General features: G+C 55.5%; 1 protein-coding gene across 1 annotated transcript; it reads left to right on the top strand.

Annotated features, from left to right (window-relative positions):
* Window positions 1-3486: 3486 nt before the first annotated feature.
* LOC137455233 (hydrocephalus-inducing protein homolog) lies at window positions 3487-63808 on the top strand. The gene is made up of 62 exons (XM_068165854.1): window positions 3487-3606; window positions 6492-6608; window positions 8057-8191; window positions 9251-9450; window positions 10812-10936; window positions 11621-11822; window positions 12811-12822; window positions 13148-13307; window positions 14233-14332; window positions 15684-15802; window positions 16442-16665; window positions 16792-16859; window positions 17979-18214; window positions 18827-18927; window positions 19670-19805; window positions 20541-20705; window positions 21376-21528; window positions 22867-23105; window positions 24359-24614; window positions 25230-25373; window positions 26269-26412; window positions 27408-27721; window positions 30842-30908; window positions 32132-32341; window positions 32994-33131; window positions 33399-33576; window positions 33986-34116; window positions 34827-34960; window positions 35953-36089; window positions 36908-37035; window positions 37144-37335; window positions 37703-37852; window positions 38892-39131; window positions 39523-39691; window positions 41194-41364; window positions 41933-42111; window positions 42594-42737; window positions 43892-44075; window positions 44498-44639; window positions 45222-45327; window positions 46030-46554; window positions 47001-47183; window positions 47448-47650; window positions 47799-47981; window positions 48190-48309; window positions 49494-49653; window positions 49765-49937; window positions 50360-50558; window positions 51159-51258; window positions 51780-51879; window positions 52954-53122; window positions 53686-53924; window positions 54773-54845; window positions 55109-55313; window positions 55677-55915; window positions 56775-56926; window positions 58095-58287; window positions 59092-59197; window positions 59784-60047; window positions 60664-60806; window positions 61711-61929; window positions 63444-63808. Exons 1-62 carry the CDS (start codon window positions 3487-3489, stop codon window positions 63600-63602), a joined length of 10377 nt encoding a protein of 3458 aa, XP_068021955.1. The 3' UTR covers window positions 63603-63808.
* The last annotated feature ends 58088 nt before the right edge of the window (window positions 63809-121896 follow it).

The raw sequence follows: 121896 nt of genomic DNA, 5'->3' as shown, positions 1-121896 counted from the left end.
ACCCCCTTCAGACCTAGTTTAAAGCCCTCCCTATGAGCCCTGCCAACTCCAGTGCTAGTACCCTCCTGCCCTTTCTAGATACCTGCACCCCATCAGGACCCAGCAGGTTGGGTGCAGTAGAAGTTGCCCCATGATCAAAGAACCCAAAATGCCACTGCTGGCACCATCCCTGAGCCAATTGTTGATGGTGTGGGCTCTCCTGTTCCTCTCAGTGTACTCCCCTGCCACTGAGGGGACTGAGCAGAGCACCACTTGAGCTCCTGCCCCATCAATCAATTGTCCCAGGGCCTTGAGTTCCTTTTTGATTGTCCTGCTGCCCTTCAACCTCATCACTTCCAGCTTGGATTCCCAGCAATGGGTAATAGTCAGAGGGCTGGATCAGCTTAGGGAGTCTCCTGCTGATGTCCCTTGTCTGGGCCCCAGGCAGGCAGCACACTTCCCTGTGGGATGGGTCAGGATGACATAGGGCTCCCTCAGTCCCCCTCAGGAGAGAGTCCCCAACAACTATAACCCTTCTCTTTGTCTGGACAGTGCTGGTCCTTACACTTGGTGGGGACTGCTTGGCCTTAGGCATCTCCTTCAGTGGTTCCTCTTCAGCCCTCTCATCCCCGTTGCCCTCGGCCTGCAGGGCCTCATACTGATTGTGCAAGGGCAACTGGGGGGGAGAGGGCCGGGATGGATTCCCCTTGCTTCCCCTGACAGGGACCTGTACCCATCCCTCCCTGTCTCCAGGGATGCCTCCCTCAACAGGGGAGGGCTGCAGAGCCTGCTCCCACATCTCTAACTGCCTTTGACATTCCCCTGTAGTCCTGAGCCTGGATCCTTCATCCTGCAGCTCGGCCACTTCATCCTTAAGCTCAGCCACCAGGCTGAGGAGAAAGTTCACCTGCTCACACCTGACAGAGGTGTTGTCTCCTTCCCCCTCCATTCCAAGTGCCAGGCTCCAGCACTCTCTGCAGCCAGCAGCCTGGACTCCTGTGTGTTTGTGCACCAGCTCTGTCTGGGCACCAAGTGATTTTCTAATGGCCTTTGGCTGAGTTGTTGCCATGGCTCAGGGGTCTGTTGTTAGCTGTTAAAACAAACTAATCAATACATAGATCTGTTCCACCTCGATACTATCATGTATTTATTTCAATGCTATAGTTATAAATACAATCATTTGTATTTCCCCTAAATACTATAAACCAACAGAGGAAGCTCTCAGCTCAAGCACGCCGGTGCCAGTGCCGGTGCCGGTGCCGGTCAGCTCTGGAGCCACAATGGCTGCAGAGTGCAATGGCTGCAGAGTGGCAACTTTGCCTGAGCAGGGGCTCTTGGAGTCTCTGGCTGTGGTCAATGGCTGCTCTCCCTCAGCTGCTGTTGCTGCTGGGAGATGCTCTGCAGGCATCCCCAGGGCCTTGTCCCCCAGGGCTGCACCAGGGACCCTGATGGCTTCTCCAATCTGTCCCTCCTCCAGCTGGACCCAGAAGCCAGAGAGAGCCTCAAGGACCTGCAGGTGAAACTCAACCATGTCCTGGGTGAGCTGAGCAGAATCTTTGCCACCAGGTACACCTGGCTGAGAGGAGGTGGGTTTGGGGGTCAAGGAACTGCAGCTGGGGCCTGGCTGGGGCCTCTGCTTGGCCAAGCAGGTCCTGGGCATGGCTGTGGGAGATGCTGAGCTGACTGAGCACTGTGCTCCCCGGTCTCCAGCCACGCCTGGAGGAGTGCTGAAGCAGCTGGGTGACATCCTGGGCCAGCTGAAGGAAGGGCACTGGCAGTGTCCCTGCCAGCACCTGCAGCAGTGCTGCACAGCATGCTGACAGTGTCCTGCAGCCCACCATGGGCCTCCTGGGCAGCAAGGGAGTGTGGGGCCAAGAGGAACACAGACATCTCTCAGCGCCCCTGACCCCCCCTGGGAGTGTGGGGGACCTGCAGGCTCTGTAGTTCCTTTGAGCAGTTTGACAGAGTCAGGTTGCTGCTGAAACAAAGCAGATCTTTAGCTGCCAGGGGCAATGCTGCCTGAGCAGGGGCTCTGGGAGCCACTCTGGGCTGTGCATCCTGCAGTGCTCTTCCCTGTCTGAGGTGAGTGGAAAGCAAGGCTGCTTCGTAGGGTGAGTTGTGTCTGAAAGAGCACAGAAGGGCTGAGGTTGGAAGGGGCCTCAGAGATGAAGCTTCCCAGCCTGGGCAGGGACAGCTCTCAACTAGCCTCAGCTGCTGGAGGCCTCATCCCAGCTGGCCTTGGACACCCCCAGGGTGTGAAAATCCAGAGGCTGGACGGCTTCAGGAGGCTGCAGGTAACTCAGGACAGCTTGTCCAGCCTTGCCTCTGAACTGAGGGATGGGAAACAACTCAGTGAAGTCCAAGCCTCACCAGCACGGGGTCCCAGGCAGTGCTGCAGCAGTGCAGCCGCTGGCAATGTTCCCTGTCCTGGCAGCCAGCAGTGTGTGTGTGTGCTGGGGAGCCGGCATCAGGCTGAGCCTGCCAAGGTCAGGCTGGAGGCTGCATTCCTCCTGCTGCTTTTGGTCAGTTCCCCTTCTGCAGCTGGGTGTCTCTGAGCTGAGTGTTTCTGTTCTTCCAGAGACTGGGCCCCAGTGTGGGAGTGGGGCAGGCACACTGAGAATTATTTGCCCAAGAAGGTTTGGAGGATTGAGATGAGAGCAGCTTGGTTGGGACTGAGGTTTCCTGAGCGTTTCAGAGCTCTCAGGGAGGCTCCAGGAAGGCAGCTGCTCAGGATGTGACCATCAAGCAGCCTGTGCTGGACACTGGCAAGTGCTGCTGCAGAATCTGCAGCTGGCTCAGCAAGGGGGAGAGGATGTTGCTTAGGGCTGCTGGCAGTGCCTCTTGTGCCAGCTTGGCTGTGGATCACTGGTGCCCCTCAGCAGAGTGGAGCTCACTGTTGATAGCTTTTGGTTGATGAAGAGAGGTGGTGGCCATGCTGCTGAGTGGAAGAAGTTCACCTGGACCTGCTTCACTCAGGGGGACCTGTTAAGCCATGCTGCTTGTAGGCTAAGGAGGCTGGAGAGCCTCTGCTGCTGTTAGGATGAAGCCTTAAGTGGCCCTGCTCTCACCCCTGCAGCATTTCTTGCTGAGCTTCTCCCTTGAGTGGTTTCCTGCTTTTCTTTCTGCTGTTGCAGCCTCTGGGGTGCCTGTAGGGAGCCTGGAGTTTGGGTGTCAGGGAGTGAAGAGCAGGGCCCTCATTCTCCATGGAGAAATGCTCCTGGGCACTGTGGTAATTGTGTGTCTGGAAGGAGTCATCTTTGCTGGCTCATTTCTGTCCCTGAAGCCAAGCAGAGCAGCCCTGAGCAGCTCTGCTGAGCAGCTCTGCTTCTTGCCCAGGGAATGGAGCTCTGTGCTCCCCGAGGCAGAAACAGCAGCAGGGCAGCCCAGGTGCTCTCCCCTGGGGAAGGATGCCCCAGCCTGGAGACACTGTGGAGCCTTTGGCTTTGCTGGCAGTGGGCTTCTGGCTTTTCAAAGGTCTGCTGCTGCTCCTTGCAGGTGAGCTGAGCCATGGCCACTGAGCAGAACCAGCGCTCCAGGAGGCCCTCCAAAATGCCTGAGGGGCTCCAGGGCACAGTGGCAGCACCTGGCCACCTGAAGCCAGCCAGAGAGGCAAAGCAGCCTGCAACTGTAAGTAGCTGCTGTGGTCAAGAAGGAGCCCTGGGGCAGGCTGCCCAGAGAGGTCCCAGACATTCCAAACCCACCCACGTGTGATCCTGGGCAAGCTGCTCTGGCTGACCCTGTGTTTGCAAGAGGGTTGGACTGGCTGAGCCCCAGAGGTGCCTTCCAACCCCCACCCTGCTGGGATAGCCTCCATGGAGCACAGATCCAGCCCTGCAAACAGTGGAGTCAGGGCAATTCTTCCTTCCTCTCCATCCATGTCCCCTTTGCTGACTGGAGCTGCCCTGCTGCTGAGGGTCTCTCAAGGAGATGTCTCTGTGGAGGGCTCTGTGAGGCCAGGACAGAGAGAATGAAGGAGAACTCAGACTTGGAGGCATTCCTCTGCACCTCAGCCCTGGCACAGGGCTGCTTTTCTGCCCTCCTCTGCCTCCCCCAGCAGTGCCATCTCCACAGGGCAGGCTGGGGAGCCTGGGCCAAGGGCAGAGCTGGGGCAGCTCTGAGCACTCTTGCCCTGCTCTCTTCAGAGCTCCCTGGCTCTAGCCAGCAGCACTACAGAGGGAACAAGTGCCCAGAGAGCAGCAAGCCCCAGGCATGCCCCAGCAAATCAGGCAGCAGCTCATGGGACAGAGCCCCTTGCTTGGAGCTGCTCTCTTCTGCTCTGCCTCAGGAATGCTCTGGGGTGAAACACTGCAGCAGGTCCCTCAGGAGTCTCCCAGGACTGGCCTGGTAGCTCTGACCACAGATTCCTCCTCAGTGACACTTGGACAAGAGGAGCAGAGGGGTTGCTGTGGCTTGTGCTGGTGGTGTGTGTTTCAGCTGCCTCCCTCCTCCTTCCTGCAGGGGATGCCTGAGCTCATGGAGCAGAGCCTGGGTGGCACTCAGGAGAGGAGCCTGCCCCAGATCATCCAGAGGGGTGGCAAGGCTGAGGAGAGGAGGCTGCCCCAGCTCAAGCAGAGGCTGGGCAACATCCAGAAGATGTGGCTGCCCCCAGTCCCCACCCAGAGGGGCAGCAGCCAGGAGGGGAAGCTGCCCCCAGTCTCCACCCAGAGGGGCAGCAGCCAGGAGAGGAAGCTGCCCCCAGTCTCCACCCAGAGGGGCAGCAGCCTGGAGGGGAAGCTGCCCCCAGTCTCCACCCAGAGGGGCAGCAGCCAGGAGAGGAAGCTGCCCCCAGTCTCCACCCAGAGGGGCAGCAGCCTGGAGGGGAAGCTGCCCCCTGTTCCCAGGAGGGGCAAGCCTGAGGCCAGGACCCTGCCCCTGATTCCCCAGCCTGCAGACTCCAGTGAGGCCTCCTGTCCAAAGGTAAACTTTTCCTGCCCTCTTCCTTGCTGTTGGCTGAGGCATTTGGAGAGGAGCCTGCTGGTGGCAGGCCTGCCTCCAGCTTCTCTCTAGAGCTGGCTGGCCAGGTCCTGCTGTGCTGTGCAGCTGCTGGCAGTGCTGAGTTCCTCCTGCCAGCAGAAAGCTCAGCCATTGCTCCCTGCTGAGATGTTCAAGTCCTGAGCTGTGCTGCAGAAGCTCTGCTGCAGCTGGGGGGGGTTCCTGGAGCTGAGCCCCTGGCACTCAAGCCCCATGCAGGGGACAGGCTGGGGCAGGACACAAGGGCAGGAGCTTGCCATTTGCCATCCTCCTGCTGCCACAGGCAGCTGCTGCTTGGGGTGGTCGCTGCCAAGGGCCTGGGGCTGGGACTCCTTCGCTGCTGGCAGCCTTGGCCTTGGAGGGCTGAAGGCCTGCAGGAGTTGCTCAGGACTGAGCACACTCAGCTGCAGTGGTGCTTTGGGGTGGAGCAGCAGGTTGGGGCCCTCCCAGGGGGCTGGCTTTGCAGGCTGCAGGCTCCTGCCAGCTGCAGAGGGGCCTCAGCCCCTGGCTGTGCCTTGTCTGGCTCAGTGGTTGCTGCAGCTGGGCCTCAAGCTGCTTTGCTGCCAGAGCTGCTGGCCAGAGCACACAGCCCCGAGGGCAGAGCAGGGAGGGAGGCTGCTGAGCAGCAATGGCCAGCAGCACACCTGTGACATACTGCTTGAGGGTTGCCCTGGCCAGCCCAGGAGGTTGGGAAGCCCTCAGCTGGGCACCCAGAGAACTGGCAGCATGCTGCAGCTGCTGGCTTCAGCCTGGCCATGGCTTGTGTGGAGCAGCAGGAGAGCTGCCTGGGGCTGTGGAGTGGCAGCAGCACAGCTGGGAGAGGGGAGGCAAAGCAGGGAGGAACTTTCTCCTAGCAGTGCCTCTGCTCTGCCAGCATTTGCTGCTTGTGTGCATTGCCAGGCTGCTGCTGCAGTGGAGTGGAACAAAAGCAGCAGCAGCAGAGCAGGACCAAAGAGCCACTGAAAGCTCCTGGCAGAAGGAGCTGCCAAGTCCAGTCCTCCTCCAGCTGCCCAGTGCTGCAGAGAAGGGAGCTGACCCTTGCCAGCACTCAGCTCTCCTTGTCCTGCCTTCCCTCCTCTGCTGCTGTTCTCTCCTTAGCAGCTCCCAGGTTTAGATTGGCAAAGCTCTTTGGGGCTGTGTGGGCCTCGGCCTCCCTGCCTCAGAGCAAAGATCATCCCCAGAGTGTTTCCCCTGGAGCCTCCTGTCCATTCCTGGCCCTCAGCTGCTCCATGAGTGCTGCCAGCACTGTCAGGGAGTGCTCTGGTGCTGTGTGACCACAGCAGCACAGGGCTGTGCCCCGTGTTTGGGAGAGGGAACCTGGAGAGACAGCCCAGGAGCTGCTTAGCCTGAGCCTGCTCAGCACAGCCCAGCTCCTCTTGAGCCACCCAGGAGCCAGGTGGGAGAGCTTCTGCTTGCCCAGGCTGAGCTGGGCAGAGGGACTCGCCAAGAGGCTGGGCTGGGCTGGAGAGCAGTGTAGGCTTCTTGCTCAGGAGTCCTGCTGCCAGCAGCTGAACCTCTGCCTGCTCTCTGTGCACCCCCAGCTGCCAGCTGCCCTGCAGCAGAGCTGCTTTGAGCCTCTCCCAGCAGAGGTGCTCTTCCAGAACTACCTCCCCCACCAGGTCTACGAAGAGACGCTGGTGCTGCGCAACAAGGGCAGGGTAAGTGCTGGGGGGTGGGAGGAACCTGCCCACTCTGGGCATGCTGTCTCTGACACTGCCATGTGCTGCTGGGAGCTCACCCAGAGGAGCTTGCCTAGAGAGCAGCCTTGCCACTGAAAGCCCTGGCTTGCTGAGAATGTGGGGGGCTCTCCAGTTGTTCTCTCTTCTCGTGCTGGAGCTCAAGTGTGCACCGCAGCCTGAGGGCTCCTTGGTTAGTCTTGGCTTTGGGGAGGGCATCTCCACCTCTCACAGCCTGCTTAGCTGCTTCTGCAATTCACTGGCAGAGCTCAGGGGCTGTCTTCTCCACTTGATGCTGGGACAAGGCCTAGGGAGGGGCTCCAGGAGAGGTGTTTGGAAAGAGCAGTGGAACAGGCTGATGGAGCAGCAGCAAGGGGAGGCCTTGAGCTGCCACTTGGGGTCCTGCTGAGCTTCATTCAGCCCTGCTGGGGCTTTTCTGGAGCTCTGCTTTCCATTTGGAGCACCACAGCACATCCAGAGCCATCTCCTCCTGAAGGTCTCCACCTGTGCTTGGAAAGAATTGGTGGTGCTGAGGAGATTCCCCAGAGAAGTGGAGCAGGGAAATGCTGCCAAATGCCAGCAGTTTTGTTCCTGTGGCAAGGGGAACGTTTGAGACTCTCTGGATTTCAGCTGGGGAAACATTTGCTGGAGTGAGGCAGGTGCCCAGAGCAAGCTGGTGGGAAGAGGCAGGAGGGAGGAGAGGAGCTGGGTGCAAAAGGGCTCCAGGAGAGAAGCCTGTGCACACAGGGGGTTCTCTTGCCAGGCAGCAGGCAGGGTGCTGGAGGCAGAGAGGGCTCAGCAACAGCAAAGCCTCCTGGAAGCTGCTGCTCTGCAATGGAGAGCAAGATGTGAAGGGGAGAGGAGGGCAGCTGGGAAGGCAGAAGCAGCCTGCATGAGAGCAGGGGAAGGAGCTCCTCCCCACACCTGCCTCTTGGGGGAAACAAAGGGAGAACAAAAGCTGTGGGGGAAGAGCAAGAGCAGGCCAAGTGTGTCCTGAGAGAAGAGGCTTTGCCAGGGCTGTGGCTGGAAAGAGAAGGCCCTTTGGCAAGGAAGGCTGCAAAGTGTGGTCCCTCTCAGTTACTGCTGGGGAGAACAGAGCCACTCCTGCTCTGGTGCCCAGCTTGGGAGTGTTGGCAAGAGGCCCCTGGGACATTGGTGTGCTCCACACTGACCCCAGACTCTGTGCTGCTCTTTCCCCTTTCCTCATTAAAATGGGCCTCACTTTCTCCTTTCCTCTGGCTCTGCTTCACAGCAGGGCTTGGGCCTGCAGCCCATGTCCTAGAGCTCCTTTGCCCAGGCAGCAGGAACTTGGCTCCAGCCTGGTGCTCTGTGCTGGAAGTGCCTTGGGAAGGAAGGATGCAGCTGGCCATGGCCAGGTTTCTCCTCACAGTGCCACAGGTGGCAAAATCCCAGTTGTGTCTCCCCTGCAGGTTCCTCAGTGGGTGAAGGTCATCATGGAGACCTCTCCTTACTTCAAGTTGCTTGGCCCCATGGGTGTGAGGCAGAAGGTAGCACCTGGCATGGCCTCTACTTACCGCATCCTTTTCACCCCCGAGGAGCACAAGGTGAGGCTGCAGGTCTCAAGAGGTTGCTGCCTTCAGTGGAAGGTGCAGCTGCAGGGCTGGCTGCAGAGCAGGGCAGCTGGGCTGGCCTTTGAGGAGCTGTCCTGCTTTCAGGAGGCTTGCACTGCCTCTCAGACCGGGAGAAAGCCTTTCCCATGCTGGAGATGCTGCTCTCCTGGGCAGGAGGCACTTGGGTGCTGCAGGGCTCTTTCTCCTTGCTGGGGCTCCTCGGGTGACCTTCCTTGGCTTCAGGGTGAGGCTTGGGGGCAGCCTCTCAAGGTGCTGCTTTCTAGGCTGTGTCCACTGCTGCCTCCTCATGGCTTTACTGCCTGGCTGAATCCAAAAGTCTGTTCAAGAGTGACCTGTGGTTTGGAGGAAGCAAAGTGGGCCTGAGCAGAGTGTGGAGCAGCACCTTGGCAAACTGCTTTCACCTCCTGGCTGTCCTGCTGGCCACAGCAGGCAGACAACAGAAGCTGAGCTCTGGAGCCAGCATTTTTCGTGCCTGCTGCTTCTCAGAGCCATGGAATGGTGGGGGCTGGGAGGCAGCTCTGCAGCTCACCCAGCCCAACCCCCCTGCTGGAGCAGGGACACCCACAGCAGCTTGCTCAGGATGGCAATGTCCAGGAGGGTTAGGAAGCTCTCCAGAGGAGGAGACTCCACAACAGAGGCACAGCCTCATTAGCAGGGGGAGTGGACTGGATGCTCTCCAGAGGAGCCTTCCAAGCCCCACTGGTCTGTGGCTCTGGGCAGCTCTCTGGGCAGCTTGGCCCAGTGCTCCAGCACCCTCCCAGCCATGCTGTGGGTGCTGGGCACACAGAGCTCCTTGTTTCTGTAGCTGCTCCAAGCCATGCCCGTGTTCCCCTGCAAAATGGGGGCAGGGGGTGCTCCCACAAGGCTCAGCACACAGCATGGGGTGCTTCTAGAAGCATGGAATTGCTTTGGTTTGGTTGGCAGAGTTCTTGAAGATGCCACAGCTGGCAGGCAGCCAGAGCCCAGCAGCTTCCCTTCTGCCCCGGGGCCGGCACTGCCTGCAGCCTGCTGAGGCTCTTCCTTTCCCTGCAGGACTACTGCCACCAGCTGCTGTGTGTCACCCAGAGGGAGGAGTTCCCTGTGCCCATCCGGGCTGTAGGTGCCCAGGCTGTGCTGGACTTCCCCCAGCAGCTGCACTTCTCCCTCTGCCCGGTCAGGCACAGCACCCAGAGGACTCTGCTGCTGCGCAACCTGGGCCAGCGGGAGGCTCACTACAGCCTCAGCACTCAGAGGTGAGGAGCTCAGCATCCTGCTCTGCTCTGCAGGCCAGGCTTGGCCCGGCCCTGGCTGCTTCCTAGGCTGGCATCTCCTGGGCCAGGAGCTGCCTTGCCCTTTGCAGCTCTGCAGGCCAGGTTTCTGGCTGGCAGGAAGCCAGGGGGAAGCTCTGAGTGCCAGCAGCTCTTCCAGCCCTGTGCTCTCCAGCAGCCCTGCTCTGGTGGCATTGCCAGCAGCTGGGCTCTGCAGCCTCACTGCAGGCAGCTGGGTGCAGTGTGGTGTGGGGGGGACCTGATGTCATTTTCTCCTCTAGGCCCTTCTGAGGGCTGAATCTCCTCAGCACTGAGCCAGGAGCTCTCTTTCTGATCCCGGGGGGTTGCTTTTCCTTCTGCTGTCTGCAGTGAAGGGAGCTAACTCCACTGGGTGTCTGGTCCCCAGTGGTGTTCCCCAAGGCTCAGTGCTGGGGCCAGTTCTCCTGAACATTCTCTCAATGCCCTGGGTGAGGACATTGAGGCTGCCTCAGTCAGTTTGCAGACAGGCCCAAGCTGGGCAGCAGTGCTGAGCTGCTTGTTAACCTACAGAGGCACCTGGCCAGGCTGGGTCAAAGGCCAAGCCAATGGCATGAGGTTCATCAAGGCCAAGTGGCAGGTCCAGTAGCTGGGTCACAGCAACCCCCTGCCACACTCCAGTCTGGGGGAAGAGTGGCTGGAAAGATGCCCAGCAAAGACCTGGGGTGCTGCTCAACAGAGGCTGCAGCTGAGCCAGCCTGTGCCCAGGTGGCTGAGCAGGCCAACAGCATCCTGGCCTGGGTCAGCCGTGGTGTGGCCAACAGGAGCAGGGCAGTGTACCCCTGCACTGGGTACTGGATTCACAGCCTGAGTACTGCAAGGACTTTTGGCCCCCTCACTGCAGGGAGGACATTGAGGTGCTGGGCTGGCTCCAGGAAGGACAACAGAGCTGGTGAAGGCTCCAGAGCAAAAGTCTTGTGAGGAGCAGCTGAGGGATCTGGGGTTGATTTAGCCTGGAGCAGGCTGAGGGCAGATCTTCTGGGATCCTTCAGCTCCCTGACAGGAGGCTGGAGCCAGGCAGGCCTTGGGCTCTGCTCCCAAGGAACAAGTGATAGGCCACGAGGAAATGACCTCAGTTGTGTCAGGGCAGGTTTGGGCTGGGCCATGAGGAACCATTTCTGCCCCTTGGGGGTTGTCAAGGCCTGGCCCAGGCTGCCCAGGGCAGTGGTGGAGTCCCCATCCCTGGGGGGGTTGGTGCGGTGCTGAGGGCCAGGGTTTGGTGGTGACCTAGCAATGGGAGCATGGTTGGACTGGAGCTGAAAGGTCTCTTGCAGGCTCCCTGCAGCAGCCCTGCTGTCTCTCTCTTGCAGCCCATTCTCTGCTGAGCCCTGTGTGGGAGCTCTGGGGGTCGGGGACGCCGTGCAGGTGGCTGTGGAGTTCCTGCCGCTGCGGAGCGGGGAGCACCGCGGGGTCCTGAGCCTGCACTGTGACTCAGGTCAGTGCTGGGCACTGCCTGCCTGCACTCTGTGTCCTTGGCTGCCCCCTGCAGAGGCTCAGCTTTGGTTCCCAGCCAGTGCTGGGCCTGAGGGGTGACAGGAGGAGGGCAGGGCTCAGCCAGACTCTGTGGTGCCCAGGGCCTCTGGCACTCCTCTGTCCCCTGCTCTGCTTCTCCCTGGGCTGGCCTCAGACCCTTTTGCTGCACTCTCCTCTCCCCATCTCCATCCCACACCTCACAGCTTCAGGACTAAAAGGCTCTTGGGCTTGGGCAGGAAGTGCTCCCTGCCTCCTGGGAGAGCTGTTAGATTTATCCTGGGGCAGGAGAAGCCCAGCTCAGGCCCCAGGAGAAGTGTCAGCCTCCCCAGGCCCTTGAGGAGTAAGTGGGGAGCCAAGGTGTGACCTCCAAATGCTGCCCACAGCCTTGGCTCAGCAGAGCTGATGCTGAAGCAGAGCCTTGCTCACAGATGCCCTGGGGGTGTGTTTCCTCTGCCTGCAGCAGAGCTTTGCTTTGTGCCTGTTGCTGCCCTTGGCTCCTGGGCAGCCTGATGTGCTCCCTGGGTGCTGCTGTGGTGCTGCAGCCCTGCAGCGAGCACTGGAGCTGTCTGGGGCTGGTAGAAAGGATCCAAATGCTCCTGTAGCTTGCAAGTGAGACGAGCAGAGACTCCCCTCTGCTTTCTTCCAGGAGAAGACATTCACAGCAGCCTCAGTGGCACAGCTGTGGATGTGAACATCAGGCTGGACAGGAGCTCCTTGGCCATGCAGAAGACCTACCTGTCTCTGAGCACCTGCAGCACCCTGCTCATCCACAATGGCAGTGATGTGAGAGCTCACTTCCAGTGGAAGGCTGCTGCTAGTCAGGAGGAGGAGGAGCAGCAGCAGCAGAGGTGGGTTGGAAAGCTGCACTGCAGGCAGATCCCTCTCCAAGGGTGACACTCAAGGCTGGCCTCCAGGGCTCTGGGTGCTTTGCAGTGGTGGAGGCCAGGAAAGCCCCCACAGCACCAAGGCCTGGACCCCTGGGCTTTGGGGTACTGGAGCTCAGCACTTCCCTTCCCAGCTGCATCCACACTCCAGCTGAGATGGTGTCTTGGGGAGGAACTGCAGGGCCTGGATTTCCCCAGAGAGCAAATTGCCTTTGTGGGGGCACAAAGCACTGAGGTGCAGAGATCTCTGGGCTCCAGAGGGTCCACGAGGCTGAGGCAAGGCTCAGTGCTGGGCTGCCCTGAGTAGCAGCACTGAGCACAGCTCAGGCAGCACAACTCTGCTGCTACTCACTGCAGCTTCTCCTGCTGCAGCTGGCACAAGCTGGCAGGCTCCTTTCCCAGCCCTGTGCAGGGCAGAGTGCTTCAGGGGCCCGGAAGGTTGAGGCCATCCTGCTGCAGGCCATGAACTGCCTCCTGCTGTCCCAGTTTCCAGCACCAGGAGCTATTTCCAGCCTTCCTTAGAGGCTGAGCAGAGTTGGGAGGTGGAGGGTTCTGCAGGGAGGGTGGAGCAAGGCAGCCCTTGGAAGCCCCATTGGCTTCCAGCACCTGTGTCTTTGTGGTGGTGGGAGATGGGGCAGGCTCTCCAAAGGCTGGCTGTGGGGAAGCTGGGAAATTGCCACATCAGGCAGCAGAGGAACCCCTGGAGCCCAGGGGCTGAGCTGGGAAGCACACTGCAAAGCCTGGGGGAGCTGGGGAAGCCTTGGGTGTCCTTCCAGCCCCGGGGGCATGGAGGGAGCTGCAGTTAGTCTGAAGCCACAGCTGGGGAGGAAAGTGCCTTCAGCTGGAGGGCTCTTCAGGGGCTTCTGAGCAAGGCAGCTTCAGTGGGGCTGGGCCAGCCCCGGGTTGCTCTCTGGTTTGCCTTGCCCAGTGTGTGGCTGCTGTGCAAGCTCAGGCTGTGCCAAGAGCAGCCCTGGGCAGCTCTAGGGGAGGAAAAGCCACTGGAGGCTGCTGCTGCTGGAGCCTCCATCAGCTGTGGCAGTGGCTGTGAGGCAGGAAGGCTCTGGGGGGGCTGCTGGCTTGCACAGAGCTCTTCAGAGCTTGCAAGCATGGAGTGCAAGTGGGCAGGGAAGAGGCAGGGGTGCTGGGCTGGGGCTGGGAGCCGGGGGCTCGGGGGCAGCCCCTTGCTGTGCCGCTGCTGTGCCTCCCCGAGGCCTTCTGGCAGAGCCTCTGCAGGGCTGCTGCCGCTGCCCTTGCCTGATGGGCTGCTGGGCTTTGGCTCTGGGCTGCAGGCTGCAGGGGCAGTTCAAGCCACATCCCCCCGAGGAGCCCAGGAAGCAGCCTGCTCTCCAAGGACGCCGTTCCCGGCTCTCCCACATCTGCCAGCAGCAGAGGGCGAAGGCGCAAGCAGAGGCCCTGCTGCGCTCCCAGATCTTCAGCATCGAGCCGCTGGTAAGCCCCAGCCCAGAGCCCCCATTCCTCCTCCTGCCTGGGGGAGGTCCCTTGGCAGAGCCTGCCCCCGGCTGGCTGTGCCCAGAGAGAAGAGCTCAGGGCTGGAGCCCCGGGGGCGCAGCGCGGTGCCCAAAGCCTTTGGGAGCTGCAGGCTCCCGGCAGAGGGCGAGAGCCTGCTGGCAGCTGAGCTCTGCTGCCAGGGCTCCAACAGAAGGGCACTGCCTCAGCGTCCTGCCAGCCTTCAGAGGGCTCTGCAGGCTCAGCTGCAAGGCCAGCCCCTCCCTGGGGGCTCTGGGGCTTCCCAGAGGCTGTCACAGCACTGCCAGGTCCCAACCCAGCTGAAGAAGGGAAGGAGAGGAGGCAAAGTTCAGCTGAGTCGTGGCAGGAGCAATCCCCTCCTGGAACCTGGGATGGCACCGGCTGGGAACCTCCCTCCCAGGGTCACCTCTGAGCCTGGGCCCAAGGCTGGCAGCTTGCAAGGGGCTTTGGGAGCTGAGGTGCCCCTGGGGCCAGAGAGCAGTTTGCTGCTCTGTCTCTGGCAGGCTCCTGGTGCTCCAGGTAAGGATGGAGGGACACCAAGTGTAGCCTGGCCTCAAGCCCTGGGAGTGGAAATCTTTCCTCACTGGCTCTGGGGATGTTCCACACTGGGCTCTGGGGCTGGCTAGAAGTGGGCTGCTCCATGGCTCTCTCCCCTTCTGCCTTGCCCAGCCTTCTCAGGCTCTTGCTTTCCCAGGCTTCCCTCCCTTCTGGAGCAGGCTCCCATGCAGAGCTGTGCCTGTGTCTGCCTCTCCTCCCCCAGCCCAGCACATGTGGTGTTTGCTCCTCGCTCTGCCTTGCTGCTCTGAAGGGAGGCTGCAGGGCTGTGGCTGCAAAGCTGAGCTGGAAGCTTTGGAGATCAATGGTTTGCTGCCATCTTCTCTTCTAGGAGGGAGAGGTGTGGCCAAACTCCTCAGCTGAGATCCAGGTGACCTTCAGGCCCCAGGCAGCCAGAGTCTATGAAGCAAGGCTCTACTGTGCCATCTCAGGTACAGCTTCTTCCTGCTGCTCTCTGCCCCAGGCTGCAGGCCAGGCCCCAGCAACCTTCCAGCCCCCTGGCTCCTGCTCTAGCTGCTAGGAAGGGTCAGTGGCCAACAGGACCCGTGCCTGCTGTCCCTGTGGCTCCCAGCTGCTCTCCTGGCCAAGGCCAGGGCTCAGGACACTGCCTCTGGATCCCAGATCCCACGGGAGGCAGGGAAGGGCTCAGGTTTCCTGCCGTGGGTTTGCCCTGCTGGGAGGAGGCTGTGAAGGCTGAGGAGCTACAGACCTCAGCAGCTTCAGTGGCCCCTAAGCCCCTCCAGCCCCTTTCCCTCCCAGAGGAGTCCTCCTTGCCTGCAGGCATCCTGGGGCTCCTGAGGTGGTAGGAGCTGAGTTCCAGAGTGCTCCCAGCCCCTGGATCTCCTCCCCCTGAGTGCGGGGTGCCCTCCCGAGGAGCATCTCTGGCCAGCAGCTGCTTCTCCCTGCCTGGGCATTGTCCCCTGGCAGCTCTGAGGCTGTGCTTCCCCTGGGTGGCATTGCTCAGGGCTGGCTCTGCTCAGCAGGAGAAGGCTCTCCCTGGCAAGCTGAGCCCCAGCAGCCTGCTGGCTGAGCTCTGTGCTGCTGCTGTCTCCCTGCAGTGTGCTCAGGCTGTGGGTGGCAGCAGCCATCCCTGCCCCCAGCTCTGCCCTTCCAGAGGTGGTGGCTTTGCTGTGCTAGCCCAGGGCAGGGAGTGCTTGCAGCCAGGTCCAGGCTTCCTTGTCCTTCCTCTCCACCTCTGCAGGGTGCTGCTCAGGCTGTGTCTCAAGGGTGGGAGCTTGCTGCAGGCTTCCTCCAGGGAACCTGATGCTTTGCCTCAGCTCCAGAGCCCGTGGAGGTCCAGCAGCCCAGCTCCCATGCCAGGGATCAGCTTTTGACTTGTGTTGGGAGAGAGGAGCCTGCTCCTGCCAGGCCCTGCTGGGCCTTCCTCTCCTGGGGCTGTGCAAGAGGAGCATTGCAAAGCAGCTGCTCCCCTGTGCTCTCAGGCTGGAGTCTGTCCCAGAGGCAAGGTGCCTGAAAGAGGAGCCCCAGGAGGTTTCAGTGGGGAGTCAGTTCCTGTTGCTCCTTGATTCCTCCAAGCCCCTTGGCTGCCCTCCTCATCCCCCTAGAATGTTTGCCCCTGAGGGTGCTGAGAGCCTGGCCCAAAGTGCCCCGGGAGGGGGCAGGTTTCCCCTGCCTGGAACCACTGCAGCTCAGGTTGTTTGGGGCTCAGAGCCACCTGCTCTGCTTGCAGCTGCTCCTGCTGAGGGCAGGGGGCTTGGGCTGGCTGCCCTTGGAAGGTCCCTGCCCCCCTCAAGGAGTCATCCAATGGAACTCTCTCCCCAGGCCGGGAGGCCAGGCTGCCTCTGCACATCCAAGGGGAAGGCCGAGGGCCCTGGCTCTGCTTCAGCCTGGAGCAGCTGGACCTTGGGCAGGTGTTGCTTGGCTCCACCAACAGCTATGTGGTGAGCAGCAGGGGCTGGCAGGGCTTGGGGGGAAGTCCCACTGTGGGCACAGGCTGGGAGAGTTGGGGCTCTTCAGCCTGGAGAAGAGAAGGCTCCAGGGAGACCTTAGAGCAGCTGCCAGTAGCTGGGGAGGGACTTTGGAGAAGGGCTGGGAGTGCCAGGATGAGAGGGGATGGGGTGAAGCTGGAGGAGGGCAGCCTGGCCCTGGAGAGAAGGAAGAAATTCTTTGCAGTGTGTGTGGGGGAGGCACTGGCACAGGTTGCCCAGGGAGGTCATGGGTGCCCCCTCCCTGGAGGTGTTCAAGGCCAGGCTGGATGAGGCCTTGAGCAGCCTGGGCTGGTGGGAGGTGTCCCTGCCCATGGCAGGGGGCTGGAACTGGATGAGCTTGAAGGTTCCTTCCAGCCCAACCCCTTCTAGGATTCATTCTCTGCAGTTCTGGCTGCTTTGCATGAAACCCCCACAGGCAGAACTGTCCTTTGGTTTCTGCCAAGCAGCAGCAGGCAGCAGCTTCTGCCTCTTCCAGCTGGGAGGTGTTTGACCAGGACACACATCAGCCTGCTGGGAGGGAGAGAGGGAAGGGAGGGAGGGAGGGAGGGAGGGAGGAAGGCTCCTCAGGTGTTCCCATTGGATGTCTTGCAGGTGACTCTGCACAACAAAGGAGCCATCGATGCCTCCTTCAGCTTGGTCCCTCCAAGTACAGCTCTGGGCTCCTGCTTCAGCTTCTCCCCCTGTCAGGGCCTGGTTTTGCCAGGTGGGTCCCAGGTTGTCCAGGTCTGCTTCTGTCCCAGCAGCCTGGGGCACTTCAGAGAAGAGTTCAGCTTCCGTGTGGAAGGATCCCCTGAGCCTGTGACCCTGAGTGTCAGGTGAGAGGCTGCTTGAAGCCCCCTGTGCTGTGAGAGCAGCTTTGCTGCATGCCAGCAGCAGTGCAAGCTGCAGGCTCTGCAGTGCTCTGCAGCCAAGCCAAGGCCTCCTCTGCTGTGTCCCCACAGGGGCTGTGTCTCTGCACCTTCTCTGCACTTCGATGTCCCTTGCCTGCGCTTCGGGGACGTCTCCTATGGTGAGTGTGGCCTGGCCTTGGAGCACAGCCTGAGGGCTCTGCAGCCCCAGAGTGCAGCCTCAGAGCCTCCAGCACCTGTGGCCCTCCAGAGCAGCCTTCAGGATGTTGAAGCAGGGCTGCAGGTTGCTCAGGCAGTGTTTTGCCATCATGAGATCCAAGAGGCCCCAGGGACTAGCAGCCGGTGTCTTGTGGTGTCCCTCATCAGCCCCAGGCTGCCAGTCCTTGGCAGCAGGATGGCTGTGACAGTCCCAGGAGGGCCCAGGGGGTGGGATTGCAGGAGAAGGGAGTTGAAGCTGTGGACTAGCCTGTGCCTGCTGTGGCTCAATGTTGTTGTCAGGCCTGGACACCATTTCCACCCCCACCCCCCCGAGCTGTAGTGTCAGATGTTCATTGGGGCTGGGAGGGCCACTGGGTTTCCCCTGCCAGGCAATGTGGCCAAGGAATAGCTCTGCCTCAGGCCCTGGTGTGCTCAGAGTCCTGGGCTCCTTCTCCTTGCCCAGCAGAAGCCCAGCTCTGCTGCCTGAGATGCAGATTCTGGTGCTGCAGTTGAGTCTGACAGAAGGCTTTGTCCTGAGGGGGTCTCAGGTGTGCATGGGAAGCCAGTTCTGGGCTGCTTGAAGAGCCAGGAGCAGCCTGGCCAGGATCCCTCTCTGTTTTCCTCCTGCTGCTGGACTTGTGAGAGAATTGCTGGCCTTTGCTGAGCTGCATCCTCCCCTCCCTCCATCCCTGCTCTGCCTCTTGGTTTCCTTGTGAAGAGACAAAGCAAGAGGAATGCCAGCAGGCAGAACCAGGGGATCCAAGAGGAGAAGTGTCCTCATTAGCTGCTGGCATGGCTGAGGCCTTGGCAGCTGAAGGCTTCCCCCATGCCCTGCTGGCCACACTCTCCTGAATGCAGCCCAGGAGAGCCTTGGCCTTCCTGGCCAGGAGGGCAGCTGGCTGCCTGATGGGGAATGAGTTGTCCCCCAGCAGTGCCAGCACAGAGCTGCTTGGCTTCCCCAGCAGCTGTAGCTCCGAGTGAGGAGAGCCCAAGCCCCAGTGCAGTCTGAGCATGCCAGGCTCTGGGCAGCAGGAGGCAGAGGAGCTGTGTGCAGAGGTGCAGAGCTGTGTCCTCTCCCCTAGGCTTCCCTCACAGCCTGTCCTGTCGCCTCACCAACGCCTCCCCGCTGCCCCTGGCCTTCGCCCTCCGCCTGCCCGGGGATGGCACAGCAGAGCCCAGCGTGCCCAGCGCTGCCCAGCTGCTGGACAACTCTCTCCCCTCCTGGAGGAGGGCAGCCACGGGGCTCCTCAGGCCCTGTGAGTTCACCATCAGCCCTTGCAGAGGCACCATCTGTGCCAAGAGCTTCGTGGACATCCAGGTAGGGAGCGGTGGGGCCAGAGGGGCTTCGGCAGCTGGGGCTGAGGCTTCCCTGCTCTGGGAGAGGGCTTCAGTGCTGCTGCCTGGGAGGGTGAGGCCAGGCAGAGCCCTGCAGCAGGGCTGGCCTCTGGGACCTTCCTGAAGGAGCAGCCTTTGGATTCTGCAGGCAGAAGCTGCAGCTCCTGCCCCACACTTGGATTCCCTGCAGTCATCTCAGTGGCACTGCAAAAGCTCTGGCAGCTGAGCAGCTTCTGCTGGGCCAAGCTTCTGCAGCAGCTTCCCACTGCACAGCTGGAGTGCTTCTGCTGGAGTCAGCAGCTCTGCCCTGCACTTCTGCTGCTCAGTGAAGAGCAGAGCCTGGGCCCTTAGCTGCCAGGCAGTGCTGAGCACAAGATGGCTCTGCTGGTGCCTGCATTCCTCTCACACAGGGCCTGGCAGCTGCCAAGGACATTTCTCCAAGCAGCTCTTGCCAGCAGCCTTGTGGTGCTGCCAGAGCCTGTGCTCTGCACATGGAGCAGCAGACCTAGGGCAAAGCCCTCCCTTTGCTTCCCAGGGCATGGCAATGGCAGGAGAGCAGCTGTGGGAAGTGTTTGGTGCTTTGCTCTCCCCCCAGGTCACCCTGTGCTCCAACACCCTGGGCACCTACGAGCTGGCACTGGTGGTGGATGTGGATGGTGTGGGCCAGGAGCTGCTGTCACTGCCCCTCACAGCCAGGTACCAGCACTTTCCTTGCAGCCCTTTGGCTCTCCTGGTGCATCCAGCCCCTGCCATGGGGTCTGCTGGCTCCAGCTGCACAGGAGAAGGCTGGCTCCAGGAGCTGCTTCTGGCCAGCCAGAGATGGGAAGAGCAGGCTTTGACAGCAGCCACCTTGAGGAGCATCTGCCCAGAATGGACAGGCCTGGCCCTGAGCCCTTGCCTGAAGGGCACAGCAATCCTGTGAATGATTGGCACTGCCCCTCCCCTGGCACAGCCTGGAGCCATTTCTCTTGTCCTCTCCCTTCTTCCTTGGGAGCAGAGCCCAAGCCCCAGCTGGCTCCAGCCTCCTTTCAGGGACTTGTGGAGAGCCAGGAGGGCTCTGCTCTGCCTCCTCCTCTCTAGGCCAAACCCCCCCAGCTCCCTCAGCTGCTCCTCCCCAGCCCTGTCCTCCAGCCCCTTCCCCACCTTGGTTGCCCTTCTCTGGCCCCACTGCAGCCCCTCAGTGCCCTTCTTGGAGTGAGGAGCCCAAAGCTGCTGCCAGGATGTGAGGTGTGGCCTCAGCAGTGCTGAGCCCAGGGGGCCAATCCCTGCCCCGCTCCTGCTGGCCACAGCACCGCAGGTCCAGGCCAGGCTGCTGGGGGCACTTTGCAGCCTCTCTGCCCCAGGCAGCTGTGTTCTGCTCCCTGCCAGGCCGTCTCAGGAGTCAGGAAGCCTCTCCTCTGCCAGTGTCTCCATTGCCTTTGGCCCTCTCTCTGCCCAGGTGTGTGGTTCCTGCTCTGCGAGTGCCCAAGCCCGTGGTGACCTTCGGCCGCTGCTACCTGCAGCTCCCTGCCCAGCAGCTGCTGACCCTGGTGAACGACAGCGACCTGCCAGGCTGCTATGCACTGCTGCCTCAGGTTGGCATCACCCCCACCTCCTGCCCCCAGGGCTCAGCCAGGCTGTGCTGGGGAGAAAAGGCCTTTGGGAGAGAGAGACCTTGGTGCTTTCCAGTGCGCTGAGAACAGGACCCAACCCGAATGGGACCTTAGGGAGCAGGGCAATGGGAACCCTCCTGCAGAGCAACCTTGGGCAGCCCTTTGGGAAGCACTTTGTGCTCTGGGCTGCTGTCATGCAGGAGAGCTCAGAGGGTGGGCAAAGGCTGCTCTGCCAGCCCAAACGTGGCTGCTGGTGAGTACAGCAGCTTTGGGAGCCCCTGAGGATGCTGAGACTGTCCAAGGCTCCTTGCTTGTTTTGTGCCTTCCTGCCAGGGCCAGGCTGTGGGGGGCTCTGAGCTGCCTGGGGCCCTGCCAGGCCGGGCTGTGGGGGGCTGTGAGCTGCCTGGGGCCCTGCCAGGGCCGGCCTGTGGGGGGCTCTGAGCTGCCTGGGGCCCTGCCAGGCTGGGCTGTGGGGGGCTCTGAGCTGCCTGGGGCCCTGCCAGGCCGGGCTGTGGGGGGCTCTGAGCTGCCTGGGGCCCTGCCAGGCCGGGCTGTGGGGGGCTCTGAGCTGCCTGGGGCCCTGCCAGGCCGGGCTGTGGGGGGCTCTGAGCTGCCTGCTCTAGGTGCAGATGTCCCTGCTCAGTGCAGGGGCTTGGAGTGGAGGAGCTTGAAAGGTCCCTTGCAGCCCATGCCATGCTGTGCTCCTCCCCCTTCCAGGAGCAGCAGGAGGAGGCTGCTGTGCTGTACTCCAGCCCTGTGCCCTGTGGCATCATTCAGCCTCACAGCTCCGTGGAGATGCCCCTGACCCTGGTGGCCCAGGCGCTAGGGAGCCAGGACACTCCTGCCTCTGTGGCTGTCTTTGGCTGTGCAGGACACCCCCTGGTGAGTCTGCTCTGTGCCACAGGGCTTGCTGGGGCCTGAAGGGTAGAGGGCTGCTGGCAGGGCAGAGGGAACTTGTGCCAGAGGGATCCCTGGCAGCGGGTGGCGGCGAGAGGAGAGGCAGGGTGGTGCCCTCTGGGCTGGTGAGCAGAGTGTGCCACAGCAGGGCACTGGGGACAGGGCAGATGGGCTCATGAGCCAGCAGCCTCCCTGGCTCTCCTCCTCTGCTGTGAGGAGAGCAGCAGCAGCTGCTGCTCCCGTGGGGCTCCTGGGGAGGAGCACCCAGGGACAGCCCAGAGTGCTGCTGAGGCAAAGGCTGCCTTGGGAATGAGCTGAGAAGGCTCTGCAGCAAAGGGATGGCTTGGGGCAAGCCTGAGCAGCAGCAGGGCTGGAAGCAGGCACAGGGCACAGGCAGGAGAGCTGCTGCTGGCACAGCAGGCTGGGCAGGCTGGTTTCTTTCCCCCTGACAACAGCAGCTTGTGGCTTTCAGCTGGGCTCCCTCCAGAGCCCACCCTTGCTGCAGGCCTCCTGGGTCAGGCTTCCAACACTGCCAACTGCCAGCAGGCAGAGCTCTCTCCTGTCCAGGAGCAGCCTCAGAGCTGTCTGATCCTTGCCAGCTTTCCCTAGAGTGTGGTTTTTTTCTCTCTCTCCCCCTCCCTGCTTGCTGGAGCAGGAAATCCACCTGGTGAGCATTGGGCAGGGCCCAGTTGTCTCTGTGCAGCCCCAAGAGATCAACTTTGGCAGCATCCCAGTTCTGCAGGACGTCTCCCGCAGTCTGCAGCTCTGCAATCAGAGCCCCATCCCTGCAGCCTTCCAGGCAGAGGTGGTGAGTATCTGGAGAGGCTTCCAAGGGAAATGGCTGCTCTGTGGCCACCTGGGGCTTGCTTTGCATCTGCAGCTTTCCCAGCTGGCTGCCTGAGAGAGCAAGCAAGATGTTCCATCCCCAGGTGGCCAGAGGAGCCTGGCTCTGGGGGCAGGTTCAGCTGGGGCAGCCCTCAGGAGAACAGAGCTTGAGGAGATCTTGGAGCAGCAGTGAGCCTGGAGCCTGTTTCCAAGCTCTCCCTTTCCTTTGTGGAAGCTCCCTGGCTGTGGGAGTCATTGGTTTGGAGCTCTGGGATCACAGAATGCCTTGGGTTGGAAAAGACCTTTCAGATCCTGCAGGCCAAGCCTGAACCCAGCACTGCCAGCTCAGCACTGAACCGTGGCCCTCAGCACCACAGCTCCAAGGCTTTGAAATGCCTCCAGGGATGGGGACTCCACCCCTGCCTTGGGCAGCCTGGGCCAGGCCTTGAGAGCCCTCCAGAGGAAGAAATTGTTCCTCACGCCCAACCTAAAGCTCCTCTGATGCAACTTGAGGCCATTTCCTCTTGTCCTATTGCCTGGGAGGAGATGCTGAACCCCCCCTGGCTCCAGCCTCCTCTCAGGGAGGTGCAGGGAGCCAGAAGGTCTCCCCTCAGCCTCCTTCTCTCCAGGCTGAACAAGCCTGGGTCTCAGCTTTGAACTGAGGATGGGGTTTTGAGCAAGCTGCTCTACTTGGAGATGTCCCTGCCCAGGGCAGGGGCTTGGAACTAGAAGATCCTGCAGGTCCCTTCCACCCCAAACCATTCTGTGATTCTCTGATCTTCTCCCTGGGACTGGCTGGAGAAAAGTCAACTTCTTGCAGCCTCTCAGTACTTCAAGAGGCCTCTGAGCAAAAGGCCTCCAAGGAGACTGGAGGAGGAACCAACCTTCTCTTGAGGCCGGGTGTCCTTTGGGCTGGGGAAGTTTAGACTCGAGGTGAGGAGAAAGCTTCACTGAGAGAGTCATTGCTCATGGGAATGTGCTGCCCAGGGAGGTGGTGGAGTCCCCATGCCTGGAGGTGTTCAGGAGGGGATTGGAGGTGGCACTTGGTGCCATGCTCTAGTCATGAGGTCTGTGGTGACAGGTTGGACTGGATGATCTCTGAGGTCTCTTCCAGCCTTGGTGATACTGTGCCATGGGGGGCACTGAGGAGAGTCTGTGAGAGGAGGGGGGCACAGGGGGGTGTAAGCTCCTGCAGAGGTGCTGTTTGCAGCCCCCCTGGCTCAGCTGCAGGCAGGTGAAGCCTTTCTGCTCTGTTCCCCTCACCTCCTCGCCCCAAGGGCCCCGGTTTCCAGCCTCAGCTGGGCTCTGCCTTGTCTTGCAGGCTGGCAGAGGCTGCTGCTGGAGGGTCGAGCCCAGCCGAGGAGTGATCCCCGCCGAGGGCCAGGTGTCTGTGTCTGTCACAGCCCAGCTGGACGACACAGGGCAGTTCCAGGCCGAGGTGCAGCTGCTGGTGGAGCACAGCCGTGGCTACGGCATCCCCGTGCGGGCCCTCGGCGTCGGCAGCACCATCGTCCTGGACAGGCCCTTGGCTCCGCAGCTCAGCCTGGGCACTCGCTTCAGGTAGGTGTCCCTCAGCTCCTGCTGCTGCCAGGGGCTCAGCCAGGGCAGCTCTCTGCAGTGCCCAAGGGATGCTGCCCTGCCCACAGCAGCTGAGAGGATGTGCTGGGGAGGGTTGGGAGCCTTCCTCAGGGGCAGGACCGTGAAGAATGCTATTGATGACTTGGCTCAGCCAAAAGGCCCCCAGAGAAGGCCAGCACAACTTTGGTACAGCTTGCCCAGGCTCCTGGGCCCGGCTGGGAAGGATCCCCATCCCAGGCACCTTCAGCAGCAGCTGAACGATTTGGGCAGAGGAAGGGAAAAGACAACTCTGAACCTGAGCTCCCCTCCAGAGCCAGAGCCCAGGAGCTGCAGTTTCTGCTTCGGTCACAAGATGGACTGCCTTGAGCTGCTGCCTGCAGCAAAGGCAGAGCAAAGGGGGGGCAGGGGGGAACCCCAAACTCCGGAGGCTTTGCCTGAGCTCCAGAGGCAGCTTCCTCACACAGCAATGTTCAGGTGGGGAACTTCTGCTCAGGGCAAGAGGCTGTGCCGGGAGCTGCAGGCAGGCAATGTCCTGAGCCCAAGCCGCGCTCTGGGTGCAATGGCAGAGGCAAAGCGAAAGCAGGAGCTAAGCTTCCCCCTTGTCCGCAGCGAGAGGGAAAGTGGAGCCGCTGGGCAGCGGCGGAGGGGAGGCTCCAGCAGCACTCCCCCAGCCGGCCGGCAGCCGGGCAGAAGCAAGGGGGGAAAGGGAAGGGTTTCCCACCCCCCCTCTCTGGAACTGCCGCTGGAAACAAAGCGGAGCAGCGGCAGAGCAGCGAGCTGAGACGGAGCCGAGGAGCTCCTGAGCAGCAGCAGCAGCAGCAGCAGCACAGCGGGGAGCGGCCAGGGCCCTGCCCAGCAGCTCTGCTGCTGCCTTGGTGCCGCCGGCGAGGCCGGAGCCAGCTCCGTGCGGAGCCTCTGTCCTCTCCCTGCCGCTGCCGCTCCGGGCCTGCGGCAAGGAGGAAGGGCTCTGGGGCAGCCGGGGCTGGGCTCGGCTGTGCCCCGTCGGGACAGCTCTGCAGGAAGCTCTTCCTGGCTGGCTGCAAACAGAGCAGCTGCTGGGAGGGGAGAAGCTCAGGGCCAGGCAAGGGCTGGCTCCTGCTGAAGCTTTGAGCCGGCTCAGCCTTTCCGAGGGGGTTGCACTGCCAGCTGTGTGGTCAGACGGCAGCGGCACCAGCTGGGGGAGCGCTGGGCAGCAGCAGCTCTGCTCACCTTGGCCATCTCTGCTCCTCTTGCAGCCTGGCTCCCTGCTGCTACAGCTTCCAGGTCACCAACCGAGGCCGCCGCTCCCAGCGCCTCTACTGGACCCTAGGAGGCTGCTCCCTGCCTGCCCAGCGCGGACAGCTCCCTGCCCTCAGCAGCACCGAGGCCAGAGCTCCCCCCCAGAGCCTCGCAGCTGCCTGCCCTGTGTTTCAGCTCCGGCCCAAGGTTATGGAGCTGAGGCCAGGCCAGACGATGGAGGTGATGCTGGAAGCCTTCTCCAGCACTCCCCAGGTGAGCTCCCTCCCGAGGGCTGAGCCTTCCCCATCAGATCACCTCCCCTGGGGCTTGTCCTGCAGTCACAGCATCAACCAGCTTGGCAGAGACCCCCAGGATCACCCAGTCCAACCTATCACCCAGCCCTGTCCAATCCACCAGAGCCTGGCACTGAGAGCCTCCTCCAGGCTTTCCCTGGAGACCTCCAGGGGCGGTGACTCCACCACCTCCCCGGGCAGCACATTCCAGAGGCCAATTCCCTCTCTGGGAAGAACTTCTTCCTACCAGCCAGCCTGACCCTCCCCTGGCACAGCTTGAGACTAGCTCCAGTTCCATCCCAGCAGCTCCTCCAGCTTTCTGCAGCGCTGTGCACAGCCAGGGCAGAATCCTTTGGGGCAGGGCTTGTCCCAGGCAGCACAGACCTGCCCAGAGCTTTGTGTGGCTGTTGGCTGCAGCAGGATGGCCTCTGGAGCTCAGCAGAACTGGGCTGCAGCAGAGGCTGTGGAGGGCAGGGGCAAAGAGGGAGCAGTGAGTGTGACTTGAGGGCAGTGGCAGGGCCGTGGCTGGCAGCTGCAGGCTGTCTCCTGGCCCCCTGCTGGCAGCCCCCCTGTGCCCTGTGGCTTCTCCCTGCAGGCGGTGAGGGAGCAGCTGCTGTGCCAGGCCGCGGTGGGCGGCGAGGCCAGGAGGAGACAGATCCTGCAGGTGGAGCTCAGCTGCCAGTTCGTTGCTCCTGCCCTGCAGATGTCCTCCACAGCAATCTCTTTCCACGTGGAGAAGGTGAGCCTCTGGCTGGCATCCTGGCACTGAAGCCCTGGCTGCTGGCTGGAAGCTGTGGGCTGCCTGTGCTGGGCTTGCAAGCAGGAGGGGAAAGAGCTGCTCCCAGTCCCCAGGGCTTTGGCTGATGACTGCAGCAGGACCAAGCTTTGGCCATTAGCACTGAGGTCCTTCCTGGCTCCCCTGGGGCTGGGAACAGCCTCAGCAGCTCGACTCTGCCCTCCTTGGTGTAGCACCACTGAGAAGAGTCTGGCCCCACCCCCTGGTCCCTTTGGCTCCTGCTGAGCATTGCTCAGCTGCCCTCTGGGGCTGCTCTTCTCCAGGCTCAGCAGCCCCAGGCCTCTCAGCCTTTGCTCCTCAGGCAGATGCCCCTCAGCATCTTGTCACTGTAGCAGGGGCAGCAGGTGCCTGGAGGGTGCTGGCTGGCTGTGCCTGGTCAAAGCCAACCTTAGGCTGCTGCAGGCCCTCCCCTGCCTCCTGCCCAGCAGCCCTGCTTTGAGGAGGCTCCTGGAGCTGGAAAGGTTGCAAGGGGTGCAAGCTAGGTGACTGGAACTCCTCTTGTGCTGCTGTCCCCAAGAGAGGACACACCACTGGAGTCAGATGCTCTGGGCTCACACTCTGGGCTTGATCTTTTGGCAGCAGCTGCCTCCTCTCGGGGTCCCCTTCCCTGCCTGGCCCATGAGGCTGTGCCCCTGGCCCCTGGGCAGTGCTGTGGTTTGCAGCCAGCAGCAGCTGTGCTGTGCTTAGAGAAAGCCCTTCCAGAAGGGCAGAAACAAACCCAAAGAGTCCAGAGGAGCTGTGCTGAGCTGTGGGGGCTGAAGGCTTGGAAAGGCATCAGAAGGGGAAGGAGGTGCCTGGGCACTTGAGGTTGCTTGATGCTTCTCTCCTGTGGCTGCAGCAAGCAGGGGATGTCCTAACTCCCCTGGCCCAGCCTCTTGCTCTGAAGAACATCTGCCCCCTGCCACTCAGCATGGTCCTGGCCTTAGGGCAGCCCTTCTCCATCTGCGACGTGGAGCAGCAGCCCCTGCCTGCAGATGCTCAGGTGAGCAGCCCTGGGCCTTGCTGCTGCTGGAGTGGGAAGAGGGAGGGCTGTGCTGCTGTGCTGCTCTTGGGAGGGCCTCCAGGAGAGACTTGGCTTCTGTGGAGTCAGCAGAGGGCTGGCCTGAGCTAAATCGGGTTGGAAATGAGCTGCTGGAGGGAAGAAGATACCCTCTGAATGGGGAAGAGAGCCATGGGATGCTTTGGGTGGGAAGAGACCTTTCAGCTCAAGAAGGCCAACTGGGAACTCCTCACTGCCAGCTCACCACTAAAGCATGGCCCTCAGCACCAGATCCCCAGGACTCTGCCATGGGATGGGGAGTCCACCACTGCCCTGGGCAGCCTGGGCCAGGCCTTGACAGCCTTTGAGGAAGAACTTGTTCCTCATGGCCAAAGTGAAGCTCCCCTGGTGTGACTTGAGGCCCTTTCCTCTTGCCCTGTGGCTTGCTTGGCTCCTTGCTGCAGCTTCCTCTCAGAGTCCTGGCTCTAAGAGATGCAGGGAAGGGCTCCAGCCCCTTCTGGGCAAGCCAGCGAGTCAAGCTGCCTCCTGGAAGCCATCCCAGCAGCCAGCCTCAGCTCTCTGTCTGCTCCTCAGGAGCAGCTTGCTCCCTTCAAGGGCAGCCCTGCCTCTGAGAGGGCTGAGGATGCTCCTCCAGCCCCTGCCTGCCCCCTGTGTCAGTGGCAGGGGCTGGGCACAGGCTCTGCCAGACAGGTGGTGATGTGGGCATGGGCACCACTCCTGTGCCCTGCCGGTGCCAGCCCTGCCAGGGCCAGGCTGCAGTGCTGGGAGGAGCAGGGCAAACAGCCTTGGTGCCAGGGTGCTGCTCTGGGGGGGGCTTTGGTGCCTCTGCTGCAGCCTGAGGGGGGCTGGGCCAGCAGTGGGGTGGGGCTGGCACAGGCAGGCCCTGCTGGAGCCACACTTGGGCACTGCCATGGTTCATGCCCTGAGCCCTGGGGACGGCATCCCACGGCTGCTGGATGCTCTTCCTCTCCTTGCAGCCCATGAAGCTGGAGGCAGGGCAGGAGCTTCAGCTCTGCATCAGCTTTAACCCTGCTCATGAAGAGGGTTTGCACTCCTGGCAAGTGGAGCAGGCTCTGAGGATCCAGTTCCTGGAGCACCCTCACCAGGAGCAGGTCCTGCTGCGGGGAGAAGTCTGCTGCCCCAACCTGCACTTCCAGAGCATGGCTGTGGACTTTGGCTGCATCCTCAATGGCACTGGAGCTGTGCAGAGCCTGGAGATGAGCAACTGCAGCCAGCTGCCTGTCTCCTACTGCTGGCAGCTGCTGCCAGACAGCCAGGGCAGCCAGCTGAGGTATGGCCACCTCTGCCCTCTCCTTGCAGCTCTTCTCCTTCCTGCTGTCCTGCTTGTGCTTTGCAGAGACCAAGGTGCTTTCCCTGGGCTCTGGCCAATTGCTTTCCCCTTGCCCTGGTGGGAACAGGAACAAGCCCTCCAGCTGAGCTCAGGCTGGCTGCTCAGGGCACAGGAGTCCTGCAGCACTGTGATGCTGGGCAGGAGACACTGCTCTGCAAGCCAGCCTCTGAGACACTGGCAGCACTTCTCCTGGAGCCCATGCCCCCCAGTCCTGCTTTCTCTCTGGAGCTCCAAAGCCCTGCTTGGGCCCTGGGACAAGCAGATACAAACTGGGAGCTCTCTGCCTTCCCTGCCAGCCCCACCTCTTCTCATTGCAGTCCTAAGAACCGACACAGGAACTGCCCCCAGGACGCTGTCCAGTGCTGGCTCCCCAGCTCGGGAGAGCCAGGGACCTCCTGGAGAGAGTCCCAGGGAGGCTGCAAAGCTGCTGAGGGGCCTGGAGCAGCTCTGGGAGGAGCAAAGGCTGAGAGCCCTGGGGCTGTTGAGCCTGGAGAAGAGCAGCCCCAGAGGGCAGCTGAGCAATGCTCAGCAGGAGCTGAAGGATGGGGGCAGGAGGCTGGGGCCAGTGCCTGGTGCCCAGTGCCAGGGCACGGAGCCTGCTGCCCCCTGGGGCTTCCATCTGAGCAGGAGGAGAAACTTTGGCTGTGTGGGGGCTGGATTGGCTGCTCAGAGGTGAAGCCTGCCTGGCACCCAGCCCCTGCTCCAAGAGCCTCCACCTTCAGGCAAGCAGAGGCCACTCCTCTGTCCCCCCAAGCACAGCTGCTCTGCTGCTGCCAAACCACAGGCATCCTCTTGCCCCCTGCCCTTGAGCTCTTGCCCAGCACTCAGAAGATCCCTTCTGGGCTTGCTCTTCTGCAGGCTGCACAGCCCAGGGCCCTCAGCCCCTGCTCTCACCTTGTCTCTTTAGAGACAAAGCCTCAGCTCCTGGGGCTGCTGCAGGGACAGGACAGAGGCTGAGGGCTCCATCGCTTCCTGGCTGCAACCTGGCTGGTAGCTTCTTTTCCTTCCACCTTCCCCTGACCTGGAGTGGTGCCAGGGATGGGGCATCTCCCCCCTCCTCAGGCACCCTGGGCCAGTGTCTCCCTCTCCTCAGCATCCCAAATGTCTGCCTTGTGTCTGCTCTGAATCTCTGAGCTCAAGCCTCCCCCCACCCTGGGCCTGGCACACCAAGCCCTGCTCCCAAGGCTGTCCCCAGCTTCCTTGTAGGGCACTGGGAGTGCTGCAAGGCCACCAGAAGGTCTCTGCTGGGCTCTGCCCCTTTGCTTCTCAGTCTCCCTTTTTGCACAGTGTGTGTCTGGTTGCCCTTCCTGGTGCCCTTCCTGGCCCCCAGCCCTGGCCTCTGCCCTGTCTGCCAGCAGCCAGGTGCCTGCACTGCCCCTGTGCCAAGCTGGGCAGCCCAGAGCCTGGCCCTGCTCCATCCTGGGCTGGAGCTGCTGGGCCAGAGCCAGTGCTGAGCTCAGAGCAGCAGTGGCCAGCCAGGAGCTGCTGGGGCAGTCTCCCCTGCCTGCCCCTGCAGTCCCTGCTCACAGGGAGCTTCTGTTCCAGGTGCAGCCTCCCGGCCCCAGCAGCGCAGGAGGAGAGAGCCTGCGGGCAGCGCTCGGCCTCTGCAGGGAGCAGCTCCGGCCATGGGGGTGTGGAGGAGCCAGCCCAAGCCCTGGGGGCAGTGGGGGACCCTGCCCAGGAGCCAGCAGATGCCCAGGACTGCCTGGAAGCAGAGGTAGCTTTCCTGGGACACCTCCCAGCTTGCCCCCAGAGCCCTGCTGCTGCCAACCTCCCTTCTCATGGCCCCGCGGCCCCCTGAGAGCAGGAAGGGCAGCAGGGCCAGCAGCTGGACACAGGGCTGCTGGGGAGGGACAAACAGGACAGTCTGGCTGGGGGAGGCCTCCCTCAGCTCCTCCTGGCCTCTGGAGAGTTTGGGCTGGGTTGTTTCCCAGTGTCAAATGAGGCTTTTACCTGCATGCTGCTGGGAAGGCTTTGAGCTTCCTTCTGTGCCAAGCCCTGATCCCCAGGGGCCACCTGCTCAGCCCCAGCCATTGGCACATCCTGGCCTTAGCCAAGGGCTGGGATGGCAGAGACGGCCCCAGAGCTGTCAGGGCTCAGGAAGGGACCTGACCCAAGGGGAGACTCAGCCCTGCCCAGTGCTTTGTCTGCCAGGGAGATGTAGCTCTGCTTAGGCCCAAGGCTGTCCCAGCAGCGTTCCTGCAGAGCCTGCTGGTGGCCAGGCCCCAGCACAAAGCACTTCTGAGCTTCCTGAAGCAGCAGAGCCTCTGGAGCTGGAGGAGCAAGCCCAGAAGCCTCTCTCAGAAACAGGGCTCAGAAGGCCAGAGCCAAGGCTCCCTTTGCAAGCTGGCACCTCTGAGGTTAAAGACAAGCTGCCAGCTGCTGCAGGGCAGGAAAACATCTCAGCTGCCTTCTTCAGGAGGGTGTCTGGAGAATAATGACCTGGTGGAGCTCCTCAGCTCTCCAGCAGCCATCAGGGCATGGAATGAAACCAAAGCACCACCTGAAACTGGAGAGCTGGGCCAAGCCCTCCCTCAGTCCTCCTTTGCCTGTGCTGGGGAGTCTCAGGGGCAGCTGTGTCCCTGCTTTGGTCCTGGAGAACCTAAGCTGTCCAGGCAGGAGCTTCTCAACATGTTCTTTGGGCAGGAGGGAGCAGAGCTGGACTGGCACCAGGGTGCCAGCTGCCCCCTTGGGCTCTCTGCCAGGCTCCTGCAAGCTTGTGTGTAGGAGGTGAGGATGGAGCCCAGGCCTGACCTGGGGCTGGCCTTGGAGCCACACTCAGCAGATGCCATGGCCATAGCCAGACTTGATTTGCTCCCAGCTGCCATCTCAGCTGCCCCTGGCTTGAGGAGGTGCTGGAGCCTGCAGCAGAGTGCTCTCACCCAGAGCAGCCACTTGCTCACTGCAGCCCTTGGTGCTTGCTTTGCAGCTGCTGTCCGGTGCCATGCAGCAGGAGGGGGCCCTGGAAGGTGCCCTGGAAGGTGCTGTGCAGCAGGAGGGGGCCCTGGAAGGTGCTGTGCAGCAGGAGGGGGCCCTGGAAGGTGCTGTGGGAGCTCCCAGCCCAGCTGGGATGAGGCAGCTGATGAAGCTGAAGGAGACAGAGCCCCACAGGCTGGGATTGGAGGAGGTAAGTGGGAAGCTGCCTGGCTTCCAGCCTTGCAGTGGGAGAAGCAGTTCCACAGCTGGGACTGCCACTGCTGGCCCTCAGCACTGCTCACAGAGTGGCCTCACATCCCTCCAGGCAGCTGGGCATGGAGAGGCCATGCAGGACATGGTGTAGGGCTGAGCCAAAACACTCCTTGTGCAGCAGCTCTGGGGGCATTCACAGCACCCCAGCATGGAGGGGTTGGAAGGGACCTCTGGGCATCATCAGTCCAAGCCCCTGCTCCAGCAGGGCACCCACAGCAGCTTGCCCAGCAGCACAGTGCTCAGGGGGGGTTGGAAGCTCTCCACACCAGGAGACTCCACAACCTCTCTGGGCAGCCTGCTCCAGGCCTCCAGCACCCTCACACCAAACAACTTTCTCCTCCTCTTCACATGCAACCTCCTGGGCTCCACTTTGTGCCCACTGCCCATTCTCCTGTCCCTGGGCACCACTGGCAAGAGCCTGGCCCCAGCCTCTTGCCCCCCACAGCTCCTTTGTCTCTTGCTGAGCATTGCTCAGCTCCCCTCTGGGGCTGCTCTTCTCCAGGCTCTCAGCCCCAGGGCTCCTCACAGAGCTGCTCCAGGCCCCTCAGCAGCTCTGCAGCCTCCACTGGACCCTCTCCAGCAGCTCCCTGTCTCTCTGGAAGTGGGGAGCCCAGCACTGGAGCCAGGACTCCAGAGGTAGCCTCCCCAGGACAGAGGAGAGGGGCAGGAGAATGTCCCCTGGCCTGTTGGCCACAAGCTGCACATCTTCTTCACCCTGTCACTAAGCAAGTGCTGGAGAGGACATTTGCCAGTGGCTTCTGCTGTAGCATCTGGAGAGACAGCAGAGTGCAGATCAGAGAGTGAGGAGCAGCAGGAGTCAGGGGAGCTGGGCTGGAGGCCCCCCTGGCTGCAAGGCCTCTCAGCTTAGCACCTGGTGTGATCCTCCAGCCAGTGAGGAAGGTTGGAAAGCCAAGTTGTGCAGCAGAGAGAATTTCTTGCTGCCAGGATCCCTCCCAAATGACTTTAGTGTGGTGCATTGATTAAGTTCTTCCCAATCCAAGTGCTCAGCCTCTCCCCCCACTCAGCCTCTCCCCTGCTCAGCCTCTCCCCCCACTCAGCCCCTCCCCCCGCTCAGCCTCTCCCCTGCTCAGCCTCTCCCCTGCTCAGCCTCTCCCCTGCTCAGCCTCTCCCCTGCTCAGCCTCTCCCCCTCTCCTCCCCAGGTGTTCGATGTGCTGCCACTCTACGGGCTGCTGCAGCCAGGCCAGAGCCAGCAGGTCACCTTCAGCTTCTTTGGCCACCCCAACGTTGTGGCCTGTGCCAGGGCCCTCTGCAGGGTGCAGGGAGGCCCCAGCTACGAGCTCAGGCTGCGTGGGGAGGCCTCGCTCCTCAGCTACCACCTGGACACCACGGAGCTGGACTTTGGGCTGCAGGTAGCGCAGGCTTCTCCTTGTCTGGAGCCCTCTCTGCTGGGGGCTGCCCACTGAGCCCTAGGGCTAGCTGCTGTGCTGGCTCCAGGCCTTGGAAGCACCACCTTGGAGTGATGCATTCTGCTTCCAAGCTGCTCTGGAATGGCCATCCCCACCCCACCCGAGCTGGGAAGTCTGAGCGGGGAGGTCCCTGCTGCCTGGGGGCAGGATGGACTGGCTGAGCTCTGGAGCTCCCTGCTGCCTGGGGGCAGGATGGACTGGCTGAGCTCTGGAGCTCCCTGCTGCCTGGGGGCAGGATGGACTGGCTGAGCTCTGGAGCTCCCTGCTGCCTGGGGGCAGGATGGACTGGCTGAGCTCTGGAGCTCCCTGCCAGCCTGGCCCCTTCTATGCTAAGTCCTCCTCAAGGCACTTGGCTGCTCTCTGCTCTCATGCTTGGTGCTGTCCCTCTGCAGGGTGCCCCAAAGCTCAGCTCCTGTGCAGGGCCCAGAGCTCCCTTGTGGCTGGGGGTCCCCAGGTGAAGCTGGCAGAGCCAAGTGCCCTCCTCTCCTGCTGCTCTGCTGTGCTGCCTGCCTTGGCTCTTGTGCCAGTGCCAGCTGCAGGAGATGCCCAGTGCCAGGCCTGTCTCTAACTGCCCGCTCCTCTGTCCTCTCTGCAGCTGTGGGACTCGCTCCTGGAGGCAGAGGTGACCCTGCAGAACAGTGGGAAGCTGCCCTTCACCTTCGTGGTGCTGAGCCCTGGCACGGCCACTGCCCGCAGCCCCCTGCCCGGCGTGCCCCTGGTGGTGCCCAGCACGGTGAGGATGGGGGCAGCACAAGGGACTGTGCCTGTGCCTGTGCCAGCCTGCACTGCCCTGGCTGGGCTTGGAGGGAACAAATGGGGAGAAAGAGAAGAGGAGAGGAAGATCCCCCAGCAGCAGCCAGGGCTGGGAGCTGCCTCTGCTGAGGGGGATGGAATCACAGGATCCTTGGGCTTGGAAGAGGCCTTTCAGACCCTCCAGGCCAGCTGTGCCTCAACTCCAGCCAAGCCTTTCTGCTGCATTCCCTCCCTCCTCTCCCTGCAGGGCTGCCTTGAAGCCGGCCAGCAGCAGGTGCTGAAAGTCTCTTACCTGCCAGAAGTGCCTGGGCTCTTCTGCAAGGCTTTCCAGCTCCAAGTGGGTCACCTGCAACCAGAGGAGATCTGCCTGAGAGGAGAGGGAAGCTTTCCCAGGCTCTGCCTGCACCTGCCCAGGAACATCCAAGGCAAGCACTGCCTGGCTGCTCCTCAGGATGCTCCCCTGCCTCTTCCCCCATCTCCCACAGCCAAGCCTGGAGGCTGCAGGGCTCTCAGAGCAGCACTGGTTGCTTCCTGAGTCTCTGGCAGTCCCTGGGGGCTGTGTCCCGGCAGACTCCCTGCTGCAGCCCTGCCGAGCTGCTGGGCGAGACGCAGGCAGGGCTTTGGGCAGGCTTGGATGGGCAGCAGCTGGCAGGGGCTGAGCTGCTGCTCTGGGGGAGGAAGCTGGGCAGGGCTGAAGCTCAGGCTGCAGGCAGGAGGAGCAGCTCCCACTGCCCAGAGCTGCTGGAGGAGCGTTGCTGGGAGAGGCGCTGTGGGGAGGGGGCTGCCCAGCCGAGATGCCCACGCTGCCACCTGAGGGGGGGTTTCTGCCCTCAGGAAACAAGAGATGGGAGCAGATTCTCAGGGAGCTGAGAGGGGAGCTGGCCCAGGACAAGGAGAGAGAGAGAGCAGATGTCCTGGGGGAGGCTGCAGCCACAGAACCACCCCCAGATGACTCGGACGCCACGGTGAGAACAGCTGCTGCCCCGTGTGGCACCTGCCAGCCTCTCCCCCTTGTGCCATGGATCCCCTTGGAGCCCACAGCAGGCTTCTGGGTGCCCTGCTAACAGGTGGGCCCTCCCTGCCCCACTTAGCTGGGACATCATCAGCTCAGCTCTCCAGCTCTGCTAGTTGTCCCTGCTGGAGCTGGAGGAGCTTCCTGGCAGCCTGGGGGGAATCCTGCAGGCCCTGCTCCTGGGGATGAATTGCTGGGGCCCCATCTCTAGGCTGCTTCTTGCCCCCCAGCCAAGCTCTGCCAGGTGTGCAGAGCTAGAGAGCAGCAGCCTGAGCCAGCCCTGGGACTGTGATCTCGCTGCTCATCTCCAAGAGGCAGCAGCAGCAGCTTCCTCCTGGCCTCCTTGGCAAGAGGGCTTTGCTCCAGGCTGCTCTGGCACTGCTTGGGGGCAGGCCAATGCCTGGAGCTCTGGCAGGTCCCTGGCTTGTCCCTCTGTGTCTGGCCAGATCAGCTTGGATTGCAGTGCCTGGGCAGCTGAAGGGGCTGGAGTTGGTAGCTCTGGAGACAAGGTCCTGCCAAAGAGAGCTGGAGGTGTCCCAGGCAGTGGGGCAGGAGGACTCCCTCAGCCCTCCCAACAAGAGCAGGCTGGGAGCCTCCTGGGGAGCTGAGCCCATGCCCTGGGAAGGCCCTTGGCTAAGCAGTCCCTGTCTTTCCTTGCCTCAGCTGGACACTGGGCTGCAGGTGCAGCTGGAGGACATCCTGCTCAAGGAGCACATCCTGGAGCAGCAGGCAGCTGTGGCCTGCAGCGCCCCAAAGGAAGCTGCCTTGAGGCTGCCTGCTCGCCGCAGGCTTCTCGAGTGAGTAAGGACATCCCTGGCCGTCTGCAGGTGCTCTGGGGGTGACAGCCAGCAGTGCAGCCCTGCTGCTGAGAGCTGCTGGGCTCTGCAGAGCCTGGAGCAGCTGTGGCCAGCAGCAAGGCTTTGCTCCTGAGAGCTGTGCCCTGCTGCCTGGGAGCAGCTGAGTGTCCTCGCTTCCCTGAGCTGTGGAGCTGCTCTCAGCTCCCCACAGATGCTGGGCTCTGTGCCTAGAGCTGAGGGGACCCAGTGCAGACCATGAGGCCCCTCCAGCCAGCCCAGACACCATCCCTGCTGGGCAGCCCTGAAAGAGGCAGCTCAGAGCTGGCTTCCTGGTGCCACCAGACCACATCTGACCCGAAGGGCAGGTTGGCAAAGTCTCCCTCAGGGGCCTTGGCTGCTGGTGGGACTGCAGGGCTCCCCTAGGTCGCTTGGTCCTTCCCTCTGCTCCTTGATGCTGAGCAGTGGGAGCAGCAGGCTCCAGCTCAGGCAGAAGGTGCTGTGCAGAACAGATCCTGGCTGTGTTCTCCCAGTGGGATGGCTCTGGACAGGACCTTCCTGTGGCTCTCACAGGGGTTGGTGGCTGCGGCCCCTGGGGCTCTGGGGACAGAGCTGGGTGCAGAGTGGTGAAGATTTCCTGGGGGGGAGGGGGAGGGAGAACTCTGCTGACAAGGTCCTGAAGCAGTTTCAGGGGTGGGCTGTAGGCCAGGCTCAGCAGCTGCACTGAGAGCAGTGGAGGTGCAGTGGACTTGTGTGCAGTGGCCCAGGAGCTGTGGGCAGTGCCCACTGGCAGCCAGCTGTGCTTGAAGGTGCCCCTGGGAGCTGCTAGAAGCTGGGCCCTGCCTTCCCTGGCACCGGCCAGAGTCTTGGCAGCAGCTGCTCAGGTGTTGGGCTCCAGGGGCTTGAGCTGAGTCGTTGCCCTGGAGTTGCACCTCCCATGCCATGGCAACGTGGCCAGGCTGTGGGCTCAGGAGTGCCCTCCCTCCTCCTTGCAGAGCTGAGCTGCCTGAGTACATCCTGGACTTTGGCTGCGTGGGGCTGGGTGGCATCCACAGGCGCAGCGTGAAGGTCACCAGCCTGGGGCACTTCCCTGTGTCCTTCCAAGTGCCTGGGCAGCTCCTGTGTGGCACAGGTAGGCAGTGCTGGAGACCCTTCCTGTGGCCTTGCAAGAGCTGCCTGTGGCAGCTCAGCCTGAGCCACTGCCACGGAGAGCTCTTGGGGAGCTTTGTCCTGCTGGGGACCTGCTGCTTTGGAGCCTGAGTTCTGCTGGCCAGCAGTGCCCAGGGGCCTGGCCTGCCTGTGGCTGCCCTAACTCTGCCCTGCAGGGGCTGGATGGGCTGCTCACCTTGGGCACCTCTCAGCACCTTCTGCTCTTGGCTGCCAGCAGCAGCAGCTGAGCTTCTCTGGGTGCTCTCTGGCCTTGTGTTGCAAGGAGCTGGAGCCTGGGTGCTGCTGAGCTGCTTGGTGTGAAGTTCCTGAGGTCGTGGCACTTGTGCTCAGCCCTGGCTGAGGAGACAGCCTGGCAGGGGCTGTGCTGTATCCAGACAGGCCTCTGGAGCGGCCCTTGAGGCAAGGCTGCAGCAGCACCAAGCGCTGCCCTGCTGTGTCTGCAGGGTGCCCAGAGGCCTCCCTCAGTTGTTTCTAGGCAGCAGCAGGGCATGGGCAAATCTTAGCTGGGAATTCTCCTTTGAAGAGGTCTGAGTGTCCTTCCCTGGCCTTGCTGCAGCTCCTCAGCTGAAACCTTTTCCTTTCCCCCCTTGGGGCCTGGGCTCTGGCTGTGCCAAGCTTTGGGCCTGCAGCGGTGCCGGGGGAGAAGGAGCAGCAGCAGCTGCTCTGGAGAGGCAGAGTCCTTGCCAGGGCTGCCAGGCAGGACACTCAGGTGGCCCTAGGCTGCTGGTGCCCCAGCTGCTGTCCCCTGTGCCTCAGCTGCTTCCTGTCCATCTCTTGAAGGCTTCAGCGTGGAGCTGGAGCGCGTGGAGCAGCTGCCCTGCTCCCAGAGCAGGAGCTTCACCGTGTGCCTGGAGCCCCAGAGTGCCACCCTGCCGCTGGGCCAGGCGGCCCTGCTGCTGCCCATCCAGGTGCCCTGTGCCTCCTCCCCTCCCTCTGCCCTCACCCCCTGCGGGGGCAGGCTGGGGCCAGCAGCAGAGGCCAGCTGGAGCTCACCTGGCTGCTCTGTGCCTCACCAGGTGACAGGAGGCCCCACGGTTCGTCTGCTCCTGCGTGCCAGGGGGGTTGTGCCCTCCCTCTGCCTCTCCAGGGCCAGGCTGGACTTCTCCCCTCTCCAGTGTGGGCAGTGCCAGGAGGAGACCACTCGGCTCTACAACCAGCTGCCAGTGCCCTGTCAGTGGTTCCTCAGCAGGGAGGAGCCTGCTCAGAAGGTAAAGCACAGACACTCTGCCACTTGCATCTTCTGGGCTGCCTTTCCTGCTTCTCTCTTGCCTCCTCTGCTCCTCTGGCTGCTTCAGCACTTGGGCTCCAGCTGGGCTGAGGAGGCTTTGGAGGGTGCCCTGGGCCTGTTGAGCAGCTGCTGCTTCCCTTCTCTGCCACCTTCAGCCCTTGCTCCTCTCGTCAGGAGCAGCCTCCCCTGCTGCCTGGCCTGCCTCTGCCTTTGGCCACCAGTTCTAGGCCAGGGCTGGCCCCACCTGATTGGGCTGGGTGCTCTGAGGCCAGGAGTGCCAGCACTGCAGGAAGCCAGCTGTGTCCTGCCAGAGCAAGGAGACCTCAGCCCCTGGTTTCTGTGCTCAGGTGGACAAGCCTTTGGCAGCCAGCAGGCGTGGGAAGCTGCTGCAGGAGCCCAAGGCCAAGGCCGGCGTCTTTGAGGTGCTTCCCTCAGCTGGAGTCCTGGCCCCCGGGCAGTGGTGCAACCTGCGAGTCAGGTTTTGCCCCGTGGAAGAGGTGAGCTGGGCTGGGGTCCCCCCCAGGAGGTCTGGCAGGGCAGTGTGGGCAGGAGAGCCCAGGCTGGGAGCAGGAGCTGAGCCCTGCCCCCACGGGCAGCTTGCTGCAAGCTCAGCTTCCCCTGCTGCAGCCTCTGCAGAGGGGGCTTGGGGAGCCAAGCCCTGAGCAGAGGACTCCCCTCCTGTCTGGCCAGGGAGAGCTCCTCTGCCCCTCTTGTTCAGCTGCTCCTTGCCCGCCACAGCGCTGCCAGGGCTGGGTCTGGGCACCACAAGCCTGCAGACCTTTCTGCTGAGCACTGCACTGCCCCAGGAGTGGTGCCAGGGATGGGGCATCTCCCACCTCTGGGCACTCCTGCTGCCCACAAGAGGCAGATTGCCAGCAGCCTGCAGAGGGCAAAGGTTACAGCTCCGTGCTCCAGCACTGCCCCTGCCCTTGCTCCACAGAGCCAGCAGCCTTTTGTGGAGCTGCTGGGAGAGGGAGTGCTGAAAGACCTCCTCTGATGGGGCAGGCTCCAAGGAGCTCTGCTCCAGGGCAGCTGAGGAGAGCTGGAGGTGCACAGAGAGCAGGGAGAGGTTCAGCTGCTGGCAGCAGCACTCCTGAGCCAGCAGCCTGCTCTGCTCTCCTGGCAGGGCCAGTCCTTTGGGGAGTCCCTCTGCCCAGCCCAGCCTGGGCTAGCAGCAGCTCTCCCACCTGGCTCCTGGGGGATCAGAGGGCCCTGGGCTATGCTGAGCAGGCTCAGGCTGAGCAGCTCTTTGCTCCAGGTTCCCTCTCCAAAATGCAAGGCAAAGCCCTGTGCTGCTGGGGGGCATCTCCCCCGTGGGGCAACCTGGGCCAGGGGCTCAGCACTCTCAGCATGCCAAGTGTCTCCCTTCCCTGAGCCTGACTCTGCCTTTTCCAGTTTCCAAGCAGCCCTCCTTGTCCTGCTTTCTGTTCTCCATTCAGCTCAGAGGTGCTGCTGCCAGCCCTGGCCTCGGGGCACAGGGTGAGTTTGAGGCCCTGGCACTTCATGGAGGAGCTTTCTGCCCTTCTCTCTTTTCAGAAGCTCTACAGGAGCACTCTGAAGATCCACATCTGCCACAGCAGCCAGCACCTCCAGCTGCTGGTCTCAGGCAGTGGGCTGGAGCCACGGCTGGAGTTCCAGCCTGAAGTGCTGGAGCTGGGGCCAGTGCTGCCATCCAGCCCTGGGGCACAGGGCACAGTGGTGGTGAAGAACCCTTGCAGCTTCCCCATCGAGTTCTACTCCTTGGAGTATGACCTGCAGTACCTTGCTGAGGAGCAGGTAAAGAGAGGAGCTCTGCTCCCCACATCCACCTTGTGCAGCTTCAGGGCACTGCAGTGTTCCCAGCCTTGTGCCAGGGAGATGGAGACAGGAGGCAGGGCACAGCCTGGGGGGGTGGTGGTTCAGAGTTAGCCTCTTCTGCTGGCAGGCTGTGGAGGGGCTTGGCTGGTCCTGCAGTTCTGAGGAAGGCAAGAGGGGGAAGCTGGCCGGGGCCGGGGGGGTGGCTGGGGCTGTGGCCCGGGCTGGGGCTGGGGCCGGGAGGGGTGGCTGGGGCCGGGGCCGGGGCCGGGCTGGGGGTGGCTTGGGCTGGGGCTGGGGCTGGGGCCGGGGCCGGGCCGGGCTGGAGCTCCAGCAGTGCCTCCCAGGGGTGGTTTCTCCTCCCCATGCACAGATCCTGAGGGCGCTGGAAGGCTTCGACTGCCGCAGCACCTTGCTGCTGCCTCCTCGTGCCCCGGGGGAGCAGCTGCCTCCAGAGCTGCTGCAGCTGTCTCGGGGCCAGAAAAGGCTGCAGGATCAGCAGGCCAAGGCCAAGCCTGAGCAGCCCACAGCCCAGGACGAGGGTGAGGCTTTGCTCTCGGCTGTCCTGAGTGGGGGCTCAGCAGGGAGCCCAGCCCCCAGCTCTCCAGGGCCTCATTCTCTGGGGCTCCAGCAGTCCTCATGCCCCAGCTGGGTGGAGCAAGGCCCTGGTGAAACTGTGGCTTGGCACAGCCAGCAGTGCAACCAAAGCCAGCTCCTCTCTGCCCTGCCTGGGGAAGCAATGAGGATGGCTCCTGGCAGGGGGGAGCAGGGCCAAGGGAAAGGCCTGGGCAATTTGCCTCAGCTTTGCCAAATGAGCCTCAGCTTTGCCCCAGCAGCTGCTGGGATCAGGCTGATGGGGAAGCTGTGCTAGGCAGGGCAGCACCGCTGCTGTCCTCTCTGGCACTGCAAGCTGAGGAGGCTCTGGGTGACCTCCTGAGGGCTGTTCTGGGGAACTCAGAGCCCAGCCACATCTGCTGCAGTGCCATTCCTCAAGCACCCAGCTCCTGGATGAGCCCCAGGTGGAGCCTCTGCCTTGGGACTGTCTCAGATGCTCCTTTCTGGCTTTGCCCTTCTTGCTCAGCAAGCTTGGCACCACGCTCCCATGAGGGCCATGTGGACAGCTCATGGCAGGAGACCGGGCTTCAGTCCTGTTGGGTGTTGCTGCATGCTCTGCTCTCCTCTTTCTGCCACCCCATCCACTTGTGGGCACCTGGAGCAGCATCCAGGGCAGAGCCTGATCTGCACAGGCTTGAGAGGAAGGGCAGGGCGAGCCCATGGGTGTGCCATTGGCTTGAGCAGAGTCTCCTCTGCCGGGAGCCGAGGGGCTGGTGAGGATGAGGAGGATGAGAGGAGGGCAGGAGGCTGACTCTTGTACCTGTGTGTGCACAGCAGAGCATCAGCAAAGCACCACTGGCAGCAGGGAGGCCTCAGAAGAGCCGCAGGCCAGCCCAGTCCATAGGGTCCTGGCCCTGGGCAGCGCTGCGTCTGCCGAAGGAGCTGCAGCCCCACAGGGCAGGGGCATCGTGGTCATCGTCCATGGGGCACCCCTGGCAGGTAGCTGAGCTGCAGCCTGGGCTGTGAGGAGGGGGGAAGCAGGGGAGATGTGTCCTGGCGGCCCATGGCGCTGGCTTGAGCGGCTGAGGTGCCGGGAGGTGAGGCACGGCTCTGCCGGGCTGGCCCCAGGCCCTCAGCAGCTGCTGCCAGGGCTGTGGCTCCTCCTGTGCCCAGGCAGCTGGGCTCTCGTTCCCCCCAGGAGGGTGAGCCTGTCCCCGTGGCCGCATGGCCCCACGGTGGCTGCCGTGCTCCACGTTGCCTTGCGGAGCGCTCCCCAGCCCCGAGCTGTGCCCAGCTGCTGCCCGAGGCAAGGGCAAGCAGCCCAGGGCAGGGCAGGGTCCGAGCGGTGCTGGCACAGGGCTGGAAGCGGCAGCCTGGGCGCAGGCTTGAGGTGGGCTGCAGCCCTCAGCTGCGTGGGGGCCTGGCAGAGCCTGTCCCCGGCAAGCCCTGCGGCCGCAGGGGTCCCCAAGCAGCCTCCCTCTCTCTGCAGGCAAGACGTCGGCAGCGGCCGCCCTGGCCAAGCACTACGGCGCCGCCTGCCTGTCCCTGGACGCTGTGGTGAGCGAGGCCGTGGCGGCCGGGAGCAGCGCGGCAGGGCGGCGAGCCCGGGAGCTGTGCAGCGCCGGCAGCCAGCAGAGCCCGCAGCAGCCACAGGATGGCCGTAAGGAGCCAGGCTGGGCCCGGAGCGGCGCTGCGGGAGCCCCCGGGGCTGCGCCTCTGCCGGCTCCAGAGCAGTGGCACGGCCCCGGGGGGCTTGGGGAGCAGGGCTGCGGCACGGAGCGGGGCAGAGCCCTTCCCGAGAGCCTCTCTGGGCACTCAGGCTGCAGCCCGAGGGCTCGGGCAGGGGCACTCTGCCTCCTCTGCACAGCTTCCTTTGCTCGGGCTGGGGGAGCAATCTTCCAGCATCTTCCTGGGAGCTGTTCTCTTGCCTGCTAGCTCCAGCCTGGCCCTTGTGGCCATCAGCTGGGCTCTGCTTGGGCTGCTTTTGCAGTGCTCAGCTGGGAAGCTGCCTGGCCTGCAAGCTGCTGGCAGGAAGAAGGCTCTGGCTCCCTGCTGGGGTTGTCTCCCGTGGAGCTCTTAGCTCCATGGAGATGGGCAGCAGAGGTTGGGCAGTGCATCCAGAGCTCTCTGCCTTGCAAATGCACTGTCCCTGCCAGGGTGCCCACTGCTCTGGAAGGTGCCTGGCTGCTCCCCACAGCAGCCCCCTGAGTCCTCTGTGCCCTCTGCAGGCTCCCCGGGGTGGCGACGCTACTCCAAGGCCAGGCTCAGCCGCAGCCTGAGCCAGCCCAGCTCTGGGGACAGAGGCAGCCAGCACTCCCTCAGCTCACCAGGCCAGGCCAGAGCTGGGGCAGGCAAGAGGAAGATGTCTGTGGTGAGACAGCTTGCAGCAGAGTCCTCAGGCTCCCAGGTGAGGCCTGGCCTGCGCTGGCTGATGCCAGGGCCCTTTCCCTTCCCTTTGGGAGCTGTGTTGCCTGGGGCAGGGCTGAGGGAGGATCAAATGCAGCTGCTGAGCCAGCACTGCCAGCTCAGCACTGCACCCTGTCCCGCAGCACCCCATCTCTGTGGCTTTGCAGTGCCTCAGGGGTGGGGACTGCAGCACTGCCCTGGGCAGCTGAAGGTCAGGCTGGCCCAGCAGGACCCTTCCTGGCCCCACGCTGCCTGGGCCTGAGCTCCTGCTTGTCCTTCCTGTGCTGTGGGGTGCTGCCAGCGCTGGGGGCTGCTGCTCAAGGGCTGTGCTCTGCAGGCTTGTCCCCTGCAGCCTCTGGCCCACGCTTGCCTTGGAGTTTGTTGCTAGTGAGAGCTCCAAGGCCAGCAGCTGGGATGGCTCAGGGGGTTCCCAGGGGGCTTTCTGCTCTGGGGATGTTCAGTGTGCTGCTGTTCAACCCCCAGGGCTCCTCTGGCTCTCCTCTGGTCTCGGCGCCTCCGGCACAGCTGCGGCTCAGCCCCAGGGGCAGCGGCGTGGCAGAGCTGGGCCTGGGGAGCTGTGTGCTGCCCCAGGAGCTGCTGGTGGCCATCCTCTCCGAGAGGCTGCAGGTGCGTGGCCAGGGGGGGAAGGAGAGCTTCCTGCTGGAGAGGGCCAGGCAGCGCAGGAGGGCTGGGAGAGGAGGAGGAGTCCTGCTGTTGGAGGGCTCCTGGGCTCAGTACATTTGGGGATGACACCCAGCTGGGGGCAGGAGTTGATCTGCTGGAGGGCAGAGAGGCTCTGCAGAGGGACCTGGACAGGCTGGGCAGATGGGCAGAGTCCAAGGGCAGGAGATTGAACACATCCAAGTGCCAGGTGCTGCACAGTGGCCACAGCAACCCCAGGCAGTGCTACAGGCTGGGGTCAGAGCGGCTGAGAGCAGCCAGGCAGAGAGGGACCTGGGGGTGCTGGTTGATGGTAGGCTGAACATGAGCCTGCAGTGTGCCCAGGGGGCCAAGAGGGCCAAGGGCATCCTGGCCTGCATCAGGCAGAGTGTGGCCAGCAGGAGCAGGGAGGTCATTCTGCCCCTGTACCCTGCACTGGTTAGGCCACACCTTGAGTCCTGTGTCCAGTTCTGGGCTCCTCAGGTTAGGAAGGAGGTTGACTTGCTGGGAGGTGTCCAGAGAAGGGCAAGAAAGCTGGGGAGGGGTCTGGAGCACAGCCCTGTGAGGAGAGGCTGAGGGAGCTGGGGTTGCTTAGCCTGCAGAAGAGGAGGCTCAGGGGAGACCTTCTTGCTCTCTGCAACTCCCTGAAGGGAGGTTGTGGCCAGGTGGGGGTTGGGCTCTTCTCCCAGGCACCCAGCACCAGAACAAGAGGACACAGTCTCAGGCTGTGCCAGGGGAGGTTTAGGCTGGAGGTTAGGAAGAAGTTCTACACAGAGAGTGATTGCCCATTGGAATGGGCTGCCCAGGGAGGTGGTGGAGTCCCCATCCCTGGAGCTGTTCAGGAGGAGACTTGATAGGGTGCTGGGTGCCATGGGTTGGTTGATTAGGTGGTGTTGGGTGAGGGGCTGGACGTGATGACCTTGAAGGTCTCTTCCAGCCTGGTCTGTTCTATTCTGCTCTCTTCTCCTTGGGGGAAGCTGCAGATGCCAGCAGCTGGCAGGGCCCTGGGGACAGCTCAGAGCTGGGGACAGCTGCTTGCTGCCCTCTGCCAAGGGGCTTCACCCAGTGGCCCAGAGCTGCAGGCAGGGCACAGCTGATTTTGTCTTGGCCTTTCTCCACAGCTGAGGGACTGCTGCCAGGGAGTGGTGTTTGATGGCCTGCAGAGCCTCTGTGCAGGCAGCACGCTCTCTGCTCTCCTCTGCCTGCTCCAGGCTGTGGGAAACCGACCCCACATCTACTTTGTCAACCTGCTGCAGGACTATGGCTCTTGGCAAGCCAGGCAGGCAGCTGCAGAGGAGCGGGCAGGTGAGGCTCCTCATCTCCCTGCCTCCCAAGGCTTCTCCCCTCAGCCCTCAGCCCTGCCCAGGTGGAGCTGGCTCAGCAGCACAGCTGGGGAGAGGTGTTTGTAGGAAGCCTTCAGCCTCCTTCCTGCTGCCAGCACAGCAGGGCTGAGGCTGGGAGACTTCTCTCAGGCTGCAGCACTGCAGCTGGGGCCCAAGTGCAGGCTGCTGGGGCTGAGTGTCTGAGCAGCAGCCAGCTGTGCCCCACGCTGGGGCCTGAGCCCAGCAAGGCAGAGGAGCTGCCAGCCTGGCGCTAGCTTGGGGCTCTGGAGCTGGGAGCAGGGCTGGGAGCTCCCTGCTAGCTGCCGGCAGGGGGCTGGGCTGGGGCTCCTCTCGGCTCCCCCAGCACAGCTCTGCTGATGCTCTCTCCTCTGACCCCTGCTGCAGGCCGGGAGCAGGAAGCTGCAGCCAGGAGGGAGGAAGCCCTGCTCTGGGAGCTGGGGGAGGAGGAGTTTGCTGCCCTCCCGCAGCAGCAGCAAGCTCAGCTGGAGAGCAGGATCCGGCAGCTCCAGCGGCAGAGGAAGCAGAGGTCTGGAAGCCTTCTGTGGGGAGCTGCCCAGCACAGGCTCCCGGAGAGGTGTCCCTGCTCTGGGGAGCTGGGCTGAGCTCGGGGGGGTTCCGGAGGAGAGCCCCAAAGTGGCGTTGCCGAGCGGCACAGGGGTGGTGCCTTCCCCCTGCCTGGCTGCCGGCAGAGGAGAGAGCTTCCTGCTGGGGGCTGAGAACATCTCCTGCTCCTGCTGGTGCCGAGGCCTCGGGCTCAGAGCCTGCTGCAGGCAGCTGGGCTCTGTGCTTGCCTTGCCCTCGCCCTTCGGAGGCTCTCTGAGTTCGTGGCCTCGGTTGCCATCCCCTTCAGCCCTCCCTCCCCCAAGCAGGGGGGATGTGCTGTGGGGCTGTGTGAGGCACAGCTGTGTGAGGCCAGAGAGCAGAGGTTTGCCTGGGTCACAGCTGGGCTCCAGCAGGACTCCTGTTTTGCAGGAGGGGAGCTCCTGCAGCCTCTGGGTGCTGTGACTGTGCTCTGGAAGGAGCAGGCTGTGCCCAGGGAGAAGGGCTGAGGAAGCCCAGGGCTGTGGGGGTGACTCTCAAGAGCTCTTTTCCCTTTGCCTCGCTGCAGGCTGCAGCTGGCTAGAGAGCAGCAGGAGCAGCAGCAGCGCTGCAAGGAGGCAGAGGAGCTGGAGCAGCAGGGCAAAGGCAGAGGGAAGAGAAGCCTGGTCAGGCAGGTGGGTGGCTGTGTGAGCAAGAGCCCTGGGCACCTTGCTGCTGAGCTGCAGCACTGCTGAGAGCCCAGCAGCCCCAGGCCCTGCTGGGCAGCCTGCTCCTGCTTGGGGCTGTGCTGGGAGACAGCAGCTGCTGCCTGCTGCTGCTGCTGCTGCTTCCCTGGGGGCTTTGCCACGGCCCTGTGGCTGAGCTGCTCTTCTGGGATCAGGCTGCCTCTGAGTCCTGGCTCCACACAACTCCAGGCATGCCCTGGGAAGGCCTGGATGGCTTTGCTCCAGTGTTTCTCCCTGCCCTGCCTGTGCCCTGCAGCCCTGAGCCAGGTCCCCTCTGGGAAGTGAGGTCTGCTCCTGCCTGTCTGGCAGGAGAGAGCAGCAGGGCCAGCAGCAGGGCCCAGGTGTCTCTTGCCAAAGAGTCAGGGGTGCTGAGCAGCCCAGAAAGGAGCCCCAGGGCCTGCCCAGGAGGAAGGAGGGCTCTGGAGTTCCCTGCTGGGCTTGGAGCAGCTCCTCAGTTGCTGCCTCCTCGTGGGTCTGGCGCCGAGGCCTTGGGTTTCAGTGGAGCTCCAGTGGGTGCCAGCTGCCTTCTGGCCTGGGATTTGTAGAGCACCTAGCACAGGTCTGGGGTGAGGCTTGGGCTGCTCTTGCCAAGATCTTCAGTGTCCTGCAGCTTGGAAATGCTGATGGCTTTCTCCTGCTCCTCCTGCCCAGAGCACAAAGACATCGAGCGGCAGCAGCAAGGAGGCCCCCGGCAGGCAGCAGAGCATCCCCAAGAGGAGGACCGAGAAGGGCTCTGCCCAGGAGTGCTCAGCCTCTGCTGCCCCTGGCAGGGAAGAAGAAGAGCAGCAGAGCAAGCTGGGCCTGGCAGACAGCTGCTCAGGGGAGCAGAGCGAGCAGAGCTTGGCCCTGCGGTTCCAGAGCTACGAGGCGTCACGGCAGCATGTGGCTCATCTCTTGTCCTGCTGGGACAGGGTGCAGGGTGTCCCTGCAGAGCCAGGGGTGCTGCAGCCAGCAGGCCAGCAGCAGCCTTCCCCCCGCCTCAGGAGGCAGAAGTCTAGAAAGGAGCTCCAGAAGAGGCTGGGGGAGCGCAAGCTGGCCCAGCTGGAAGGGGAAGGTGCAGCAGGGGCAGGCGGCGGCCAGGCAGTCGGGGTGCCCTGCCTAGACATCGAGGTGCTGAGCTGTGCAGATGTGCTGAGCACCATCCTGGAGAGCAGGAGGCTGCCAAGGCCGGAGCAGGTAGAGCCCCGCGAGGCTCAGCGCCGGAGCCTGCCCCGGGGGGGCCCTGGGGCCTTGTGTCCCAGCGGGTGCCAAGGGCACAGAGCCTTGCCCAGGCTGCTGCTGCTGCCCCACAGCAGCCTTGTGGCTTGGCTGGGGGCAGCCAGGGAGTGCTCTCTGTGCAGGCCTCCTGCCTGCCAGCTGCTCTCCCGGTCTGGAGAGCAAGGTGGTGCCAGGCCAGCTCCAGGGCACTGCTTCCTTCAGCTGAGCCACTCAGAGCAGAGATTCCTCTGCAGGTGCCCCCTGTGGGCCCTGGCCCTGCTCTGGAGCCTGCCCAGCAGCCTGGGCTGGGGCTGGGGCTGTGCTCCACCTCCCTCCATCAGAGCTGGCCAACAGCTGAGTGTCTTTCAGGAGGGGTGAGGATGGAGGTGCCGGGAGCATGACCGAGGTTTGCTCTTCTGCCTTAGGTCCTGGATGAGCTGGGCCTGGGTCCCTCAGGGCCCCCCCTGCCCCCCACTGCTTTCTACTCTGTGGCTCACTACCCAGCCAAGAGAGAGCTGCCTGTGGCAGAGGCCGAGCAGCACTTTGTCCTCCTGCCACAAGGTGCCCCAGGGCCAGAAGAGGAGGCTGCTTCTGTGCGCACAGTGAAGGTGCCAGGGCTGGCTGGGGGCAGGGGGGGTGGCAAAGGCTCAGAGTGGAAGGGCAGTGAAGAGGTGCCAGGGCCCCAGGCCTGCAGCCATCCCTTCTGGCTGTCCAGAAGAGACAGAGCTCTGCTCTCTGCCCTGAGCACAGGGCAAGTCTGGGAGGGAGAGAGCCTCCCCTGAGGGGGTGCTGCCCCTGTGCTCTGCTGAGCCCCCCCTGCAGGGCTGGCTCTCAGGGCACATTTCCCTTTGCTCTCTCCCTTTGGGCTGAAGTTCTCAGAGGAGCAGGGAGCCCCAGGCAGAGGCCACTGGAGGGGGGCAAGAGCCTCCAGCAGCCAGGAAGCTGTGAGGAGGAAGCGGAGCTCTGGGGATGGCAGGAGAGCTCTGCGCAGGTCAGCCACGGTAGCCTCCATCCATCCCTCTGAGGAGGGCCGAAGGCCCACGGGCACTGTGCCAGCCCCAGAGAGCTGTGCCAGGTGAGCCGTGGGGGAGGAGGGATCCCTCTGCTTCAGGGCCAGCTTGCCAAGGAGGCTGCTGAGCCCAGCTCCCCCCCAGCAAGTGCCCAGCTCCTCCTGCTCTCCTTTGCTCCTCAGCAGTGCCTGAAGGTTCCTCTTTCCCTGCCAGGAGCAGCAGCTACCGCTGGGTAGTGCCTGCCCAGGGCCAGGTGGTGCTGCAGGTCCACTTCAGCTCGGCGCTGCTGGGCAGCTTTGAGCAGAGGCTGCACTTTGAGCTGCTGGGCACCAAGCGCCCCTACCAGCTGCACTGCAGGGGCAGCTGCCTGTACCCCACCATCAGCCAGGAGCCACGGTAAGGCTGGCCCCTGGGGCCATCCCGCTCTGCTGCCCCTGAGCTCAGAGCTGAGACTCTGCCCCTCAGCCCCTCAGCCCCCCAGCAGCTCTTGCTGTGCTTGGAGCTGGGCAGCGCTGCTGCTGCCTCGGCCAGCGCTCAGAGTGGGGGCTCTGGGAGCAGGTGTTGTGCTCAGAGCATCTCACAGCTCCTCACTCCCTGTGCCCAGGGAGGTGTTTCCTCGCTGCAGGCAGAGCAAGGCAGCTGAGGCCATCCTCTCCAAGGAGTATGTGCTGGGCACCAGGGTGTTCCACTTTGGGCCGCTGCTGTGTGGCAAGGCCAGGGAGCGGTAGGTGCTGCCCAGCCCAGCCGTGCTGCTTGCATGCAGGGGGGGTTGAGAAGGGATCTGCAGCACCTTGTGCTCTCAGGAACCTGCTCCCAGGGGCACGATTCAGGGCAGGCCCAGGCAGAGAGCTGGGGCTTTGGTGGCTTTGGAGGAGCACAGCTCTGGCCACTTGAGCACCTAGCAGGCACAGGAGGCTTGGAGGAGCTGGGGAGGGATGGAGCTGCTCTTCCTGCCTGGGGGCTGCCTTGGTGGCCAGAGCCACGTGCTGCCTGCAGCCTGAAGGCAGCTGGGGGTCACTTGTCAGCCCCCATCTCAGCTTCAGCAGCTTTGTGGTGTTATTTCAAGTGCTGGGAGCTCTGTGGGCAGCCTGAAGGGAAGGCTTTCTCTGCTGATGCTTTGTAAAGCCTCCATGACTCTGCAGTGTCAGCAAGCCAGGATGGTTGGAGCTGTCAGCAGGGGACACAGACACCTGCAGAGCAGGAGAAATGGGCTTTCCACTTCCCTGATCCTCACTGCTGGATCAAGTCTGGCCTCAGAGTCTTGTCCCTGGAGCTGCTGCCATCTTCCTGCTCTTCACTTCCCTCTTTCCCTGCTTTCAGGGTTGGGAATGAAGTTTTGTCTGCAGGGGGGCTCTGGAGAGCTGGTGGCATTTGGACCCCCCAGGGAAGTGCAATTCCAAGTGTTTAAAAGCCAGGAGAGGATTTGGCCAGGCTGAGGAATTGCCCTTTTTGCCCTTTTCTCTCCACACTCTGTCCCAGCCCCGAGCCAAGAGGCATTTGTTAACGCTGGGACTCCTCTTGGGAATCCCCCCCTCAGCCTCAGGCTCAGCCAGGAGCTGGGCCAAGGCAGTCTCCTGGCTGCTGTGGAAGAGAGGAGCTGAGCTCTTTCAAACCTCCTGTCCCAGCCTTTCTGGGAAGCCTGCAGGGAAGGCAAGCCAGCAGAGGAGGGGAGGAATCCAGGTGCCTGCTGTGCTGCTCTTTGTGCAGGCACCTTTGGGGTCCTGGTGTGCAGAAGGCCTCTGGAGGTGGCCTGTGCACAGCTCTGGGATGGAGGCAGCAAGTGTGGGCTGGGCACTGAGGGAAGCTGGGAATGAAGGCAGGCAGCATGCAAAGTGCCCCTGGAGGTGAGGCTTTCTCTGAGGCTGCTTGTTGGAGCTGCCCTGCAGCCTTTGCCCCTTCTGTGGCCAGGTCCAAGGCTGTGCTGCAGGCTGGCAACCGCGAGCAGCTCTCCATCCGCAACGTCAGCCCCTGGGAGGCAGAGGTGCACTTCTCCTGGGAGCGGGGTGGCAGCAGGGGCACCTTCCTCTTGGAGCCTGCCAGCATGAAGCTGCAGCCTTATGAGAAGCAGGTAGGGGCCAGGCAGGGGGGAGCAGCAGCAGCAGCAGCAGCAGCGGCCAGGAGCCGTTCCTCCTGCTCACTGGAGGCTCTTCTGTGTTTCTCTTTGCGGGGCTGGGGCCAGGAGCTGAGCGTCTGGGCCTACCCCACTGCAGTTGGCCTGGTGGAGGACAGCCTCATCTGCCGCATCAAGGACAACCCAGAGCCAGTGGTCTTCCAGCTGTGCTGCCAGGGGGTGCAGGTGAAGCTGGAGGTCAGCCCCAGGCAGCTGCATTTCGCCAGGGTGCTTCTGCACAGGTCAGTCAGGCCAGGGGCACTGTGCCGGGGGTGGCTCTGCTGCAACTTGCCTTCCCCTCCCCTTGCCGTGTGGCTGCTGAGATGGGAGCCTGGCCAGCAGCCCTCTGGCTGCCAGCACTTGCCAGCCTCTTGCTCAGCCTTCCTTGCTGCCTTGGAGGTGCCAGGGCAGCCCCCAGCGCTGCTGCCCCGCTGCATTTGCATCTCCCCTGCTGGTGCAGAGGGAGCGGAGGAGCTGCTCTGGCTCTGCCTCCCGTGGCATCCCCTTCTGCCGGCCGGCTCTGCCCCAGGGCCTGGCCTCTGGGGCTTGTGGCAAAGAGCCGAGCCCGAAGGCTGGTTTCAGCGCCGCGGGGAGGGCTGCTGCCGGCGGCAGGGCTGCCGCTGTGCCCCCCAGCAGCTGGCACGGAGCCTTGGTGTCTCTGCAGGGAGCAGAGCAGGATGCTGCTGCTGCGGAACGACTGCCCCCTGCCGGTGGCCTGGAGGCTCAGCGGGCTGGAGAGCCTCGGCCAGAGCTTCTGGGTGTCGCAGAGCCAGGGCACGGTCGGGCCCCGCTCGGAGCTGGCCGTGCAGCTGTGCTTCAGGGCCAGCAAGCCTCTGAGCGTGGAGAAGAAGATCCGCTTGGAGGTGAGGGCGCAGGGCCCTGCCTGGCAGCGCTGGGCAGAGTGCTCTGGGCCCTGCAGCCTGTGCCTGAAGGCCCAAGGAGGAGCCCTCAGCAGATGCCTTTGTCCCCACCTTGCCTGGGCCCTTAGCAGCAAGAGCCCCTGGCTGGAGGATGCTGCTTGGCAATCTCTCAGTGCTGAGCAAGGGCTGAAGGGTGGGGGGCAAGAGGCTGGGGCCAGGCTTTGGCAGCAGTGCCCAGCAACAGGCCCAGGGGCAATGGGCAGAAAGCTGAAGCCAGGAGGTTCCAGCATCTGTCTTGTGAGGCTGCTGGAGCCCTGCAGCTGGCTGCCCAGAGAGCTTGTGGAGTCTCCTGCTCAGGTTCTTAAGGCAGAGCAAAGAAATCGCTGCCTGGGTTTTGCTGCCTGTGGTTGAGAGGCTGCCTTGCAGGGAGGCTGCTGTGTGCTGAGAGAGAGTTGGGTGTCATTGCCACCTGCTCTGGGACACCTTGTGGGTGCCTCCCAGGGGCTTTACACACAGCTGCTGGAGACAAGAGCTCCTCAGGTGGTGCCTGCCAGAAACACTGAGGAGAAGGACTCCAGCAGGGTTTGTGTCTTGGTGCCTCAGGTTTCAGATGCAGAAAATGTCCAGGGTGTGGTGCAGGTGGAGAACATCCAGGTCCTGGCCGAGGCCTACGAAGTTGCTCTGAACATCACCCTGCCTGAAGGTCAGTGGCTGGCCCCAGAGCAGAGGAGTTCAGATGGATTGCATGGCCTTGGCAAGGGGGGAGGGGAGGGGAGGGGAGGGGAGGGGATGGGAGGGGACAGCAGTGCAGCCTGGCACGGATCCATGACACAGGCCTCTTGCCAGCTGTGTGGAGTAAAGCCCTGTCAGGCCACACAGAGCTTTGCCTCTCTCATCTCTGGCCCTTGAAGTGTGCCCCTTCCTGTTGGTTTGATGTGGGGGCTTTGGAACAGCAGGGGTGTGCAGAAGCAGCTGGCAGCTGCTGAGGGCTCAGCACAGCACATCAAGTGGTTGGATCTGTGCTTGGAAGCAGGGAGGTGGAGGCTGAGCTCCTTGGCTGCCAAGCCCTGCAGCTCCTCTCTCAAGAAGAAGAGAAAGGGCAGCAAAGGAGCCAGGGCAAAGTTGCAAGGCTGGCAAGTTGCTGAGCAGGGCTTGGTCCCAGCTGAGATCTCCAAGTGTTTGTCTTCTCCCCATCCCCTCCCTCGCTCTGGGGGTGTCCTGCAGGTGCAGAGGGCTGCCTGGACTTTGGAGTCCTGAACGTCCTGGGGAGTGCCAAGCAAGTGCTGACCCTGAGGAACCAAGGGCAGTGCAAGCTTGCATACAGGTTGGTCCAGCTGCCTGCTCTGGGAGTGCCTGGGGCCACCACCTGCCCAGGCCTGCAGTCTGCTCCTCTGCATGGCTGGAGGCTGTTGCCCTGCTGGGGGTGAGCACTGGCACTGTCCTGAGCTCCAGGCTCCAGCCACAGCCCAGTTGCTCACAGCTCAGCAGGCAGCAGAAGGAGAGACCCAGCCCCTGGGCTCTGTGGTGCAGGAAGAAGAGTGTGGCCAGCAGGTCAGGGGACATTCTCCTCTGCCTTTCCTCTGCCCTAGGGAGAGCACATCTGGAGTCCTGGCTCCAGCTCTGGGCTCCCCAGTTCAAGAGAGACTGGGAACTGCTGGGGAGAGTCCAGCAGAGACTAGAGAGATGCTGAGGGGCCTGGAGCAGCTCTGTGAGGAGCAAAGGCTGAGAGCCCTGGGGCTGAGAGCCTGGAGAAGAGCAGCCCCAGAGGGGAGCTGAGCAATGCTCAGCAAGAGACAAAGGAGCTGTGGGGGGCAAGAGGCTGGGGCCAGGCTCTGCTCAGTGGTGCCCAGGGACAGGACAAGGGGCAGTGGGCACAAAGTGGAGCCCAGGAGGTTGCATGTGAAGAGGAGGAGAAAGTTGTTTGGTGTGAGGGTGCTGGAGGCCTGGAGCAGGCTGCCCAGAGAGGTTGTGGAGTCTCCTGGTGTGGAGAGCTTCCAACCCCCCCTGGGCACTGTGCTGCTGGGCAAGCTGCTGTGGGTGCCCTGCTGGAGCAGGGGCTTGGACTGATGATGCCCAGAGGTCCCTTCCAACCCCTCCATGCTGGGTTCCAGGGTTCTGTGCCCCTGAAGTCGAGGCCAGTCCCTGCTGAGCTCTGTTGCCCTCCTTCCAGGGCCAAGTCCTTTCTCTTCAGGAGACTCTTTAGAGCAGGATGAAAAGCCTGGGGGTGGAGGGCAGCTGGCAGCACTCAGCACTGCCTGGCTCTGCCAGGAGCTGGGGCTGGCCTCTTGCCTTTTGTTGCTTGTCACTGGTGCCATGCCCAGTGCTGGCTGTGCTGCTGGCCCCTGGGCTGCTCACTGCAGAGATCTTCTCCTCCCTTCCTCCTTCCTTCCCTGCCCAGGTTCAGGCTGCGTCCCGCAGGCCCCAGCACCCAGGACCTGGCCTCCCACTTCACTGTGCAGCCCCAGCAGGGCCTGCTGCCTCTCTCTGAGCGCCCTGTCGCTGTCCAGCTGCTCTTCCACCCTCAGAGGGAGCTCAGCATTGAGGACAAAGCCGTGCTGCTGTGCCAGGTGAGCTGCCTGGGGCGGGCAGGGTGAGCACAGCCGGGCTGAGGGGAGCAGGAGGACATGGCTCTGCTGGAAGGAGAGCTTCAGCTGGGGACTCTTCTCTCCTCTGTGCACAGCAAAGGCTTTCAGAAAGCAGCTGTGCTCCTTCCTCCCTGCCAGGGCCTGGAGGGGCCAGGAAGAAAGCTGGGGCCAGACTTTTGCCCAGGGCTGATGCTTTGGAAGTAGAAGAGGGAGATTGAGGCTGGAGAGGAGGAGGAGGAGGAGGAAATGTTTGACACTGAGGGGGGAGAGAGCCTGGCCCAGGCTGGGCAGAGAGGGGGGAGCTGCCCCATCCCTGGGAGCGTTGCAGGGCAGGCTGTCTGGGGCTCTGGAGCACCTGCTGTGGTGCTGCTCAGCTGAGCAGCTGCTGAGGGCCTGCAGGGAGGTTGAGCAATGACTCTTCCAAGGCCTTCCAGGCTGGGCAGAGAGGCTGGAAATGCAGCTCTGGAGGAGGCCTCCAAAGCAGGGCAGGAGTTGCTGGGCGGCTGGGCTGTGCTGCCAGGACAGAGGCCGCTCTCTGCTTGCAGGTGCTGGAGCCCAGCCTGCGTGCAGGAGGGGAGCCCATGGCCAGCATCCCAGTGAGGCTCTCAGCCAGAGCTGTGCTCAGCCAGTACAGCATCAGCCCTGCGGCGCTGCTCGACTGCGGGGCCATGGCCAGCGGCACCAGGAGAGCCTGCAGCTTCCTGCTGCACAACACAGGCCTCCTGCCCTTCCAGTTCCTCATCTGCAGAGCAGAGCAGGGGGCAGCTGAGCCCACAGAGCAAGGGTGAGAGAAGGCCTGCAGCAGCCTTCCTGCTGGAGGGGGCCCCACAGCAGGGCTGGGCTGTGGCAGGCAGGACACACAACCAGGCTGCGCTGTGCCTCCTGGCCTCGGCTTTGGCTTCCTGGCTCCCAGGCCATTGAGGTGCTGGAGTGTGGCCAGAGCAGGGCAAGAGGGCTGCTGAGGGGCCTGGAGCACGTGGGCTGTGAGGAGCAGCTGAGGGAGCTGGGGGAGGGCTTCAGCCTGGAGAAGAGGAGGCTCAGGGGAGCCCTTCTGGCTCTCTCCAACTGCCTGCAGGGAGCTTGGAGCCAGGTGGGGCTTGGTCATTTCTCCCAAGCGACAGGAGAAGAGGAAAAGGCCTCAGGTTGTGCCAGGGGAGGGTTAGGGTGGCCATGAGGAAGAACTTCTTCCCCTGGAAGGTTGTCAAGGCCTGGCCCAGGCTGCCCAGGCCAGTGGTGGAGTCCCTGTCCCTGTCCCTGGAGGGCTTTCAAAGCTGCTGCTGAGGGCCATGGAACAGTGGTGCCCTGGTAGTGCTGGGCTCAGGGCTGGACTGGCTGATCTGCAAGGTCCCTTCCAGCCAAGCAAGTCCATCTTCTGTGAGCCCTGGCTTATTGCCTGCCTGTGCAGCTGGCTTGTGAGCAGGGTGTAGAAAGAGGCCCCAGGATCCTCCTGGGGATCCTCCTGGCCCTGGGGCTGGAGCCCATCTGTCCATCAGCTGCAGGCACAGGTGGTGCAGGGGGCATGAAGAGCAGGAGGACTTTCCTGCAGGGGGAGGAAGCTTTGGCTTTGCAGGGGGGCAGGAGGAGCTGAGCCTGAGGGATGTTCTCTGCTCTCCCCTCTGGTGCACCCCAAAGGAAGTCCTCCCAGGCCCAGCGGAGGCAGAGCTTGGAGGGAACCTCTGCTGCAGCCAGGCTGAGCTGCAGGCAGGTGAGTGGCTGCTGCTGCCCAGCACAGGCTCCTCCACACTGTGCCCAGGCTGGGGGCTTGTCCCCATGGCGTGGGACACGCTCTGCATGCTGGGCCTGCACCTCTGCTTGGCTTCTTTCTCCCCTCCTGGGCTGTGCTCTGGGCCACGGAGTCCTCCCTGCCTGCCCTGGGCCCAGCTGCAGGCCGAGGCCTGGAGTCCTCCTTGCTGGGAGGCTGAGGGGGAGGCTGTTGGCCATCAGCCTCTGCTGGCTCTCTCTCTGCAGGCTGGCCTCACCCTGGGCATGTTCACTGTGTCCCCTGCCTTTGGCTGCATCCTTGCTGGGGAGCAGCAGCTGGTGAGAGTGGATTGCGCCGCGGGGCCGCCAGGGCCGTGCCAGGAGCAGCTGCTCATCGACATCAGCCACAGGGACCCCAGGGACAACCCTCTTGGCATCCCCTACACCCTGCTGGCCGAGTCCTGCCTTCCAGGTAGGTGCTGCCCACAGCTGCCTGGGGCCAGGCTGCTGCTGCTCAGCACCCAGCCTCAGTCCTGGCAGAGAGCAGCCAGCCTGAGCCCGAGCTCCCCTCTCAGCCTCCTCGCAGGTTCTTGTCAGCTCCAGCAGTGGGAGAGGCTGGGAGGGCTGCATGGAAGGAGCAGAAGAAAGCCTTTGGTGCTCAGGGTGCCTGAGCTCCCTCCTGACAGGCAGCTCCCCTAGCCAGGGCTGGCTTTGGCAGCTGCCTGGGCAGAAAGGGCTTCTCCAAGGGCGGGAGAGGCCCCCAGGGGGCCCCAGGGGCAGCTCAGCAGGAAGCTTCTCCTTGCTCAGCCCTCCCTCTGCTCTGCTCCGCTCGCAGCCTTCGTGGTCGATGACATCGAGGCCATCTTTGAGGGGCACCAGATCTGCAGCAGCAGCAACCTCTGCCCAGGCCTGCAGAGAGGGCAGGAGCAGCAGGGAGTGTTCCTCACCGACCAGAGGAAGTTCCTCTTCCCTGACGTGCTGGTGGGGCAGCGGGCCACGGCGCGCTTCAGCATCTGCAACAGGAACAGAGTCCCCTGTGATGTGCTGCTCTCCATCAAAGCCAGCCCCAGGAAGGTAGGGACAGGAGGCCTTGGGCACTCTGCAGCCTGCCTGACAGCTGCCCTCTTCCCCAGCCTCATGGCTTCCTCTTGCCCAGGCTAGGCCAGCTCAGCTGACAGCTGGGCTGCATTCAGCGTGTCCCAGGCAAGGCTTTAGCTCAAGGCCCCTGGGTGCTTGGGGGGAGAGCTGGGGCCTTGTGAGCCTCTCCTGGAAGCACAGAGAGAGGAGGAGCTTGCCCTCAACTTTGAGCCAGGGCTCCCAGCAGAGCCTTTTGGGGGGGGCTCAGCCTCTTCTCCCAGGGAGCAAGTGCTGGGACAAGAGGCCATGGCCTCAGGTTGTGCCAGGGGAGGGTTAGGTTGGACACGAGGAGCAATTTCCTCCCCTGGAGGCTTGTCAAGGCCTGGCCCAGGCTGCCCAAGGCATCTGCAGGGGGGTTTCAAAGCTGTGGAGCTGTGGTGCTGAGGGCCATGGTTTGGTGGGGAGCTGGCAGTGCTGGCTTCTGGCTTGGCTTGAGGATCCTAAAGGCCTCTTCCAAGCCAAGCCATTCTCTGATTGCCTGAGGCTCCCTGCTCTTTGCCCCTTCTCTTTAGAGGCCAGGGGCAGGGTCTTTGCAGGGTTCTCCATGCAGTCCCCACCTCCCATCTGTGCTGGGGCTCTGCCCAGTGCTCAAAGCAAGCTTTGCACTCCTGGGCTTGCTGGCAGCCCCCTGGCTCAGCACTGCTTGGGGTTACCCCCCTGAGATGGAAGGAGCCTGTCCAAGGAAACAGGCAGGGGGCCAGGCTGCCTGGGGCTGCTCCTCCTCATCCATGCATGGCTGAGGCAGCAGCACCTGGGGAGAAGCTTCCTCCTAAGCCTCCTCTCTTGGCTCCCCAAGCTGAAGAGCCGCCCTGGCCAGGTGTTCCAGGTGGATCCTGCCCAGCTGTGTGTGCCCAGCTGCTCCCAGGCCTTTGCCACTGTCACCTTCAGCCCACAGAAGGTGCAGAGGTACCAGTGCACCTTTGAGGCCTGCCTTGATGCTCAGAGAAGGTAAGTCACCTCAGGAGAGCTTGGGAGGGAGCTTCCTGACGGCTTCTGGCTCTTGGAGTGGCCTTGGGCAGAGTGCTTAGCACCCCAGCAGGGAGGGGTTTGGAAGGGACCTGTGGGGCTCAGCCAGCCCAACCCCCCTGCCTGAGCAGGGCCCCCACAGCAGCTTGCCCAGGATCCCAGGGTGCAGGGGGGGTTGGAATCTCTGCAGAGGAGACTCCCCAAGCTCTCTGGGCAGCCTGCTGCAGGGCTCCAGCAGCCTCCCACTCAAGATCCCCTCTGGGGCTGCTCTTCTCCAGGCTCAGCAGCCCCAGGGCTCTCAGCCTCTGCTGCCCACAGGGATGCTGCAGGGAAATCAGCAGCTGTGGCTCTGAGCTCCAGCAGAGCAGGGAAGGCAATGTCCTGCTGCAGCCTGCAGCAGGGACTGTGAGGGCAGTGGGACATTGACCCAGGCTGCCCAGAGAGGTGGGAGCTGCCCCCTGCTCAGCACCACTGCAGCTCAGGTTGCTTGTGGCTCTCAGCAAGCTGCTGGAGCTGCAGCTGTCCCTGCTGCCTGCAGGGGCTTGGGCTGGATGAGCTTCCAAGGTCCCTTCCAAGGCAAAGCATTGCAGGCTTCTGTGAGCCCGAGGAGCCAGCAGGGGCTGGGGGACTCGGGCAGCAGTGGAGCTGTGCAGCTCCAGCTGAGCTGGAGCTTGCCAAGGACAAAGGATTGGCTGCAGTGGCTCTGTGCCCCGGGGCAGCTGCCCTTGCTGCCTCCTTGCTGCTGTGCTGAGGAGGTGATCTGCTGGATCTCCTGGGGGGCACGAAGAGCTCTGGTGCTGAAGGAGCCATTGGCTCCCCTCTGACAGAGCTCAGCTCCTCTGCCCTGGGCCCCCTGTGTGGCCTGGGCCTGCCCTGCCCTGGCCCAGCCCTTGAGTGGCTGAGCTGGGGCCGGGTCCAGCAGCTTGCTGCCCTGAGGAGCAGCTCCTTGGAGATCAGCTCCCTGCTGGGGTCACTGAGTTGTGCCTCTGGCTTGGCCACTTCCTGCCGCTCCGCTCCTGCTGCGGGAGGAGAGGAGCCAGGGGGAGCTGTGTCCTGGGGCCCAGGAGCCCCAGGCAGGGCAAGGGCAGCAGCTGGCCCTGGCCTCCCTGCTTGCCAAGTGAGCAATGGCTCTGCTGCCCCTCTCCTGCAGCCCTGCAGCAGGCAGAGCACAGAGCCTGAGCTTCGAGATCAGCGGCGAGGGGAAGGTGCCGGAGGTGAGGGTCCTGCGCCCGGCGCGGAGGGACAGGAGAGGGAACCCCCTGCTGCTCTTCAGGAAGCTGCCCCTGGGGGCCTGGGAGAAGCTGCCCCTGGTCCTGCAGAACTCTGGCCCTGTCCCTGCCCAGGTGAGCAGCTGCTGAGGGAACTCTGCTCGGGGAACAAGGCTGCTGCTGGGGAGGAGAGGGCCCAGCGCAGCCGGGGGGGTGGGCAGGTGCCCCACGGCTCTGCAGGTGCCCTTGGAGCCCAAAGGAAAGCCTTGGCTTGTGCTCAGAGCCCCTCTGTGGCAGGAGGACGACCTCCTGAGCTTCTGCTGTGGCAAAGCAGTGGGCAGAGGCCTGTTGCCAGCAGCTGCCTCCAGGAAGGTGCCCTCAGCCCTTCCCTTGTGTCCTCCTCTCCTTGGCCTCGGCTGCTGCTGGCCTTGCCGCTCCTGAGCCAGCCCTGGGGCTTGTGCTGCTTCCTTGCTCCCTGCCTCAGGGAACAGCCTGGGAAGGGGCCTCAGAAAGTCTGCTGGAAGCCCCTGGCTGCCTTCTGCTTGCCAGGAAGGGAGTTCCTCTGAGAGAGGCTTTGGAGGGGCAGGGCTTCCCCAGGCTCCCTTCTCCCCTTTTGGCTGGGCTGGAGGTCATCCTCCTGTCCTGCTGGCACTGGCTTGGCTCTGCTCCTGCTTTACCAGGCTCTGCTGAGCCTCACTTGTGGCTTAGTCCCCTTGTGCTCCTCACTTTGGGCCCTCCTGTGCTGCCTGCTGCTGTTTCCATCAGCTCCCAGGGGCTGTGGAGCCTTGGCTTTGGTCTGGTTTCACTCCAGCCTTGTGCTCAGAGCTGTGTTGGAAGGGGGGCAGCACCCTGGGCTCCCTGTGGTGGGACAGCAGCAGCGTGGGCTCAGGCCCTGGGCCATGCTGTGCCCACCCCAGTGTGCTCCTGCTCTTTTCCCAGGTGCTGCTGGACCTGCTGGATGAGGAGGGAGCTTTCTTCTTGAAAGCCAGGCCCAGCACCAAGTGCCTCTACCAGGCTGTGGGCATGGAGGACTCTGCTGGAGAAGGTGAAGTCCTGGAGCATGAGATGTGCTCACCCCCCCAGGGAGAATTCCTCTCCTGCTGCTGGCTTGGCCAAGCAGCAAGCAGCTGCTGGCCCTGGGCTGTGTCCTGGGGCTCTCTGGGCTCTTGCAGAGGGACTCTCTGCAGGGTTGCTTTCCTTCTGGCAAGCTCTGGGAAGTGTTTCTCTTCCTCTGGACATGGGGGCTTGAGTCCTGGGGGGCTGTCAGCACCTCAGTGGAGCATCTGAGCTCTCTGCTGCTGCAGGTGGGGAGTCCCCAGCCTGGCAGGAGGCAGCCCCTGAGCCCACAGCCAGCCAGCCAAAGCCCAAGGCACTCTCTGAGTCAGCTCTGCTGAAGGCAGGAGCTGGCTGGCTGCAGCTTGAGCCAGAGCTGAGTGCTGAGCTGAGCTGAGGGCAAGCAGCAGGGAGCTTGCTGCTGGGGTCCCAGCCTTGTGAGCCTGGGAGGAAGGTCTGGGAGCATTGGTGAGGCAGGCTGTGCCTAGAGGCAGCTGGGCTTGAAGCTGGGCTTCCTCTTGTGCAGCATGGCAATGTTTGCAGTGCCTCACCTGTCCCTGCTGTCCATCTCTGTGCAGAGAGGAAGCTCCACACTGCTTCCCTGCTCCTGCAGTGTGGGCAGGCAGCAGAACTGGAGGTGCTCTTCAGAGCCAGCCTGCCCCAACGCCTGGAAGGGAAGCTGCAGCTGGCAGTGCTGGACAACCCTGCTGGGGCCAGCACCATCAGGCTGCTGGGGGCAGGCTGCCAGGAGGACTTCAGCCTGGACAACATCCAGGGGCTGGTGGCAGACAGGGAGGAGGAGAACCTCCCTGAGAGCAGCCTGGAGGAGGACAGCCTGGAGGGTAAGAGGAGAGGCTGCCAGGCCGGAGCAGGGCACAGGAATCTGCAGGGCTGGGCTCAGGCTGTGCCGGCGCAGGGCTGGCCCAGATTTAGCAGCCAGCTGCTGTCCCCTGCTGGAGCCTGCAGAGCAGCCTTGCTTGGCAGCCCCAGGGAAGCTGGCCTGCCCAGGCAGGAGCTTGCAGGCCAGCAGGGAGGGCTCCCAGAGAGCAGCTTTGGGCTGAGGACCTCTGCAAGGAGGCCTGCCAGCCCCCGGGGTGCTGTGCAGAGCACAGCTGATCCTCTGTGTCCTCTGGGGGTGGACTGCTGCTGGCTAAGGAATTGCTCACAGCCAGAGGGCAGTGATCAGCAATGTCCAGATGGAGACTGGGGACGAGGGGTGTCCCTCAGGGCTCCATGCTGGGCCCAGAGCAGCCCTGCAGAGAAGGCCTTGGGGGTGCAGAGGGTGAAAGTCTGCCCAGGAGCTGCCCCCTGAGCTCACAGCCCAGGCCCAGCCACGTCCTGGGCTGCAGGTGCCAGAGGAAGGAAGGCTTGGAGAAGGCAGAGCCCTGAGTGGCTGTGGTGTAAGGGGGCAGCTGGGTCTGCCTGCACACTGAGACCTTTCTCTCTCCTTGCCAACAGCTGCCCCAGGGCACCACATCCAGTTTGGGGCCTGTGCCCTGGGCACCCCCTGCTCCGTGACCTTCAGCCTCACCAACCGCAGCAGGGAGCAGGCCCTGCGCTTCCAGTGGCTGCCTGAGGCCCCCTTCCACTTCTGCCCCCAGGTGAGCCTGGCTGTCTCTGCCCCCCTGCTGCCCACCCCCTGCCCGGCTGTCTCTGCCCCCCTGCTGCCCACCCCCTGCCTGGCTGTCTCTGCCCCCCTGCTGCCCACCCCCTGCCTGGCTGTCTCTGCCCCCCTGCTGCCCACCCCCTGCCTGGCTGTCTCTGTCCCCCTGCTGCCCACCCCCTGCCTGGCTGTCTCTGCCCCCTGCTGCCCAGCCCCTGCCTGGCTGTCTCTGCCCCCCTGCTGCCCACCCCCTGCCTGGCTGTCTCTGCCCCCCTGCTGCCCACCCCCTGCCTGGCTGTCTCTGTCCCCCTGCTGCCCACCCCCTGCCTGGCTGTCTCTGCCCCCTGCTGCCCACCCCCTGCCTGGCTGTCTCTGCCCCCCTGCTGCCCAGCCCCTGCCTGGCTGTCTCTGCCCCCCTGCTGCCCACCCCCTGCCTGGCTGTCTCTGCCCCCCTGCTGCCCACCCCCTGCCTGGCTGTCTCTGCCCCCCTGCTGCCCACCCCCTGCCTGGCTGTCTCTGCCCATCTGCTGCCCACCCCCTGCCTGGCTGTCTCTGCCCCCCTGCTGCTCACCCCCTGCCTGGCAGCTTCCCAGGAGCTACTGGGGAGCCACCAGGGAGCAGTGAGAGCTCCTTTCAGTGCCACCCAGGAGCTGCCCTCCCTGGTTTGCTGGGGCCAGAAGAGGCTCCATGCTGTGGGAGGTGGCATCCTGTGGTGCTGTTCCTCTCTAGCAAAGCCCAGATGAATACTCAGTCAGATGCAGTTTCACACAGTCCCAGCATGCTGGGGTTGGAAGGGACCTCTGGGCATCATCAGTCCAAGCCCCTGCTCCAGCAGGGCACCCACAGCCTGCCTGGCCTTGGCAGTGATCCCAGGTTGGTCTTGGCTCTCTGCTTCTCCCTAGGTGGGGCACCTGCATGCTGGCTGTGCCAAAGATGTTACAGTCACCTTGCAGTCAGCAGTGGAGGTCACCTTCCAGAGGCACCCTGTGAGGTGTCTCCTGTCCAGGATCTGCTTCCAGCTGCCCCCAGAGGAGGTCCCTGACTGGGACGACCGCCTGGGCACCCTCAAGTGGGTGGATACCACCAGGGCCCCAGGTGCCAGCTGGCCTCTCAAGAAGAAGGTGAGAAGCACAGCAGCCAAAGCTCCCTGAGCTGCCCCAAGAGGAGCTGCTGCTGGCAGCAGATCTCCCTCTCTGCTGGCCAAGAGCTGCTCTTCCTCCTGGCACTGACTCCATCCCTGAGGGGAAGCAGCAGAGTGTGTGAGAGGGGAGGAGGCTGCTGGGGGCTCTGAGGGCTCAGCCAAGGTGGGGAAGTCTCTGACAAGAGAGGCTTTGGCCACAGGCAAAGCCTAAGCCAAGAGCTGAAGTGTTGCAGCCTGTGTTGGGTGGGAGCTTACAGTTTTGAACACATTTGCCCAGCCTGCTGCAGCTTGGAAGGGCCCTCTGGAGCTCAGCCAGTCCAAGCCCCTGCTCAAGCAGGGCACCCCCAGCAGCTTGCCCAGCAGCACAGGGGCCAGGGGGGGTGGGGAGCTGTGCAGAGAAGGAGATTGCACAACCCCTCTGGGCAGCCTGCCCCAGGCCTCCAGCACCCTCCCACCAAAGCCTCTTCTCCTCCTGGGTGCCAGTTTGTGCCCATTGCCCCTTGTCTGTCCCTGGACACCACTGAGCAGAGTCTGGCCCCAGCCTCTTGCCTCCCACGCCCTGCCCTCCACCTGAGCTGTTGGTCAGCACTGAGCAGGTCTCCATTCCCTGGAGGGCAGATCTCTCTCTCTGGTTCAGTGCCTTTGCACTCCCAAGGAGTTCAAGCCCCTGCTGCTTGCTTTGGGGTGCAGAGCAGCAGCAGCAGCACTCTGCTGTGTGTGCTGAGCAGCTCCCTGGCCCCTTGGGGCTGAGCTCTGAGCCTTGTCTGCACCAAGCAGGGCAGCAGAGCTGGCCAGGCCTCTGGAGAAGAGGGCTGATGCTTGGCCTCCACAGGCATCCAGGTCTTTCCCAACCCAACCCTCCTCTGCTGTTGGCTGTGGGCTCTCTGCTGGGGGGATCTCAGCAGCAGCTCCTGCTCTGCCTTTCCTGCTTGTCCAACACACTGCTCTTGGCTGCTGCCTCTGCCCCAGCTGCTGAGCCATTGTCAGACCTGGGCCCCAAAGCTTCTTGCCCAGCAGAGGGACAGCACTCAGAGACTTCCCAGAGGAGTTGGTTCCCAGCCCCCAGTGCCCTTTCCCAGCCCCCAGCAGCGTGGCTGATGCCCCACAGGAGACTTCTCTCTGGGAAATCCTTGCTGCTAGGACAGGAAGGAAAAGGAGCTGCTGGAGCTGCTCCTTCTTGGGCTGCTCCAGCCCCAGAGCTCCAGGAGGGAAACTGACTCCTGCAGGAGAGGCTGCTGGCTTTCTAGGGGCCAGGAAAAGCAAGGTCAGGCCCTGGGAGCCAGGGGCAGTCCCCAGGGCTGTGTTTGCAGCGCTGGTGGCTTTGGCCAGCAGGTGACCCCCAGCCTCCAGCAGTAGGCTCTCCTGCTGCCCTCTCTGGGGGCTGAGGCCTGGGGATGGCCTTGGTGGCCCCCGGGTGTGGCTGCTGCTGGAGGCTCCCTGCTCAGCCTGGCTCTCTGGGCTCTGCTCAGTGACTCTTCCCTCTTCTCTTGGCAGGTGCTGGAGCCAGAGGCAGAGCCAGCTCACACTGTGCTGGAGGGCAGCAGCCGCGAGGTGCAGCTTCTCCTCAGCGCTGTTGTCACCGGCGCTGAGCTCCAGCTGCCCCCAGAGGAGCTGGGGAAGCCTTCCTCTGCCTCCAACCCATTCAGAACATAAGGCTCCTCCTGCTGCAGAGGCAGGTTGGAAACATGGAGCTGAGTCACCAAGGAGTCAAGATCATTTCCCCTCGTACTTGTGACAATTCCATAGTCATTCTGGAGCATGCAATGCCAGCATTTGTCATTCATCACTTTCTGTCAGAGAATGTCTGTCTCTTTTTTTGTCCTTCTTGTTCACTATTTAATTTGTCAGTAGTTTGTGGTGTGGGGTTTTTATGTGATTAAAAAACACCATAATAAATATGACATCAAACAAATCATTCAGAGCTAGCCAAGGATCTGTAACACAGCTCCACATCTCTAGTAGAAAGGAACGTCTCTTTGCTTTCAATACAGGCAAGCCAATCCATTACGAACTGAGACCACACCTAAGCCTCTGCTTTCTTCTCTTCTCCCCAGACTCCATGTGAACAATCAGAGTGCTTTATGCTTGTGTGTGTGCCAGTGCCTATTCAATATGCAAACTAATACAACACTAAAACTCCCGCCATTACCACGTTCAAATCCTCCCTTCACTTGCAAATCAATTTATCTGCCTACAGCTCCGTCCCAGTCTGTAAATAACCCTCCTGCAGCAGACCGCTCCACCTCCAGCCAAAGAATCCAGAGCAAACCCACTTTGCTAAGGCTGTTTAAGTACCAACAGCTAGGACATTATCTTCTTATCACACCGTAGAACAGGGGGTAAGACAACAAAAGCAGCAGCAGGACGACAGCTCTTGTTCTCGCTTCGACACAGCTTACTGCCTTCAACAGCCTGAGCACTCTCTGATGGCTTTCGTTGCTACTTCAGTTCATCACAAAACAGAGGTGTTCAGCCAAATCCTGCTTCCCAGCACACTCAGTATGATTATCCTCAGTCTCATTTTTCTTCCCACAGTCTGCATAGGATTCACATGAAGTATGCAGAATAAATGGGATCTCTTTATATGCACCTAAAGACCCTCTAATGATTTACTGCAGCACTGGTTTGGGAAGGTCGCTGCAGTCTGTAGCTGCAGTCTAAGCAAAGCAGTGTCACTTATCAAAAGGAACTAAGAAGTGCTCCTCTTTAACCCAGCAGTGTGCACCAGGAATGAAGAAGGAAGGAAAAACAGAAAGAGAAACAATAATGAAAATAAAGAACTAAACCCAAACAAGCCCACAGCAAACCAAACACCCAACCAGCACTTTCAAACATGGCTACTCAGCTTTTGGCTCCCAAGCTGCAGTTCCAAAGGTGCAGCAGTGGGCTGCGTGTTACAGCTGCTGAGCCCACACAAGTCTCAGTGCAGCCAATGGAAATCAGGAGCTTTGAAACTCAGGGCCCTGAATCATGGGATCTAGTTTTAAACCTTCATTTCTATCATCCATGAGTCTCTCACTTGTCAGGTGCCTGCAATAACAGACATGCCATTTCATAAGTGTCCTTTGTTTCAACTAAGCCAATGGAAAACAGGAAACAAGTAGGAGAAAAGGTCCCAAGGATCCCAGTGCTGCTCTGTCACCAGCAGCAATGCTCTGTAGAGGCATCAAAACCACTGCTGCTGGAAAAAATAAACCAGCCTAAAAAGAGCCTTAGGTCTGCAGGAAGTACGAGAAAGTTGGTTTGGGCACTGATGGTTTGAGACCTCAATTATCTCTGTGAATTTACCAGCACTGCCTGAGCCCACTAAGGCTATGGAGAAATGGAAATATTGCCACTGTGGATGCCTGTGCTGGAAAGAAATATTTCCTACAACAATTCATGCTGGGGAAGGGAAAAAAAATCATCCTCTTCATTTCAAATGTACAGAACACCTAATCACATTCCCTTTGATATTGATAACTGCCATAAGATATGTTTCCATTGCATGCTGGTGGCTTTTTAATATCATAGCTGTTAGAGCCGAAATCAACTGGCCTTCCAGCAAGCAAAACCAGCGTCAAACTCAAATGGGATTCCTTACAAAGGTCAGCACATTTACAGGAGAAAAGAGCTTGCCCAGATTGTGTCCCCTGAAGCAGCAGGAACGCAGCCCTTTGATCAAGCCCTTCCTTCTTGTATTGAAACAATTATGTTAATGTCATTGCTGTAGAGCCATAGGAATCCTTAAAACGAGCCCAGGTAATATCCTTTCTCCTGATTCCAAGGTAACTTTCTGCCTTTCATTATAAGTCAATTAATATTAAGTAATTTGACTGGTTAATTTTAATTAAACCTGTTGAAAATTGCTTTTCCTTCAGCAAGTGAAGATGAGGCTCGAGTGCGATCGTCAGGAAGAGAGGAACGGGGAGGGGAGAGACAAACCCGGACTTTACAGCCAGGCGAGAAGATGTCTGAAGAAGGGAAAGGGGGAAGGCATGGCAGCCTCAGAGAGCCTCGGCACTGCGCGGAGGAGGCGGCATCGACCGCGCAGCTCCGTGCCCGGGCCGAAGGCGAGAGCTGGGCCCGGCCTGCCCGGGGGCACCGGGGCAGGAAAAGTTCGCTTGGGCGGCGGCGGCGGGGGCAGGAGCCAGCGGGCTCGCCCCGCACGCCGAGAGCATCAAAGGAGTTACCAGTTCACGGCCGCTGTTCTGCAGCCGCAGCTGAAACTGTGATTCCCTGGATTCGCCTTCTCCGGCTCGCTCCCAGCCGCTGCGAGCTGGAGGTTTCCCAATCGTGCCCCGGACACTTCCCAATTAGATCAATTTTTCTGTATTTTTCTCCCCTTTCCTCGGATCGGGGCGAGGGGAGCGGGGAGCTGGAAATCCCCATCTGGAATTCAGCCTCATCCGTGCCGAGCCACCTCCATTTAAATCCGACCATCAGGCAAGCAATAGAAATGATCAAACGCTCCTTCTCTCCGTCCGCAAGCAGATGATCCTACTAATCCAATAGATCTCCCCCGAGCCGAAATTGCCCTCCAGGCGAATCCCTTTCGCTTGATGGCCGGCGGGTGATCTCGGCGCCGCGACGGTGCCCCGAGGGGTGCGTGTGTGTGTGCGTGTGAGTGTGTGTGGGGAGGGGGGGGATGGAGGGTGGTCATCTGTTTTGGCTCCTGGATGCACGGCTCGCTCAAACCGTCGAGAACCCTGCTGCTGGATGAAGAATGGTACAAAGATAGCCCCCGTGGCAGCGCGGCGAACAGCGCGGCCAGCCCCGGCCCCGCTCCGCACCGCCCCTGTCCCCGCTCCGCACCGCCCCGGTCCCCACCAGACCCTGCCTCCGGGGAGAAAGCCACGGCAGAAAAGTAGGTTTGGGGGTGCCCCTGGGGTGGCTCCTTACAGCCGCAGGAAGCCCATGCACCCTTGTGTAGAGAGTGGGGGTGTAAAGTGTTGCCAATGGGGGATCAAAAGGCTGCAGACACACCTGCATGCTTATTAAATGATACCTGTGTGCAACACTCGATTCTTTCACACAGGTATAATTAAGTAAGAAACCATGATCTTACTTACTAGACTGTCACTGTCTGCACACAAGATATGTGACTCTTACTTTTTTTCCCCCATGCAGCTGCTTGAAATCTTCAGATTATTTTCACTTGCCTGCTTTCTGGTTTTAATTGAGGAAAAAAACCTATTCTCAGACCCTGGCCTTCATGTTTTCCAGGAGCACAGCAGAGAATGAAAGTTGATGGCTCAGGGTATGTGGGGAGAAAGAAGGCCACATCAGAAAGGAAAGGAAAATAGTCCTCTGAATTCTGAAAGGTCTATGCATTTAAGAAGAGCCACAACCAGACACTAAAAGATGATAAGCATCCTAAGTTAAAGCCCTTGCAGAGGGCTCATGAACATCTCCTGTTCCTTTAGGAGACACTTCCCTTCACACTGTGTTCAAATCTGTATTTTGTTGTGTTAATATTTTAAAGGGAGGTGGATATTGACACTAACCAAGCAGAGAACACCCACTCCTGTTTCCAGGCCCAGAGCCTCAGGCAAGGTCTGCAGGTTCCCAGTAATTTGCTAAGCTTTTACACCCCTCACCTGACAGCACATCCCAGTGGAGCCAAGGCTAGTCCCAGCCACACCGGGCAGGATATTTACACGTCCCGCAGTCCCACTGAGGATCTCTATCTACATGTCCATGGCAGGAGTGACAGGGCACAGCAGCAGTTTATCCTGTGACATTTATGTCTGCTGCAATAATAGTGGCCTGGGCAGATTTTTCACCTGCTAAATATCAATAATTATGATAGCCTATGATTAATTTTCCAAGTCCAGCATCCTTCAGTACTGTGAAATTTAACTCTCTCACTGCTACTGAAAGCATATGGCTCTCAGGGAGATGGGAAGCAAAGTCAGAACACACTCTGCTGACAGAGCAATCCTGTGCATATGGCTCTCAGGGAGATGGGAAGCAAAGTCAGAACACACTCTGCTGACAGAGCAATCCTGTGCATATGGCTCTCAGGGAGATGGGAAGCAAAGTCAGAACACACTCTGCTGACAGAGCAATCCTGTGCATGTTGTTATGTTATTCTCAGGGGAACACCAGAGGGGAAAAAGGGTTTCAGAACTAGAAAGAAATATCAATCACTTGTGACCAGCCACAGATCAACCAACAGCCTCAAAACTATCACCAAAGAGGGTGGTACCAGCTGAGCTGTTCTGCCATTCTTCATCCACATAACACCCTGGAGTAGTTTCACCTTTGGGCTGGTTTTTACTCTGAACAAAGACATAACCACAGGATCACAGGATGTTAGGGGCTGGAATGGACCTCCAAAGGTCATCAAGTTCAACACCCCCCCCGCCAGAGCAGGACACAGAATCTAACACAGGTTGCACAGGAACACATCCAGAGGGGTTTTGAAAGTCTCCAGAGAAGGAGACTCCACAACCTCTCCAGTGCTCTGTGCCCCAGTGGTGACAGCTAATAACTTACTATCACTAGGTGAGCCATGGAAATCCTGGTGTGTACAGTTTTCTTCTCACTCCTTCAAGGATACATGTACCTCACCCAGGTTCCCAAGGCACCATGCCAAAACCCCTTTGGAGTGCTCCAAGAATCATTTCAACAGATTGCTTCCTGCTAACTAGGTGAGAAAAAAATCTACCCATTTAGTCCTTCACCTTTTGGTTTTTTTTGGGGGGTGGGGGGAGATTTGGAGGGGGCAGGGCTGGGTGGGAGCTGATAATTTCCGTCCAATTTGCTCCAATCCCACCTTTGGCCATCAAGCCTCCACCTGATGGTAACCCATCTTCACTTGTGCAGAAATGGCACAAAGCTGTGGTTGGAGCACATGAAGTTTTTCCTTACCTCTCTCTCACAGCAGTGATCTGTGAAATCAGTTCATACACAACATCATTTTTGTTCTGGCCTGTCCCCAAGGCTGAGATCCCTTCCCCTAACTTCCCTATTGTCTCTCACTCTCCTGCCTTCCCTTATGCTTCAACATTTCTCCTCACTTCTTCCGTCCAGGGACCTCAGAGGAACATCTATTCATCCAAACTGTTGCTGGGGAAAGAACAGTACTGGCTTGTGGGTTGGGCAACAAGATTTGTCTTCAGCACCAGAAAGGATTGTGCAGGTTTAGAAAGGGATGTGGAGTTGGGAGAACAAAGTACAAGACTTCTCTCTCTCTACTGAGATGTGATAGTAACAGCTGTGCCTGAACATAAATGTGGTAGCAATGCTGCCCAAGGCCTGCTGCTACTGTATCACTAGTAGAGTTTCTGACACTGATGCAGCCTGCATCCAGTATGGCCTAGCTTTGAAGACCTCAGTGGCCTATACACACATTTATTTGTGCATAAGCACACACACATATAGCTATAAAGTGTTTGGACTCATTTGAATGAAGGGGAAAATAGTTTCAGATTATTAGGATGTCACTCAATATGTTTTGGCATGCTGCAGATCAAGAAGTTACACTTGTATTGAAATCTAAGACATGCAAAACTGGTTTAAAGGATGCCATTAGTTACTGTTTAGTTTGGCTGAGTCTTGAGAGGGATGTGCTATCTGCATTTATTAAAGTAATGCAAAGAAAGATCAATTTCCATGGACAGAAAAGCCATGGAAATGTCAAAGGCCAGCAGTTGGCAATACCATGACATTGAACTCTGCTCCATTTGCTCTGGTTTAGGAATATAAAACCCTACCTATAATCCTTACCTAAGCACTTAACTTCTAAAAAGAGCAAAACATACAATCAAAAGCTAGAAGGAAAGAGGCTACCAATCAGCAATCCAAGCTAAATACTCAGCTGAGGTATAGAAACTATGTACCTGAATCATTAAAGAAAGGTTTCTATGTGACACAAGTTTCATGAGCTATTGAAAGATATAACTTAAGATAGCAAAATGCTTTCCTTTGGAGTATAGATTTACCTGACCAGCAGATCCAAGCAGATGAGGCCCTCCACAGGCAAATAGAAGCGGCTTCCAGGTCTCAAGCCCTGGTCCTCATGGGGGATTTCAACCACCCGGACATCTGCTGGAGGGACAGCACAGCAAGGCACCAGCAATCCAGGATGTTCCTGGACTGCATAGAAGATGACTTCCTCCTCCAAATGGTAGAGGAACCAACAAGAAATGGTGCTATGCTGGACCTTGTTCTCACCAACAGGGAAGGGCTGGTAAGCAATGTGAGGCTCAGAGACAGCCTTGGATGCAGTGACCATGAAGCAGTTGAATTGAATCTCCTCAGGGCAATCAGGAGGAAGTATTCCAAGCTCACGACCCTAGACTTTAGGTGTGCAGACTTTGATGGCTTCAGGGATCTGCTAGCCAAAGTGTCCTGGGACAAAGCCCTGGAGGGAAGAGGGACCCAGGACAGCTGGTCAGTATTCAAGGACCACCTTCTCTGTGTCCAGGAGCTCTGTGTACCAACAAAGAGAAAAGCAGGTAAGAATGCTAGGAGGCCTGCCTGGATGGGCAAGGAGCTACTGGACACACTATGACTTAAAAGGAAACTCTACAGGCAGTGGAGAGAAGGACAGCTAGAACAGGGGGGAGATAAGGAAGCTGCCCCAGCAGCAAGAGTCCTGGTTAGGAAAGCCAAAGCAGAGTTTGAATTGAATCTAGCCAGGGAGATTAAAGGGAACACTAAGAACTTCTGCAGGTATATGAATGGGAAGAAGAAGCCTAGGGAAGGTGTGGGCCCCCTCAGAAAGGAAACTGGTGACATGGTCACAAGTGATGAGGAGAAGGCTGAGGCATTTAATAACTTCTTTACCTCAGTCGTCACTGCAAGGGCCTCTAGCCACACTCCTGATGTTATGGAAGACAATGCCAGGGACAGGGAGGAAGAACTGCCCATGGTAAGTGAAGATCAGGTTGGTGATCACCTGAAGAACCTGAAAGTGTTCAAGTCCATGGGACCCGACGGGATACACCCACGGGTGCTGAGAGAACTGGCAGAGGAGGTTGCTAAACCCCTCTCTGTTCTGTTCCAAAAGTCATGGCAGTCTGGGGCAGTCCCCACAGACTGGAACAGGGGAAACATTGCTCCCATCTTCAAAAGGGGTAAGAAGGAGGAACCAGGGAACTCCAGGCCAGTCAGTCTCACCTCTGTGCCCGGAAAGATCATGGAGCAGATCCTCCTGGAGGCACTACTGGCTCATAAGAATAGTGAAGAGGTGATTGGGAACAGTCAGCATGGCTTCACCAAGGGCAAATCCTGACTGACCAACCTGGTGGCCTTCTGTGAGCAGGTGACAACATCAATAGCTGAGGGGTGAGCAGCTGCTGTCGTTTGCCTGGAGCTGAGCAAAGCCTTCGACACTGTCCCACACCACATCCTGGGCTCCAGGCTGGTGACACATGGGTGTGAGGGGTGACCACTAGATGGATAAGGAACTGGCTTGAGGCCTGCACCCAAAGAGTGGCTGGCAATGGCTCCATGTCCCAGTGGAGGCCAGGGACAAGCAGAGTCCCTCAGGGATCAGTCCTGGGACCAGGCTTGTTCAACATCTCTGTGGCTGCCATGGAGAGTGGCACTGAGTGCACCCTCAGCAAGTTTGCTGATGACACCAAGCTGTGTGGTGCAGCAGACAGGTGGAGGGAAGGGATCCATCCAGAGGGACCTGGACAGGCTGGAGAGGTGGGCACAAGCCAACCTCAGGAGGTTCAACAAGACCAAGGGCAGGGTCCTGCAGCTGGGTCGAGGCAATCCCAGGCACAAATCAAGGCTGGGCAGGGACTGGCTGGAAAGCAGCCCTGAGGAGAGAGACTTGGGGGTGCTGGGGGAGGAGAAGCTCAACAGGAGCTCTCAGTGTGCACTTGCAGCCCACAAAGCCAATCAGATCCTGGGCTGCATCAGGAGAAGTGTGGCCAGCAGGTCAAGGGAGGTGATTCTCCCCCTCTACTCAGCTCTGCTGAGACACCACCTGGAGTACTGTGTCCAGTTCTGGAGCTCCTATTCCAAAAGGGATCTGGAGGTGCTGGAAGGTGTCCAGAGCAGGGCCAGGAGGATGAGCAGAGGGCTGGAGCACCTCTCCTGTGAGGACAGACTGAAGGAGTTGGGGCTGTTCAGTCTGGAGAAGAGAAGGCTCCCAGGTGACCTCATTGTGGCCTTCCAGGATCTGAAGGGGGCCTGCAGGAAGGCTGGGGAGGGACTGCTCAGGATCTCAGGTAGTGATAGGACTAGGGGGAATGGGATGAAGCTGGAGGTGGGGAGATTGAGGCTGGAGGTGAGGAGGAAGTCCTTCCCCATGAGAGTGGTGAAGCCCTGGGATGGGTTGTCCAGGGAAGTGGTTGGGGCCCTGTCCCTGGAGGTGTTTAAGCCCAGGCTGGATGAGGCTCTGGCCAGGCTGATCTAGTGTGGGGTGTCCCTGCCCATGGCAGGGGGGTTGGAACTAGATGATCCTTGTGCTCCCTTCCAACCCTGACTGACACTATGATACTATGATAGGAGGAGGCTGAGGGGAGAGCTGGCTCTCTACAGCTCCCTGAAAGGAGGTTGGAGCCAGGTGGGGGTTGGTCTTTCTGCAACACATAAGGTGAAGCAACCCCAGCTCCCTCAGCCTGTCCCTATGGCAGAGCTGCTCCAGCCCCCCCATCATCTTTAGGGTCTCCTCTAGACCCTCTCCCTCAGGTCTGTGTCCTTGTGTTGGGGCCCCAGAGCTGGACACAGCACAGCAGGTGAGGTCTCCCCAGAGCAGAGGGGCAGGATCCCTCTCTCCATCTCTGGCCACACAGTTTGGATGCAGCCCAGGCTGCCATTGGCCTTCTGAGCTGCCAGTGCCCATTGCTTCAGTCTTACCAACCACCCCCTTCAGCTTGGCCTCACTGCAGGTTTGCTGAAGTACTTAAGCTACTCCAGCCCCACTTTTTTCACCACTCAGTGAAGAAGAAAAGAGACAGAACATGCAGGACTAAATCCAGCTTCTGCCAGTTTGAAGCCATCACCTCTCCTGTCACTCCATGCCTTGGACACAAGTCCCTCCCCAGCTCTCCTACAGCCCCCTTCAAACCCTGGGAGGCTGCTCTAGGGTCTCCCTGGAGCCTTCTCCAGGCTGGACAACCCCAGCTCTCAGTGTGCTTTCCCAGCAGAGGTGCTCCAGCCTCTGCTCACCTGGCGGAGCCCTGCTGTGTGCTGTCCCAGGGATTAGTGTGGTGTAGGCCACCTGATGTCACTGTTGCCTCATCTTGCTGGCCCCAAAGCACAGCTGCTCTAAGGAGAAGGGGTTGTGAGCTCTGAGAAACTCTTGCACCAATCCCATTTTCACCTCAGTGCAGCCTAGCATCAACCTAAGGAACACTCGAGACAAAACCCACAGGCATGGTGATGGTGAAGGACTCATTCCCAGCAATCTGCTCCTCCTGCCTGCAGAGTCTCTGCTGAGGCCTTGCCAAGGCCACTTCTTTTGGCTGCTTACTCCAGAAGAGTTCAAGGGAGGGGTGAGACTCAGGTGGTGGCTTCCAGAGGGGTTTTGGCAATCTTTGCTCTAGAATGTCGTTGTATAAGAGAGAGAATTACCTGCTGCCTCCAGAACTCACAAGCTCTTTTTGTGCCTCCTCATAAGCTTAGGATGGAACCTGGTTCAGACACAAGGAACAGAAGGTGAATCATACAATCACAGAACTGTCAGGGTTGGAAGGGGCCTCAAGGCTCAGCCAGTTCCAAGCCCCCTGCCATGGCCAAGGACACCTCACACCACAGCAGGTTGCTCACAGCCACATCCAGCCTGGCTGCAAACACCTCCAGGCAGGAGGCTTCCACCACCTCCCTGGGCAACCTGTGCCAGGCTCTCACCACCCTCATGGGCACCAACTTCTTCCTCACAGCCAAGCTGAATCTCCCCACTTCTAGTTTTGCTCCATCCCCCCAGTCCTGGGGGACCCTGTCAGGATCTCAGCTGTGTGAAGAAAACCAAAGGAGAATGGGAAAGAAAGAGAAGTGTTTTGGGGTAACTTGAAGCTGCAGCTTCAGAAGTGAAGCAATTCTGCTTGAGCTGTCAGTGGTTTGGCCAGGCTATGTATGAGAGCATGCTGAGCCTGCTGCCTGCCTTGGCTGTAGCCCCTCTGGTCAGCCCCTTTGTTAGTAATGTGGCTCTTTGTTCATCCCTGCCTCTCTGTAGTGCACGGCTGAGACTGCAAGGGACTGAATTTTTACCTCAGAACTCCACTGAAAGGAGTTAATGTTTGAATCCTAGAATCCCAGCATGGTGAGGGCTGGAGAGGACCTCTGGAGCTCACCCAGTCCAACCCCCTGCTCCAGCAGGGCACCCACAGCAGCTTGCCCAGCAGCACAATGCCCAGGGGGGGTTGGAAGCTCTCCACACAAGGAGACTCCACAACCTCTCTGGGCAGCCTGCTCCAGGCCTCCAGCACCCTCACCACAAAGAAGCTTCTCCAGATGTTGAGGTGGAACTTCCTGGGTTCCAGTTTGTATCCATTGTCCCTTGTCTAATACAGAAAACTACTAAAGAGAGCCTGGCCCCAGCCTCTTGCCCCCCACAGCTCCTTTGTCTCTCGCTGAGCATTGCTCAGCTGCCCTCTGGGGCTGCTCCTCTCCAGGCTCAACAGCCCCAGGGCTCTCAGCCTTTCCTCACCAGACAGATGAGGAAAAGTTTCTCCTCCTGCTCAGGTGCAACCTCCTGGGCTCCACTTTGTGCCCACTGCCCCTTGGCCTGTCCCTGGGCACCAGCCTCTTGCTCCCCACAGCTCCTTTAGCTCTTGTTGAGCATTGCTCTGGTTCCTTCTGGGGCTGCTCTTCTCCAGGCTCAAGGTCCCTCAGCATCTCCTCCAAAGAGAGTCACTGACACATTTAAGCCAGTAAGAGTGAATGCAACCCTCGAAGTCATTGCTTGAAGCTCTTTGTTCCTTCCAAACGGGATTCATTGCACTGAACATAACTCAGAATTGGCTCCTTTAGGCACCCTGAGCGCCCCAGGAGCAGAGGTGTTCAGGCACTTGGTGCTGAGCTGTCCAGATCTGAGGTTCCCTGATGGAAGCCTCGGTCAGAGGTGGTTGTGCAGGATCCCATCACAGAAGAGACAGAGTTCTCCCCAGAGCAGAGGGCTGCAGGTGCTGGCACACAGAACAGGACACTGCTGGAGGTGCTGGTGGGAGCACTCCTGCTGGGGCAGCTCTTCCAGCGGGCTGTGAGAGGCACTCCTCCTGCAGGCTGTGCTGGGGGGAGGGATATCCAGCTGAGCCCCCCTGCCTGCCCAGGGAGGTGCTGCAGATGGCACACCTTCCCCACCAGCAGTGCCTGAGCCTGGCCTCCCACTGCCTGCCTGCTGCCCAAAGGGCAGGGAGCTGGTGCCTGCTGCCTGCAGGGCCTGCCAGGATGGCTTCCCACAGGACCAACTCCCTGAAGGGAGGGTGTAGCAAGGTGGAGGTTGGTCTCTTCTCCCAGGCACCCAGCACCAGAACAAGAGAACACAGTCTCAAGCTGTGCCAGGGGAGGTTTAAGCTGGAGGTGAGGAGAAAGTTCTTCCCAGAGAGAGTAATTGGCCACTGGGATGTGCTGCCCAGGGAGGTGGTGGAGTCACCGTCCCTGGAGGTGTTCAAGAGGGGATTGGATGTGGCACTTGGTGTCATGGTTTAGTTGTCAGGAGGTCATGGGTGACAGGTTGGACTGGATGATCTTTGAGGTCTTTTCCAACCTTGTTGATTCTGTGACCATCCCTCCCCTGGGCATCACAGCAGGGGAGGGGAACTCAGCCCTTTGCTGGGAAGCCTCCTGCCTGGCTGCAGGGAAGGGAGCAGGCTTGGGGCAACCATGCAGGGACATGCCCAGCACCTCACCCCCCCTGCCTGAAAGCATGGCAACCTTACTGGGCAACCTGTGCCAGTCTCTCACCACTCTCATGGCGACCAACTTCTTCCTCACATCCAATCTCAATCTCCCCACTTCCAGTTTTGCTCAATACCCCCCAGGCCTATGGCTCCCTGGCACCCTCAAAAGTTCCTCCCCAGCTTTCTTGGAGCTCCCTGCAGATCCTGGAAGGCCACCAGAAGGCCTCCTGGGAGCCTTCTCCTCTTCCTTTCAGGGAAGAAGTTTCTTCTCATCTCCAACCTAAACCTCCCGTGGGACAATCTGAAGCTTTTTCCTCTCCTCCTATCAGTTGTGCTTGTGAGAAGAGCCCAACCACCCCCGGCTCCAAGGAGGTCTGTCTCAGCCTCCTCAGCTCCACACTCAACACCCCCAGGCTCCCTCAGCTGCTCCTGCCCAGCCCTCTTCTCCAGACCCTTCCCCACCTTTCTTGCCCTCTCTGGCACTGCTCCAGCTCCTCAATGTCCTCCTAGTAGTCAGCAGCCCAAAACGGAGTCCAAGCCGGCACTCCCCGAGCCCAGCCGAGCCCAAGTCGGCGCTTCCGCGCGTGGACGAACCCAAGTCGGCGCTCCCCGAACCTAGCCGAACCCAAGCCGGCGCTCCCGATCCTGGACGAACCCAAGCCGGAGCTCCCCGAGCCCAGACGAGCCCAAGCCGGAGCTCCCCGAGCCCGGACGAGCCCAAGCCGGCACTAGCCGAGCCCGGACGAGCCCAAGCCGGAGCTCCCCGAGCCCAGACGAACCCAAGCCGGCGCTCCCGATCCTGGACGAACCCAAGCCGGCGCTCCCCGAGCCCAGACGAGCCCAAGCCGGCGCTCCCCGAGCCCGGACGAGCCCAAGCCGGCGCTCCCCGAGCCCGGACGAGCCCAAGCCGGCGCTCCCCGAGCCCAGTACTCCTGCACTGCTCCCGGGGCAGGCTGGCTGCTTCCCAGGGCCGATTTCAAGAGGAGCCTTGGGCTGCCAGGGAAGAGGCTGTGGAGCTGCCCTTGCAGAGCAGTTTCTTGCCTGTCAGCTCCTAGGCAGCTGTGTTCTCTTTCTGTGCAGGCTCCCCTGCAGTGCCTGTGTGGGCTGCAGTGCCCATGGTGCCAGGGCTGTGTGCAGATGCTTGCCCCCGGATGCCTGGGGACTTGGCCGGAGGGCAGCAGGCGTGCAGCGGGTTGGGGCCACGCTGAGAGCCGGGAGAAAACAGCCTTGAGGGCCACGCTGGCACTGCAGGGGCTTGTGGGGAGGCATGGGAGGAGGCACACAGGGGGGTGGTGGATCAGCTGTGCTGCCTTTGCCAGTGCCCAGCTCAGGCTCTGCTCACCGAGGCACTTCCTGCAGCTCAGGGCAGGCTGGCACAGCCAGGGGCTGCTGCTGGCACTCAGAACCTGCTGGCAGAGCTCCTGCCAAGGGCTGGCCTGCAGACCAAGGGCACGGCTCCACCTTGGGTGCCACCTGGGGCTGCAGGAAGGCAGAGGTGGCACCTGTGGGGAGCAGCAGACAGCTCAGGAGACCCCAAACTGCCCAAGAAGGGATTGCAGCGGACAGATGGCATCTCCAGGAACAAGCTGATGGGATGAAAAGTAGCTGGTGTCTTTACAAAGGAAGAAGTGTCTGAAGGGGGCTAGAAGGAGAAGGGAGGGGAACCAGACAGTTTCCCTTCTCTAGGTGGATAAAGCAGGAAGCAGCAGCTGCCAAAGACCTTTCTCTTCAATCCAAAGTAAATCAGTGGGAGTCTGTCAGAGGATGAGCACACACTGAACACAGCCTCAACTCTTGAACTCTCAGGCCAGAGCCCAGGCTTCACAGACTTCTAAACATGAACTTCTCCGCCCAAAGTCCTGAGGAACCTAATTTAAATGCACACACAAAGGGTGTAGCAGGGGGGCTGCATGTGAAGGGGGACGTGTGGCAGGCGTCTGGGGACAGACTGTCAATCCTGAGTCCCTGGCCTGTAGGGAAAGGGAGAGGGAAATGTGCGGCCGGGAAAGTAGGATAAAAGGGAGCTGTGTCTGCCAGCAATTGGAGAGATCCCACCAGGAATTGTCCTGGGGGCTCTCCCTTTATTCCAAGAAAGCCTTACCAAGCTCCTCTGTCTCCCTTGGGGACAGGAACTTCTAAGCAGAGAGAGAATTTTTCCTTACAAAGCTGAGGGATCACCAGGGCCAAGCCTCTTCTTCCCTGACCGCTGTCAGAGGAGCACTCTGTCCCCTCTGCCTTTCATCTGCCTCCTTCAGATCCTGAATGGAGGCGCAGAATCCAGCTCCTGAGCCCAGTTCCCATCTGATGCTGAGCCCAGCCTGGGACTTGTGCCCAGCTACAGTGGTACCAGAGTTGATTCCAGGTGCTCGAGCCCAGCCCAGCCCAATCCGGCGCTCCCCGACCCCAGCCGACCCTCCCCGAGCCCAGGCGAACCCAAGCCGCCGCTCCCCGAGCCCAGCCGAACCCAAGCCGGCGCTCCCCGAGCCCAGACGAACCCAAGCCGGCGCTCCCCGAGCCCAGCCGAACCCAAGCCGGAGCTCCCCGAGCCGGACGAACCCAAGCCGGAGCTCCCGGAGCCTCGCCACCAGCCCTCGGGGCAGCTGCCGCCCCGCCCCTGGCCCCGTCCCGCCACAATCCAGCTGCTCAGCCTCGTTCCCCCCTGCTGCTGAGCCCAGCCTGGCGATGCTGCCCAGCCTCAGTGCTGACTCCTTGCCATCAGGGATCCATTGTGCGCCGGGGGCCGTGTCCACGCTGCAGCACATCGGCAGTGCTGGGCTCGGCCTCCTGGCTGCTTGTGGCCCCGGGGAAGAGGGAAGCAGATGGCCCTCAGCTCCTCGAGCTGCTCCTACCCCCCCAGCCCTTCTGCAGCTCGCTCCTGCTTGCTGCATCTGCAGCGCCGTGGTGCTGAGCTTGCGAGGAGTGGCTGTGCTGCTGACAGATCCTCTCTGCCCAGCCTGCTCTCTGGCCTACACCTGCCCTCTGCCCTGCCTAGCTGGAGGGGTCCTGAAACTCTCCCACCTGGGCTGCAGGGCTGCCTGCTGGGCTCAGGCTGGGAGCTGCTTGCTCGCTCTCCCCAGCAGCCTCTTGCAGTGCCACGAGGAGGAGAAAAGACCCCAAGAGGCTGGAGACAAAGGGCAGGGAGAGCTCCCTCCCCACGTCTGCTGCTGGGGAAAAGACAGTCTCGATCTGGGGAAACCAAATCAACTCAACTTAGACCAAAGCACCCCCGATTTCCCAGCCGAATCGCAGCAGGAGCTGGAGGGCTGGAATACAACCTGGCCTCCCAGCCCCTGCCTGCTTCCTGGGGCCAGCTCCGCTCTCTCCTTGCCACCCGTGGAACAGAGAGGCAGGCAAGGGAGGTCGTGCTCAGTGCCAAGCCACTCCATGTTGTTTCCTCCTCAGGAGGAAAGCTCCTCAGGGTGCTGGCCTGCAGCAAGGGCTGCGTCCCTGGCACAGCAGGCCCTGGGCTGCAGTGCTCTCAGCCCCGCAGCGCTGCAGCGGTGCTGTCCTCTCCGAGGTGCTGACTGGCTCGGCCTCGGCCACAGGCAGCTGCAGTCTGGAGGGCAGGAAGGAAGCTGCTGGCAGCTTCTGGCGTGAGCTCTGCCCCAGTCCCTGCCCTGCTGCCAGAGCCCTGCCAGACACAAGCCCGGCACATCCGTGCAAGCCCACAAGTCTGCTGCATCCCTCTGCAGGGGCAGGGAAGAGTTCCCCGAGCGAGCTGCAAGTGCCTCAGGTGCTGTGCCCGTGCCCATCCCCATCGGGCAGCCAGTAACGGCCCCCGGGCAGCTGCACCTGCCGGCGCCTGGCAACGGGCACAACACAGCCCCTCTGCCCTGTTCCCGCTGCAGCCCTTCAGCCCTGCTCCTGGCCCAGCCCTCTGCTCCCAGCGCCTCCAAGCCCCCCCCAGCCCTTCTCACCTGTCCCAGCCCCTTCCCCACTGCCTGCCCACATCCCAGCCCGCGATGCAGAAAGGGAGGAAGAGGAAACTTGCACTGCGAGAGGTGGGCACCCCGGGATGCAGCTGGCTGGGCAGGCCTGAGCGTGCCCCGTGGGGGTGGCATGGGCTGGGGACCCTCCGCTGGGGACACGGTGGGGGCGGGAGCCCTGAGTGTGCCGGGCTGCTGGCACAGGGCTGCTGGCTGGCAGCAGCTGCCTCCTGCCCGCAGCCTGAGCTGCTGCCTTTGCTGCCCCTTGCCAGGCTGGCCCCTCGGCATCCCGGGCCTCCCCGCAGTGCAAGAAAGAGTGCAGGAGGCACCAGCACAGGGTAAGGAGCTTCTGGGTGCCGAGGCAGGCGCGGGGCCAGGCTCTGTGCCCAGGGCCCCCCAGGGGCGGTCAGCAGGAGCACTCAGCCCTGCCCTCTCTGCTCTGGCAGATCCAGAGGAGCTGGAAGGCATCCAAGGAGAGGAGGAAGGAGATGAAGAGGAGAAGGTGGCTGCAGAAACGCACCGGTCACTGCCGGTGGGTGCTGCTGGGCAAGGAGCCGCCCAAGCCGCAGCCAGCTGCTGCTGGGGGCGTGCCCAGGGGCCCCGGGGCCCGACGGCTCCGGCCAGGCACCAAAAGGGGGCAGGGGTGCCCAGAGCCCCGTGCCACAGGTCTGCTTGGCTGCCAGGCCAGGGCCAATGACCTTCCCTGCTTGACTTTCGGCTTAGGCTGTGCCTAAGAAGTCTGGAGGAGAAGGACGTAGAGATGAAAGAGGTGACGGAGGAAGAGGAGATGGAGGTGGATGGCTGCTGGCAGGAGGCAATCAAAGTAGAGCAGGATGGAGAGGTGCCAATGGAGGTAGACCAGAGCTCCCCCCCCAAACAGGCAAGTATTGCCCACCCTGTGCCCACAGCTGGGCTGGGTCACCCCCTGCCAGGCTGGGAGTGTGGCAGGGGTGGGTAGTCCCCACTGCAGGACACAGCAGCCTGTCCCCTTGTCCTGCTGGCACCACTGCCACCGTTGCCCTGCCCTGGGCACCTGTCCTGTCCCCCTGTCCTGCCCCACTGTCCTGCTGGCACCACTGCCACCGTTGCCCTGCCCTGGGCACCCACCCGCCTTGGGCAGCCACCCATTCCTTGGGGCTCAGCAACCCAAGTGTAAGCCAAGGCCAGCGGCTCAGTGCCAGCAGCAGAGTGCCGCTCTGCCCAGCGTGTGCCAGGGCTGTGGCACCTCCAGTGCCTGTCAGGACAGAGCCCAGCCTGCAGCTGAGCCATGCAGGAGCCCCCAGCTCTGCTGGGCAGGGGCTGCTCCTTGGCCTAACAGCTCTCCTCCTGCCTTTGCTTCCAGGGTCAGTGGAGAGTTGGAAGCCACTGCCGAAGGAGGTTGTTTTAGGCAGAGCTGCTGTTGGCTTCTGTCTGCTGGCTCGGTGCAGACATTGACTGAGCACTGCTGTAAATATGTTTGCTTAGATCTGCCTTCAGAGTGTTGGCTTAGAGCTTCTGTAGATATGTTTGGTGAAGTCTCTCATAGGTTCATAGGTTTCATAGTCCATAGGTTCATAGATTTCATAGTTCATAGGTTCATAGATTTCATAGGTCATAGATTTCATAGTTCATAGGTTCAGAGATTGCATAGTTCATAGGTTCATAGGTTTCATAGTTCATAGGTTCATAGGTTTCATAGTTCATAGGTTCATAGGTTTCATAGTTCATAGATTTCATAGGTCATAGGCTCATAGATTCCATAGTTCATAGGCTCATAGATTCCATAGGTCATAGGCTCATAGATTTCATAGTGCATAGATTCCATAGTTCATAGGTTCATAGATTGCATAGGTCATAGGCTCATAGATTTTATACTTCATAGGTTCATAGATTTCATAGTTTTAATAGAATAGAGTAGAGTAGAGTAGAGTAGAGTAGAGTAGAGTAGAGTAGAGTAGAGTAGAGTAGAGTAGAGTAGAGTAGAGTAGAGTAGAGTAGAGTAGAGTAGAGTAGAGTAGAGTAGAGTAGAGAAGAGTAGAGTAGAGTAGAGTAGAGTAGAGTAGAATTAACCAGGTTGGAAAAGACCAAAGCAAAAAAGCAAGAAGGTCTCCCCTGAGCCTCCTCTTCTGCAGGCTAAGCAGCCCCAGCTCCCACAGCCTCTCCTCACAGGGCTGTGCACCAGACCCCTCCCCAGCCTTGTGCACCAGACCCCTCCCCAGCCTTGTTGCCCTTTTCTGGACACCTTCCTAACCTGAAGGGCCCAGAACAGGACACAGGACTCAAGGTGTCCCCTAAGCAGTGCTCAGCACAGGGCACAAGGACTTCCCTGCTCCTGCTGGCCAGGGTCACAGATTCTTAGGCTTTATCCATTCACAGATTCATAGATTCATAGAACAGTTAGGGTTGGAAGGGAGCTCAAAGCTCCTCCAGTGCCAAGCCCCTGCCATGGGCAGGGACACCTCCCACCAGCCCAGGCTGCCCAAGGCCTGCTCCAGCCTGGCCTTCAACCCCTCCGGGAGGAGGCTTCCGTCAGCTCCCTGGGCAACCTGTGCCAGCGCCTGCCCAGCCTGACTGTAAAGAACTTCCTCCTCCTCTCCAGCCTCAAGCTGCCCTCCTCAAGCTTCAGTTGGTTGCCTCTCGTCCTGTCCCTCCCAGCCCTTGTCCAAAGCCCCTTCCTGGCTTCCCTGCAGGCCCTTTCAGGCCCTGGGAGGCTGCTGGGAGCTCTCCCCGCAGCCTTCTTTTCTCCAGGCTGAGCAGCAATCTGTTTCTGTGTTTCTCTCCATCCCTTTGTTTCTCTTTTGCCAGCAAGAGATTTGTTTCTGTGTCACAACCTCAGGCTCTGTCTCATCCTTGCCTTTCCTTTGGGCCCTGGCGGGGGGGGTTGCCCGCTGGTGGTTGCCACTTACTGTGGGGTGCTGGGCTGGGGGTGCTGGGCTGGGGGTGCTGGGCTGGGGGTGCTGGGCTGGGGGTGCTGGGCTGGGGGTGCTGGCAGGGCCACCCAGAGGGTAGGGGGAGGTGAGCAGAGCAGGGAGGGTCTCAGGGTGCTGAGCAGGGGCTGCTTGTCCTGTGGGCTCTCCCTTCATTCCAATAACGCCTCACTCAACTCCTCTGGCTCCCTTGGGAACAGGAACTTCTAAGTAGAGAGAGACTTTTTCCTTCCAGCTGGGGGCTTCGGCCGGGGTCTGCCCCAGCGCTCAGGGGCGGCAGCTGGGGAAGGGAATTGCCGGCAGCCTCACCGCATTTGGGTGATCGATTCCCTGCTGTGGCTGCCGGCACTGAGGGCTGCATTGGAGAGCCGAGACAGGAGACAGAGGAGCAAGGGAGCAGGGGGTTCCACGGGGCGGCTGCAGGACCGACCAAGGGGGTCTGTTAAAAAGGTCCAGAGCAAAGGACCACAGGAAGGTCTCCCCGGGGAGTGCTAAGGGAATTTGGGGGAGTCAAAAGGGAAAGACCCCCAGGGAGGGAGGTACAAATGGAAACGATGCCCAGGGAGGGCAGAAGCCAGGCCACAATGAGGATCTTGGGATACTCCCCCAAAAGCCTCTAGGGAAAATGTTAAGATTGAGGCACAATCTGCACATGCTCCCAGGAATAACTAAGGGAATAGTGGTTGGCAGAGCTCTGGGCCTGCAGCCTCCTTGCTGGTGGCAGGGAGGGGGAGCCCCGGAGGCAGGGGGGAGCCTCCAGGTGCAGGGAAACGAAAGAGCTCATCAAATGTCTTCACACAGGGTTGTGGGGGCAGGGTTGTAGGAAGGGGGGGAAGAACTGCCCATGGTAAGTGAAGAGCAGGTTGGTGATCACCTGAAGAACCTGAAAGTGTCCAAGTCCATGGGACCCGATGGGATACACCCACGGGTGCTGAGAGAACTGGCAGAGGAGGTTGCTAAACCCCTCTCTGTTCTGTTCCAAAAGTCATGGCAGTCTGGGGCACTCCCCACAGACTGGAACAGGGGAAACATTGCTCCCATCTTCAAAAGGGGTAAGAAGGAGGAACCAGGGAACTCCAGGCCAGTCAGTCTCACCTCTGTGCCCGGAAAGATCATGGAGCAGATCCTCCTGGAGGCACTACTGGCTCAGAAGAATAGTGAAGAGGTGATTGGGAACAGTCAGCAGGGCTTCACCAAGGGCAAATCCTGCCTGACCAACTTGGTGGCCTTCTGTGAGCAGGTGACAACATCAATAGATGAGGGGAGAGCAACTGATGTCATTTACCTGGACCTGAGCAAAGCCTTCGACACTGTCCCGCACCACATCCTGGGCTCCAGGCTGGTGACACATGGGTGTGATGGGTGACCACTAGATGGATAAGGAGCTGGCTTGATGGATGCACCCAAAGAGTGGCTGTCAATGGCTCCATGTCCCAGTGGAGGCCAGGGACAAGTGGAGTTCCTCAGGGATCAGTCCTGGGACCAGGCTTGTTCAACATCTGTGTGGGTGCCATGGACAGTGGCACTGAGTGCACCCTCAGCAAGTTTGCTGATGACACCAAGCTGTGTGGTGCAGCAGACAGGCTGGAGGGAAGGGAGGCCATCCAGAGGGACCTTGACAGGCTGGAGAGGTGGGCACAAGCCAACCTCAGGAGGTTCAACAAGACCAAGTGCAGGGTCCTGCAGCTGGGTCGAGGCAATCCCAGGCACAAATCCAGGCTGGGCAGGGACTGGCTGGAAAGCAGCCCTGGGGAGAGAGACTTGGGGGTGCTGGTGGACAAAAAGCTCAACAGGAGCTCTCAGTGTGCACTTGCAGCCCACAAAGCCAATCAGATCCTGGGCTGCATCAGGAGAAGTGTGGCCAGCAGAGTAAGGGAGGTGATCCTCCCCCTCTGCTCAGCTCTGGTGAGACCCCACCTGGAGTACTGCCTCCAGTTCTGGAGTACCTATTACAAGAGGGATCTGGAGGTGCTGGAAGGTGTCCAGAGAAGGGCCACAAGGATGATCAGAGGGCTGGAGCACCTCTCCTGTGAGGACAGACTGAGGGAGTTGGGGCTGTTCAGGCTGGAGAAGAGAAGGCTCCCAGGTGACCTCATTGTGGCCTTCCAGTATCTGAAGGGGGCCTGCAGGAAGGCTGGGGAGGGACTGCTCAGGATCTCAGGTAGTGATAGGACTAGGGGGAATGGGATGAAGCTGGAGGTGGGGAGATTCAGGCTGGATGTGAGGAGGAAGTTCTTCCCCATGAGAGTGGTGAAGCCCTGGAATGGGTTGTCCAGGGAGGTGGTTGGGGCCCTGTCCCTGGGGGTGTTTAAGCCCAGGCTGGACGAGGCTGTGGCCAGGCTGATCTAGTGTGGGGTGTCCCTGCCCATGGCAGGGGGGTTGGAACTAGCTGATCCTTGTGGTCCCTTCCAACCCTGACTGATACTGTGATACTATTCCTGACAATTTATCAATTGCTTTTCTCACTTTTGTGTAACTGTGGTTAAAATCTAACATGAAAGTCTTCTTCACAGATTCTTTGTGGACCCCACAGTCTACAGTTGGGACTCATAATTTAAAGCCTATATCTAGTACTTCATTCATGTATAAAACAACAACAACAACAAGAACAGTGTAACTCCAATACACATAAACATGGATTTGTTCATTAGCAATGCTCCTTCTCTAACTACTGTTAGAGCACCTTAGGGAATTAAATACTTAATTCTAAGCATTTGAGAGGGACAGATTCTCAGCTGTGTTGTCTGAACTTGCTGAAAACAAAGCACATAGAACAGAATAAAGCAGGTTGGAAGAGACCTTTAAGATCATCATGTCCAACCTACCATCCAACACCACCTAATCAACTAAACCATGCAACCAAGCACCCCATCCAGTCTCCTCCTCCTAAACACCTCCAATGATGGTGACTTCACCACCTCCCAAATTGCCTCATGTCTGATGTGAAGTGGTCAACCCACTAAATAAATATTATAAATGCAAGAGGAAAATCTGATCTCCAGAAACCCTCACACTGCTCTCCCAGGGAACTTCATCAAGATTTTATCTTCATCCTTTCCTCACAATTTACCCATAATATTTAACTTCTTAGCTGCTGTTTGGCTACACTTGCACAAGTGATAATGAAACAGCTTGTGATAGTCAGTGGCTAAAGACAATTGTGTTTGGATAGTTTCAATCTATTTGGGGGAAAAAAGAGATCTCTACATTTGCAATGCATTAAAGCAACAAAATCATTGAGTGAACACAGGAGACAGAAAATTAAGGGGAAAATAACCTGATATTCATATTCTAGGTTACATGACCTGCCTTAACAGATGACATCATGGCCTGGAAAGGATTTTACCTGGTACAGGTCAGCACAAATGATTGCTGCAATTAAACTAACCTGAGCATGGTGTTCAGCACACAAATGTCTTAAGAGAGTCTGACAGTGGTATGAAATGGGGGCAAACAGTACCGGGATTCCTTGTGTCACCTTCTCTTTGTGTTTGGGGCCTCTGAGAAAACTGTGAGTGAAAAGTATTTGAGAAGAGATCTACAAAATGCTGTTCACCACATCAATGTCAGTATAAATTGTATTTGATTTATAAAGGCATTTTGCTAGCAGGAATACTCAGGGAGGTCATTCTGACTAAATAGCATCCAAAAGAAGATTTATGCATTTCAGGGTTTAGATCATTGTGTAGTGGTGAAACATGATTGCATACAACTTCCAATTTCATCCTTCTTTTGGGGCAGTTCTCAGGAAAAAACAAACCCAAACAACATCCAAACCAGCAATCATTTATCCTTAAGCACAATTTGCTGCCTACTTCATACATATACAAAATAATTCAAGGCAGCACACAATATGCATGTGACAGGTTCCCAGAGGACACCAGTGCAGGTTCATATTGTTTGCATTTGCAGGCATAAATTCATCGGTGACTCTCATGCTAGATGACTTGAAAAACTCTGCAATAACAACTGCTATAGAGAGCATTCACTTATTCAGTGCTTTAGCTGCATTTTCTTCATGTGTTATTTCCTGCAATACCTACAGGATCTTGTTATTTAGAGATGCTGTCACTACTGTCCCCATACAACAGCATTGCTACTGGAAATACCAAGAAAATGCTGATTTGCAGGGTTGTCTCCACAGAACAGATTGTAACAGCCTACAGAAACTCTCAATAAAATAGGACTGACCTAACTATGCCCTGGAGAGCAATGGTTAAATAATAATATACATACATAATGTCATTATTATACTGACTTATACAGATGTGATATTACCTAGGCTAGATGTGACAAGAAAAAACAAGACAGCTGTTAATGAAAGGGGAAAGCAGCCATATCACTTCTGCAATCAGGCAAAGATCTTAAATCAACATTGAACAACATGTATACATGATTGTCAGTCTCACAGCTGCCTTCTCAAACACCCCTGAAGCAAGCATTTCATAAATAAAAGAGCAAAACAGCTCCTAGATCAAACTTCTTGCTCTTCACAGCAGATTTGATTTGACAGGGACAGAACAAATAAAAACAATTAAAAAAGCTTACTCTAAACAAAGCCTTCTCTATACAACCTCTTGTCACCCAAACCTGTCAAGTCAAGGCCAGGTTTGGACGTGGCTGAGAGCAACCTGATCTAGTGGGAGGTGCCCCTGCCCATGGCAGGGAGGTTGGAACTAGATGATCCTTGAGGTCCCTTCCAACCCTAACAATTCTATGACCTTGTTATTAGTTCTTTAGGAAACCATGGGACACCAGCAGTGAATGGTAGGTTAAAGTCATGCATGAGTTGCACTGCTGCTGAAGGAGGATTCAAACATAATCTGGCCTGCACGGGAAACTTTTCAAGTTATCTACCTCTCCAAGCTGCAAGACAGGCAGCAATGCACTCCTGTACTATGACTTGGTATACAGAGGTGTTGTATTTGTAATAGAATTCTTGAGGGCATAGAACCCCCACATAAAATCAGGTTAAAGGCATTCTGAGCAGTCATTACAGCTATCAACATATGGTTTTCAAACAGGTTTTTGACTAATAAAATGGAGGCTCTTAGCTCCTACTGAAAGAAATCTCTCTAGTGGGACAGGATCAGCTTTGGTATATTGCTTTTTTTCTGTGAAACATCTGGATCATTTTTCTACTGATTCCTAGTCCAAACTTCTCTCTTTCAGCTCTGTAGTGATGGAATGACCAGACAGAAAATCTGCTTTTGCTCAGGTTATGCCCCAATGTCTTCACCAAGTCCCTAACCCATCTACAACGAGGGTTTTTAAAGGTGATGTTTGGTTCAACAGAAGAAAATACAAAACTATTAAGGAAGCTATAATGGAAGATACAAACCCTTAGTATCCTTCAGATTTAGTATTTCATAGAACCATAGAATTGTTAGGCTTGGAAGGGACCTCAAGGATCATCCAGTTCCAAACCCCTCACCATGGGCAGGGACACCTCACACTAGATCAGGTTGCCCAGAGCCACATCCATCTTAAAAACCTCTAGGGATGAGGCTTCTACCACCTCCCTGGGCAACCTGTCCCAGTGTCTCACCACCCTCATGGTGAAAAACTTCTTCCTAACAATCAATCTGAATCTACCCATTTCTATTTTTTCCCATTCCTCCTAGTCCTATCACTACCTGACACCCTAACAAGTCCCTCACCAGCTTTCTTGTAGGCCCCCTTAAGATACTATTAATTTAGATACTTAAGATACTATTAATTTAGAAGATACTCTTTGATTGCTCCAATGATATCATTGTGTAAGGCATGCCAAATGAGCTGAAGACAGAATGATGGTAAAACATCAGGCAGGGGCTAAAAAGCAGGATCTTCCTGTGCTTCTTTCTTAGGGAAAATGTAAATGGCTCAGACCTTATATACCAAACTTGTACCTCATGTCCTATCACATGTTATTATGTGCACCAGGTACAGCTTTATGTGCTGCATCAATTCCTTAAATAGACTCAGCTCCTCAAGTTATGCAATGTACCACAAATAAGACACCAGCTTCTTCTGATTTCATGAAAGCCAGTGCTCTTAAGGCAATAAAATCTAACACAGGGTGAAACAGGCAGATCAAGTGAAACTTACCAGCTAAATAATACCTTTAGTTCAACTGCACCACAAGAAGCAAAACCTTTACAATCCTTGGACATTCTACGTTAATCCATTGGTATCTGGGATGTCCAAGATACTGAATGGAACACACCAGCTTACAAGAAAACAGAGAAATCCAAGCCTGTGAGGAAGGGCAATGACTGTCTGTTCCTGGCAGTGTGATGTTAGGATTGATCTAAGCTAACTGCTAAAACCAGAGAAGGAATCAAGAAGAGAAGAGCTTCTGATGTGAACAGGAAGACAGACACAAAATAACTGTTACACCTTATGACAGGAATCTGAAAACCATTGCACAGCCTCTGAATTCTGTGCTGACTGCAGGAGCTGGGCACAGATACCCTTCCACAACGTTTCCCAAGCACCAAGGCCCTGTGCATTAAGCAAGCAAAGATGCCCCACTGGCTGCCTCAAAGTGCCTTGGCTGGGCAAAGTCCACCTTTCTCTGACCAGCTAGGAAATCAAATCCATACAGAATAAATATTCCCTGTCTCCTAGCTCTGAATCCACCTCGCAAGGCAGAACGGATGATGGCAGAGCCATGGCAGTCCATAGAAATGCCTCAGGAAAGCTTCCACTCAGCATCTCCAGGACTTTATTTTAACCTTCAGTGCAAAAGAAAACTGATCTTCTCCTTTGCAAGGCTCTGGGTGCCACTGACAGCTGAGATGATTTATTTACAGGAGCCATCAGAAACTCCAGCCTGTGCTTCTCAATGGTTCATTTTTATTCAAGCACACAAAGGAAAATGGGTTGCACATTAGGCTCTCCTGCTGGCTTAAATCATGAAATAATTGCCTTGAAATTGATCATGACCTTGCCTTGTGCTTCTCTAAATACCTCTGAAATACTCTTCTAAAGTAAGCCAGCTCAAAACAACCTATTCTCCCAACTGAAAGGAGCCTAATATTAGTAACAAGCTTTCCTTTTCACTAACAGCCAAAACGTTGCCACTCCCAATCTGAGAATGTCTGCAGATGAAACCATCCAGCAACATTTAAGCACTGTATAGCAAGTGGAGGCTTGACAGGGATTCCCATCAAGTCCTCTTGGCTAGGTAAAAAGGAGACCTTTGAAAGAAATTGGGTGATCAATTTCTCTGGTCTAGAGGGGCTTCCTATTGTACCCTAATGTATTCCTTTAATACATCATTGAGATGCTTCTCCTATAGCATCAGTCATCACTAATGGCCTGAGACCTCTCCTATCTTCCACACAGCATTCATCAGAACTGGCTCTTCTCAACATTTCTGTCCCTTTTCTGACCAAGTTACTGATTGCCCTCTGATGTCATTATCATCAAAACATGACAGCAACAGACTTAGCTGTTGAAAAAGAAGATTAGAATCTTGAAAGCAGAATTCTGTTCCTTGTCTTTGGTTTCAGCCAGTAGCTGTGCAAAGCTGCTTCCAGATTGCAGAGTTCCTCACCTCTCAACCTGTGTTCCTGGGGTAGCAAGCAGCTGCTCAGAAACTCCACCAGTACAACTGGCTTGCAGCAACCTTTCCCTTTGCATCCAAATGCAAGAAACCTCACTTTAAATGCACTACATGTGTAAACTCATCATTGCTTCACTCTGGAGAAGTATAAATGGCTTGCACTGCTAGTAACACAGGTCTTTTAAGGAAGGGAACAGAAGCACTTAGGTAGGTCTCTACTTCCTCCTTCCAGAGCATGAGGACCAGCAGAATAGGCTTTCCCAGGAGTGCCTTTGCATATCCACAGGATGTCTCCCAGAAAGCTGCCAGAATAAATTACCTTCTGCCGCTTCCAAACCTTTCCCTGGTACAGGCTGCAGTTTTAGCACAAGAGGTCTACAACCTGTTTCTGATGGGAATGATACAAAACTGAAAGAAGAGCTTCCTAAGGTCTCACTTCACCCTTGCTGATATGTCCCAGAGGAGGACACAGCCATTCTTCAGCCACATTTGCCAAGCAAAATGTACTTTGTATTGCCAGTACCTGTCCTACACTTCAAACCAAAGAGTAATGCCACTCTTCTGGTATAACTGACACTACACAGAGGAGCTGGTCGTTATAAATCACAGTGTCCTAATGAAGGACAAAAAGAAAGGAACATTTCTGTGGCACACATAATTCACAGCACATTTATATTGGCATTTTTCAAGAGCTGAAAAGGTATATGGACAGAGGGTGAGGAAGGATAAGTGAAACAGAGAACTGCGAGATGCACTCCCAGGATGTCTGTTCTGAGTGCAGACAATCTCTGAAAACATTTTAAAGCTCATGGTTACTTCAAGTTTACACTGAAACCTTCAGACCTGTCCCCTCTTCCTTGCTGGTCTTTGTGTCCTCCTTCGTGATTTCATGCCATTTCTAAGCTAGTTACAAACTTTCTTGGGCTTCTTGTTACTATTCAGGAATTACATGTACTAATTATGCAATACATTAGTGTAGTAAGTAATAATAATTGACATCAAGTTTCCAACTGGTGTGATTGTTGACATGAAATATGCTGCAGAACACAGCAATCATAGAATGGTTTTGGTTGGAAAAGATCATCAAGTCCAGCCATCGACGTAACACCACCATGGCCACTAAATCACATCCTGAAGTGCCATGTCCACACATTTCTTGAGCACCTCCAGGGACAGGGACTCCACCACCTAACCTGTTCCAATGCCTGACCACTTTTTCCATACAGAAAGTTTTCCTAACATCCAATCTAAATGTCCCCTGGCACAGTTTCAGGGCATTTCGTCTCATCATATCACCTGATACTAGAGAGAAAGAGTGGCTGTAGAGAGCAACGAGGTCCCCCCTCAGCCTCCTCTTGTCCAGACTAAACAATTCCAGTTCCCTCAGCCATTCCTCACAAGACTTGTGATCTGGACCCCTCACCACCTTGGTTTCCCTTCTCTGGACACACTCCAGCAATTCAATGGCCTTGTAGTCAGGCACCCACAACAGAGCACAGTATTTGATGTGTGGCCTCACCTCTCTATGCAGTAAAAAGAGCTGATCCTGTTTTAGGTTTTTAGCAGGACTTCATCAGCATGACAGGAAAAGTTTCTATGAGCATACCAACTTTGATGTCTGAAGAACCTTTATTTCCAAACAATTGTTTTATTTCATTTCTCCTGTGCCATTTTTGATGGCTTTGTTGTCATTAGTACTTCAGATAACATTTCATAATTGAGATTCTTAACTTTGCCAGCCCTTGAAAGGCCACTTCAGTCATCAACCTCACCATGACTTTCCTGAGAGTACCATGGAAGGGGAGCATTAAATAATGTGGGAAAATCTATTGGCCATTGGAATGGGCTGCCCAGGGAGGCGGTGGAGCCACCCTCACAGGAGGTGTTTAGGAAGAGCCTGGGTGGGCTGCTTGGTGCCAGGGTTTAGTTGATTAGATGGTGTTGGATGATAGGTTGGACTTGATGATCTCAAAGCTCTCTTCCAACCTGGTTAATGCTATTCTACTCTGAAATCAGTACACTGTGGTTCCCAAAATAGGAATGGTGTCACTGAGGCCTTGCACCACATGGCATGTTTCTCCAAAGCTCCATCACACCATCTCTCTTTTGGAAGGAAATTTAGCAGCTGGTGTACTGATCCTGCTGTTCAAGCCAGCCCTGACAGTCTCAGACAGTTTGTCACTTCTGTGGGAAAGGTGAAAGCAACAGACACATCCCCACAAACCCTTACACGCAATGAATCTGCCTGCTCCACCTTCAGACTTCTAAAAGAGAAGAAAGCTCCACATGGGTAACCCCAAGGCAGACAAATGCCACGCTGCAGTTAATGCTCTCTGCCAGGCTTCAAACATTTGACCTCTTTTTTTCTTTCCCTTTCTCTTTTTTTTTGGCTGCTAAGATAAGGGGACTGCCCATATTTACTGCTGGTGAGAGATGAGCAGGGTAATGACCAGAGTGTAAAATAAAACTCCACTCCAAGTCAGAGTAAGGTAGCAGCAAGTACTGGTATGCTCTGAAAACTTCAATGAGTCTGCCAGCATGGTTACACGTGTAGCAAGAGCTGAAAGTAAATCCAAGTCGATGGTCCTAAGGAGTAAGTGCAATCACTATTTTATCTCCATTTAAGTGATACATTAGGACAGAAGGAACACCACTGTGGTCCTAGCTGCACAAACAGATAGCTAACAGCGGTACCATTTTATGCACACTCCCTAGTAAGCTGCTATGAAAGTGCCAAAAAATGTAGCAAAGTAATTAAATAATGGACAAGGCCTGAATTTTATTCAAAGCTTTCCAAACCACAAAAACAAAGCCAAAAGAAAGCATAAATTCAGTAGTGTTTGAAATTCCTTGGCACTGTGGATTCCTGAAGTCCTGTACTCTGATCTACTCTTTATTACTCATCCACAAAACTATGATGACAACTATGCCACAGTTTTCCTGACGCCTAGCAGCTTCCAGCTCTTCCTGTTTGTTGCCTGTGCTTCAGGTATTGGTGTACATGCACTTCAGCTGGGCTATTGATCCTGACACCTTTCAAGGGGGAGAAGCCCTCATTCTTATGTGACCACGCTCAAATGCTTCTGTGCTTTCTAATCCATCAACAACCCTTGTGTCTTTGCTGCTGCATGGATCTCCATCCTCCACTGAGACAGCAGACCAAAGGACCTTTCCAGCACACCGTCCCTCAAATATTGGCGTGCCACCCCGAGGCTTATCTCCAGCAAAGCTGGTTTTATCCCTTTCCTCCTTCAAATCTAGTGTAAACCTCTTTCAGAGAGCCCTGCCAACTCCTGATCCTTTCCCCACTTTAAGACAGGTGTACCCCATCTGTGGCCAGCAGGTCTGGTGTCATTTAAACCGATCCATGATCAAAAACATCTCACATTCTGCTGGTGACAACAGGAGCAGAGCCAGGTATTGATCTGATGGGTCTTCCTGTTTTCTCCTTCATAATTTCCTGCAACTGGAAAGAGAAGAGCACTACTTGTGCTTCTGATCCCTTAATCACTCCATAAGCCAAGAAGATGAAGGAATTGCAGTATACTCTGGATGCAAAAGGACATCCTCCCAGCTCTCTGCCCTACAGTCAGAACAGACTGGTTGTGTTGCACAGAAATCAAGGTGGTTTTCTCTCTCTGCACTGACTCTTGCATGAGGATAAATATTACAGATTCTCAAGGATATTCCTTTCCTGTCAGCACAGGAAGATGATCTTTTGACCTTTTTACACCCAGAACTCTCCTGAGGGAGGTATTGGAGGGGGCCCATAAAAGGCAAACCCTTCCTTCTACCATCTCCACAGCTCACAAAACAGAAGTCAGTTGTACCCTCATACTGAGTGGCATCTTTCCTGTTAGCTACACAATTTCCACCTCCCCAATATGAAGAAATACTTTCAAGCCAGTCTTCTGCAGCAAAGTACCACTTATGAACAGTTAGCAGGAGTAAGGGTTCATAATCTGGCCTTATTAACTCATCTAGAAGGACAAAATTAGAATTAGGCTGTGAGCAAGGCTGCTGGGATTTGTAAGCCACACTGGGAATGCAAGGAGACTTCATAGTAAAAACACAGCCACCGTGGGTTATGCTGTTCTCCCTGAGAAACAATGGTAGAGGCCATAACAGGAATTAAAAGAGTGAGTGCATAATAAAGGGTGGAAGACACATTTCATAAATGGAGACTAAAGAATAGCATTTTCAAACACTTAGGGACTATATCTGACACTCCCATTGCTAGGGATGGGAGCTGAGCCAAAATGGTCATACTCAAATGGAAGAGACAGTTTGGAACTGTTAAATGGAAATACTTTGTACTAAATGTGTAATTAAATTGTGGAACACTCTCTCACTGTAAAATACCAAGTCTAATAGCTGAGGGGGATGGAAAGAATACCTAGATATTGTAGACATTATGCATGTAGACATGCAATGCATCATACCAAATTACTCTAAAAGAGTGTACTAGTCCTTGTCAGTAGCACAGCGAAATACATCTTCCTGTTCAGGACATGGTGTTAGCAACCAGTGGTGGATACAGTAAAACTGGTCCCTAGGTGTACATCTCCTTAACTGGCAAAGAAAGAGAGAAATTATGATAGACCCCATTTTTTCACATGCTAAGGCACCCCACAGGTGCTGCTGATTTTCCCACTCTTAAATAGCTGGTGCTACCACCATCGCTGATTGGCAGATAATCTAATTAGGTGCTGGTTTATGTGATTCATATACCTAATATTCTGAGTACTACACTAAAAAATAAATACAACTTAATTTTTCATAGGGCATTGGTTTGTTTTGCTACACAGCAAACAGCTGATTACATGGAAGGCACAGCTTTGATTGGCTGTAAAAATTAGGATCTCATTGTACTGTGCAATAGCTTGTCAAATACAGCTGAAGAAAACAGGCTGCATATACATAAACACATAAAATCCCCAGGGGAGAAATTATCACCATATTTGGGCATTTTTTGTTGAATCTTTGTGCTGAATCTCACAAATCACATCCAGTCTTGAATACCAACAGCTTAAACAGGAAAAAACGTTCTTCAGAAACTATTTCTAATACACATTTCTTAAAATGTTAACTTTCAGGTTTGCACCAAGATTTAATGTAACTGGCACGAGACTTTTAAGTCAAGGCTCTCTCGTATCTCTAGGCTACATACAGTGATCCACAGAAGTGCTGCATTTATTGTTTACATAGACATGATGCAGCTGTAGTTCTGTGGAAGTCAAAATCACACCAGTGAAAACAAAGGAATCAGGCCCATATTGATTAAGCAGAATAGAATCATTCCTTTATAAGTTCAGGAAATGCTTAATAAACACCTGATAAGCAGGAACAAACAGTTTTCTCCTGGACTAGCTACATAATTTAAAATGTATATGCCCTGGGTATCTCTGAAATCTAATGTAGAACAAGTTTGTTGTATTTGTGAATAACATGAAGGGCAAAAGGATTTTATAGAGTTTTGTCACATCTGAACAGTGCATCAGTGATTGCAGTCATTGTTAAAACTCTGTAGCTACCTGCAACTAAACAATACTCTTACAATAAATACAGTAGCAGGGCATCATAAATCTAGGCATACAGAAGTTTAAGACTTGAAGATCTAAGGAAAGAACAAAATTCTTTGGCAGAAGAGAAAATATTTGTAGAGATTTTCTATACAAAGCCAAGATCTCTCCCCTTCCAATTGCCTCTAGAAAGCACAAAGAATGTTCTATGTGCTACCTATCACAAACAGGTAGTAATATTTGTTAGATTCTTTTAGAACCTATTCCATCCAAATTGGTGCCTCTGCAGACCCTCAGCAGCTGGGTTTTGTGCCAGGAAAGAAAGAAGTGCAGCAGGTAAGCTGTAAAACCACACACGTAGCAAATCAATTCTGCACTGACTCGGGCAGCAGAGCACTGGGAGGAAGCTGTCATGGGAAGGCCAAAGCTGGGGCCCCATTGCTATGGAATAATTTCACTGTGTTGTAAACCTGCCACACACAAGGAAGCAGAGAGACCAGAGATACATCCCAAATGAACCCAATCCACAGAATCCCTCCTTCATAAAGTGCCCATCAATGCTGCAGCTGGAATCTGCCCAAGTCAGGATGGTTTCATGCTTCAAGAGAAGCGGACGCAAGGGTGCAGATGCAGAAAAGAAGAGCGGCATGATGGTGTCCTTTATTGTTCAAAAGGCTGCATCAACTGAAAATATTTCTCCAGCAAGTGTCAGGACTTCTGATTTCATTAGAAAATTCAATGGATTTAATGTGTTGATGTGCATGATTACTCTCTCTGTTTTCAGTTTTCAGTCTGTGAGCCCTACATTTACAAATATAAAACAGCAGAAGTATTTTGCCACTTGGAAGACATCAACATCTACAGCAGCTTGGTCTTCATTTGCCCTGCATCTTTTCCTATCCTTCAGTCTTCAGAGTGGACAGAGAATGCTACCAGGTTGCAGGGGAGACATTTTGCTTATGCACAGGACAGATGACAATAAAAAAGACAATATAGCTATATACTTGGCAAACGTGGATTTCTTTTCCCTTTGCTGTATGATTGGTTCAGCTTCACAGAGTGATGATTTTCTATTTCCTTTTTAAAAGCTAGAATTGTCTTGAAGCTAGCTAGCCATTGAATTTCCTCAGTACATATATGAATTCACAGATAATATAACTAGAAGAGAATGGAAAAAAATAGCACCGTTTGATTTCTTTTTTGTTGCTGTTGACTTGTTTCAAGATCCCTTCTTGCGTTTCTAACAGTTTCAGCTGGAATATACAAAGAGAATGATGTGCACTGCTAAGGTACCTAAAGAGATTTCCTATTACAAGGAGCCTTAGACAATAAACATAATGAGTCTGCAAGTAATTTCTCACTGGAAGTGAACGGTTCCAGAGTCCTTGACTTAAGTGTGGGATTGTTTTGTCACGATGGCCAAACCCATCACAAGTACATAAAGTGATAAAGGGCATAATGACTACATAATTATGTCCAGAAAACTATTTACACTCACCAATGCAATCTACTGTAAGATCAGCCAAGGCTGTCACCAGATGTTCTTGTCCCACATGCCACGGCTTGACTGTACTGTAATTAATTCAGCTGAAAAGTCTCTGCAAGAGCTGTGTTTCCAGCATAATTTCAAGCTTGGTTTCAAATACCAGAAATCATTGCTGATTTCTTAAAACACCCCAGACAGATGTGAAACTCTTCAGTTAAAGCATGCCACATAAAAATCACATTTATAAGCATTAAAAGAGTATTCTCAAAGTTACGATTACAGCTAGACCTTTGGGCTTCAGGGACTTCACACATACAGCATGAAGGCTTCAGGCCTTATTATTTAAAGCATTTCTCCTAGACCATGCTGCAAGTGCAGTGACACAAAAGAAATTCAAGTCTCTGCACCAAGCTGCAGTAGTATTTATCCAGTTAGCCATCCACAGTATGAACAAACAAACCAATCAATATTTCCCACAGTATTTTACAACTCATCCTTCATTTCTTTATAGCATACCAGACCAAAGACCCACTATACTCTTACTGTGAAGAAAGATGCCTTTAGTTACATAAAGTTTGAAGTCCATTTAAAAGTGAATTTTATAAGAGTCAGATACTCACAAGCATGAAGTTAAGATACAAATAAAACAGAACATATTTTACCATAATATACCACTTTGCTGCAGTATTTGCAGAAAGAACACACTGAAGTGCACTTCCAAACTACTCTAAACCTAGTTCTGGACAATACAAGCCTGAGACAAAATGAGGTTTGTTACAAATTATGGTTCTGGTTTCCAGAGGTATTGACCACTAACACCTATATTTAACTTCAGGTAGATTTGTGTTCAGCATGGCTGAAAATTGGGCTCTAAATTAGAGAAGTCTTTTGGCCTGGGTATCATCCCCTTAAGTACCACCCACAAATTATATAGTGATAGTTCTTCCCATAGGAAAATCTTCCTTTGGAATATTTTAAGATGTAAGAGGGCTGACATTGGCCTGTGCTTCTAAGCTGCATACTAATGCAAGGAGGGGAAGGAAGGATTTCTTTGGAATCTTCTAATTGACCTCAGTGGAACTGGGCCTGGACCCCTTGAAACAGTTATGAAAAGTAGTTATGAAGCATGAATAGTACCCAATCTAAAACATTAATGTCTAGGTAATATTAAAAGTAATTTGTTTAAAAACAGCAGGAAGGGGAGGAGCAGGAGCCCAGCTGCATTAGAGACTAAATTACTCCAAGTTTCTGTTGGTCTTTTTTTGTCATTAGTCTTTAAACAGTTGCAGAAACAGAAACTGCTGTTTTTCATCAGACTTCTTCTTCCCCAGCACTGAGCCAAGCATTAGTAATACACTTAATTTTCACCTCAGGACCACACTACCCTCATTTTTAGACTAATGTGCCAGCATATCACAGCTTCATCCTTTCTCAGGAGTGACACAGGTAAGTAAAGACATTATAAAAACTAAAAAGAAAGCCTCTCAAATGAATGCATTTTGCAGGAAGCAAGCAGGAAAGTATCCAAAGCCAGAGGATGCATTCAGAAGAAGGATTCAATCCCAAGATGTCACAAAATGTTCTCCTTCAACACAGCATGGCAGAAACCTCTTCTTAATGCTGCAACAGATGCTCTAAATACACCACTTAAGAGCTGGATCTGGGAATGTGCAAATCTACCCATAGTGTGAGAGCCCACACTGTGTGAAGGGCACAGCTGCCAGAGAAGTTAAGAGCTTCTAAAAATCCTGTTTAATTTCTTACCAATCAAATCCAAGGAAGATAATAAGAAGCTCAACCAAGTCTTAAAAACGCCTTCCTTCCACCCTCCCCGGACTTACCTTTGCTCCAAACTTTTGTCTGCCTGCACCACTCCAACAGCACAACAGGACAGGGAATGGGGGCTGCAGTCAGTTATCATTACAAGTTGCCTCTGCTGCTCCTGCCTCCTCAGGAGAAGAGCTCCTCAGACTCTCCCCCTGCTCAAACATAGCATCTCTTTCACAGCAGTCAGTCCTCCACAAACTGCTCCAGCCCCACCAGTATACCTGTTCCAGCACAACTCCTCTCTCTATAAGTCCACAAGTCTCACCAAGAGTCTGCTTCAGTGCAGACTTCCCTCAGAATCATGGCCTCCTGGTGTTCAGGCACCTGCTCCAACATTACATTCCCCACAGGTGCTGCTGATTTTCCCACTCTTAAATAGCTGGTGCTACCGCCATCACTGATTGGCTCAGCCATGGTCAGAGGAGTTCAGACACCTGCTCCAACATTAAATTACTCACAGGTGCTCCTGGTTTTCCCCCTCTTAAATAGATGGTGCTACCACCACCCCCACACCCCACCCCCCCCAAGTTTCTAGCAACTTCTCACAGGGTCCACCTCTGCAGCCTTCTGCCTGCTACCAAAACCCCACCACACAAACTCAACACACACCTTTGAACAGGTGAATGTTGTATTATAGCCTTTCAAAGGTGGAGGAGTCATCTCAGAACTAGGAAAGCCACCTTTTCAATAGGTAATGTTGCAGCTCAGCTTTTGACCAGAAAAGATCCTGCAAGAGTACATGATGCCAATGCTGCCTTCCCTGACTTTGGCTACCTGCACTTTTTCATGGATGCATTTAAGACAAGCCCTTTGGGAAGATGAAAAGCAAAGCATTTTGATTTGAGAATTTTGTTTCAGTGTCTTATGAAAGCTATACTCTCAATACCTTGTGTCCTTGTATTGAATTTGCACTCCTTGCTTGGGTTATATCATACAGAGACCACTGCAACCTGTTGCTCAGTCACATCAAGTGTTAATCAAACAGAACTGCTTTACTTTCTTGTTTATTTTTCAGCAAACAAAAGATTGTTTGGTTCCTTTTTTTGCAGGGGGAGATATTTTTCAGGAAAACACTAAGCCTCCACTAAAACATACCTCACAAACATTTGTCAAGTAGACTTCTTTTGATTTTTTAAGGCTTGTACCTAGTCAAGAATCTTTGATGTAGTCACCAAGACTTATCTTCTGCTTAGAAGACCTACTGATAAACAGCCAAACACAGAGCATAGGGAAAAAATCCTCTCCTGTCTGTCACTGGACTCTCAATCTATTTTATGAGCCTTAAACACTACAACTCTTTGCACAGTAGAAATTTCAGAAGATCTAGAAACTCCTTTTTTCCCTGCCTTATGTGGCATTTCTAAACCTCATGTTTTGCCCTTCATGAATATTTTTAACCAGCACAAACCTTTTGAGGCTTTTGCTTACATCTCTCCTTTGTCAAGGAAGAAGCAAACCTGTGAATCAGATCCCATGTGCATAATCACACACCTGTACGAACTAATCACATCCATACAAAGCATTCACTTCAAACATTGCTGTAGAGGGAATGCTCAGCCTTAAACACTCTGCCATTTGGACTAGCAACTTTGAATACATCTCATGAGCAATCCAGCTGCACCAGTACCAGTTTGTTTAATTTTTTTTAAGTAAAATCAGGGGACATGAACAACCTAACAGTTTCTATACTAAGCCTGCTGTTTACTTCACCTTTTGTAACTACTTCTCATTTGGTTTCACATTTTTGTTCTAAGATGTCTATTTTTTAAAGGTGTTTTTAAAAAATGGATCAAATCTTGGAAGTTTTGAGTAGTAGCCTCTACCAAATTCGTTAGCCTGGACAGAGCCATCACCCATCCTAAATAATGACACTTGGGTGGGCTGGACTTGCCACTGAGCCTGGAAGGCCCCATTGACAGCACAAATTTGCCACCTTTGATTTTAGCCAGAGTCATGGCCAAGCCCGGGGGCTCACCATGCAAGTGGAAGGGTGGTGGCGAGGGGTGAGGGGTGACGGAGGTGCTAGGGACATGAGGGACACTGGGGTGTGGGGCTACACAGGGTGGGGAAGCTGCAGGGAGTGGCCGGCCAGCCGTTATGACCGATGCCCCGCGGGGATGCGCAAGCGGCCGCGTTACCGTGGCCACATCCAAACACTTGTGCCGACCACGGCAAGGGCCGCCGTCAGAGGGCGTCCGGATCGGTAAGGATGGAGCCGCCGCTCCGCTTCTCTCGGCACAGCTCTCCCCCTTGCGGGCTAACCAGGGTAATCTGCGTCTCCCGAGCTAGCGCTAGCCTCTCTCCTTCCAGGGGAGGTGGTCCTGGGAAGGAACGGAGGGCTCCTGCCCAATCCGTCTACCTCCATGTTTAACGGCTTGGGGAGTAACGACCGAGCAGCTTTTGCTTATCTTCACCCAAATTCACATCCCAGACACAGCACATTCTACGGAAACCAATACATTTAGTCCAATCATCTCCTCTGCCACCTAGCCCAAATGCCCTGCTCCTTTTTGTCACCAAAATTCAACCTCTTTAGATGTCAGCCATACACTCAGCTGTCTCGTCTCCAACTGCACATTCCCAGGTTCACAGATTGGCTTGGAAGGGACCCTCAAAGATCACCTTGTCCAGCCCACTGCAGCAAGCAGGGACACCTCCAAATAGATCAGGCTGTCCCCTCCCTGCAGCTTCCCCACCCCATGGAACCGCACATCCCAGTACCCCCATGGCCCCAGCATCTTCCCCACCGTTTGGCCCCAGCAACCACTGCCTGCCACCGCCCCTCCACTTGCAATGTGCTCAGCGATTTAGTCTCGTGACAAATGAGTAAGGACCTTACCTAAAACCCTTTGCTAAACCTATTTTACAATTTTTATTATTATTTTAAATCATGTGCATCAGGTTGTGTTTGGGTCCTGCTGAACAGCAGGGGTCCAAGGTGGGCAGAAATTACTCCTTGCACTCAGTGGTCTTAGATGCAAGTGGCAGAAGAAGGGTTATTAGGAATATGGACTTCCCTTCTGGTATTATATACAAGTAAGACACCTTCCAGCAGGTTCAGTTTCTTCTGGTTTGGAAATATTGAACTAAAAGTATTCTCAGGGAGATGAGTAAGATCTGAGCTGGAATTACTAAGATGCTGTGAAACTCTGGAAGTGAGAAGCTGATCTGCCGTGGGCATCCTTTATGTCTCTGAGCAGGATGCATTTCTCTGTGCCTCATTTCCTCATCCACACTTTAATGCAAAGGATACTTCTGTCCTCTGCTTGGCCTATTTCAAAATGCCTTTGACAATGAACATGTAGAAGTATAATAGCAACCTGGTCTCAGATTGCATCATTTCATTCTATTGTAATAACAGTAATAAATGTGCTAAGCACAAACAATGTGCTCGCTGTAGAAATAGATTTAATACATTTAACTGGGTTTTGAAATTGGTTCTCCACGGATGGACACCCATTCTTGTTTAGACCAGAAGTGGCAGCTCAGATGGTGCTTTGGAAGATGATAGAATACCTGTCATCCTCCTACTAGGATAAAGTGGAGAAGGAACATTAGATTCCCACTCCAGGCTGTGAAAAGAATATTCTTTGTTTTTTTCAGGTACTTGAATTTTATTTCATTATGTTTCCTTCTCTTCATTTAATTTAATAATACCTTCCAAATCTATTTATCCAAATGTGTCTGTTTTGTGCTCAGGGAAATACAATCTGAAAAGAAAATGTAACTTTGGTTTTTTTTCTCCAGTAAAGTTAGAAGAATGAAAGGCAACTGATTGTAAAAAACTGCCACTTAATGTCATCTTGTTTCCTGATAAAATACCTGCTAAAGCATTTCCAGTAATCATTCCTTGAAACAAAGCAGAGCTTTCCTGGCTAATGAATAGAGATACATGTATTCATATATAGGATGTTCATCCTTCTGATTCCTTTGTGTTTCACAAATATTAGTAAGCTGATCCGTGTGGCACTGACAAGAAGTGAAGTCATATTAGCCCCAAGAGGCACAGAAATCGCATGGTCTGCCCATTTTTACCAGACAGATCCATGTCAAGTGTCATTAGAATGAAAACAGTTCAGAAGTTGTTCTTATCACAGTACCTCACCGATACAAACCTGCCTGTGTCACCCAATATTACTAACCTTAGACATGAAACATCCTCAGGCAGGCAACAGGAATATCTAACTAGATGAAAATGGTATCCTATTCATTTACAAACACATTCTTTGACTTCTTTCCCTTTTATTTCCTGAGCCTTTATATGATACTTGAGTTATATTTCCAAGCATTTGCCTGCAGCCATGTTATTTTAAACTAACACTGAGGTTGTCATCTAATTGCATACCTTCAAGAAACTGAATTGTAAGCAGCCTGCTCAATAAGATGAGGGCTGCTGCATTTCAGGGTGGCCACACTGCTCATTTTGTCCTTGCACTGGTTTCAGGAACTAGAATACTGTAATACATGACATTAGAATCAATAAATGAAGTCTTTTATCAGGTATGTTCTCTTTATGGTGCCTAGGCCTTAAAAGGTCATTAGTGACATCTGTGCAAATTGGTGGCATTGCCAGGATATCCAAGCTTAAGCTTGCAAAACCATTTAGGAATCACAGATTAAATCCTGGGGTGACCGTATTCAGATGTGACCCCTGACAAACTTTTAGGGACATTCTCTGGACACCAGGAAAAGTGAGGCCTTTAAAGTGTTTTGCATCAGCTTTTCTCTAACAAATTCATTAGGGCTTTTGCCAGCTGACTGAAATGCTAAGCATGGCCAACAATATGGAAACTCCAATTTTCTTGCTGTTTTGAAAGAATATGCAGAAAATTGAATGTAAAATGTATGCTGCATTTGCATTTCCTCATCCTAACTCTAAGCTCCAGCTCTGTAACTGCTTGTTTGCATGGCTAATGTTGTGTGACTCGGATACTACTCACTCCTATAAAATCCAGAGGCTGCATGTGTGTGTTTGCAGGACTGTGACCACGAGGAATACTCGCTCAATGTAGGAACTACCAGCTGAAAAACCAAATAAAAATCCACTCTAATTGTGCCCATTTAAAGTCAAAGATTGAAAAATAGCTTAAATATGGTATTTTGGAATGGAAATGTTATACAAAGTCTGCAGACTGTGGAATTCTGTTAGCTCTTCAGTCCCTCTGTAACGAGGCTATTACACAGCATCACACAGAATGAGGTTGAAAATAATGCAGCTGCTCTTGCAGCTGCAGCAAGAATTCAGAGAAGCCAGGATGCAAAGCAGGCCTTGCTCAAAGTCCCTGCCTTTGGCCTTCTCTTGGGGGCTTTTTCTTCCCCTTATTTATTAGCTTCATTCCAGCATCCTCTGAGATGATGTCTTGCTGGAAATAACTGAGGGGTAAAGCTTTAATGGCTTTACTTAGCCTCACCAATGAAAAACCTGAAGTCTACTGCTTTCTGCAAACTCTGACAGCAGCAAGTGCTGGGTTTGTTGGGTTTTTTCCCAAATGAACTCATCAGGGTTGGGTCACAATAAGACAGTAATGGTCAAAACTAAAATGCAGCCATAAAAAAGGCAGCAAGGTATTTGACAGTTAGGTATACAGGTATGCAAGAGCACCTGCCTGCTCCTGGGATTTAAAAAGACATTTATGCCCTTGGGCAGGAACTGATGAACTGTTGGGCTTCCACCTCAAAATGTTTGTCTGTCAGGTGGCTTGCAGGCAGGTTTGCAGAGAGGTACAAGTGCAGCACTCAGCCTTAGGCTTCCTTTTTCACAACATATGGAGTGTGACAGGAATGAATTGCAGCAGCACATTGCTGAGCCCTGGCTAAACCCACTTTGGGATTTTGGTAACCCCAGAGAGATTTGCAACCATCCTCACCCCATTCCTTAACTCTCAAGTTTGGGGTGAATAACTGACACCTTGGTTCTTGTTGGTTCTTTCATGGACAGGTTGATACTGGGTAAAAGCAGTTTTAAATCATTTTGAAACAAAGCTTTGCACATAACTGAAAACCAAGGTGAATAAATGACATCACCCAGCCTTTCACAGACACCTTGCAGGACCTTCAGAAGCATAGCTCCCAGGGCAATTGACAACAGCAGATGATACAAAGAAGTAAAGCACCATCATTCACCTCCCAAATCTGGATGTACCATAGCCTGTTAATTCAATAGATCTGGTTAGTGGCCCAAAGTGACACATCCTCAGGATACAAAAGCAATGGTAAACCTTTCCTCCTGTTCAAATCTAAATTTCAGAGCTAAGAGAACCCCTTGGAAGGTCTCTTCTAATGGCAAGGTTCCTAACGTGATGTTTGCATCCCAGATGGACCATACCAAACAATTCCCAAGTTTCTCCTGCCAAAATCAACTGGATCAAAGGAATTTGAGACAGTTTTCTTTCGACTGATGTAACGTCTTCACCACCTTCATACACATCAATATTCAGGGTGCAATACCTTGCATCCATTGGAGCTTTGCAGAATTTTCTCAGGGAGGTCATAAAAGCAAACATGAGAGTAGTGTAACTGAAAGGTTACAAAAGCATGGGCTACAGAATCAGCGTTGGTCTGTGACAGCATTGGCTCCTGCCCCAATGCAGTTTACAGGAAATAAAGGTGAGAAGCAACCACACATTTCATCAAATGAACAGAAACATCTTAGAAGCAGCTGCTGGATCAGACTTTTTGTGGTTGTTTTTCCAGGGGCTCCAAACTGCCACTGGGTTTCCCTTAGCTGTCACTGCCCTTACAGATGTCTGCTGTCACATATCAGCATGGCAAAGGCCACATTTGCTCACATATCCTGAATGGGAAATTTGTACCCACAGCAATGGTGCTATGGACCTTTCTATTCATCAAGGGAAGGAAGGAAAATTTCCTTACTGTTCCTGTAGCACCCCAAGGTTAAATTTCATATAGACAAAAATAATGCAGCAGAGGTAAGAAACATTGCCAGAGATTACAATCATTGCTCAAAGGGCAATTTCTTCACTGTAAAATGAAGACACCAAGCTGAAAGAAGAAATTAAAACCAGAAGCCACACTAAAAAACCAAAAGCTGCCAAAGAACTGCCTTGAATGTTCATCTTGAGCTATTTCAGCCAGTCCTTTTTCACAACCTTTTCTTTCCTGCTAACTTTTATGCTACAGCTCTACTGCCTGCACAAAGTTGCTGAATTGAAGCTCTGTGTGTCAGGAGCTCTCATCTGTGCATGCTTTAGCTCTCAGTTGTTAGTGGATCTGCTTCAGCTTCCACTATTAAACCATTGCATGTCAAATTACAAAGCAATTAGGGTGAAATGCACAGTTGTAATACACAGCTTAAAAAAAACAACCATCAGAAACCTCTCTCTACATTTTCTAGGTTTGGAATGATGACTTTGGAAAGGAGTAAAATATCTTTCCAATTAATATAACCCTCCAATTACTGACATGTGCTTCACCTGGTGTCACAAGTGTTTTATCTTCCCTCCTTTCTTTTTTTCCCCCTTCTCAGGCTGTTTTAGCCTAGGAATATTTCAAGTTCATCATTCTACATGGTGAGAAATGGCATAAGCTTGAGTATTTGCTAAAGCAGCTAGTGAAATAAGGAGGTGGAGAGATTAACTATCCAAATGACTTAGCATTTATTCTGACCCCAAATTTTGCCTCATTCTGTCTAGCAGTATGGCAGAAACACTGCACCTAAACTAAACTCTTATTATGCCATTAATAGAAGGCAATCATAGTGGTGGTATGAAGAGGAATGTAGCAGACAGGTCAATGAGAGCTGCCACCATTATGCTCTGAGTCAGGAGCCAAAGAGGGACTGATGCACAGTCATGACTAACTCCTTTAATATCTCTGCTTAGTATCTCTGTGTCCCAGCAGGACTCATAACATTTAATTACATATCTCATGGGAAATTCACCCTTACCCTGTGAGGTATTGTGCCTCCTCAATTTCTCTCACATTGCAGAAGCACAGCACTTCACAGAACTAGTCCCTGCCATGAAAATTAATTAGTTTATGCCTAAATAGGGCTTTCAACATACAGATCATTCTGTATGACAGAGTAGTATTAGATAACAAACCAAGTTATTCAACTGAATTATGGAGCCATAAGAAAATTATTGTCTCTTATTTTCAATCGAGCAGACTCCATGCCAGATGAGTCCCTGATGATGATGCTTAGGCGGTTTCAACAGGCTTTACTGCCACCAGAGAAGTTGATTTCTCTTTCTGCTCCTCTGCACTCTGCAGTTTTCACTGCTGTGCATGGATCTGCTCAATAAAGCCAGTTCTAGGTTTCAGGTTAGCCCTTACCTTTAGTGCACAGCAACTACTAAGACAGCTTGCTGAAGGCAAACAGACAGCCTTGTTGGGTTTTGCACAAACATCTGCTTTAACCATCACTCACTGCAGAGATACCCAAGTCTAGAAACAGCTCTGAAAGTTTGAGAGAACTAAGCAGCAGCAGTTCTGCACTTTTTTCCCATGGCATCAGAAAAATCTCAGGTTACAGATGTGTGTATGATTTCACAGATTGTGCATGATTTCACATGCCTGACTGCTTCAGTGCCCTCCCACCAGCTATCAGATTCTTTATTAGCCTCCATAACCCAAGCAGAAGAATTTCAATACTGTTTTTAAGGGTCACTTCAGCAGAAACTTCAAGACAAGTTGTTGGCATCACAGAAATTCTGTAGCTAACTTGGCAAAAGAGAACTTGGTTTTGTTTCCTGAGGTATAGAGGTATATTGTTTGTGTGGTTTTCTTTGCAAAGATTAATTTCTGATCATAGGAACCTGTTTGTAGTCAAAAGCTTAGAAGAGAATCATCTAATCATTAAGGTTGGAAAATACCTAAGATCAGCAGTTATCAGTTTCCACCTTTGCAGACTTGCTAAAATCTTTGGGACAGTGTAAATTTATATCAGTGGAAGATCTGGACTAGGCCTTCAAGATTCCTCATTACTCATTTAGCTGTGGTCTCCACGGACCCCTGCTGCAAGAGCATCCTTATTACAAGAAGAGTGGGAGGTATTTGCCAGAAGCTGCTGTCTGCTCACTTGTTCTCTGCTCACTTGTTCCCTGCATTGTACTCTACCATTTCTACACTTCTTCTGCCATTTATTGCTCTTACATTGGAAATCAGATACACCAATCATAAAGAATAGCAACACCAAAGAAATAAAAGCCACAACAATAAAAGCCAAGAAAAAAGGACAGTTAATGGCATCTATCTAGGGTGCTTTCCCCTACAGGGAAGCAGAGCAATATGGAAGGACATTCTGAAGGAAGAGAGCCCCTTAGTCCACTACAATTCACTTTGCAGCTTGATATGATGGCCTCTTAAAACCTTTTCTTATCTCAGAGCCCTACTTGCTGACTTCTTTTTCTTCTTTCCATTCTCATGCCTTCCTTTTCTTGCTGTTACTGCTTTTGGTTGACTTTGATTTGTTTTCTCTGTCGTCACCAGAGCAAAGAATTAGTTAAATGAAGAAAGATGTTAGATTTTTTTTTATCAACTAAAATTAGTGACTTAGAAAGCCTGAGAACTGACTGGCCACATTTATGTACCACACACCTTCATTCTAGCTACATAGTCTTCCCAACAGCATTAGGAAATATTGCAGTTTCCCCCTAAAGAATCTCTCAAGCCTTTGCAGCACACCTCGGCTGCAGGACCGACCTCTGCACTCCTTGTCATTTAGGGCTTACCCTAAACTCACTGCTCTGTTTCTACCTTAGGCACACACATGCACCCTTGTTCCTCACACGGAGGAATTATTTGTTCCCACAACTCCAAGTTTCAGGAGCCTTCTGTAGCAACCTTTACCATTTCAAAATCTCCGGGTTAGCTCCCTCTCTCCTCTCAGCGGCCCTTCCGCTATGGAAACGAGCTGCTCTGCTCCCGCCGTGCTGCTGAGCTGCTGAAGGCAGGGGAGGAAGGCTGGCCAGGCTTCACATCCCCGACAGACTCGGCGCTGACCTTTTTTTCCTAACTGACAATGCGGGGCTTTGTGCTAATGGCACGACATCATCACGCAGAGCTGAAATGCCTTCCCGGCTGTCTCTTTTGTCTCTCAGTAATTTTCTCCCACACTTCTGGAGGAAGTATTTCACTGGGAGGGAGTGCAAGGAAGACAGCTGCACAGTGCCTAAAACAACATATGCAGAAAACAACCTCAATTTCTCTCAATTTTTTCCTTAGTCACTCTAGTTACCAACCACATACTCTGAGCCCTCACTATGTACTGCATTCTCCTTTTCTATCTTCCAAGCCGAGACCACTGATGACTCTTCTGTATTTGCTTTGCCTCACTGTCCTGAGATAGGCTGCTGAGAAGATTCTGTCTCCTTCTTGAGTTTGAATTCTAATTCTAGTTGTTAACCTACTCTCCTTTTAAAGCTCTAATGTGTTGGGTTTTTTTTCCCAAAGAACTTGTTAGTAAGATCCTTGTGCATCTCTACAGCAATAAATATCTACCTGAGGTGCTTAATTGTGTGTTAAATTGCTTGCAGTTAACTATATTATTATCATCATAGCAAAAAAGTTTTGAAATAATACTTTAAAGAACACATGGAGGGGAAGAACCTCCAAAGAAATGGGGGGTTAGCTCTCTTGTGAGATTGGCTCAGCTGTTTCAGTGAGTACTAAAACCTTTTAAGATGCTGCCTTAAAGCTTCAAACAACTGCCTTCATGCTGGTTAGAGATTGGCAGCCATGTGCCAAAGCCCAGTCTTGACTAAATAAATGTCTATGATGGGATTTCTCCAGAGAAGTCAGGAAGAGCAAAATTTTCCATGTTCTACCCATCTTCTTCTCCTTTCCTGTGCCTGACATATTGTGTACTCCTGGCTCATGGTACCTATTGCCAGACCACTTCAGTGCCTAATGAAATGGATTAGCTCAGACCCCAGGTATTTCTGGGAAACTGCTTACCCTAAGCTGGTTTAGTTCACAGAGAAATGCAGTAGGAGCTGGAGAAGTAGAGGAGAAGTGTGGCATGGACCAGCTGGGGGAAGCAGCCTCTTAAATCACTCAAGCTAGATCTATAGGTCCAGGGCTGTCTATATCCTTACTTCAAGAAAGGCAAGCAAGAAGAGTAAGACAGACAAAACATGGAGTGAAGAATGGGAAAAGATTCAGCAAAGCAAGGAAGCAGAGCTCATTACTGTTCAAGACTACCCAAAATTGGCAGATACAGGCATTTATCTGTTTTCTTCCACCCTCTCCCCCAAATCAATGCCCAACTATTTCATGGAAGACCTCCTGGACAGAGCAGTGGTCTTCATGCTGGTCTTTCTTTCCTGCATGTAAGCAGTGCTCAAGAAGGAAATAACGACCACTTCATTAATGTCTTGTGAAAACTTCTCTTGATTATTTTAATTGAATTTCCTATTTCTTTTTGCACATTATCCCTACAGACATTGTGTCTTTCAACCAAGATTTGTTTCTTACATTGTGTTTCTGTCATATTTGTCCTTCATTCCAGTTAACTTCCATAAGCTATAGAACAATAGAAAACAAAGAGTGTTGTGTTACTGTGAACAACAGCAAGCCAAAGCTTACTGTCTCTGTGTAAGTGCCCAGGGAACTGCTTATCTGATAGCTGTGAACAGTAATTAATAATACAGTTTAAGATTTCTCTTATGTCTATAGCCTAATGAGATTAGTGCTCTGTTGTACTCAGCACCACATAAACAACTAAAATGTTGAGTTTCAGCCTCAAAGAGCAATTAGGACTAGATGGTTAAATCCCTGCAAAGTGCTATGAATAAACTGCAATTACCCTTGCCAAATTTCAGCCCAGAGCCCAATTGATTATGATTGTTTTTATAAACAAGTTACATATAGTGAGGGGAAACTAGTGTTTAGAGAGGAAGTGCTGACAAAACCTTTACTGCAGCCATGTGGACAATGCAGCTGTAATAATGGCAAGTGTGCCCTTATCACAGCAAGAGAAATGGAAGGAGTTCAGATCTTGCACTGAATGAGCCATTACAGTCAGCATGGCTTTGCCAAGGGCAAATCCTGCCTGACCAACCTGGTGGCCTTCTATGAGCAGGTGACAATAGCTGAGGGGAGAGCAACTGATGTCATTTACCTGGACCTGAGCAAAGCCTTCAACACTGTCCCACACCACATCCTGGGCTCCAGGCCGGTGACACATGGGTGTGATGGGTGACCACTAGATGGATAAGGAACTGGCTTGATGGCCACACCCAAAGAGTGGCTGGCAATGGCTCCATGTCCCAGTGGAGGCCAGGGACAAGCAGAGTGCCTCAGGGATCAGTCCTGGGACCAGGCTTGTTCAACATCTGTGTGGGTGCCATGGACAGTGGCACTGAGTGCACCCTCAGCAAGTTTGCTGATGACACCAAGCTGTGTGGTGCAGCAGACAGGCTGGAGGGAAGGGAGGCCATCCAGAGGGACCTTGACAGGCTGGAGAGGTGGGCACAAGCCAACCTCATGAAGTTCAATAAGAGCAAGTGCAGGGTCCTGCATCTGGGTCGAGGCAATCCCAGGCACAAATACAGGCTGGGCAGGCACTGGCTGGAAAGCAGCCCTGAGGAGAGAGACTTGAGGGTACTGGTGGACAAAAAGCTCAACAGGAGCTCTCACTGTGCACTTGCAGCCCACAAAGCCAATCAGATCCTGGGCTGCATCAGGAGAAGTGTGGCCAGCAGGTCGAGGGAGGTGATTCTCCCCCTCTGCTCAGCTCTGCTGAGACCCCACCTGAAGGTTGTCTTAGATATCTAAGGAAATCAACAGACAAAGGCAGATTTCAAAATACAAATGACTGATCTTACGTCCCTTTGGCATCTATATTCGCTGTCAGGCAAGCCTCTCCATTGGAAGAGATGTGGTTTCCTTACTGACAGCCCCAACAGAATACTGAGCTAGAGTAGCTGGCAGTGCCGTGGACAGACATCTCTTAGCAAAGATTAACCCTCAAATATGCAGAAAGCTGAATCTGCTTAGGACTGATCAGGAAGATCATTCCTGAGAGCTCACAAATTCAGAGCCCCTGACCATAGTGCTGAATTGTCTACCTAGATCCTCCAGCACAGCCATTCATTAGAAGCATTTGACAGGAAATGCTTCCAAAAGAAAACCTAGACATTTGAACCAAAGCCTCAGGAAAATACTTAACTGACAAAGAGAATGATTTTCTAAAAGCTTTTCCCTGCAAGTTTTTTTATTGAGGCAGTGATTGGAGTGAGCCTGCCTGAGTTCTAACAGTGCTTCCCTGGCACAGCCCAAAGTCACCTTAATCAGTTTGAATACCCAAAAATACAATAGCAGCAGTATGAATCTAGTTGATAGAGCAAAGTTCATTTCAGGTGTTGGTCCACCAGAGAGAGTCCATAAGTGATTAAAGAATTATTGGTCTGTATTTTACAGTTGCTTCTCTGCTACTTTTTACTCCATGGTGGATTATTTTAAAGTTCTTCAGACAGCCTCACAGCAAAACTCTTTGGTCCAGAAAATTTCCCATTCACACTGATATCAAACACACACACATCAGGCATAGGCCTTTGCCTTTGTTAGCCTTCTGGTAAGGAGAAGAGACCACTTCCCTCCTTCAGGGCTCCTCAGTACTATACCACTGCTCAGAGGAAAACTCCTGCAACTTCTACCTGATGTAGACACACAAATCTCATTGTTCTATAGGGCATTCAGTCAACAGCCCATCCAAGGGGCTGTGAAAATCTCCTGTTCCTCCTCCAGAACACAGTCTAGCTATATACTGCAGGGCCACATGGAGGGCCATCACAGATCCCCTATGTGACAGCTATGCTGGCATGACATGGCACCAAAATCATCATGCTCACTCCCTCAGCTGGTGCTGGGGCTAGCTGGACTATGGCTGTTGCACTGCACAGTGAAGAGAAATCATCCTTTCCTCAATTACCTAGTGCTGAAGCCAGCACTGAAAAATGCAGCTTCCAATCTTTAGGCTATGCTATGGTTTGTTTTAACAAGGGATTGAATGTCTTACAAACAGGTAAAATTGCTGCCAGATGCAAGGACATTAGCCTTTCCCAGCTGCTTTAGTGCTGCCATTCAAAAGAGTTTGCTATCAATAGGATTCCTTTGAGCTCTATTCTGACAAGTGCTGAGCACTATCTGGGAAGGGCCAGTCGTTTTCCATCCTCATTGAACTCAGTAGGAGTTTTGATTGCTCAGCACATTGCTGGAAAAATTCTGCTGAAATGACCTTCAATCACACAATTATCCCCTCACCTCTTGCTCCTTCTTTTACAGGTGTAGAAGGAGGAATAAGTTACTGTAGCAGAACTGCCTGTGGAGAAAAGTTTTCAGCCTGAGGATTGTGAACAAACATCAAAATCAACAAGTTCCCTGAGTCAGAGCTGGAGACAGTCCTGGCTTAGCCAGGTAAGGGGACAAAGCATGACAAAGATTTGAAAGATTTACACTAAAATTCAGTATTGATGTGGCCTAAAATGCCTTTGCCTCCTCCCTTTGCCCCTTTGCCTAAATTTCTGCCCACTGCCTAATGTCCCTTGCTGTAACCAGTAAAGGTTCACTGCAAGAAACATTCCATCAGCATCTAGGACACCTTCTGGCAGCTTTTACCAGCACAGTAACACATACTGTAGGCTCCTCAATAAAACTCAACAAGTTGCTTATCGTTTCAAACCTGTTTCTGGCTGAACAGAAATGCATTCCTCATGTATCTTTCCTCTGTACAGTCTGTACCTGTAGCCAAGGACATTAAACTGGTGCTAAATGGAGGTCTACTGAACAATACCACAAGGTTAAAGGCCGAGCACTTATGCTTAACAAACCATTCTGAAAGATGACCATCATTAAACTCCTTACAATTAAACTTTTTAGAAGTGATGGAAAAACTGAGAATTACCTGTGCCTTCCACCTTTTCACTCTGGAGTCAGCAGAGGCAGATGAAAGTCAACATTTGCTTTGACTCTCAGCACAATTAGGAGTTTAAAATGCAGGTCATGTCACCTTCCCTATTGTACTGGAACGGATGTTGAGAAGAGGTTTATGGACCTAATTCTGCACCTTGTTATGCCAGTCTGGATCTGCTACAGGTTCCCCAAACTGAAAACTAGGCTGTTCATTACTAGGGGAGGGTTGCTTCTGAGTAGCAGCACTTCAGTATACTTTGCAGACAGTTCAGGAAGAAATGGCTTTGAACCCAAATTCCCAGCTGAAGCTGGGACTCCACTTGCAGCTCTTGCTACTCTGTAATACAAATCTGCCTGTTTTTTTAATACCCCCACCCCACCTCTGATGGCAGTTCCTGTGCTTACCAGCTCTCAAAAATCAGGCCATAATGGTTTTTCTACACCCTGCAACAACACACAATGCAAGTCAAAGAGTCACAGAGGTGTGGTTGGGTTTTTCCTTTTTTATTAAAAGCCAGCTTTTTCCTCTCTTGTTGCAGGGGTAAGAGACTGGTACACTGGCATTGCTTAACACAAACAAACAGCCAATACCCAGAACTACCAAAAATATTTAAGGGGCTTTAACATTTACACAGGAAAGAGTAATGACAGCAAGTCTGATAATCACTAACTATTGAAGAGCTTTCTCTCAGCATTGTGTCCACAATCTGCATGCTTATTCTGGGCATTGCATAGTAGGAGTATTCTTAATATTCTCTGTTTTCTCCTAGGGCACTTTCATGTTCCAGTGATGGCAGCAATATGGAAATATAAACTCAGAGCTGGTAGAGTAGACATAGATGAAAAAACACTTGAGAATAGAGAAAACACAGCATCAGAGACGGGCAATGAGTCTATCCCAACACATCTGCCTCATACTTCCATACTGCACCCACAGATTGGAGCAGCAGAAAATAAGGAGAGCATGGAAGTGGCAGAGAAGAGGACAAATGAAAGAGGTGACAATGACAGAGGACAAATGAGGACAAAGCAGAGCGATGACACAGTCCAAGTGAGTCGTAAACGGAAATTAGATGACAATGAAACTCCAACTGAGAAAAAGGTACAAAAGTTAAACACTGGCAATGAGTCCATCCCAATACCTGGATCTCATACTCCCATACTTTCCCCTGGATGTGGAGCAGCAGAAAACAAGGCACAGAGAAAGAGATCAAAGCAGAGCAATGATGTAGTCAAAGCAAGTTGTAAAGAGACATTGGAAACCAATGAAAAACCAGCTGAGGAAAGTGATTCCAACTTAGCACAGCTGTCCCATAACCTAAGGTGCATCGAAAAGAGGTTGGTCTACACCGATGAGGAGGACATTTCCCTCGAGTTCGCTGAGGCTAGGCTGTCTACCAGCACACAATCAGCATGCTGTGATTCTGGCAAAGCCGGTCCTTCACCGGCACCGCATGGCCGCACTTTGCCCCGCATTAGCAGACAGTTTAAGTTAGCCATCGACCAAGCCCGAGCTTGCTACGGACACAGAAACTATGCAGGAGCCATGGAGCACCTTTCAACAGCTCTGAAGGTATGAGATGAACAAAGTACAATCACCATGGCAAAGGAAATGAAAGGCTGTCATTGTACTGACTAGATACAATAATACCAAAGGGAGCAAGAAGCACAAACCTGGGATGGGGATGGTTTCAGGAGATGTCATTTCACACAAAATCTGAACATTGAGAACCATAAATAAATCACAGCAGGAAGGGGGTACCAGACTGAACAAAAAAAGAGAAAAAAGAATCCCAGGTGATTCTGTAGTTTTCTCCAGATCTTCACCTGTAGTTATGTATGGGGGGAATTTAAGTCCCAGACAGTGAAAACAAACTAACAAAACCCCCACAAACAGAAAAGGCAAAACCTCCCCCAAAGCCCAACCAAACAAAAAAAATCCCACAACTCTGGTTTGTTTGTTCATTTAATCCCAGCTCTACCAGAGACAAATGATATCTCAATTATCAGGGGAGGTTCCCACTCTACCCCAGCTGTCCATGCACTACTGGACGAAGTGTTTAATCCTTTGATTAAACAAAAGCTCCGGTTCAGTCTCCTTTTTCTTCTTCCCCACAGCATTTCCAACATGCACTCTGTTTCCCTTCTTTTCTCTAAAGTCAAAAGACAGCCACTGGATTTGTGTAGAAACCCTTTCATTTCCGGGTGAGAAAGCACAGGTTCAGTAGTGGGGAACCACCTCCTGGACACAGATGTCTTTCTCTCCAGCAGCTGAGAGTCCAAAAGCTGTGTTTTTGTGGAAGGAAAGAATTCTTGCCTGCCTCAGATACTACAGAAATAACATGACCTTGGCTATGATCTTTGAAACTAATCTGTGATTTTCATTACTTCCTGCCTTCAAGTGCTCAAACTTGAGCTGTCTTAAACAGACCTTTTCTTCAACAAGCAGATATTTCTCTGTTTTCACAAGCAGAGGCCTTTCCAGATTCAGGCTGAGCGCCCACCCAAAAGAGCTATCTAAAGACCTTTGACAGTTTAGAAAACCTTGAGTTTTATCAGTATACTGCAAGAAAAGAGTAAAAGAGGGAGTTCCTAGCACTTTGGCAAGGTTGCAATTAATTTCACAGGAGCAGAGAAGAAAAAGGAGGTGTAGGAAACCCCAGCAGGTAGGTCACAGTTCTATCCACCAGCCTCCTGTTTCCTGGAAGCCAGAGCTAGCAGCATTTACAGTAAAACTGATTGTTCAAACTTGTATCATTATTCCCAGATTTCTCTAGTGCTGCTAATCTCAGTTCATTATATTGGAAATCCCTTGTATTATGGCCATGTAATTCATCATGTGCCAGTAGAAGTCATGGTTCATCATAATCACACAATGGGCAAGGACTTAGACGTAATCAGATTTTAGTTCCCCTGTCGTGTTTCCATAATGCTGCTGTAAAACCAGCATAAGCACAAACAAGCACCACTTGTTTAAACATTTTATCAGATGGATCTACAGTATCTTTCTCCCTCTTTATTTAAACAACGTAAGATAACAAAAAATTGGATTACAATTGCTGGGAACTGACTCTGATAAACTGTTTGCTTGTGTGCAGAATGAAATTGAATAATGGCATCAGGCTCTCTCTTTCTAGTAATGTTAAATCTGTTAACTAGTTCAATTCTACAGACAAAGGCTGCTTTCAAAGAGGTAGCATTAGGGCATTTTGAAAACAGTGTCTCCAAGAGTATAGCTGTCTTACAGACCTTGAAAGATGCCCTGTATCCCCACAACTAACCCCAACACTAACATTTGCTGTGCAGATGAGGGATTGACTCTTTCCATGATACAGGATGCTAAAAAGATGCTTGCTGCAAAGATTTCAAAAGCCAGCATCTGCTGCTCAAATCAAGTTTCAAAAAGAGAGACACTTGCCACTTCACAGGAATATGGCCTGTGATTAGAATAGAGGACTTGCAAGCTAGGCTCTCTGGGCTCTCCCTGTCTACTCTGACCTCAGTCACTTCAACTATGCACTTGACATCCTGAAAAAGGGTCCAGCTATACTTGGTTTCAGGGCTGCAATGCCAAACTTAATTCAAAAACATTTGTAAAGCACTAGAGCTTTGCAGCTGAAAAGCAGATAACCTCTTCCTACTCCTTTTTCCCTCTACAATATTGAAGGGATTTTATTTGAAAACAATAAAGATTCTAGCACTGAGTGAGTAAGATTAGAAAGTGCCATTCTCTTTCGGCTTTGTTTCTCCCCCTACATTCAGGAGCGAGGCTTGATGGGGACAAAAACACTTGTCACCTGAAAGGAAAAGAGTACTTGTCTCCTAACAGGAAATGGAAAAGCTAGCTAATAGGCATCCTAGTGAAAGAATAAATAGATATTAAATAACTCCTTTTCGGGTTTGTGGGCAGAGTGCTTGGGAAATCACAGAATTGTAGAGCTGGGGCTCCTCAGCAGAAGCAAAAACCAGAATATCCCTGAAAGACACTTCTGTACTCCATGACTAAAAAGCTGCAGGAAGTAGGACTTCTCACCTATATTAGCAAGCTGACACAAAGTTTTTCCACATCTTCTATGCTGCAAAATAGCCCATACATTTGTTTTGGTATCCTTATTTGACACCAAGAGCCACTAACCACCCTATGCTCTCTGTACTTGCAACCTCTTAGCTTGCCTCTTTTCAGTCTCCTCTAAATGAAATTAATTCAATCCCCTCAGTATTTTCTCCTGGGTCATGTTTTCTAAACCTCTCTATTCTTTTTGTTGCTTTTCTTTGGATCATTTCCAATTTCTCTCTGCTCAGATATAGGCAAATTTGAGATGGTGCAGAGAAAAGCAGAAAACTTAAGCTGCTGAGATTGGAACCCTGGCTGTTTTGCCCACAGCTTTTTGAAAGCTCAAAGATCAGGAAACTCAAAGCCATGGTTTCTAGTGTAAAATGTTTACAGATATTTTTTCCAGATTTAAGGAAATCAAACCTTCAGTCTGATATTGCACCGCTTTGGGTTAGACACTCTGATCCAGAAAAGTGTGTGCATAGCACTGGATGTGAACAGTACCACTAAAGTTAGTGCTACCTTACACGTTGTAAATATCATACACTGCTTGGCTCTACTCTAAGCAAAAAATGTCTGTTCTAGATCCATCCACATATTCAGGTTGTGTTCTTTAGATCATATTTTTCAGATATGCAAATAACAGGCAATTATGAAAGCCTAGCACCAAAGTGATTGAACTTGACAACCACCATGAAAAAAGGGAGAATTATACAGAAAGTAAAAGTGAAATGTTTGTCCAATTTAGAGACTTTTCTATGTTAGGCAGCATGCTGCTGATTACTGCAGACATCAGGAAAACAGTGCTAGCAGGAAAAGGATTGCTGGCTTCTCGCTATTTCTGCACTGTTTAGCTACCATCATATTAATCAGAGGGACTTAGCATTAGTCAGCTGCCTTGCAGTCGGCCAAAATAATGCTGCTTTAGAGAATTCTTGCCATTAGAGCTTGAGAATTAATTCATTTCTGTTGCTAGTGAGGAGAAAAGATGAAGAAATTGGGGCAATAATCTTCACTCTTCTACCTCCAACTCAATAACACAGTGAATTAGATATATACTACATTCAGAAACTCTACATTTCCCTCAATTTCTGGCAGCCAGCTGTTAAAATGTAAGGAAATAAGACTTCACATCTGGACTGGGAAATGAAGGGTATGAGAAATCACTTTTTAGCATAAAATCTCAGTGGGAACCATATACATGTATCTATAAAATCTCTAGCCAGTTATTAACAGCTTAGCTAAGAAATAACATTAAACTTCATGAGGATCCAAAGATCTTGTCTCAAACTAATCTCTTAATATCAGAGAGCATGAAAGACTTGAGAAACATCGGCCTGTTTACAACCTGCAACATTTAAATGTTCGGCCCCTGTTCTTCTGAAAATAATCCTCCCCTGTGACATGCTCCCAGTTTTGGATCACTGAATTTAAATCTATTGATCTCCCAGACATTTCCAGCATGCCCATCACTAGGAAATAGAGCTGAGGAACTGCACAGATTCGTGCCCTTGTTCTTCTTACCTCAACTGCTGTTATGTATCTGGCTCATCAAATACTTTTTTCCTACATTTGGCCCATAAACCATTAGATTTCCTTTTGCAAGAGCAAAATCCTGACTTCAGCAAGGACAGGCCACAACTTCCAATCTTTTTGGAGCCAAAGCAGTAGTCAATTTCTAATTCATTCTAATTGGCTTCCTCATACTCTATTAAATTATTACCTGGAGTTGCCAGGTGCTCAAAAGCACCAAATATTTTCTCCATATTTTGTAAATGTTAAGCAGTATATTTGATTAAAAAGAATAGCCCACCACTTGTCACTCACAATCAAAAGCCTCGTTGACCTAAACATGTACAAACCACATCTTGAACAATCACTGAGAAATGGAGAGAAGGTCCATGCAGTAGATACCTCACTAGCTAACACAAGCAAAATAAGACTCCTGATCAACAGTCAACATCATGCTCGGTTTGGGGCATGCCAATGCTGTCTGGAGCTATAAAGGCCTCCTCTGTGAGCTGTGTAGCTAAAAAACTTTAGGTGTTTAAACCCCACAGCTTTACTGCAGTAGCAGTAAAGACAATGTAGTTAAGGTACATTTAACTGTGAAAGTTTCATGTCCTCAGACCTGTAGCTGATGGGATTCAATGGAATCCCCCAAAGAGATGAAAGATAGATTTGCTCACTGTAGGCATGGTGATACCCAATGGCAGATAAACACAAAGGTGCAATGCTGCCTTGCCTCTCTTGGGGTAAAACTACCTTAGAGCCCATCTTGACGTGGAGTTTTGTCTTCAGTTTCTATGGCATTTCTGTGGTCAGGGCCCTAAGAAATTGGAGGTATTTATCCTCCCAGCTGCCATCTACTCCTGGAAGGTGTTATACAAGAACAGGGAGGGCAGAGCCATTTGTGTTTAATTTGTGGCTCTGGGCACATCCTGGCCAGAGCCAACGCAGCGCAAAAGTGCAACGGACAATCAGCTTCATTTATAGCAAGGAAATTAGATATTAGGAGAAGGTTCAAACATCACAAGCAGCTAATGCAGGCAAGTGGTGGTCAGAGAAGGTGTGCTGTTAAAGTATTTTCTATCTGAAATGTCTTTAAATCATGCTGCAGCATACCAACATAGACTGCAGAGGAAAGAGAGGGAGAAGCAGGATGAAGTGGGCACCAAACTGGAAACTGTTCATGGACTGATTTGAAAGTAACTTTATCCATGAGGACAGTTTAGAGAAAATGTGTTATTAAAGTACTTTATTTCCATTGAGAGATTCACACAGGCATACACAGACAGTAGGTGGTGACAGCTGCTACCAGAACCATTTGTTATCTTACTCCTATTCAGCTTTTGACAGTGTAAAATGAATATAAATGCTGAAAAGCTTTACAGAGGTGAACCAAACAATAAAAAGTAGGGGAGAATGAATTCTGGTTAGGTTACTTTAGGGAAGAGCTCTACTTCTGTTTATTCCTGAGGCACAGATATAGGCTGTGTTTCTAATGCTGACAATAGTGTTGAGAGGATTCTTGGTAGAGTTTGCCACCTCCACACCATCCTGAGGTGGGAAGAGAGGGGAGAGCTGGCCTTGCAGCTAACTTTAATGCCATCTATAGAAATGGCATGTAAATAAGGCTTCAGCAAATTATTGCTTTTCCCTAATAATCCTGTCCATCAAAATGGGAGTGAACCTTTCCCCCAGTTTGCCTTAATAAAAGTGCTGGTGAGATAGCTCGTAATTGGACTTAGCAGTAGCCAACCTCTTGGCATCAAAAGGATTATATTAGTAGGCCTGAAATTATATTGCTTTTTCCAAGCAATCAGGACAGCTCTCAAAATCTTCCTACAATATAGTCACATCACACCAGCTGACAGTTGCCTCCAAAAACCCATTCATTTTGGCCAGCTCCTCCTGCAAACACTATCAACATACTGAGGCTCCTGCTTCCAAGTGCAATAGGCATTTCAAACTACAATCCTATGAGGAGGAGGTACTGGTATCAGTTTGGGCTTTTGTCTGATTGTTTGGTTATCACATGGAATATTTACACCATTCTCAGTTTGCTTTGATTTTGGAGGGACTCAGGAGTGGAGGACTGACAAATTTTGTATTACAAAGGCAATCTATGAAGGAGATTTCAGTACACTGTCCAGAATATAGAGTTCCTGGCAAACTATTGCAGTATATTGATTCCACAATAGATGTTTCATTAGAAAGCTTTGGGGCTGGCTGGGTGGGTTTTTTTTCTTTTGGCTGCTGTGACAACTCCTCTCATCCTGGCAGTACTGATAATGGGGACACTCCATAAAACAGGGTTGGTAACGAGAGGCACAGATTTCTAGTGCAGCACACAGATGTAGCTGAAGTCAGACAGCTGATACTTTCTGAAAACCTTTCTTCCCCATTTAATGTTTTCTAAGCAAATTATTTACAAGGAGAAAGACCCCTAAGTTTGCACTGGAGGGAGGTAAAGCCTTTAGCTGAAGTTGGGCCAATAAACAGGAATGACT

The sequence above is a fragment of the Melanerpes formicivorus genome, unplaced genomic scaffold (assembly GCF_026170545.1).
Source record: "Melanerpes formicivorus ecotype bairdi unplaced genomic scaffold, bMelFor1.0.p_v2 SCAF_93, whole genome shotgun sequence".
NCBI classification, from domain to species: Eukaryota; Metazoa; Chordata; class Aves; order Piciformes; family Picidae; genus Melanerpes; species Melanerpes formicivorus.
This window is presented reverse-complemented; position numbering and strand designations above follow the sequence as displayed.

Excerpts from the sequence above, each read along its gene's own strand:
- LOC137455233 (XM_068165854.1), top strand. The coding sequence starts at position 3,487 with ATGGCCACTGAGCAGAACCAGCGCTCCAGGAGGCCCTCCAAAATGCCT. Across the intron at positions 26,413-27,407 it reads CCCTGCCTGCAGATGCTCAG|CCCATGAAGCTGGAGGCAGG; the intron begins GTGAGCAGCCCT and ends CTCTCCTTGCAG. Across the intron at positions 47,184-47,447 it reads CTTCTGTGCGCACAGTGAAG|TTCTCAGAGGAGCAGGGAGC; the intron begins GTGCCAGGGCTG and ends TTTGGGCTGAAG.